General features: G+C 45.3%; 6 protein-coding genes, 1 long non-coding RNA gene, 1 other non-coding gene and 1 pseudogene across 11 annotated transcripts in view; 4 read left to right on the forward strand and 5 right to left on the reverse strand.

The window, feature by feature from the left end:
- The first annotated feature begins 7,693 nt into the window (after window positions 1-7,693).
- On the forward strand, window positions 7,694-10,966 carry LOC130705932 (uncharacterized). Its single transcript, XR_009006330.1, has 3 exons — window positions 7,694-8,001; window positions 8,524-8,637; window positions 9,364-10,966. It is a non-coding gene; the product is annotated as an uncharacterized LOC130705932 (long non-coding RNA).
- Window positions 10,967-12,052: 1,086 nt separating this feature from the next.
- Window positions 12,053-18,077, reverse strand: TMEM106A (transmembrane protein 106A). 2 transcript variants are annotated; one of them, XM_007177739.2, is made up of 8 exons: window positions 17,980-18,077; window positions 16,547-16,773; window positions 15,949-16,012; window positions 14,626-14,779; window positions 13,917-14,057; window positions 13,763-13,806; window positions 13,200-13,253; window positions 12,053-12,595 (listed from the first exon to the last, which is right to left on the reverse strand). In XM_007177739.2, exons 2-8 carry the CDS (start codon window positions 16,752-16,754, stop codon window positions 12,475-12,477), a joined length of 786 nt encoding a protein of 261 aa, XP_007177801.1. In that variant the 5' UTR covers window positions 16,755-16,773; window positions 17,980-18,077; the 3' UTR covers window positions 12,053-12,474. The 2 variants fall into 2 exon arrangements, with proteins under 2 accessions (XP_007177801.1, XP_007177802.1); XM_007177740.2 differs by lacking the exon at window positions 17,980-18,077 and adding an exon at window positions 17,566-17,941.
- Window positions 18,078-18,205: 128 nt separating this feature from the next.
- On the reverse strand, window positions 18,206-44,962 carry NBR1 (NBR1 autophagy cargo receptor). 3 transcript variants are annotated; one of them, XM_007177735.2, is made up of 22 exons: window positions 44,842-44,962; window positions 42,064-42,174; window positions 39,062-39,124; window positions 38,325-38,343; window positions 37,516-37,538; window positions 31,864-32,058; window positions 31,466-31,543; window positions 30,757-30,971; window positions 30,104-30,271; window positions 29,244-29,453; window positions 28,439-28,598; window positions 28,054-28,344; window positions 27,240-27,389; window positions 26,672-26,747; window positions 26,041-26,151; window positions 25,619-25,783; window positions 25,303-25,380; window positions 23,535-23,955; window positions 22,674-22,768; window positions 21,926-21,983; window positions 21,082-21,187; window positions 18,206-19,978 (listed from the first exon to the last, which is right to left on the reverse strand). In XM_007177735.2, exons 2-22 carry the CDS (start codon window positions 42,163-42,165, stop codon window positions 19,805-19,807), a joined length of 2,958 nt encoding a protein of 985 aa, XP_007177797.2. In that variant the 5' UTR covers window positions 42,166-42,174; window positions 44,842-44,962; the 3' UTR covers window positions 18,206-19,804. The 3 variants fall into 3 exon arrangements, with proteins under 3 accessions (XP_007177797.2, XP_057392093.1, XP_007177798.2); XM_057536110.1 differs by lacking the exon at window positions 26,041-26,151; XM_007177736.2 differs by lacking the exon at window positions 25,303-25,380.
- LOC130705899 (thyroid transcription factor 1-associated protein 26-like) lies at window positions 33,419-35,414 on the forward strand (annotated as a pseudogene).
- Window positions 34,665-34,737, reverse strand: TRNAG-CCC (transfer RNA glycine (anticodon CCC)). The gene has a single exon. It is a non-coding gene; the product is annotated as a tRNA-Gly (tRNA).
- Window positions 44,963-45,892: 930 nt separating the features above from the next.
- BRCA1 (BRCA1 DNA repair associated) lies at window positions 45,893-108,141 on the forward strand. The gene is given in 24 exon segments (XM_057535628.1): window positions 45,893-46,011; window positions 46,935-47,047; window positions 55,072-55,125; window positions 63,467-63,544; window positions 64,507-64,595; window positions 65,179-65,318; window positions 66,397-66,499; window positions 67,449-67,494; window positions 69,169-69,245; window positions 70,164-70,280; window positions 74,003-74,091; window positions 80,520-80,691; window positions 87,191-87,317; window positions 89,264-89,451; window positions 91,841-92,151; window positions 94,378-94,465; window positions 96,666-96,743; window positions 97,236-97,276; window positions 99,495-99,578; window positions 103,927-103,981; window positions 105,525-105,598; window positions 105,979-106,039; window positions 106,905-107,014; window positions 107,016-108,141. Coding segments are annotated over 23 exon segments (2,298 nt in total). The 5' UTR covers window positions 45,893-46,011; window positions 46,935-46,967; the 3' UTR covers window positions 107,052-108,141.
- Window positions 108,142-120,703: 12,562 nt separating this feature from the next.
- Window positions 120,704-124,194, reverse strand: RND2 (Rho family GTPase 2). The gene is made up of 5 exons (XM_057536146.1): window positions 124,042-124,194; window positions 123,476-123,563; window positions 122,547-122,656; window positions 121,740-121,874; window positions 120,704-121,531 (listed from the first exon to the last, which is right to left on the reverse strand). The coding sequence occupies exons 1-5, from the start codon at window positions 124,141-124,143 to the stop codon at window positions 121,265-121,267; spliced, it is 702 nt and encodes a 233-aa protein (XP_057392129.1). The 5' UTR covers window positions 124,144-124,194; the 3' UTR covers window positions 120,704-121,264.
- Window positions 124,195-125,619: 1,425 nt separating this feature from the next.
- Window positions 125,620-132,513, forward strand: VAT1 (vesicle amine transport 1). Its single transcript, XM_007177732.2, has 6 exons — window positions 125,620-126,108; window positions 129,055-129,262; window positions 129,663-129,833; window positions 129,938-130,027; window positions 130,589-130,830; window positions 130,988-132,513. The coding sequence occupies exons 1-6, from the start codon at window positions 125,701-125,703 to the stop codon at window positions 131,069-131,071; spliced, it is 1,203 nt and encodes a 400-aa protein (XP_007177794.2). The 5' UTR covers window positions 125,620-125,700; the 3' UTR covers window positions 131,072-132,513.
- IFI35 (interferon induced protein 35) overlaps window positions 132,113-140,637 on the reverse strand; it is a 10,511-nt gene continuing 1,986 nt past the window's right edge. The window contains exons 2-7 of the mRNA XM_007177744.2: window positions 134,421-134,510; window positions 133,909-134,056; window positions 133,732-133,838; window positions 133,443-133,629; window positions 133,241-133,347; window positions 132,113-133,016 (exon numbers count right to left, since the gene is read on the reverse strand). Of these exons, the coding sequence (XP_007177806.1) occupies window positions 132,825-133,016; window positions 133,241-133,347; window positions 133,443-133,629; window positions 133,732-133,838; window positions 133,909-134,056; window positions 134,421-134,510 (831 nt within the window). The 3' untranslated portion in view covers window positions 132,113-132,824. The remainder of the gene's footprint in view (window positions 133,017-133,240; window positions 133,348-133,442; window positions 133,630-133,731; window positions 133,839-133,908; window positions 134,057-134,420; window positions 134,511-140,637) is intronic.

Genomic DNA, 140,637 nt, shown 5'->3' on the forward strand with positions numbered 1-140,637 from the left:
GGTCGGATCCATCCATGAAGAGCACGGGACCTAGAAGAGGGCACCAAAAGAAAGAGAAGTTGTTCTTGTGTGTCCCGCCCGCTATGAGAGTAAGTGTTGCTGAGCCTGACACACAGGTCTGTCTGAAGAGAGACAGGAACGAGCTGTCTGGTGCAGCGGTTAAGAGCAGACACTGGGAACACCTCGTCTCTAACCCCTCTCTACCTGTTAATGATCATGTGACCTGGCGCGTGACTTGGCCTCCCCGCCTAACCGTGTGTCTTCCGTGTAGCCACATTACCCGTAAATTGGCGATAAGGAGATGAGAAATTATTAGACATAATCTTAAGAATTACGAGACATGCCTGGAATATGGTATTCCTGTAAGTACCAAACATAAGGGAAAATATCGCAGGCAAGTCACTTCTCTGTAGCTTACCCTCTTCATCTAGAAAATGAGAACATTAACATATAGTCCTGTGCTTACTCTTTCCTCATTCACCTGGCTTTATTTTACTCCATAGCACATATCACCTGACATCTTATACATGTATTTGTTTATTGCCTTCTAGCCTAATAGCATGTAAGCTCCAGAGCAGGGAACTTGGTCCGTTTTGTCCACATTTATCTCCTCAGTGTTTAGAATAGGGCCTGACATATACTAGACACATGAACACATGAATTTGATATTTCATTTCTTTTTTTTTTTTTTTAACTTCATACCATATTTTCTTTATTTATTTATTTTTGGCCGTGTTGGGTCTTCGTTTCTGTGCGAGGGCTCTCTCCAGTTGCGGCGAGCGGGGGCCACTCTTCATCGCGGTGCGCGGGCCTCTCACTATCGCGGCCTCTCTTGTTGCGGAGCACAGGCTCCAGACGCGCAGGCTCGGTAGTTGTGGCTCACGGACCCAGTTGCTCCGCGGCATGTGGGATCTTCCCAGACCAGGGCTCGAACCCGTGTCCCCTGCATTGGCAGGCAGACTCTCAACCACTGCGCCACCAGGGAAGCCCAACACATGAATTTGGTTGAACACATGAATGTGTAAATATTCAATAACGCAATTTGTCCATACAGAAAGAGATTAGCAGACCTCCTGGCTTGTGGTAATTATTACGACCCTCACTGTGTTTCACTACATTTCTGCTTGCTTCCATGTTCATCAGGTCATCCTGTGCTCACCAATTTAGCTTCCTAGGTATTTTGATCTTTAGAATGAGGGACCTGGGATCGCAGACACGCCTGTTGTGTCATTGCAAAGGAGTATCTCCCTTTGTCAATTAACGACTTAGCATTCTAATTCACGCACCAGCTTCCTGTGAGTTTGGTTAACGTGAGTCAGTGCCCCTCAGCCAGCTCACATCCATGTGTACAGACCAAAGTGCCCATAAAAGTTCAGGCAACACCAGGACGTGGCTGGCTGGTGAGCCTTTGTCCAAGTGTCCTACAATCTCACTATGGACCCAGTTATCATTGCTGCCAGGGAGTTGGAAAGGATAAGCCAGAGACAGAGACTGGAAGAGCACAGATAGCCTTCTCAACCAGTGCCTGTTTCCCACAGCCTTGCCCAACCATCATGTTATCTAACTTTTGCATAATATCCAATGTTATCTCTTACTATGAGCAAGGTTGTACCGCTTTTCATGTGCTTGAGATCCATTATTATTTTCTGTGAACTGCACGTTCCTATCCCCTGCCCGCCGTCTTTTGAACTGTTGATCTTTTTGTGTTTCCTTCTCTAACCTACTTCACATTTGTCCTAGTATTTGAGTTCAGGTATACATCTGACTTGATTTTGTCTGGATGGCTACCCAGTTGTCCCAATATCATATATGAAATAGTCCATCTTCTCATCAGTTTCAGATGCCAACTTTATCATATTAAAAAGTGTGTGTAAAAAAAAAAAAAAAAGTGTGTGTATACACACACACACACACATATATACATATATATATACACATACATATATATATATATGTATGTGTATATATATATGTATATATATATATTGGACTTCTCTTTTTTTTTTTTTTTTTTTAAGGATTTTCTTATTTATTTATTTATTTATTTATTTATTTATTTTTGGCTGTGTTGGGTCTTCGGTTCGTGCGAGGGCTTTCTCCAGTTGCGGCAAGCGGGGGCCACTCTTCATCGCGGTGCGGGGACCGCTCTTCATCGCGGTGCGCGGGCCTTTCTCTATCGCGGCCCCTCCCGTCGCGGGGCACAGGCTCCAGGCGCGCAGGCTCAGCAATTGTGGCTCACGGGCCCAGCTGCTCCGTGGCATGTGGGATCTTCCCAGACCAGGGCTCGAACCCGTGTCCCCTGCATTAGCAGGCAGACTCTCAACCACTGCGCCACCAGGGAAGCCCTGGACTTCTCTTTTTTTAAAAAAATCTTCTGATATCCTGTTTTTAAGAGTCTTGATTCAACTGATTCTCTGGTATCACCCCTTAACTCTGTGCCTGTCACTGTGTGGGTCCTGGGATCACACAGGTGAACATGACCTTGTCCCCGTGGTCAGCAAGGGGCATCTGCCGTGTTCTTCCATTCCTCTCCTCTGGCTGCCACTCAACCACATCCACGGCTCTTTGCTGCCGGGGAAGCCTTGCACACTCAGATAAGGTCTGCCCGCGCCAAGGCTGCCAACTCCAAGTGCTTCTACGTGTTCCATCCCTGGGCATCAGAGGTCTGCCGGGTGCCCTGCCGGCTGGGGAGGACAGCCTCTTCAAGTCCAGGCCTCACTGTATCTGTTTTTCCTGGCCCTGCAGCAGCCCTGCCCTCACCTCAAGTTTTACCCTGACCTCTTGGACAGCTCCCTCAGGTTCTTTTCCTCACTTGTCAGCTTTCCCTAGTTGGAGAGACAGGGAGGGAGACACCATTTTGTTTTCTCTGACCTCCTCTCCCTTCTCTCTGACCCCGCCCTCTCGCCCTCAATTCTCCCTTCTCCCGCCTTCTCCTTTTTCCCAGCCACAAAGCAAAAGCTTTCGCTTTTATGACTAGCAACAGAACTGGATCAGTCTGTCTGACTTTGCAGTCGGAAAGGGAGATCGTTTTCCCCAGCAACGTGATCAGGGGTGTGCGTGGACCAGCAGACCGTCGGCTCCTCGCCCCCCCCCCTGCCCCCACCCCGAACGTGCCCGGGGTCCTGGCGCTACAACAGAAGAGTCTGTGTGCTGGCGAGCAAGTTTCCTGTCCAGCTAGACTGGATCCATCAAACTCAGTTAGACTCAACCAAGAACTGGGCTTTTCAAAACTTGCCTGCCATTACGGAGGCCAGCAAATCCCCCACATTTTCTTTTTGGTCTTTCAACAGCCCCCAACAGAAGGCGTCACACTCCATAGTGATGCCTGATTTTGTCCATTCCAAGATGCCCATCTTTTTCGCACCTTTACATCTCAGAAACCAGGATGCGTCTTACATTCGAGGCCCGGAGGAGAAAGCACTGTCGCTGTTTCCATCGCAGCACGTCTTTCTTGGTTTCTTTTCGTCCTGTCTTTCTTAGGGCTAGGTAAAATAACGGTACCTCTCACAAAAGATGGCATCTTAAATTCGTGAACTACTACAATAATAAAAGCCTCTGTTTATTGAACCCGACGTGTGACATGGATTATTTCCTTCCATCATCACAACACCTCTAGGATGGAGGTATTATTACCCCTACCCTGCAGGGGAGGAAACTGATCAGAGTGGCAGAGCCGCTAGATCCTATTCGCACGCCTGATCAATAATGCAGCCGGTATTTCATAAGGTCTACCCGGCCCACGCTGCTTCTAACTCTACTCGCTGTTCTTTCCACAACAAAAGATTCTGGGTCTTGTATAATAACAAGCTCTATTAAAAATGCAATGTGCAAGTGGCTACAATCAGTTAACAGCACGGGAAGTTCCCTGAGGGCTGATATGAGTTAAAATCCAAATTGACAGGGGGTGGAGTGGGCTACGGAGTAGAATCTAGAGCTGGAAGGAGTTCTGAGGTCAGAGGCGGGGTTGGGAGAGGCAGCGTGCACAGGGAAGGCATGAGAGGGGCTCAGAAAGGGAGATGAGAATGGGGAGGGCGCAGTCTTGGCAGATTTGCCCTGAAAAATCCCTCCTCTCGCGCAGGAGGACTGGCTCGGAGGGTTGGAAACAGTTCCCCAGATTCAGCCCAGCCCACCTCCCCCACCCTGAGGGTCTCCACAGCTGAGCCCTGTTCTTTCTAAGGTAGGAGGACAGTAAGAGGGAAATCGAGGGAGGGAGAGATACCAACAGGAACCCGCTTCCCCTTTTGCCCATTTAATGACTGAGACAGTCAAGTGCCTTTCCCTTTCTCTTTCTCTTAAAATGGGAACTTTCCACCTAAATATTTGCAGAATTCGTTTAGAGGAAGATAAATGTGCTGTGAAAATAAATGTCCAGTGACAAGCCTCCATTTCTTTTTTTGTATCTGGAGACCCTTGCGTATCTGTTGTTGCAAATGACATCCCTGGGTGCCAGGACGACGAGAAGGGAGTAGCACCTCTTTGAAAAGGGAAGAAAGAGATCCAGCAAGGCTCAGGTCCCACTGGCCCCTCAGCAGAGCTGGGGCACCCCTAGCAGCTGGCCACAGCCAGATGCCCACTGTGACGGCGGGCACTTCCCAAGCATCCTATAGTGTCTTCCAACAACCTTCAGAGGAAAGGCTCAGAGACGCTGAGTGACCTGCCCAAGTTCCCCCAGGTAGTCGGTGACACAGGCAGGATTGAACCTGAGTCTGTTTGACTCCAGGGCCCTTAGATGACTCCACTAGACCGGCTGCCTGAATCGACAGACTCTCTGCTTGAGGTTCAAACTCTCTGTTTGAACCGGTTTTCAGGTTCAAGGGCTGCACCCTGCACCCTCCCTCCACCATCAACAGTGTTTGAGGCTGAGGCTGGGTTGAAGCCCCTTCTTCACCTATACCCTTCCCTCGCTTCCAGTAGGACTCAGCCTCTGCTGTTTCTAGAAAAATTTATATCTTTGGGGAAAGACCAACAGTCTACCCAGTCCCTGCCCCCAGAAGCCCTCCTGGGCTTCAGGAAACGACCCCCTCCCCTGGCCACTCCACCTCCTGGACACCCAAGGAGTTCAAAATGAGTCCCCCCAGAATGTGCCACTTCGGCCTGGGGTTATTTGAGTTGAAGGCAATGGAGGCCCCCAAAGACACAGGAAGAGCTTTTTACCTCCCCCTCAACTGCCTAAAAGAATTTAGATAGGGGGCCTGGCTCACAGAGAGTTATTATCAGAGACAACTTTTATCTGAGAGACCCGTCTGCATAGCAGGGCAAACATCCCGTTACCAAACGTCTGCCCTTCTTTCTGTCCGGTGACTCACCCTTCTCTGCTTTGAAGCCCTAGGCCCTTATCGCATTCCTTAGCTCGGGACGGCACATAAGCCTCCGCTGCCCTTGGGTCTCCTATCCTTATGGGATCCCTGAACATATGTAATTATACTTGTTCTTCTCCTATTAGTCCGTCTGATGTCAATTTGGTCATTAGACCAGCCAAAGAACCTAGAAGGCTAGAGGATGAATTTTTCCTTCCCAACAGGATGCAAATCAGGTAGGATAATAAATAATACCAACCTGTAGCTGAGCAATTTTATATTTCATTTCACATACTTCTCATCCATTGACCCATGTGGTCCTGTGTGAACCCACCCCCCCCCCCCACCCGTGAGGAAGGTAACAGAAGGCTACCCTTCTGGTTTTCCAGGCAAGGAAACTGAGGCCCAGAGAGGTAAGCTGAGTCCAGGGTCAGAGGAAGAGAGAGAGGGTAGGCTTGAGCCCAGCATATTAAATCCCCAGAACCAGGGTACTTTCTAATAAGCCACTCTGCCTTCACAGAGCTCAGACCCCCGTGAGAGCTGGCTGGATCTCGCATTTTCTCTTTCTTTTTTTCTTTCGTGGCCGCACCACGCGGCACGCGGGCTCTTAGTTCCCCAACCGGGGATCGAACCTGTGCCCCCTGCAGTGGAAGCGCGGAGTCCTAACCACTGGACCACCAGGGAAGTCCCTGTATGTTCTTGAGTCAGCACAGCGGGGGAGACGGAGGACTGAGGGAGGAGGGAAGGGAGGGGTCAGCAGAGGGCCGGATGAGGAGGCTGGAATCCTGGGAAGGGCAGGAGAAAGAAACCAGAGAGAAAAGCCAGACCACTTGGGAATTGTCCCCGGGGTCCACAGAAACTCAAGGCTGAGGTGGAAAGGTGTCTTCTACCTGCCCAGGGCCCTGGAGAGAAAGGTACTTTACAGATGCTCTCTAGGAGGCTTGGGAAGAACACCGCCCTCCTTCCCAAGGCAGGCGGGGGTTGGGTGGGGTGGGGGGTGGGGGGGCTGCCCAGTTGCCCCGGTAGTGGCCTCATTGTGAGGTGGTTCTGGTCACAGGCCAGGGGGTTGAGGTGGGAGGAGACGGAAGTGGTGGGGGCAGTGGCAGCCTCCTGGGCTCTGCCTGCCCCCAGCCCCTGCCTGGGGCCTTCTGTCACCGCCACCACCATGGGCAGTGCGTACCACTGGGAGGCCCGTCGCCGGCAGATGGCTTTGGACCGGAGGAGGTGGCTGATGGCCCGGCAGCAGCAGCAGCAGCAAGAGCAGGTGCATGAGAGGGGCCCCGTTCACCAGGGTCCTTCCGGGGACACGGAGGGGACGGGGAGGGAAGACGGACCCCAAGCAAGCCGTCTATTACCTGGTGAATGTTGTTTTGCTTGGGCTGGAGGAAAGCAAGGTCCTTCGATGTCTTGGATGGACCGTGTGTGTGTGTGTGTGTGTGTGTGTGTGTGTGTGTATTGGGGTGACTCAGCTTTGCTGTTGTACTAGGCTGAGGCCTCATGTGGGATTGAGGGGTCAGGCTCGGGAGGTTTTACAGCTGCGCTGTCCAATAGGGTGGCCACCAGCCTGTGTGCTATATAGCCCTTGAGACGTGGCTAGTGAGACCGACGAACTGAATTTTAAATGTTACATACACTTAATTTATTTAAATATACTCTTTAAAACAAATCTTCATTTTACGTACTGGAACATTTTTAAGTATGTTCGGAACAACGTGGATATGTGAATCTACTTTTTCGACTGTAAATTATCTGAACTCTAAATATAGATCAAATATTTTAAACCAAAACGTAGTGTCTAAATCAAGATGTGCCGTTGAGTATAAAATGCCCTCTGGGTTTTGAAGACTTGATACAAAAACAAAGACTATAAACTATCTCATTAATATTTTCATATTGGTTTTACGTTTTGGCTGTATTGGGTTGACCAAAATATATTATTACACTTAGTTGCACCTATTTCTTCTTACTTTGGTATGCGGCTAACAGCGCATTTCAAATTATATATGGCCCTCGTTATATTTCCATTGGACAGTGCTGTTTCAAAGCATGGGCAAGAGAGTATTCTTTACCCTCTGGCACTGCAAACGGTTTTCAGTGCGCGCGCAGCTCCCAAGCTAGGAGGTAGGTGGCCAGAGGCCGCTGTTTCCCGGGCAGGGGCTGTGCCGGGGGACACTGTTGCTATAGAAACGGTCCTTGGGTGTGGGTGGGTGAGGGGAGAGAGCTCAGGCTCCAGCCCCCAGCCTCCAACTCCAGGGAACAGAGACCCTCCAGCCACCTCCACCTCTGGATTCCCTTGCCTTGCTCCCCTCAGTGTCTCTGGCAGGGGGCGTGGGGTGACTGGGTAGGGAGGGAGGAGGATGCCACTTGCGGGCCGCTTCTTGACAGGAACTGAAGAAACTCCAAGAAGAGGAACGGCAATCTGAAAAAAAACCCCAGCCATCTCGGGAGTCGCCGCAGGAGTCGCAGCCACCGCCGGCGCCAGCACAGTCGCCACCCGCGCAGCCGCAGCCGCAGCCGCAGCCGCAGCCGCAGCCTCCGCAGGTACCCGAGCGGCCGCCGCCGCCGCCGCCGCCTCAGCCAAAGCCACAAAATGCCCAAGACCCTCTTACTCAGCGCACCTCCCGGTACATTCTCCAGGATTGCCAAAGGCCAGGACCCCACAAGGACCGATTCCAAGGAGGGGTGATGAACCCTCAAGGTCCAGGTAAGTGAGATGCCCGGGAGCGAGCGGGAGACAGTGAGGAGAGAGCCCCTGGCTATAGCCCACAATCCACATCTGTCACCCCACCCTTTGACCCTCCCCGGCACCCTTCACCTTTACTTGGGGGGGGGGGGTCACTCTCTGAGCGGATTTACACCAAGCGAGAGCTGCAGAGAAACCCGCTGACTTCCGCAGAGGGTGGCTCAGAAGTTGTCAGTCCCTTCTCCAGGGTGAGGGTGACAGACGGGGTCGGGGCGGCCAGAGGGTGGGATAGGAGGTGTGGGCTTAGCAACGGATATCCTGAGCCCTGGGGAAGCGGGGGGGGGGGGGGGGGGGGCGGGGGTCTGGAACAGGGAAGCACCGGTCGGCTTCCTAGTGCAGAATTCTCAGTGGGGGCTGGGACTTTGCCTTGCCCCAGCTAGGGGCCTTGGCCTGCCCCCAGACACGTGGTAAAGAGTCCAGCTGTGGCACGTGCCATCCTCAGGAACTGCCAGATGAGTAACGTGTGCTTCGTTTCATCATCAGGTTTCAGGAAATCTAGCCCAGATACACACACCAAGTACCCACGACTCACGGTGAGACGGCCTCAGAGTGTGAAAGGCAGCTAGAGCCTGGCTGCGTGTCTGAGCGTGCTTGCGTGTAAGTGCGGGTGGAGTCTAGAAAGGCTTCCTTGGCAGGAATCGGGAGAGGGGACTGAAGTTATTCAGTCACTTCTGGACGGCCCGTTCCTCCCTTCCACGCCCCCATAAAAATGTCTCTGTAGGCCCTGTTGCTCAGCACTCAGTATAAGTGAAGGAGCTGACGATCTAGTTGGTAAGACAGGACAGGTGCCAGAGAAGCAAAATCAAGGGGCCGTTTGAAATGCTGATGGGGGTAGAGCCAGCTGGAGCGGGAGGACGGTAAGACGTGAAGTCAGAGGTGGTGGTCTCCGTCAGGGGGTCTCCGATCACCACTCTCTGGGAGCACGACTCAGATCTCTGAGCCTCAGCTGCCCCACCCGTAAAATGAGACTGATAATACCGCCTCCTCAACAGAGGTGGCACGAGGGCTGAATTAAAAGGGAAAGCATCCAAAGCACTTAGCTTACAGCCTGGCTCACTGGGGACCGTCAAACCCAGGAAGACTCTTTTTTGAGAGTCTTGAGAATTACATAAAACAGGGTAAGCTTTGGAAAGAAGCTTTTCTTTCCTGACTCGGGTGCACAGGATGGGAGAACCTGATCCTGGCCCTTTAAGAGGAGGCCGGGGCTGCTACATTTCACTTCCATTACTCTGGCTTCAGAGGGCCTAAGACAATGTTCTGAAACCAGCAGGCCCGGGAGCTGCTAACTAACCCGTTTTGCCTCCTGTCTCTCCCTCTTCTCAGTCAACGAATTACATCCAGCAGTGGTGATTCAGAGACAGACCCCCCCCCCCCAAGACCCCACTGGCCATCAGCAAACATCAGATGAGCAGCCCCACCTTCTTACCTCCCAGCAACATCTCCACTTCAAAAGCCAACCCCTCCTGATCCACTCTGGCGGGGGAGGCTAGCTGGGAATAACACGTGATCTCTTCCCGGAAAGAATCAAGACCCTGGCTGGGCTCCCTGAGACCGAGATGAGGGGGAGGGGGCAGGAAGACCCACGAAGAGGATGGAGACGGTGCGAGAAGAAAGTGGAGGGCGATTCCATGCTTCTCCAGGCAAAGCCAATGGGAGAACTTGGCCTTGGGCGCCCCCCCCCGGGTCTACAGCTCCACCACTGGCCCTTATTTAGCAGCGAGAGGCCTGCTGGGGGCTCAGGTTTATGACTCTCACTGGAGCCACCAGCCCGTCCTCCTGGCCGACGCTTATTGAGATGCATCTGGGGAAGCGGGGGTTGCATCACACCAGAGCGGACCTGGGACCTGGGGCAGCATCAGGAAGAAGTGGCAGGCAGGGGCCTCCCCCAAGTCCGGTGTCACGCCTGGTCCACCGTGGGCACTCTGCTGTTGAACGGACGATGGTTGGAAGGGATGGAGAGAAAGAACTCAGAGGAAAGGAGGACTGCAGCCTCAGGCACAGGACACCGGACCTTGGGAAGAGGGGGACTCGCCCCCGCAAATCCACAGGCCTCTTCCTCCCTGGGTCTCAGCCTTTCCATGTAGCAGAGACAACCGAGAGGCTCTGGAGGCCCCAGGCATCCCCCTCACCACTTCCTGAAACTGACACCTGGGGTCCCCCAGCCCCGCTCCCTCTTCCACTCTTGACTGGTCAGGGGGGAGCCTGGGTCCTTTCACTGCTGCAGCATCGCCTTTGGGTGAGACTGAAGGCGCCTCTCAGCGCAGCGTTTCCTGAGAGGAGCAGTTGGGGGAGGCCGAAGGAGCGGGGGCGCACAGAACGGGAGCGTGAACGTTGGGAGGGACTCCGAGATACACAACGAGGGAAAGGGAGAGGGCGAGCTCCCCGGGAGCAGTCTCCCAGAAGGCACGGAGGCAGGGCGTGTTCCCGAGGGGCTCAGGGACCGGGGAAGAGACCCTGAGGCCCACTCGGATATTAAGAAACAGGCTGTGAGATGGGGAGCGTCCACCAGCTCCCTTCCCACTCACAGGAGCCTTTTATTTTCCTTTCTTAAACATCGTTAAGCACCGTTTATTGACTGCAATATAAGTCCATTACATTTGGCGAACTCCACCCAGCGTGAGCTCCAGCCTGGCCCTCGCGGACTTCCGTGCTCTTACCAGCGCCACCTCGACGCCAGTTACCCAGGCGTGGAAGCGCGCAGACAGCACCAACTCCTTCCTTCCCCTCATCCCCCCGGCCGGCTCCTCACCCGGTTCTGGCCCCACGTCCCCTTCTCCGGTCCTTCCTACTGCAAACTCAGCTTTCCCTGCTACTCAAGCTCACCTCTCTGCCTGTCTGAGTGATGGAAACCGTAACCGCCTTTAGTGAGCAAACACAATTCCTGCTCGCCTAAAGAACCCGGGGGTGGGGGTGGGGGGTGGGGTTGCCTGGGGCTTCGCGTCGTCCGAGTGACAGCAAAGAGGGGACAGCCTAGACCAGTCCCGACGGATACGCAGATACGCAGCTCCGGACTGTCAGTGCCCGAAGGAGAGCACAGGCCTCTGGGAGCAGAGGGTGCCCTGGGGCTAGGCTGGGGGTGCAGCGGAACCCAGCAGTTCGGCTTCACCTCTGCAGGTTTCCAGCGGGAGAGCAGCTGCACCCACCGTTTGACCTGCCTGTGTCCACTCACATGGGCTCAGGCTTGTGGCCTCCTTCGAGAAAAACCTTTTAAAATGACTCTGGCTTTGTCTCTGTTTTTCCTGTGCAGGCCCAGGGGGTGCCCGGTGCCTCCCTTCCTTCCCCTCCCCTCCTACTTTGCTTCCTGCTATGAAGAGAATAATAAAACTGCCTTCTGGAGAGGAGAAGCTTTAGCTGCAGAACACCTCTGACTTCCTGGGGACCCAGACAGTCTTGAACCAGGAAGGCTGCAGAGCCAAAGGGCCTTGGCCAATCTTGCTGTCAGATGGGTGGGTGGGTGGGGGACAAGTTACCAGGCGAGAAGCAGGCCATCACCATCACTCTGTCACACGACCAAAGCAGGGCGGCCTAGGAGAGCACCTACGGTTCCCTAAAAGGCCCTGGGGACAACACTGGCCGTCCCCCACGTCACTTTCTCATTACCAGGTGGAGAACTTGGAAAGGATCCATGTATTAAAAGCCAGACAAGGGCTTCCTTGGTGGCGCAGTGGTTGAGAATCTGCCTGCTAATGCAGGGGACACGGGTTCGAGCCCTGGTCTGGGAAGATCCCACATGCCAAGGAGCAACTAGGCCCATGAGCCACAATTACTGAGCCTGCGCGTCTGGAGCCTGTGCTCCGCAACAAGAGAGGCCGCGATAGTGAGAGGCCCGCGCACCGCGATGAAGAGTGGCCCCCGCTTGCCTCAACTGGAGAAAGCCCTAGCACAGAAACGAAGACCCAACATAGCAATCAATCAGCTAATCAATAAATAAATCTTTAAAAAAAAAAAAAAGAAAAAAAAAATTACAAAAAGTCTTGAAAATGTTTATAAAAAAAAAAAAAAAAAAAAAAGCCAGACAAAACGAAAGCTTTCTCCACATTCAGGCAGGAGGAAGGGCTTCCCTGGACGAGCTGGGCAACCAAGGTGCTCAGCACAGAAAGTGTGGGGGCCCCTCCATGCCTCTGAGGCAGCTCTGAGGAAATGTCAGGTCAGACTTTCCTCAGGACCAAGGGGAATATCTGGTGCTGGCCTCGAGAAGAACCAGGCTTCCGTTCCTGTGGAAATCAGAGAGGGTGTGAGGCTGTGTGTGTGTGTGTGTGTGTATGAAGTTAACGTCCACAGAAAGCTTCCTCTGCTGGGGGTGAACAGGGGGAGGGTATGATAAAGCAGGGCTTTTCCTCTGGCAAAGTCACTCTCGTCCCGTTGGGTGCCACGGAGTGGTGGGAGATACAGACCAGGCCGGCAGGTGCCCGGAGCTCGACGACAGCAGACAGGTCACGGCGGGCGAGGGACCAGCAAGTGGGGCTTGGATGTGTTTCCCCGGCAGTCCACATATTCGTAGCTCTGGAAGACCAGCTGCTCTGAATGGCTCAGGTAGGAACAGGTCAGGGTGCCCCTGGAGAGGAAACAGGGCTTTTTTTTTTTTTTCTTTCCAAAAAACAAAACAAACCAGTTTTATTTTGAAGATTACAGAACTTGAGCCTTGACCCCACCCAGCTTCCAATTCCACCCATCTAAGGATCTGCAGTTGGGGTAGGAGTGAGACAAGGAAGTAGGGAGGGGAGGGGAGAGACCTGGCGGCGGCAGTAAGATGGCGGCTGAAGTGCTCATGCCACCCGAGGTCTGGGCTTCACCGTCTTTACTCCTCCACACCACAAGGGTCTGGGAGGAAGAGGAAAGCCCCGGCCCTGCTCTGCTCTCTGGGGAGGGCTGGCTTCCTCAGACCAAACCCGGCCCTTCCTGCTGCTCCCCACTCCGCCGCCGAAGCACCTGGGACAGCTGCCCCCCACCCCCACCCCCCACCCCCACCCCCGCCCAGGGTTCCGGGCAGATCTGTGGCTGTCACGTCAGTAGCTCACAAGCAAGGTGGGCCTCAGGGGAGGGGCTGGACCTGCTACGGCCAAGAACCGACACAGACTCACGGGATTCGCTGCGATGACTCTCCTCCCACGGGGGGGCAGAAGTGGGAGAGGGGTACCAGGGCTCCAAGCCCTACTTACTGGATGTGCAGAAGCACGTGGTGGACTTTGATTTTCAGCCAGGTACAGATCTTGCTGAGAGAGACAGAGAGAGAGAGAGAACCCGGGCCCACGTTTCACACACTGAGCAGCCTGTCAGACAGCTCGGAGGAGACCTGCAGTCCCAGCCCCCCTTGCCTCCTCTCCAGCAGGGGCCCCACAGGCCACCCCCACCCCTTCCCTCTCCCTCTGCCCAAGGTGAGCGTGTCGCCCCTGCTGCAATATCACTCCTCCAACCCCCACTGGTTTGGCCCAGGCACGGGCTGGCCTCTCCCTTAGTAGGAAACGGGTGAGTCGGGCTGAAGAGCCCGAGGTCATATATCGTAAGCATTAACCAGATTCTAGCCTGGCTTTCATTCCAGTCCAGGTCCGAACAGGCAGAGGCTGGGGACCCTGAATGCCTGTACGTTGCAGTCTTGGCCACAAGAGTGCGGGCCACCTGCTGACTGCAGGGCTGGCTAAGCAATCAGAACGTCTGGTGGGAATTCAAACCGGGTTCCCAGCCGGGAAAGAGGCTGAGGGAGAAGGGATCAAGGGCTACTCACTATGTGTTCTCGTCCCATATCCTGTTGGCCACCGTATACAACATCTGTCAACCAAACGGGTGTAGGGTTAGCCCCGACTCCAGCCACCCCATTCCTCCCGCCACCCGCGTCCACACACAGCCGTGGGCAGGGCTGGCCAGCAAGAGGGAGTCACCTGCTCACTGGCCAAAGGGCCGATGCGGAGGAGAAGGCGGTTGGAGACCTGCCCCACCACGAGGGACAGGTGCAGAACCTCAATGGTCAGCTGGGTCACAGCGACGGGGTAGTAGTTGTTATTGGAGACGCTCAAGATATTCTGGGGAGGGAGACAGGGAAAGGAAGGGGCTAGGGTAGCACCGTCCTTGGCAAGAAGGAGTCCAACGGTTTCAAAACCCCGCAGCCTGATTGAGCCCCACCCCCAACATGGGCCTCAGCCGCTCGGGCCCCAGGGCCAGGAGCCCCTCCGCGGGGCTCCTAATGGCGAGGGGTCACCTTTAACTGAGACAGTAAGCTTAAGACGTTAAGACATTAAGACATTAAGCTAAGACGTTCAGCTTAAGACATTAAGACATCAAAATCCAGTCTCGCCCTGCAAGGCTCTCTCTCTTCAGTCCTGCCCACCCAGGGAGTCTCAGGCACAGCACCCCGACTGCGCCCAGTGATTTATGGCTCTGGCCTCAATTCTAACCCCTCACAGTTCCAATCCTGCACAATCTGTTAGGGGGCTCATGGTTGCTCCTGCTTCTCCCCAGGCTTCTGACATCCTCTGGGTGCCATAAGATCCCTGGGTACCGATGCCCAGGGTGAGAACACTGGACAAGGGCTACAGAGGAGTGTTGCCAGGAAGGTGGGGTCGGAGCCCAGGGGCACAGGCACCCACCCACCGTTATATTGAGGTGGATATCGGCCTCGTCAACAGTCACCGTGGAGGAGTTGAGGCCTACAGGCTGCACGGCGATAGTCCGGGGAAACAGGAAAAAGACGATGAGAGAGGAGGTCACCAGGCAGATGAACACTGCCAGGAACACGAAGAGCTTCCTGTGGGAAAACAGGACCTGGGGTAGAGGAGTGGAGAAGTCTGGACACCAAGGCAGCCTGGGCCGGGGGCGTTCAGACACTCTTCTCTCTATATAAGGCTCTCCTCCGAGTTCCCCCTCACAACTGTACACTTAGCTCCCCAGATGTGGAGGACCAACCTAGGCTCAGATGTGGCCCAGAGTGGGTAGGAGCACCGGATTGAGAGGCTGGCAGCCCGGCTTCCATTCCCAGCTCTGGGTACCCACTGGCCCAGCAACTCTGAACAACCCGCTTAACCGCCCTAAGCCTCAGTTTCCTTGTCTATAAAATGGAGATAATTGTACCTACCTCATACAATCTGTTATGGGCTAAGGCATGAAAAGGCACCAATCCCTGGTCCTGGCACAGAGCCAAAGGCTCAACCAATGCTAGCTATTCTCACTGGAAGAAGTAAGCCCATGTGAATTTTGACAGTTCTGAATTTTAATATTCATATTCAGAACAAGACATCATCTGTCTATCTAATTCAAAATTGAGATATGCATTAAAGAGAGAGCACCTTGTTAGCATTTTCTAAGGGGCACTGCCAGATTCGGCTTCTGGTGCACTGGTGGGGGTAGGCTGGGTGGTGGCCCCCCCACGGAAGCTGAGGACCCTGGGAGGACGTTGCAGGGATCTATGTCAAAGGACCCAGATGACAAACAGGGTCATGGGCCCCCCAGTGAAACTCAGGGCTGCCTCTGAGGTTCTGAAGTGTCCCAGAACAGAGAGCAACTGGTTTCCCATCTCTACGGGGAAAAGAACAAGCAGGTCTGAGCTGCCATAGCAAAGGAAGTTCTTAGGAAAAATCACTTCCCCAAACCAATTGCAACCAGAGCCACTCCCTCCCTCCTGGAAGGACTTGCAGAGTCAAGAGGTCCTCTCTGTCTTCAAAAGGGAGCCATGCTTCTTGGAAGCAGTGATGCTTAGGACACCAAGAGGCCTCAGGTGGTATCTGCTGTGCCCCGAGCTTCTTAAACTAGGAAAATCCTTGGAAACAGGGAGCTAATACGTCTGAGGCCAGTGAGGCTCAGGCTTTCTGGGGGAGAACCAATGGAGAAAAACTGGGGGGGAAGGGGGATTGGGGGAGACAAAGACGAAGAGCCCCCAGGGGCAATGCCTACAGAGCTGGGATAGGAAGAGGGGCTTACGTGTGCCTGGGCTTCAGCCTCTGGTCCCCATAGGGGATGAGGGCCACCAGCTGCTTCTCTAGTTCTGTAGAAAGAGGGTGAGAGGGAGGGCCAAGAAGTGTCCATGACAAATGTTTCCTGTGCCAGCCTGCCAGAAGCACCCCTCCATCCCACAGAGCAGTGTCAGAAGCATGCCACCTCTGCCTCAGAGCAGGACTGGGAATACTGGGCTGTTGGCAGCTCAGCTTTGCCATCTCTAGAACGGAGGTGAGATTTTCATTAACAGGTGTGAAGAATTTCTGCACGTCACCACAAATCAGAGAAGCCCAATTTCTTTGGAGAGGTCATTATAACTTCTTGAATCCTAAGGCAGTGCTGCTAAGAGAGCAGAGAGGCTGGAAATTCCCTGGGTTTGGGCGGTACAACCAGAGCAGGAGGGGGGTCTCTGCAGCGAGCCCAGGGAGGGTTAGCGTCTCCCTGGCTAGCCTGAAACTCAGGGACTAGGAGCTGGGAGACCCAACCCCATCCAAGGAGACTCAGAGGGGCCTGGTGCTGGCCAGCTGGCTGCTAAGAGCTTTTCCTGGATCCCAGGCTACTTCCAGAGCCTGGGGCCACTCACCTCGAGGGATCTCCCCACTGCCCTGGCAGGTGGGACAAGTCACAAAGCTGACACCAGCAGCCCTTTCACAAGGCACACAGGAACAAAAAGGCTTGCTGCTGGTGGTGCTGGAGTAGCTGGCAGCCTTGCTGCCAAAGGCTGGGTCGGGGGACAGGATCGACTTGTTCTCATTCTCCCGAGAGCCCAGCTGGGAGAATGTCTCACCCATTGTTCAGGGGTATTTTTCACTGATGAGAAAAGAACAAAGTTCAGTTAGCACTGATGCCGGGTGTCACTCTGGTTTTAGGTTCTTGAGATTGGCAAGGAGCCCCACCACAATTTCAGCAAGCTCAAGCCTAAGGAAGTGAGGGTGTGGAAATTCGAGCAGTTACACACGACTCTTGGATCAGGAATCTCAATGCATTTCAACCCTTTTTTTTATTGTAGGAGAGCTCAATCGGCCTACAAGAGGGAAAAGCAAAGCAGAAGTTATTTCACTTTAAGGGAATTTCATAAGTGAAAGGCAGGACGCTTAATTTTGTTCTGGAAAAGTTGCTGAGCTGTCATTCACTGCAAGGGAAGGAAGTTAGATAGGCCTTGGGGGCAACAGCCAGGAGAGCCCCTTCATCCTCTGCGACAAGATGACTCTGAACATGTCTCCAGAGCACCCGGGCAGAAATGCCTGAGGCTTCCAGCCTGGGTGTGGAAGGAAAGTGTCCATTCCTGAGCCTGGGCAGGTGCTGGCGTAATAGGAAGGCAGGGATTCTTTGGAACAAGAAAGAAAAAGGAGGCTAGGCCGGCCACAGGTGTGGCTAAAAACCCTAAAATGATTGTGGAAGGGAGCATAAACCTCTTCCGCTTGTTTTCTGAGTTGGGCTGGGAAAGAATGTCTGGGGGAGGGTGGTAGCAATTTCAGGGTCAGTCCTTCACTAGGACGAGTCACAGCTAACTCCAGATTCTTCCCAAAAGACTGGTGGCAAATGAGTGGGCAAGGTGAGCCGAACTCAGACCTTCTGGGCTTAAAATAAAGGAAGCCTCACCTGGTTTAGGTCTGAGATCCTGGGCTCCTCTCAGCTGCAAGAGGGCTAGAGATTTCTGGAGTACGTCTTTGGGGAGGAGGGCCTGTAAGGCAGGGTGGCTCCAGGGGCCACCAGTCCCCTTCCCGTAGAGCCCTGGGGACCGATTGCACCGCGTTGGAGGAGGTGGGGAGCAGCGACCCTGGCCTCCCCAGAGGCTTCACGCCCTACTCTGGGGCTCGGCCATGGGCTGCGGGGTCGCAGCGGACTGAGAGGCTAGGATTTCATTGAAGGAGTATTTTAAGTCCCACCAGACACCCCGAGAGGCCGTTAGTAGAGCTTGGAAGCTGCGTGTTGGGCTAGGAGGAGGCACAGAAGGGGCCTGGGCCCTTGCCTGCCAAAGGGAAAGAAGGGAAGGAGGGTCCCGAATCGCCTTACCCCCGGGTGACCGCAGCAACAGAAACGCCTGCAAAGCAGAATCGAAAGTGCGGGAGCCGAGGTTTCGCCCCAGGCTTCGGCTCAAAGCCTTGGGAAGCTCCGCCCCGGCTCCTCCGGACCCGCCCCTCCCTCCCAGGGCCAGCCTCTCTCGACACAGCGGCCAGAAAATTTCTCCGTTCTTCAAAGGCCACGCGAGGTTCCGGACGAAAGGACCAGACAGTCCAGGTAGGAATTTCAAAGTTTATTTCACCATTCCTTAAGCGGTTAGGTACAAGTACAATGGTACAGACGACTGGACCCCTACAATTCAACTCAGATGGTCAAGACAGATCCCGTCCCAAATCAACCGAATTAATTACACACACCCTGCCGCTCAGCCTCTACCCAGAAGCCCCCATAAAAACGTTTTAAATAATAAACAGGCTGGTTGGCTTGCAGTCTGAATCCTGGCTTATTTAACAGCATTCAAGAGTTATACTGTAAATAAACATCATTATGGCCAATGATTAATTTAAATCACCATTCATTATAATACCAAACCAGGTTAAGTAATACTATTTTACTATCCTTCCCCCATCAGGCTGGGGGTCAGATTCTTCTTTTTCTGCAAGTAATTTTTATGACTAAAATCTGTAGTGTTTTTTGTTACCTCTTTACCAGCTGTACCCGAGACTCCCTTCTGTAAACAGTGATGACCAGGACCCCTGTTAGCAAGCTCCTTCCCACTCACTTACCCTGGGGTTAAACCAAAACTTTTTCAGTGCGTTTGCTCCCATCCAAGTCTTGTAGAACACCAGCCTCTTTTTCTTGTTCTAGGTTCTCTTGGACAGATTTCAAACATTCAGGAGGCCATCAGGATTTCCTAAGCCTCACACCCACTCATTTGCCCACCCCTGAACTTTACTGAGATTCACACAGCAGCCTGCCTTTCACTTTTCTCATGTTCCTATACACCCCCGTCCACTCTACTGTAAATAAGACCTGCCCCCTGACATAAAGAAAAAAGGTAACTTTAAACTTACTTTTCCCTTTAATAGAAGAGTTTCTTTCCTTCTTTATAGGATTAGCAAAATATTTCACACTACCTAAATTTTTTCCCTTAAATAAAATAAAATGTATGCAAAATTGCTACAATAGACACTGCTCAACAGGTGCTGGTGGGTTAATGAGCACACTCCCTGCTCCTTTTTCAGAAGTGCAGAGACCAGAAGGTAGATATTCTTAAATGCATCACTGGGGGTCTTTAGAAAAACAACAGTGCCGGTTACTAAGACTTGCAGGGGAACAACTTTCTCCTTGAGAAGGCAAGAGGAACAAAATTCCTATCGCGCCCTGGGTGTTATTTTAATACCACACAGCTATGAAGCTTGGGATAGGTTAGAAAAATTATGAGAATAATTCTTGAAAACAACTTCCAAGGTTAACTTCCTTTATAAACTGACAATTAACAGATATCCTCATAAAAACATCCACATTAAGCAAAGAAAAATACTCAACTTCAATACAATCAGAAAGAAAAATGGTTCTATAGGAAGTTTAAGTTGCACTTTTCAATGCACTAAAACGGAGAAGAGTTTTATCCAGATCAATTGAAAAATGCTCTTCCTACAATTCCATCTAATGTCTAAAGTGAAAATTTAAGTTCTGGCCTTTGATTTGCTCCAAAAAATACTGCAAGGCAGGTATTGTCTTGATAGTTCAATGATGGGCTCTATGTAGATTCATCAGATTAAAAAATAAGCAAGGGCCTCCACCCCACACCCCCAAAACAGAATAAAGATCGTCTCTGAGCAGCAGGCAAAGTTATTTAATACGAGGTCACTCCTCAGTAGCGGTGGCTATACCAGTCGTTGTTGTTGATCTGAAGGAGTTCTGTCACAACCTGCAAGATGTTGTAATTGTGTTTCTTCAGCAGCCTTAGGTTTAGCTGCCTGTCACAGAATCCCATTTCAAAGAGATGGGACATCAGGGCTGCTGTCTGATCTTCGGAAACTATTGGCTGTGTAGAGTCAAGAAAAGCAGAACAACATTTTTTGTATAATTTGTGTTTATCTTGTTAAGTCATACTAATCTTCCAGATTTATTCAAAACACTAGGTAATTAGGTGCAAGGCCATGGCACTCCTGTCCAGCCAATACTAATGGGTCTTCTGAGGGGATCAGAAGGGCTGGGAAGCCCCTGCTTTGCATTAGGTACGTTTGCACCCTAAACCAGGTGACTAATGAACTGTCTTTAGAACTAGATGAAGGAAAAGATGCTAATGAACTCTGGAAACCCTGTGAAGTTAAAGGTAATCATGATGATGGGGCAAGAAGAAGCAAGAGAAGAGATGGTAATTGGAAGAAAGTATGGGAAATTGGAAGAAAGTATGGCCAGCGCAAGTCTTAACCACTGGACCACCAGGGAAGTCCCTCCCACGGGTCTTAAAATAAAACCCAAATCACTTAACAGCATCCCACCTACATCATTGGTCTTTTCTCTTCTTGGCACAAAGTCAACTTCCAGGTTCACATTTCCAAGTCTCTGTACTGGCTACTCTGTCTACAATGCCCTCTCTAACCCTCTCTCCCGGCACACACTCATTTTGTCCTTTAGGACTGAGTTCAGGCGTCATCTACCAGGACGCCTTCCCTGGCCCCACCATGGGGCCGACACCAGGCTGAGGTGTTCCACCGGTCTAAGAACACTGGCACAGTATCTTACACTGCACAGTAAATGGTCTTTTTTTCTTAATTGAATGAAAGATTCTTTAAATTCTATAGTGCTTTGCAATTTTCAAAAGTTTCACAGATAAATGTCTGTTTGCTTATTTCCCACTGTCTCTGGGCAGGAACTGGTGTCTGATTCACCTTGTAGGGCTGGCACCTAGGAGACTGCCCCCCACACAGTAGGTCCGCAACCAACGTGACTTTTTTCTCTCCTTCCTTAAGTAACTTAGCCAAAGTCATACAGCTGGAAAGTGGCAGAGTTGTGTGTTAATTAAAGACTAAACTTAAAGCTCATGCTTTCTATGATGCCATGCTACTCTCTCCAACCCAGGCAGACACCACTGTTTTCACTGGTGACTTGGATTTGGTTCAGGAAAATAAAACATACACTGACCTGTGCAGTGACTGGTGGTCCAGCAAACAAGGCCTTGTATGCAGAGGCGGCAACAGACAAAGCCCCCTTCACCAGCCCTCCAGCAATGCTGCTCCCGTGGTGGTGCCTGCGGGGAAAGCCAAATTGTCTCCCTAAAGAAACGTGAATCGTTATCTTCCTACGGATAATCTGGGCTCTAATCCTGGGAAGAAAATGAGATTTCCCTGAGAAAAAAATCAGATGTAAAATGAGAGTGTGACTATTTTCCTATGAGTTTTATAGCTACAAATCTGGGCTTGATGTAGGGCCCAGCTCTTACTGCTGCAACATATGGGCACTGCAGAAAACACATCACTCTGGTTAGCATGCCAGCTTTCAGCCCCAGCTGAAAATTAATGTGGTCAGCAGCACACTGAGGTACTGGCAGTCTGCATGCTCAATTATCATCTCAGAGGAAACACCTTCCAAAGGAAATGTGATTTTCTGAACACTGTACATAGGGAGGAGCCCACCTTGACACTGCTCTGAGATGACTGGGAGCAGAGAGGCAGGTATGTCTAAGAAAAAGTTATGAAGATGCACAGTGGGCTGGGCCTTCCTGCCTTCTTCTCTGGTGCTAAGCAGGAGTTGAATCTGAGGGAACTTCCTCCTGGTCTGGAATGTGAACACTCTTAAACATCAACATTAGCCCTCTGCTCAGTGTTGGTCACAAGCTTTAGGAGAAATAAGAACAAGAAGGAATGACGGCTCTCCTTCTCTGCTCTCAGCAGGTGGCACATGCTCTGAGAGGCTCGTTTAAGCGGAGGCAATACTAGGGTATCCATCTGCTTCTGAAGAAGAGGCTGCACAAGTAAGACCCAGTTACCTTGAGTGGTCATAGCTCTTCTGTCTGCTGTTTACAAGTCCTGATGAGCCTCTGAGCTCTAAAAGCAAAAGAGCTGTTGGTTAGATGCAGCATCCATAAACACCTGGTGTTTCCTAACTCACAGCAAGGCTATTTTTGAGGCAGGTGGCAATCTGATTACAACGTTTAAAGTCTTTTTTTTTTTTCCTTTTTAAATATTTGAGAAATTTTGCAGGTGGTTTAAGTAAATGTTAAAGAAAACTGTCCAGAATGCAATGCAAGGTGACTGTTTAGTGAATCAGAAAAATTAATTCTATAATCCTATCCCAATAGTTTATTAGTTCTTAAGTACTTTCAGGTTTTGTTTTTTGAGGACGAGAGGAAAGCGACTTTGAGGGTCTACTCACAACTTCAAAGTGCTATTCTCTTTATTTTGTAGATAAGGAAAAAGACCTTCAGGTCTTAGAACCCTGCTGAACCACTGCAAGGTCACACGGTGAAGAAAGGTGGAGCTGAGGCTGGAGCCTAGACTATTCTGGCCCCAAAGCCTGTGTTCTTTCCACTATAGCACAATGCCAACCTCTATGGGATCTCGTTTAATAAATATTAAGCTAGAAGACAGAACAAAAGAGTATGAGGGAGGAGCACAGAAAAAGTCAAAGGGCAAGTTTCTAAAAACTGCCAAGAATCACAAGGATAGAGTGCCTATTTATACCTGGTTCCATTAGAAAGGAGCACAGAAAAACAGAAAGCTCAGGCTGGTCATTACCTCCTCTGCTCTGATCAGGGACTGAAGAAACTTCTGGTACTGTAACTGGTAAATCCACTCCTGGGGAACCATGGTACTGTGCATACGGAGGACTCCTTTCAGAAAGACACAATATTGAAAGTAAGTTGAAAAGGCGCCTACGGTAACGGTGGAGAAACAGTAAACAGAGCACAGCAGTGCCAAATTCTCTACAGAGGCTTCACATTTCTGATCCAGATCACATGTCTGAATTTAGGGATCAGGTGAGAAGGGCTCATTCTTCTTCTGGTTTTCCTCTTCAGCCACAGTCAAGCTAGAAAGACTGGCTTCAGTCTGGTCACTTCCCCCTGTATCAAGTGGTGCTGATAAAAGAAAATATCTAGCTCTCTGGGAGAATGTTTTAAATTATAGTCAAGGCTCCACCATTTTCCATACTGTGAGAGAGCAGTGATACAGACAGAACCAGTAGAGAAAAATAGTAACTTCTATCTGGTTTTGTAGTATACTTGTTTCCATAACAGATTAAACTTCTTATTCTACTTTGTTTGGATTAGTATGAGAATGAGTTTTTGCTGCCTTTGCCCATGAGTCAACAGAACAGGGAGGAAGGTCCAGGGATGTTTGTGTTTAAAAACTGGCTCTCAATGATCGAAACATAAGTAGATAGATTATACTCAGATAATTAAGGTTAACTAAAGCAAGTATTTCTTTAAATCCAGAATACACAAATACTGGGAAGTACAACTTTTATTCATCAGACTTTACTATGGGAAATAGTCTCTTCCCCTGCTGACAAAGAAACAGGTTTTGAGATCAAGTTGAGTCCTCTCTCTTTATTCCACCTCTGGAGAACAGCCCAGCAGAGCGGGGTGTGGATGGTACCTGGGCAGCCGTGGCGGAGGCCCTACCACCTCTGGGGTCAGGGGCACTGTGTCCAGAGTCTGTGAGGTCATAAGGATGTCATTGATGCTGTGCCCCTGTGGCTGGTTCTCCCCTCCAGGGGGTCTCTCCCCAGCCTCGACTGGTTCCTGCCCAGCCTCAACCCCAGGCTCGCCTTCAGCCCCTCGCTCCAGGCCTGGCTGTGAGAGGGCAGAGCTGTACATGGAGTCCCCCAGGGGGCGGCTGGTGTCAAAGCACTCGGGCAGGATGATGATGTAATCCTCCGAAGAAGCAGAGGACTGACTCTGAACTTCATCTTTGAGCTCATCCTCCTCCTCCTCCACGACAGCTTCTTCTTCAACAATACGGACAATCTCTTCCCTCTCGTCTCCAAGTGGTCCCTCTTCGGGTGAGGCAAATTTCACTAAAGGATGAAAGCAACCAATTTTAAGGTATAAGTTAAAAGCAGCCCCTGTGCTACCCTTACCCCACCAAGCCTTGTAGGTCATGAGCTATAATTATGAAACCCAGAGGACAGGGACAAACCAGAGGGAAGGGCTGCTGAAACCATAGTCATGGCCATATTCTAAACCTGCGCAAAGCCACATAGAACCAAAGTTCACAAAAACAACATCGGCAGAAATATCGAGGCTTCTGAGAACACTGTGAATCTTAAAACAAGGAGGCCTCATCCCTTTTCCTCTTCACGTGATGGTTAACATACTGAGATGGGTTCAAATCAAAACTGATATACTAGCTAACAGTGCTATAAGAAGAGAAAATGTTTGGTGGTAAATACTGCAGGACTGTATGACTACTTTCCTCCTCTTCTTCGCGAAGTAATGAGTAGTCATGATAGAAAACTGGCAAACATGGATGAGGAAAAAAAAAGGAAATAAAAAAGTACCTATAGGGCTTCCCTGGTGGTGCAGTGGTTAAGAATCCGCCTGCCGATGCAGGGGACACGGGTTCGAGCCCTGCTCTGGGAAGATCCCACATGCCGCGGAGCAACTAAGCCCATGTGCCACAACTACTGAGCCTGCGCTCTAGAGCCCGCGAGCCACAACTACTGAGCCCACGTGCCACAACTACTGAAGCCCACGCGCCCAGAGCCCGTGCTCCGCAACAAAAGAAGCCACCGCAATGAGAAGCCTGCGCACCGCAAAGAAGAGTAGCCCCCACTCGCCGCAACTAGAGAAAGCCCGCGCACAGCAACGAGGACCCAACGCAGCCAAAAATAAATAAATAGATTAAAAAAAAAAAAAAAAAAGTACCTATAATCTTATCAGAGATAACTACTGTGAACATTTTGGTATAAGTCCTTCCAGACTTTTTTGTTATGCATTTGTACACAAGTATGTGTGAGGAAATACATATATTTTAAAAAATATACAGTTTAAAAAAAAAAAAAAAAAAAAATATATATATATATATATATATATATATATATATATATATAAATGAAAAAGTGAGATAAATCATGCTTAAAAGGTCAAATTTCACTATAATAAACACAAGACATTTTTTCACATTATTTTGACGTAGTAGAATTTGAGGTTTTGGATAGTACCTGAAATACATGACAGTGGTTCTACCTATTTGACACCTAGAAATTTCTGCCACAAAGAAATTTATTACAGCAGAATTTAACCTTGAGAAACTTAGTCTGGTGCTCCTGTTTCTGCCCACTATTTCCTGACTGCTGCCCTTGGAGAAAGGAGACAACTCAGCTGCCAGTGGGGGTCTCTGCTGAGGGGCTCTGTCAACTTACAAGAAGACTTCTTACTGCAGAATCCAGGCAGCACAACTGGCTGCTGTTCCTCTGTGGCATACAACTGAAATTCTGCCCCTGGAGGAGTACAGAAATGAGTTATGGTAGCTGCTTTGCTCCTGATGCTATAAATAAAATCATCAGGTAGCATATGTAGAGCCCAAAGAAACAACCATGATCCGAATTCTAACAAAGATCCCGCTATCTCCACTCTCAGTAAAGAAGAGCACTTCTATCTGCTCAGGTCTGGCAATCACAAGTCAGGCGTCACCTCAATTTGGGGCGGGGGTCGGGGCGCGAATTCAGGGACACTCACTGTGCGTGGACTTCTGTCTGCAAGGTGGTCTGTGATCCGGGGCAGCATCCAAGGTAAGGGATCGGATTACAGTCTCACACACGAACTGGGTCCCACTCAGGTCATCTTCTGCTTCCTCCACTGAAGAAATGTTCTCAGCCCTCTTCTTTACTGACACTGTGGAATCTGAAAAAGACATGAACTTTGTCTGCAATTGGTGTTTAGAGTGCGGAAGATCTTTCTCCAGTCATGTACCCATGCTGATGCGATGCCAAGGAATAGCTGCTACCGGTGCCATGTGAAGGTGAGGAGACTTCAAAAACTGAGATCCTACAGAAAACCCACTCACACACCAAGGTAAGATTAGTAGGGGGTATGTGTAACAACAGGGTGTGGTATGGAAGGGGAGGATGCAAATACTTTACAAATATTTAACCCCTTACCAGGAAGTTCTTTAAATCCCGCCCCTTCACTCTCTTCCTGTATCTGCCCCAAGCCTGGCTTCTCTATTAAAGGACTGTCATGTGGCAGAGGAGACATGCAGGGAGTCATATCTGGAGAATGAAGACAGGAGAACCATCAACCATGAAAAAGCATCACATCATCAACAGTCAGTGTCCAGAAGCAGCAGCTCATAGGCTTCTTGCCTCCTGCATGGCTAAAATAAACCCAGGTGCACTTCAAGGCATTCTAAAGAATTTCTCCAGACCATTAGGCACACAAGTATCTCAGACAGATCCATCAATGCAGGAAGGATCATAAACGGTTGTTTGGCTTTGGAAGACCATGGCCAAGACCCAGAGCCATGAATGCAAAGGAACAAAGGGACACAAATATCCAGAGAAAAATGGAGAAGAGGGTCCCTTCAGGGTGGGGAAACAAACTGGTATTGTTGCCTCTGACAACAGGGAGAGGAAGGAAAATGAACCAATGGGTGCAGTTTTAATATCACATTGTGGGAGAAATCCTTGCCAACTATTTCCTCAGAATAAAATACTAACTACCAGAGTCAGGGCTGCAGTATTTTGGGGCCTGTTAATAAAATAAACAAGGTGGACCGAGTGACATTCTTACCCACAGGGGTGTTGTGGGGCACTCTCTCCAACTCTTGGACAATATTTATATCCAACAGCTCAAAGGACAGCAGGTCCTGAAAAAAAAGGCGCAAGGTTAGGCTACTCGCAGCACACGCTAGAGTCGTGTTTTGTCTTGATGGGTCCTGCAGGCCATTGAGTTCTGTATCATCCCAGAGTCAACTCTGTTCAAATTCATGCCTCACCTCAGTCAAGTGAAAACAAGAAGAGTTAAATGGGAACTAGGCATTCAAATAACCAAATGGCAGGAAAGAGAGCAAATGCAGTGGGGGTGAAGGTGAACCAGTTAGGCAGAAAAGAAGAGGCAACTAGAGGGAAGTTGTGGGAAGCACAAGATAAGTTCCCAATTCAAAGACGAAACATTTAGTTTAGAAGCCTGCTTCCACTGGTGATGATTTTGCCATTCAGTGCATCTGAGTAGATCAGAGTGGGCATATCTCTAACTTCCTGGGCACCACCTATGGCTCTACCACCTTTTCTTCAACAAGTTAAGAACTCTTTCCCCAGGGCTTTCTGTCCCTCGCCCCTCAAAGTGCTCAGTCTTCCACCTGGGCAGTCAGAAGATCCACAGATGGGATGTAGAGCTCCCTCTCGCTGGCAGCATTTTTGGCCTTCTGTGGGATGCAGGTTCCTGTCCCTTCTGTCTGCTCAGTTGTTTCACCAGGTGGAATTTCTTCTTTAGCCGGAAGAAGAGCTTCCTATGGAGAGAAACCATTGGGACACATTTTAGGCCCTCAACAGAACTCAAAAGGCAAACTGACGGATGCCTCCCTAAAAACAAAAGCACTGCATGTATTAAAACTTTTTGTTTTGTTATAATTTTAGACTTATAGAAAAGTTGCAAGAACAGTACAGAGAGTTTACTAATTACCCCCTTCACCTAGCTTCCCCTAATGACAATAGCTTAGATTAACCATAAAAACAACAGTCAAAACCAGGATATTAACACTGGGTAACTAAATTTAAGCAGTAAACAGGGAAGCTGCCTTAAAAAACTGTGCACCAAGTAACAACCAGGGTAAGACTTCATTAGTATTTAGGAAACATACACAAGGGATATACAGGAGGGATGACTGTTAAGCAGCAAAGACATCAGCTCAGCAGGTCCACAGGCCAGGCAGCCCTGCCTTCCCTCGTGCAGCACAGGGGCTGGCCACACATCACGACAGAGAGATACGAAAGCACTGAGGGGCGCCTGCACCAAGATCTGAAGGACATGCAAACAAAGCCCCTGAGGACTAGGCCCAATGTAAGCATACTGATGTGTTCGAAGGAGGGGAGAAGCTGGCCTCTCCAGACTTCTGGAAGAACCACCGGCTGTGAGTGGGCTCTTTTGGTTTTAGTCACCCTTCCAGTGCTCACCTCTTGCTGGCAGGTGAGATCATCACCTTTGCTTGAGCTGATCATGCTCTTTTCAACGTTATCGGGGCTCTCTGTGGAGGGGAAAGGATCCACTATGATACTGCACCAGACCCGAGGCCCAAACTGCTGGCCTTTGTGAGAAAGACGCCAATGGGAAGTGTATGTTCCCTCCAGGGTTGGGGCAATGAACTCCACAGACACAACTCCCACATGGCCAGCCTTTAGGCAGGGAACCAAAACATCCTTCTTTTCTGTAGAAGCCAAAGTCAGGTTTCCCCACATGAACTTGAGCTGAAAAGAATAGTGACAAGAGAAAGAAAGCCTGTCAGTTAAACACACCGCCACCTCAAATCACTTCATCTTCAGGTTTTGTGGGGAAAAATACCTTTGTGTCCGTACTCCACTTTACATTTCCTGTATTTTTCATCCTCCAGTGTTTGATAAACTTGGTTCCTGGCTGGAGGTGAGTCCCATCAGGCAAATTCTCATCCACAAATGCTGCACTGAGGGTTGGCATAACTGAGGCACAGGGCTGCAAAGGGAGCCTGAACAGAAATTCAAATATTTAGTCACTTGCTGCTGGGTGTGATGTCTTCTGAATACCCAATACTGTGGTTTGAGACGCAGACAGTGACCCTGGAGGATGTACCAATGAATTTGCCTTAAAAATAATACTAACAATGGGAATCCCCTGGCGGTCCAGTGGTTAGGACTCCGTGCTTGCACTGCAGGGGGCGCGGGTTCAATCCCTGGTTGGGGAACTAAGATCCCGCACGCCAAAAACCCCCCAAAAAAACAACCTCAAAAAACAAAAAAAAACCCAAGGGGACCTGACTCCTAAGCTAAAAAACTACGGTGAGGATAACTAAAAGGGTCCATAAATTAACTTAAGAGTTGGGCTCTTAAAATATTTGCTTCTTTTGCTTCAAATCCAGACTGCCTCCAGTGAAGAGAGGTCACACCAGCCAGTTTCTGAACCTTACTGGTTTCTGTTTTTCTGAAGAAGGCAACAAAGCAAGTGTCAAAGATAACTACCAAACCACCCTTTAAGAACACTAGGATCGGAAAATGGGAAGTTTTAAGGGCTTGGGTGTTAAGGGTTACCAATAAATAAGACAGAAGTTGGCTTAAGTTCCAGTTTTAGATGGCTGGACCTAAAGTCCTGGCTCCCGCCCTGGCCCTGGGCTTACATTGGGGTGTTAGACTGCAGCAGGCTCTCGGGTCGGCCCAAAGGAGACTTGGGGCTCTGGAGCCCATGGATCGAATTCCACAGATGAATCTTCCTGTGGAGTTTAAGCTGCTTTTTAAGTTCCTTGACCTCTGCTTTACGCTGTTTCTTCTCAGCTCGCAACCTTTGCTTTTCTGCTTTAAGAAAGTTCTTGTCAACCTGTTTCTGGAGCCTGTGAGATAAAAAACACAGTCTTAAAAAACAAATCTCACAAACAAATCTTGAAGCTATTTAGGAACTTCCCTGGTGGTCCAGTGGGTAAGACTCTGCGCTCCCTATGCAGGGGGCCCGGGTTCAATCCCTGGTTGGGGAACTAGATCCCGCATGCATGCCGCAACTAAAAAAAAAAATCCCACACGCCACAATGAAGATCCTGAGTGCCACAACTAAGAGCCGGTGCAGCCTAAATAAATAAATGAATAAATATTTAAAAAATCTTGAAGCTGTTTTGAGCCACTTGTGGTCTCCATCAGCGTCAGCTTCTAGGTTAGTTTCTTAATTTCTTTCTGTAGTTCTCATTTCCATCTCATTAGCTTTGGAGGATAATTATCCCCGTCATTGCACATCAACTGGAAAGGAGTGGGAACTAAGGAGACTATTTGTTTTTTTGTTTTGTTTTTGGCATGCGCCGTGCGGCACGAGGGGCCTTAGTTGCTCGACCAGGGATCGAACCCGTGCCCCCTGCTGTGGAAGCATGGAGTTCTAACCACTGGACCGCCAGGGAATTCCCAGGAGACTATTTGTAGTTTTGTGATTCACACCCTGTCACCAAAACCAAGAAACCAAACAGAGAACAAGCAACCCATGCACATATGGTTTTACCTGGCCTGTTCCAGAGCAGCAGGAAGACGAGGAGTAGAGAACCTCGAGTGAGAGAAGGGTTCAGAGGAACCCACAACAGGTCTCCGCAACTTCAGCAGGACATGGTTGGAGTCATGGGCATATGGCCCCGATTCACAATCTTCACAGATATTGTAGGATGGGCAGAGGCTGTGAGGAAAAGAAAGGCACAGTGGGAAGTACCTGAGGTTGGGAGATAGGGACCCAGACTTCCGTATTTGCTCTATTACCAGCTAGGTGGGAACCTAAGCACATCACCCATCCATGCCATGTCTCAATCCTCATGAATAAAATGAGGATAATAACACTTCACCTGTATCTATTTCAAAGGACAATCTATGGGAGAAAACGAGATATGAAAGCATTTGGAATACGGAGATAATCCTTGGGGATCCAATTTTGTTTTGGGGAACTTAATTTTGGCTCTTTTAATTCAAAAGTGTATATGAACACCACAATCTGAATACCCTTCAAATAGTTATTTTCTCTTGTGGGTGAAGAGTAGCTTGTTTCCAGTCCAGAGCTGCTGTGGATGATGCTCAGAGGTGAGCACACCCTTTACCTCTCAGGATGCCAGAAGGCCCGCCTGCTCTAAGTTCTACTGAGAGCTATTCATTGCCAAGTTACTGCTTTACCTGCACTGGTAGCGCACACCAACGATCCTCCTTTGGCAGCTGCCGCAAGCAATATGCCAGTTGAACTGGTTTTCTGGCAAAAACAGTGTTTCCTCTGAAATGGGCATTGAGACTTCCGAGGGACGGGAACCCAAGGATGGATTCTGGAGGATAAGCTTCTCACGTAATTTCTGTTCAAGCTTCTCAACCGTTTCTTTAACCACTTGCTCTCTGAACTAGAATACAGAGAAGATGGGGGAAAAAAACCCCTCAGTTCCAAGACTGGAAAAAGGCATGAAAATATCAAATAGACCTGAAACCTCACCATCTCTGGTATAACATAAGAGCATAATAAACAGATAATAGCTACCGAATGAAGGGACAGAAACAAAGCAAAAACAAAAAAGGTCTATTCCTTCCATAGCTAAACTGGTTCAAATAAAATACCAAAAAATCCACTGATGAGTAAATTTCTAACTCTTCCTTCTCAAGCATAGAAATTTGTCCCTTTCCCTTACATCCTCAGAATTAAACTCCCCCCTTTTTCTAGTACGTTTTTGTGAAAGCTAGGAACTTTCTTGACAGGAACTGCTCTAGTTTGGATATTATTAGCTACTACTCTTCATTCACCTGTACCAGAGGCAGCAGCCATCTGGATTTAGCTTTGTTTCTTCCACATTCCATCTGTTCCAACACTGCCGCTAAAACCCAAGCCAGAAAGAACACTCACTGTCTCTAGGTAGCTTGTGAACCAGTCTGGGGGCTTGTCTTGAGGCTGGTCTGTGTCACATGGAGCAGGTGGAAATTGCTGCAAGTAAACACAATCGGAGATAGTTTTTTTCTTTTTCTGTTTAAAGTAAATCTCCTGAAATGTATTACTTTGAGGTTTCTGTTGCCAAATAATATATGGTAAAAAAAAATGAGCATGAAAGAGTATAGGAAAAACCGAAGTCTTTATGTCACCCTATTCATGTTCCTCTCCAGAAGTAACCACTGTTACTAGTTTCAAAAAGTCAGACGGAGACAGTCACAACAACTCCCAAACCTCTGATGAACAGCTCAAATCTTAGACTAGAGACAATGAAACACAGGTTAGAAAAATCAGAGACAGGTCCATTCCCTTTGTACCTGTGCTGCAGGCTCCTCTGGGGTCTTCATGTCTGATCCCAAGACTCTCACCAGTGAAGAATAATGTGCAAGTGGCTTCTTCCCTGTCCTTGCAACTGGTCGTTTTTCTGCTCCAACTGGGGGTGGGGCTTCATAGACAACACGATAGCCTTCATGGACTTGCATCTGCAGTTGGTTTCCCTGCTTAACTGCCATCTGAGAGCATACGTTATGAAATTAAAAACAATATTGTGTGATTCTCCTTTCCTAAATAAAATTTCAAAGACATCTAAACAGAAAAGGTGTGGTAAAATATGCTGGAAAATATCAGGATTCATGCTTCTTTTATTAAATCAAATGACAAATATGTTAACAGTCTGCTGTTTCTTTGCCAAGAATGTTAACTAGGAATGGTTTTGTTAAAAACAAAAGGGTTTTAGTGTAGCTCTTCATTAGGTGAGATGTTTTCATTAATTGGGTTACTACTTTTCTGTTTAATTTTTAAAATTTAAGTATAATTGACATATATTAGTTTCAGGTTACAACATAATGATTTGACATTTGTATACATTGTGAAATAATCACCACAGTTTGTCTAGTTACCATCTATTAACTGGTTTTTATGTAGGACTCCACTTACGGATTCTAATTTCAACTTTTCAAAAGTCAATTCTAGACCCAGGAAACTTAAAGCTATGTCCAAAGTTAAGCGTCTACCTTCCCACTAAGAATAGTATTTTGGAAAGCATGCTTAAGTGGTCACCTGTTTTTGAAGAGCATCTTATTAAATATCTTATTTTGAAAACTCTACTTCAAGGAGCATTTGAGATTCCATGAAGGTACTCCAGCATCCAAGAAGAGATTAGGAGGTCAAGTCCGTGGGGTTCTAGTTCCTCCCACTTGTTACCCAGTGACAAGATTTGTTCTTCCTTTATCTATTTTCACACATTAGACTTCTTAAGATTCCACTTAAAAACAGCATTCCATGTCCAAAAAGTCTGAAAGCTATTATCTTAGGTCAGGGATCAGCAAACTTTCTTTTTTCTCTTTTTAATTGAAGTATAGTTGATTTACAATGATTCAGGTACACAGCAAAGTGATTTAGTTATTTATATATATACATATTCTTTTTCAGATTCTTGTCCATTATAGGTTATTACAAGACACTGAATATAGTCCCCTGTGCTATACAGTACATCCTTGTTGTTCAGCAAACTTTTAGTTTTTTTTTTTTTTAAAGTCTTTATTGAATTTGTTACAATATTGCTTCTATTTTTTTAATGTTTTGGTGTTTTGGCTGTGAGGCATGTGGGATCTTAGCTCCCTGACCAGGGATCAAACCCACACCACCTCCATTGGAAGGCAAAGTCTTAACCACCAAACCACCAAGAAAGTACCCAGGAAACTTTCTTAAAGGGCCACATAATAAATATTTTAGGCTTGCAGGCCATTCAGTTTCTGTCACAACTACTCAACTCTGCCATTGTGGCACAAAAGTAGCCACAGACAATACATGATGAATGGTCATGACTGTGTTCTAATAAAACTTTATTTATAAAAATATGTGGCCAGGGTGATGCTGGCAGCAAGGTGGCAGACAGGGATTTTTGGGACACGCAACAAAGGAGTTTTATTGGCAGGATTCAGAAATAAGAATGTGAAACAGAGCATGTGGCGACCTAACCATCAACCATCTGTAGGCCTTCGTGGGGAAAGTTCGTGAGGGAAGGCTTTACATTTTGAAGAAAACTAAAAAGTCAGAAAAATTATAAGAAACTGTTACGGCAGGAAGTGAAGGCTCAAACCTCACAGGAATGGAAATTCACAGATTTATATCCTGATCATCTGAAACACCTCTACTTAGATGTAGAGGAAAGACTCAGGAAGCCACCTAGAAAAGTTGACCAGTCCTTATCAGAAGAACAAGTTGACCAGCCTTTGTAAGAAGAATAAGTAGATCAACCTTTGCCAGAAGAGCAATATAGTATTGAGCAGACTTTGTCTGAAGAACACTGTAGCTTTGAGCAGCCTCAGCCAGAAGAACAATGTAGCATAAGAGTAAATTCTCTTGCTATTCCAAAGAAAAATAAAAAGAAAACATCAAATCAAACAGCACAGGAAGAACGTGAACAGGTACAAGCTAAGCATGCTATTAAAGAACAAGAATTAGGAGGAAAAAAGAGAGAGAAGCAGCTCAAAGGCTCTACTAAAAAGGGCCAGTATTATCTTCTTTTTGTTTTTTGGCCGCACCACGTGGCTTGCGAGATCTTAGTTCCCCAGCCAGATACAGAACCTATGACCTCGGCAGTGAAAGCTCGGAGTCCTAACCACTGGACCAGGGAATTCCCACCAGTATCTTCTTTAAAAACAAAAACAAAATTAAATCAGACATGTCATCCTTAAGGGTTAAAATATCTGCTGGCTATTAAGTTCTCTTGAATATGTACTATACCTCCTAACAGTTAACTAAATTTGTCAACAGAAACTGGATTGCTAAGCTATACTGAATATAAAATGTCCAAATATTTTGTTTTTGTAAAAGCAAATTATCTATATATACTCTACATAATGTGATTTCTCTTCCTTTCTTAATTATAAAATATTGGCTAAATTCCCCATGCTGTAAAATATATCCTTATAGCTTGTTTATTTTATATATAGTAGTTTGCACCTCTCAATCCCCTACCCTTCTTGTCCCTCCCCATTGGTAACCACTAGTGTTTTTTCTGTATCTGTGAGTCTGTTTCTTTTTGTTATATTCACTAGTTTATTTGTTTATTTATTTGGCTGAGCCGGGTCTTAGTTGCACCATGTGGGATCTGTTCCCTAACCAGGGATCGAACCTGGGCCCCCTGCATTGGGAGTGCAGAGTCTTAGCCACTGGACCACCAGGGAAGTCCCTGTTTTACTTTTTAGATTCCACATATAAGTGATAACATCATTGGGGTACAAGTATCTTCTCAAATTAATGTTTTTGTTTTCTTTGGATATATACTCTGGAGTGGAATTGCTGGGTCATATGGTAGTTCTATTTGTAGTTTCTTGAGGAACCTCCGTACTGTTTTCCACAGTGGTCACCCCAATTTACATTCCCACCAACAGTGTAAAAGTGTTCCTTTTTTTCCACAGCCTCACCAACATTTGTTATTTGTGGTCTTTCTTTTTTTTTTTTTTAATTTTTATTTATTATTTATTTATTATGTTTATTTTTTGGCTGTGTTGGGTCTTCGTTTCTGTGTGAGGGCTTTCTCCAGTTGCGGCGAGTGGGGGCCACTCTTCATCGCGGTGCGCGGGCCTGTCACTATCGCAGCCTCTCTTGTTGCGGAGCAGAGGCTCCAGACGCTCAGGCTCAGTAGTTGTGGCTCACGGGCCCAGTTGCTCCACGGCATGTGGGATCCTCCCAGACCAGGGCTCGAATCCGTGTCCCCTGCATTGGCAGGCAGACCCTCAACCCCTGCGCCACCAGGGAAGCCCCCATTTGTGGTCTTTCTGATGATAGCAATTCTGATAGGTGTGAGGTGATTTGTTTCTTATTTATTTGCCTCTAAAGGAAGGTTGGCCTGGAGAACTGAAAGAACCTTCTATTTGAGTGACAGGTTCAAGCATATAATACTTTTGTATCGTATTAAATTCAGATGAAATACAATGTTTACAAAAAATTTTAAATATATATATATATACACACATTCATATATGGCCAGCTTGCCAGCTATAGTTTGCCAACTCCTATTCTAGACCACAAACCAAGAAGCTTTTTCTAAAATATTTGGTAGAGTCTGCAGAAAAAATTGCTCAAGAAACAACTACAATGAACTGTGTCAAAATATAAACATGGAATTTTAAGCATTATATGCTACTACAGAAAAAAATGTATGTAGAAAAAGTCTTGCTTCCTAGGGCAAGACAGGCTTATATAAACTCTAGACTGCTGAGACCCAAGATTTCTGACAGAATAGGTAAACTAATAGTGGCTGTGAGAAAGGTAAAAGAATTCTGAAGTTTTTAAAAGACTTTTTTAATGAAACTACTGTAGCTTCTGAATATGGAAAAAGAAATGACAGAAGAGTTGGAGAAGAGTAAAGGGGTGTTGGGAGACATCATGTTAGAATAGCTTAAAAGCAAAGAGGAAGGGCTTCCCTGGTGGTGCAGTTGTTAAGAATCCACCTGCCAATGCAGGGGACACGGGTTCGAGCCCTGGTTCAGGAAGATCCCACATGCCGCGGAGCAACTAAGCCCGTGCGCCACAACTACTGAGCCTGTACTCTAGAGCCCGCGAGCCACAACTACTGAAGCCCAAGCGCCTAGAGCCCGTGCTCCACAACATGGCTAATGGAATTCAGAATTCAGAAGCCACTGCAATGAGAAGCCCACGCACCGCAATGAACAGTAGTCCCCGCTCACCGCAACTAGAGAAACCCCATGTGTAGCAACGAAGACCCAACGCAGCCAAAAATAAGTAAATAAAATAGATAAATTTAAAAAAAAAAAAAAAAGCAAAGAGGAACTAGGAAGACCACGTGAAAACTGGGGCAGAGGGAAATTTGTTGTTGTTGTTCTGTATTTTTTAATAAAGTTTGTAATCCAATGGACACACAAAACAAAACTGCGCTGGGAAAAAGTTTCATAAATTAATAAGTGTTAGGAAGTTGGGGGAGAGGTCAAGGTCACAGGAAAAAGGGAAGCCAGTCTTTTGTACAGGCTTTTTATGTGTGTGTGACACTTCCAAATCGTCGGGGCAGGGCCGGTGCTGTAACGAAGCGCACTTGTACAAATGAGTGACAATACAAAGTCTGAGTATGAAAATAAGATTTTCTCTGAAAACACATTTTTGGCACAGATTAAAAAAATATGTACGTTATGGAATTTGATTTTTAAGTCAGTATTATATATATTCATATATACACACACATCCCAAGTCCTGCGGAGGGAAATTACGAAGCATGAAAAATTACTAACACAGACAGGTATTTCAACTAAGAGAAACCAGGAAAGGGCCTGAATGCCTAAAACCAAGAGACTGGCTGGTAAATGAGGATTTCTGAGTAAAAACCAAGAAGACATTGGCTAAACTTTTGAAACAAGTGGCACTCAGAATAGCAATTCTGACCAAAAACCAGGAAGGGTAAATCCAGCTCCTGATTTTTAAAAAAATCTTGCCTTTCCCTCCCTAGACAAAAAGTGATTATGGAAAATGGCTTAGCCTGGATTAGAAATTCAAAAAGGATAGTCAGTGAAAGGTCAGCTTAGCACACCTTAAATAAGTGACCTTGAGGAATACTCTAATTCATCACTGACATACAAGAGCTTGTAACTGGATGGTTTATACCTTAAATTCTTCCACATTATAGTGTAACATTCGATAGGGAACAGATGAAGGAAGGAGATAAAAAATGTGATCCAGAAAGCATCATTTCAGAGAGTTCTTTCAATTTTGAAATGCCAGTACAGTGGCATCAAGACCAGCAATGAGATGCAATGATACTGGAAAGAATCTTTATATTAGGAGGTACCTTTTGCTGCGTGGTATGCTGAACTCATCATAGTCTCCCTAAAAATGGGTTTTGCTGTGTTTATAGTCATTAGTTTCTCCACATGGCTAATGGAATTCAGGCTCAAGTTTTAGTCCATAAACATTTTAAAAATTATTTGAAAATAAGATGAAATGATCATTACCTTAAGTGCTTCTTCATATTCTCCTAAAAGGACAAAAATATACATACTGTGATTTTTTTACCAGCCCAAAAGATTCTATTAAGCACGGACAATACTTACTTTTAAGAATTCTTAGCTTACAGTCCTTACACATGAACAGCTACTACCTTTTTGCTGACAAATTCCTTTCTCATCCCATCATAAATAGAAGCTACCTGCAGATTAGTTCTCCCCCTTAAATCCCTCTCTCTGCTACTAGAGTCTTCCAGTTACAAAAACTCAATCCAGCTCCCTCACACTAGGCTTAGTGAAGCTCAGGACTCAAGGAAGTTCAAGGATGGTGTTAATACTATCATTTCAGCTGGTTAAAATAAGCTTCTGGGGGCTAGCCTGGGAACCTAATCTTCAAATATAACATTGCTCCTGTGGGAAAATGCACCCCATGCTCTCAAAAACTAACCATCTTATTTATAACTTGACTTTAATATATATACCAAGTCAAGGACAGAAGCAATACCAGAAAAACAAGTTAAATGTGTTGAATTGGGAAACATGTTTTCAAAACATTAGCATCTTAAATATAAGAGAACCTCTCATTAAAGCTGTCCTTTGGGTCCAATCAAGGCACCAACCTATACACAAAAAACTGTTATAAAACAAAGATCTCCTGTGTAACTAATGCCTATGGGTAAGTGAGTGCATTTATTGCATACCAAATTCTACTCTAAAATAAATACTGCAACAAGATTTGAATGGAAATGGAAATGCCAATGCCTATGACCAGATTAAGGCTTTTAAATAAAGCTGAATAGGTTCTCTTAGGGACTCACCTTGACTGTTGATGGATACCTGTAAAAGGAAAAAAAGCAACAGTGAAGTATAAACCTCTCATCAACTGAGCAATTCAGCATATCCAGTCTCACAGGATAGATACAAAACCTCAGGTCAGGTGTTCAGCTTTTCCAGTATCTGAACTAAATGTGAATAATTAAGTAATTTTACTGCTTAACTATTATATCTTCCTTTATTTCAGGTAGTTAAGAAGCAGCATAATATAGTGGCTAGGAGCCTGGGCTCTGGAGCCAGAGGGTATAAAGTATGTATATCAGAGGGTATGAGTAGTACCCTACTCTGCTACTTGTAAGCTTTTGTGCCTTTGGGCAAGTTACTTAAACTCTCTGTGCCTCAGTTTTCTCATGGGTAAAATAGAAATGATGATAATAGTACTGTTGTTAGTCTGACACATTGTAACCACTCAATAAGGGTTTGTCATTATTATTTTTATTACTAGAAACTAAGTAGCAGCTTGTGATATAGTTGAACATATAAGATCACTATATAGTTTTAAAAGTTCTCTCTCAGATTTTCTTCTTCAATGTCACTTCCCTATTTCTCAACTCCATCTCAGATGGCACAAATCAGCTTAGAACATGCAATTAACAAATATGTTTAAACTCCTACACAAATGAGATAAACACTATTCTGAACTTTTTGAGCTCCACATCCCTCTTGAGAAATAAGATCCCTATTCTGGATACCTGGTCACGGGTACCATAATATACTTTACCTCTTCATTTTCCTCATCCAGGTATTTTATTTGAATAGTGTTCAAATCAAATGAAACTTTTACCTGCAAATGAAATGTACACACTATATGATCAAGTTATCAAAAAGGCAGGTTGTAATAGAACCCTAGAAGTCATAAAATAAAGGATGGACATATTTCACTACATAAAAATTAAACATTTTACATGGTTAAAAAAAAAACAAAGTCAAAAGACAAACAATAGACTGGGAAAAATATTTGCAAATCACGACAGACAAAGGGTTAATATCTGCAATACACAAAAAGCAACTGCTAATCATAAGATCTTAACTGGTAAAAGTGGGCCAAAATCTACAGAAATTTCACAGAAGAAATCAGATATGCCTAACAAATACATGAAAAGATATTTAACCCTAATGGTAGTCAGAACAACCGAAATTAAAGCAATGAGATGTCATCTCAACAGAATGGCAAGACAGTTTTTAAAGCTGTAACATGCAATGTTGGGGAATTCCCTGGCAGTCCAATGGTTAGGACTCGGGCTTTCACTGCCGAGGGCCCAGGTTCAATCCCTGGTTGGGGAACTAAGATCCCGCAAGCCCGCATTGCGGCCAAAAACAAAAACAAAGACATCCAATGCGGATAAAGATCCAGGGCACTGTCATGTGCTTCTGTGGGGTCCTACCATTGTTCTGCAAAGTATGTAGCAGTATCTATGAAAATTTAAAGTCACACGCTTGGTGACCCGTTAATTTCACTTTGGGAAACTTTATCCTATAGAACAGTGTATACGTTATATATACCAAGAGGGATCTCCTGTAGTTTATTTTATAGTGGTAAAAGGAAAAAAAAAACAAACCAATCTTTTGGAAATTGAGGCATTATGCTAACTGAAATAAATCAGAGAACTACCGTATAATCTCACTTATATGTGGAATCTTAAAGACAAATAAACAACTCATAAACTCATAGATACAGAGAACACATTGGTGGTTGCCAGAGGCAGGGAATAGGAGGTGGATAAAATGGGTAAAGGTGGTCAAAGGTACACACTTCCAGTTATAAGATAAAGTCCTGGGGATGTAATGTACAGCACAGTGACTACAGTTAATAATATGTACTATATTGTATATTTGAAAGTTGCTAAGAGAATAGATCTTAAAAGATGTCATCCCAAGAAAAAAACAATTGTAACTGTGTGTGGTAATGAATGTTAACTAGACTTACTGTGGTGATCATTTTGCAATATACACAAATATAGAATCATTACGTTGTATACCTGAAACTAATATAATGTTATATGTCAACTATATCTCAATTGAAAAAAAAACACAAAAAACCCTAGAAACAATCTTTCAATAAGGGATGGTTAAATTGTTGTATAACACCACCAGGAGCTTGGATCCTTGTCTATTCATTGAGAACTGTGTCTATAATACAGGCTGGGTAAAAAAAAAGCAAGCTGTGGAGTTACTCAGTTTTCCTGGGTATCACTCATGTATACAGGAGGTATGCATGTTAGTAAACCACTACTTGTTTTTCTCCTGTTCTTTTGTTTTGTTTTGTTTTTTAAAAAGCAAGTTGTAGAATAATGTTCATAGTATGGTATGATAACTGTATGAACATGGAAAATGTGGGAAGTACTTACAGGGCTGTTAACACTGGTTACCCCCAAAGAGGCTGGAATAGTGGGTGGAGGGTGTGGGGAGTGGAGGGATATTAACGTTTTCTTTATATATGTTTGGATTGTTTCACTTCTTATAATGGGCATGTATCATACTTTTATAATTTAAAATTTACAACAAAGAAAAAAGGCAAGCTGTCAGCTCATTTAACTACTAGGAAAAAAAAGATAGCTGTGTTTGATTTTCAGATCATTTGACAAACAAGATCCAACTTTCTGGATAACCATCTGTCCAGGGTAGTATAAAGAAATATTTCCTGGAAGACAGAGGATGAGATCAGATCATCTTTTGAGGTCTCTCCACCATTTCTTTTCCTTTTTGGTTACCATAACACATAACCAGAGAAAAGTAGGTTTTTACCAACCAGGTAAAACTAGGTTTTTACCAAAGAGTTTCATTAGACAAACACAGTTACACAGGAAGTAAAACATTCACTACTGCAAATCAAACAAAAACAGAAGAGTACAAAGGGCAAACCAAGAAGAGGAAAAGCACTAACAACAACGAAAGTGATAGATGAGCTGCTGTCTGAACACCCGTGCGAGTTTTTCCTGCTCAACTTTGAGATATTCATCCTCTGACCTAGCAATAAAAGCAATCGATCAGCTCTTGCAAAACACAAATTATATCCTTGGTGGTTCAAAAACCACAGTAACCTATCTGCTCTCAAGCAAGAGAACATTCACCTCAGGCCTCGCTCGTTAGGGTGGAGTCCACACCAATTCATTCCTCAGGCTGCTTCTAAAATAAACAGGATTTCTAAGTCCTATCTCACTTAAAAAAATAAATTTACCTTTCCTTTCTGAACTCCTCAGAACAAATTTGTTTGTTTCCTCTACCAGGGCACATCTCCTATACGAATCCCAAGCCCCTGTCAAAAATAATTTTCCAGAAGGCCCAGAAATGGTAAATAGGACAGATTTTACAGCTAGGAAGCACAGCTAAAGATAGCTACCTCTGGAAAAAATATTTATGCTTAAAGGATGGAGAAACATGGGCTTCCCTGGTGGCGCAGTGGTTGAGAATCTGCCTGCCAATGCAGGGGACACGGGTTCGAGCCCTGGTCTGGGAAGATCCCACATGCCGCGGAGCAACTGGGCCCGTGAGCCACAACTACTGAGCCTGCGCGTCTGGAGCCCGTGCTCCGCAACAAGAGAGGCCGCGATAGTGAGAGGCCCGTGCACCGCGATGAAGAGTGGTCCCCACTTGCCACAACTGGAGAAAGCCCTCGCACAGAAACGAAGACCCGACACAGCCATAAATAAATAAAAATAAATAAATAAAAATTAAAAAAAAAAAAAAAAAAAGGATGGAGAAACAAAACAAAATGACACTCACCATAGCTTCCACATCAGCCCATGTTGTATTTTCTGGATCAGAAACTAGAAAGCTTTGAGTTTCATTTTTAAAAGTCACATTTAGAGTAACCTGTGGTTCCATGCTGTGGGGCTAGAGAAGAGAGGATGGGTGGGAGGGAGAAAACACGTTAGAAGGAGTTCTATCAACTGCATAAACATTCATTCAACAAATACTTGTGAGGACCTAATACAGGCCAGGCTAGGAGGACACAGCAGTGGGTGTGAAGATAATGTCCCTGCTCTTCTGCTATTTACAGTCTAGTGGGTGGTTGAACACAAATCGCACTGTCATATGTTTGCAGAGAGAATGTAAATTTTGGTCACATTCACAGAAATCATCTAACATTTGTAAAATCCTTTAGGATTTTATGAACTTTATAATGATTGCTTAATTAAACAGATACCTACTGTTACATATTTACTAGTAGGTTACCGAGATGAGTAAGTGTAGGTCTCTACCCTTGGGGAATTTACATTCCTAAAGCCTGAAAGTGATGGTCTATATTTTTCTTGGAAAAGCAGCCCTTTCCTAAATTGAGCAACCAAGGTTCTCTATTAGATCCATTTAACAAGTTAGAGGCTGAACCACTCGCCAAGAAACTATACAGGGTAGCATTCAACAACCTTCATTGAAGTTCATGTGTTTTGTTTTGTTTTTTTTTTGTAGGCTACTTTTTTTCTTTTATGGAGAATTTCAAACATACATAAAAGTGGAGAGTAGTGAATACCTAACCAATGATCAACTCAAAGCTACCCTCATTTCATCTATACCCTTCCATCCCCCCAATATGGATTGACTGTAGTCAACTAATGTTTTAACCAAACTCATTTCATCCATAAAATAACTGAATACTTACCTCTAAAAGGTAAGAATTTTAAGGATTGATTACTTATGAGTTGTTAGATTGGTTTTTTTAATGACTTTATGAAAAAATAGTTTGTTTAAATCTAAACATAAGTTGTAATGAAAAAGGCCAGCTTTTTTATGTTTATATGTTTTTTTAAAAACATATTCATCAATAAATCTTGACTAAGCATCTACAAAGAGCCAGGTTCTGCTCCAGGCACAGGACATTGGAGAGAAACAAGATTAAGTCTCAGGAGTTTACAGGGTAATGAGGGGAGGGATCACAGGGGTTTAGAAGAGCTGGGTTCCAGACACAGCTCTGGCACATTACTAGCCATATAAGTGTGAGCAAGTCTTTTAACCTCTGAGCTTCATTTCCTTAATCTGTAAAATAGGTCTAAGACCTCTGCTTTGCTAACCTCACAATGTTATCATAAGGATCAAGTAAAAATGTGTATGCTATTTCTTTGAAAACGGTACTCAAATATAAGTTATTATCATAATAAATCAGGGCCTGAAATAGTCCTGTTTTCCACAGTGTAACGAACTGCCCTGTGAAACAATACAACTGTCATTAAAAAGGATCTTGAACTCTCTGAGGATCAGGGATTTTTTTTTTTTAATCCAAAGACAATCATCCTCCATTCTTTGTCTCTACCTAGAGCCAAGTTCACCACCAAAATAGCTTCTAGCACCAATCCTGCTGACATCTAGTATTTCATTCATATGGAATGCAGTTCTTGGGGTCCTTAAAATTTGGACAGAACTCCTGGCAACTCCCCAGAATCCTGGGCAAAAAATCAGGGAGGTTAAGTGACTGATTCACTCAGCCAAAAGTGGATATTCTAAAACACATTCTCATTTTTCAGCTTCTGAGAAACACACTTCCACACTTTTTAAAGTCCAAAAGGAAACTAATCTTCTTTGCCTTTTCTCAAATTACACAGTTGGAAATTAGTTTAGATACTTTGGAGCTCATCCAATTGGTTGGCTGGTGAGGAGAAAACAGGAAGTGGGAGATTCTAGTTTAGCTGGACCATATCCAGGTCTTCATAAAGAGCTGCCTATTTCTGTTTGCCTTATATGTGAAAATTCTTTCAGCAAGAGCATTAGTCTTGAACTTGTGGAAATACCAAAGCTATGGTTAGTACCCTCTGTCCCTGTAGTTAGTAAAGTCAGGTAGCTGGGGCCTCGGCCTTCAGCTTTCATTAACTGGCATTATATTAAGTTCATGCCACTGGCTCATCTTTGCTTGGCATAAATCAGCTTTTCCTCTATGTCGATTTTTCCAGGATATCAAAAATCCCTTTAATGAATCTGACCTGGGAACCTGAGCTTTGATTACTATCTCCACCCGAGGCCTGTACAAGCTATCCTGGAGTTAAAATGTGTGACCTGAAAGCTGCGTGTTCGATAAAAAGGAAAAACGGTGCCTTTCCAATACCAGAGGTCCCTGACCAAGGAGACTTCCTTATGAGGTTCCCCAAAAGTGGGATGAGGGGGAGTAGGAGGCTGTGTGGGTAGTGTCATTTTTTTTTTTTTTCCTTGAAAACTTCATCCTAGTCTTCCACTTATCTTTTCCTGGCACTCCATGTCCCCAAGACAGTATCACCAACCCCTGAAGACTCTCTCGTTTTCTTTGCCTAGGCCCTCTTTGTGCTGGGGAGTCTCGGCGTCCTTCAGCAGAAGCCAGGCGTTCTAAGCCACGGACCCGCCATCCCTCCGGTGGTATCGGCCCCCTTGGCCCCTCGGAACACGAACGGCTCTCCCATCCGGTCACTGAAAAGATCGGCTGCCCCCAGACACGGAAAAAGTCGCCCCTCTTCTTTGCAGGCTTCCTCCCTTGAACTTCCCCAAGCCCTCTCAGTACGACGTGACACCACCCCTAGGTAACCGCAACTGCTTCCTTACCAGCTTCCCGCCCCCGGGGGGCGCCTGCCCGAGGCCAGTGCAAGAACCGTCCGCAGCCAGCTCTGGGGCTATCCCTGCGGGGTGAATCTAACATGGCGGAGAGAGACAGGGCCTAGTCCCCTGGGTCTCTGAGTTTCTGACAAGATGATTGGTTCTTACCACTTGTCCCTCAAAACTACCACCCCACTGATTGGTCGAAGATGAGTTGGCGGAGGCGGGGCAGGAGCAGCCCGAACCTCACAACAACAACAAACACTGGGGCAAAGGGGCGGGACTACGCGTGCGCAGCCGTGGGCCGATTGCCCCTTCCCAGGTTAAAAGCTGCGCCCGACCTTAGGTCACCGACCTTAGAGGACGACTTGCCGGAGACTCGCGGGGATGGATGGGAATTGTAGTCGTCCTAGGATTTGTAGGTTCTTTAGCCTATTATCCGCTCTCAAGATACTAAAACGTAACACTCCAATCCATATCTGTTGACGTGCATAAGCGGGCGGAGCTCTTCAATTTGTCAACTGGGCTGTCGTGAGACTCATGCCCGCTTCCCGTGTCGGAAGCTCCTCTCCATAAGACTACAGTTTCCAAGGGACACTGTGGCCAAGGCCTTTCGATCCGCAATGCATGCTGGAAATCGTAGTTTTTCCCCCACAACCCTTTTATTTACCAAAACTGGAGACTTCCGTTGCGACGGAAAGGGTGAGGGAACGGGGCCTCTTCCTGCGACTCTTTTAGGCACTATCTTGCGCTCATATTCGGGCCTCAGGTAGCGATTCCGACCCTAGTACAGCAATCACTGTGACATAATTGACATAATAAGCCGCAACTGGAAGCGTAGAGGTAAGGGGTCAGGCGCCTGTTAGAAAACTCGAGCAGAATTCGTTCTCTTCCGTCTCTTTCTAATTACGTAACGCAGGGAAAGAATGGGTGACCACCCCGAGAAACTCAGCTCTTTCTGTTCCGCCCTTCCGTAACGTGTTTCGTTCTCGCGTTCTGAGAGGCTCTCGCTAGGCGCAGCGGCCGGTTTCCGTGGCAACAGGAAAGCGCGGGAATTACAGATTAATTGAAACTGCGACTGCGCGGTGTGAGCTTTCCTGAGCAAGGGCGGTCCGGGGGGTTTTTCAGAGAACTTGGCCTGTGGGCCCGGGAACCACAGGCGCTTTGCTCTGGGTAAAGGTGAGAGAACCCTGGGGAAGGGAGAGGGGCCCACAGGGTGCTCCGGGGGACAGGCAGTAAACAGGTGTGGAGACAGCAGGGGAGAGGTGACTCCTGAAGGCGAGCAAGATGGGTGTTATCTGGCAAGGGGCGGGCGGAAGATGGAACCTGGGAAGCCTAAGACGTTGAGTCTGGGGAAATCGTGGGGAGGGGGATAACTTGTGGGTCACGGGGTCGGGGGGAGGCGCTGAGGATAAGGGAGGGGGCAAGGTGTGTCCGAGGGGGAATCCTGATGGTGGAAACTGGAATGGGTCTTGAAGAGGACATCATGGTATACAAAGACGGGCTGGTATATGTGAGATGGAGACCCAGAGGGAAAACAGGGTGCAGGAATGTGTCTGGGAAGAGGAGGAAACAGGATTTTGTGGGAGGGAGAGCCGTTAAGAACTGGATTCATATGCGTTTCTGAGAAGCGACAAGAAGGAAGTAGAGGGGCGAGCCTCCCTAGGCACATACGCTGCTGGCATGGATGTGCCTGGGGAGGATCCTGAGATGAGTGCAGGCCAGTGGGAAACACTGGGGAAGGACAGGGGTGGGGAGCATTGGTTGGTGTTGATTTTGATTTTAAGCGAGAAAAAGAAAACAGCCGGAATGATTGGAGAAATAGGTGGCTACCACCACTCACCCAGTCAGTCACCCCACTGTGGCTTTCCCGTTCTTGGAGAAAGGAAAAGACCAAAAGGAAGTGATTGGAGGCTAGATGTGAAAAAATAGAGAATTTAAATGGTCTTAATTACAAAAAACGTATAGAATTTTTTAAAAATAAGGTTTTTGTCATTAGTTCTATGGTTGATCTGATACTAAAGCATTCCAATCTTAAATGGCACTTAATGAAAGCAAGCTTTTAAACCTTTTAACGTGATTTATTTACATATATATTTAAGTTCATGTGTTAAAGTTCATGGGAACAGGAAGAAATGGATTTTTCTGCGGATCACGTTGAAGAAGTACAAAATGTCCTTAATGCTATGCAGAAAATCTTAGAGTGTCCAATCTGGTAAGTCAAGAGTTTATTAATTTGAGATTCTTCCTTATATCTGATGCAAATGAATAGAATTGATCTTAGATAGAAAGGAGAAAAAATTATAATGTTTATTAAGTTTAAGCTATTAAAGTTGCTGCTTTTCTTAACTGAAGAGCTTTAGGAATATAAGGAGTTACTCCTTTTTCTCCACTCTAACCTTCCCTCTGTGTCACCTCAACACACATAGCCCCCTGTCTTGAATGTTCACAGACTGTCTTGATTGGTTCTACATTGGGGCAAGGATCTGGTTTGGCTTAAGTGGCATTTGGGCATTTCATCCATCTCTACAACCAGCTTGATCACTTGGAATGGACATAGTTAATAATGGCAAAATAAAATCACAAATGCTTGGTGTCAGTGAGTGGGTAGGTCTTGGGAGAACCTTTGGCTGAAACTAGCCCTGTACTATATTTAAATAAGAATACTGTGAGTCCTCAAAGCCTTTAGCAAGTTTCTTTGACCCCACCCCCCAGATTTATTCATTTATTTAAAATTTTTTATTTTTTATACAATTTTTAAAGGTTACTCTCCATTCACAGTTATTACAAAATATTGGCTATATTCCCCATGTTGCATCCTTGTAGCCTATCTTACACCTAATAGTTTGTACCTCTTACCTCCCACCCCTATACTGCCCCTCCCCCCTCTTAGACTTTTTGAGTGAGCCTTTGTTTCCTTCATCTACAAAATAAGGAGGGGACTAGAATATTAAAGGTTTTTTTAGATTGAGCTGTAATTTACATACAGTGAAATGCAGAGAGCTTAAGTGTTCAAGTCTATGAGTTTGGGCAAGTGTATATATATCTGAGTAACCCAGTCAGATATAGAACACTTCCGGGCTTCCCTGGTGGCACAGTGGTTAAGAATCTGCCTACCAATGCAAGGGACACAGGTTCGAGCCCTGGTCCGGGAAGATCCCACATGCTGCGGACAACTAAGCCCGTGTGCCATAACTACTGAGCCTGAGCTCTAGAGCCCATGAGCCACAACTACTGAGCCCACATGCCACAACTACTGAGTCCACGTGCCTAGAGCCTGTGCTCTGCAACAAGAGAAGCCACCGCAATGAGAAGCCCACACACCGCAACGAAGAGTAACCCCCGCTCGCTGCAACTAGAGAAAGCCTGCGCACAGCAACGAAGACCCAACACAGCCATAAATGAATGAATGAATGAATGATATAGAACGTTTCCATCACCCCAGAAAGTTATCTTGTGTGGATTCAGGAGCTCTTAACTTGCTGACCCTCCACGACCCTCGGAAGCCTATAGATAGAACTGTATTCTTATATAATTAATTTCTTATGTAATTTTATATTTTGTATTTTATATATTTAAAAGCATTGCTCTAAGAAAGGAGTTCATGAGCTTTACCAACTGCCAAAGGGGGTCCATGGTACAACAAAGGTTATGAACCGCAGGTAGTCACTAGCTGACCTCAATGGTATCGCTGACCTCAATGGTATCTCTTAAATCTATAAAATAAATTAAAAACCATACCTCAGAATTTCTTGGTAAAAAGCCAGAAAGGCAATTTAGGAGGATTACTGACTACCCTCTTCCCTCTATTCTCTTAATTCTGGTCATTCTGGCCTCTTCACTGCTCTTCAGACGTGAGACATATTCTCCTGCCTCTGAGCTTTTATGCTTGCTGCACCCTCTGCCTGCAATATTCTTCCCCTGGTAATTGCATGGCTCACAAATCTTGATTGAAATACCATCTTTCAAAGAGGCAGACAATCCCAATTTAAAATTGTAACACTCCCACCCTCAACAAATCCCTTATCCCCCTTTTTTTCCATAATGCTTATTTTTTTTTCATAATGCTTATTTTTTACATAACTTACAACTATCTGACATTCTGTATAATTTATCCTTTTTCTCAACCCCCACAGAATATAAACCCCCAAGGGCAGAGGTTTTTATTTGTTTTATTTACTTCATATCTTCAGTAGTTAGAACAGTATCTGGGACATAGTAGCCACTCAGTAAACATTTGTTGAAGGTATTAAGTAATAAACTAAATTGGTTCTTTGATAATTTAGTGGTTTTTAACATGGTGATAGTGGTGGGTATTATTCAAAAAATAAATTGAAAAGTTGTACCTTTCCCTTGTGCTTCATGAAAGTTGTTTTTCATATTTGGAGTCAAGTAAATAAGATTAAAGAAAATGCAAGTTGTGTTTTCAGAGAGAAACAAGATTTATAAGTAACCTACCTTCTGCTCCCCTGCCTCTCAACATTTCAGCTAAACAAGAACCAGAGCTAAATGAGCCTTACAGCCTAATTTACGAAACATCAGAGCCAGGCAAGCAGGAAATGACAATTGGAAAAAAAATAGCTTTTGAAAAAGCATAAAACTTACTCATGATGATTACAAAGAGTGATCAAAAAGTCCTTAATAGTATGGCATTTGGGTCCATTTATTTTACATTTCCATGGGACTCAGTCATAATAATGTAACGTTCTTTCTCATTCTGGCAAAGTAAACCATCAAATAAAAAACTCAGCTACATAAAAATTAAAGATGTGAGAATGAAAGTTAATGTTAAATTTTTATTTTCAGTCAACTACTGTGTATTTTCCAGCTCCTTATTTATATATTTTTTCAATCTGTTTTCTTTTCTTTTTTCTTTTGGCTGCGTTGGGTCTTGGTTGCTGTGCGCGGGCTTTCTCTAGTTGTGGTGAGCGGGGGCTGCTCTTCCTTGCGGTGCACGGGCTTCTCATTGCAGTGGCTTCTCTTGTTGCGGAACACAGGCCCTAGAGCGTGCAGGCTTCAGTAGTTGTGGCATGTGGGCTCCGTAGTTGTGGCTCGCGGGCTCTAGAGCACAGGCTTAGTAGTTGTGACACACGGGCTTAGATGCTCCGCAGCATGTGGGATCCTCCCGGACCAGGGATCAAACCCATGTCCCCTGCACTGGCAGGTGGATTCTCAACCACTGTGCCACCAAGGAACTCCTCAATCTGTTTTCTATTCGAAATAGACCTGGGTTTTTAAACTAAGACTGTTCTTCCTGGTTGTTGTTAAACCTTAAACTCATACCTAGTTCACTTTTTTTTTTTTTAACATTGCCTAGAACAGTACAATTTGCAGTTAATGTCTTAATAAATGATTCCTGACTGTGACTGGAAACAACGTTATTTATGGTAACTATAGGGTAGGTTTCCAGCTTCTTTGAGGTCTCAAGCTAAAATTCCTTCTCCTGGCCCCTGAGTCATTATTGGCATTTACTTCTGATAACTGGTAGTTCTTTCTAACTTTACACATGAATATATAAATTCTTTGACTTACGAAGAGTTTGCTAAAATGTGTATCCCAGTGGGTGGTGGTTGTTTTTTGAACCTAACCTAGCTTCTTTCTCCAATCACCATGTTGGAAGCTCTAAATATAAATATGCAGTAGGCCTAAAATATTTCCTGGTTTGAAAAGTTTAAAATATTTGAGTCACTTTTATTTTATTTTTATTCTTTCTTTATTTTTAATATAAATTATTTATTTATTTTTGGCTGAGTTGGGTCTTTGTTGCTGCGCGCGGGCTTTCTCTAGTTGCGGCGAGTGTGGGCTACTCTTCGTTGCAGTGAGCGGGCTTCTCATCGTGGTGGCTTCTCTTGTTGCGGAGCACGGGCTCTAGGCGCGCAGGCTTCAGTAGTTGTGGCACGCAGGCTTCAGTAGTTGTGGTTCGCGGGCTCTAGAGCTCAGGCTCAGTAGTTGTGGCGCACGGGCTTAGCTGCTCCGCGATGTGGGATCTTCCCGGACCAGGGCTCAAACCTGTGTCCCCTGCACTGGCAGGCTGATTCTTAACCACTGCGCCACCAGGGAAGCCCTATTTTTATTTTTTTAATTAATTAATTAATTAATTTTTGGTTGCATTGGGTCTTCGTTGCTGCATGCTGGCTCTCTCTAGTTGCAGCGAGTGGGGACTACTCTTCGTTGCAGTGTGCGGCTTCTCATTGTGGTGGCTTCTCTTGTTGCGGAGCACGGGCTCTAGGCATGCGGGCTTCAGTAGTTGTGGCACGCAGGCTTCAGTAGTTGTGGCTCGCGGGCTCTAGAGCACAAGCTCAGTAGTTGTGGCGCACAGGCTTAGTTGCTCTGTAGCATGTGGGATCTTCCCGGACCAGGGCTCGAACCCATGTCCCCTGCATTGGCAGGTGGATTCTTAACCACTACACCACCAGGGAAGTCCCTGAATCACTTTTTTTTTTTTTTTTAATTTTATTTATTTATTTATTTATTTATCTATGGCTGTGTTGGGTCTTCGTTTCTGTGCGAGGGCTTTCTCTAGTTGTGGCAAGTGGGGGCCACTCTTCATCGCGGTGCGCGGGCCTCTCACTATTGCGGCCTCTCTTGTTGCGGAGCACAGGCTTCAGACGCGCAGGCTCAGCAATTGTGGCTCACGGGCCCAGTTGCTCCGCGGCATGTGGGATCCTCCCAGACCAGGGCTCGAACCCGTGTCCCTTGCATTGGCAGGCAGATTCTCAACCACTGCGCCACCAGGGAAGCCCCCTGAATCACTTTTATAGTAAACATTTACTTTCATCAGGACCTAGAAGAGAACATTTTAATTTTTTTCTTTTCATTCCCATTCTCTCTTCAAGCTTTTCCTTCAACAGTAATTACTTTTTTATGTATTGGAGTTTTCATCTGTTCAAAGTTTGTGTTTACAGTATGTTTGTATAGCTTGGTTTTTAATTACTATACTGAAATATAATTATCTCAGAATTGAGTCAGTGGTGAGAATGAAAGCCATCTGGTATCATAGCTAAATTCAATTTCTCTTTTACTGAGAATTTCTTTTGCTATCTAGCCTATCTGAGGAATAGTGATTTACTAACAAATCAGAGTTTTCTTTGTTTTTCTTTTTAAAATCACTTTCAGTTCCAATAATAATACTAACATTGGTACAAGTCATCTCAGGTTGTAAACATTTTCCCAAGTAGCATTTAATTTTATTCTCAGAATAGCCTCAAGAGACTGGTAGAGTGGGTGACCGAGAAGGAAACTGAGGTTCAGGTAGAGTGGTTGGCCTGAGATCACTCTGCTAACAAAGAGAACTGTAGTAGAAACCCAGTCTTCTGACTTACTCTGGTATTTTTCTTTTCATTGCCCTGTGCTGCGTCAGAAACCCCATGATTGCGAGAGTTGTGTTACCAAACCCTTCATAAGGAGGCTATTGTCCCCCAGCTTTTCTTGTGATCCTTTTCTAAAAAGTTAAACATTTAATGAACCACATTCCTATCACATACACAGGTTACCTGTTTTTTGATGTCTTGCCTGAACTTTACCAAGAATCAGTTTCTGAAACTCTCATTCAGAATAAACACTGAAGACTTAAAATAGCCTGTAGGTTCCTACATGCTCAGGCTCCCACCTACCTCTCTGACCTCTTCTGCTAGTACCTCCCCCTTGATTATCCATCCTAGACCCTGGCCTACTCGCTGTCCTTCAAAAACCCTGGGCATGGTCCTGCTCAGAGTCTGTCTTTTCTGCTCCCTCTGCTGGAATGTTCTTCCCACAACTGTTTTTTTTTTTTTTTTAAAGGAATTCCTTTATTTTTATTATTTATTTATTTATTTTTGGCTGTGTTGGGTCTTCATTTCTGTGCAAGGGCTTTCTCTAGTTGCGGCAAGTGGGGGCCACTCTTCATCGCGGTGCACGGGCCTCTCACTATCGTGGCCTCTCTTGTTGCGGAGCACAGGCTCCAGACGTGCAGGCTCAGTAGTTGTGGCTCACGGGCCTAGTTGCTCCGCGGCATGTGGGATCTTCCCAGACCAGGGCTCGAACCCGTGTCCCCTGCATTGGCAGGCAGATTCTCAACCACTGCGCCACCAGGGAAGCCCCCACAACTGTTGAACAGCTTGTTTCCTCACATTGCTCAGCTGTCTGCCAGTGTCACCTTCTCAGTGAGGCCTTTCCTGACCACCCTGTATATACCCTTCCCCCCACACACTGCACTCCCTGTCCCCTTACCTTGCTTTATTTTTCTTTTTAGCACTTATTCCCATATATATGTTTGTTTCTCAATCAACTGTCTACCACAACTAGAATGTAAGTTCTGTGAGGGCAGGCTTTATTTTGTTCGCTGCTGTATTTGCATCTCCAAGAGCAGTGCTTGCACATAGTAGATGCACAATAAATACTTGTTATATTAGTAAATGAATTAATCTCAGAAGGGCCTTGAGATTTTTGTGGTTAGCTGGGTAGGCATGAGAATTTGAGTGATGTATTTTCTTTTCTGGGGATTTTAATATTTTTCTAAGTTTATTATTTTCTAAATTTTCTTCAGTGAGTACTTATTACACTGTTCTTACAAAGTAATCACAAACCAAACATCATGTACCTCCTGAAGTGATGTAATAAAAGTACACAGACCCATCTGTAAAGTGTTCTTGCCAAAAAATGGAACCCAATTTTGATTGAGTCTGTAGGTCTAGTTTACAGGAAATAGAGGTTAGAGGGACAAGTTAAACCACATCATAGGGTTATAATCAGCAAAATCTAGAATGTGGGAAATTCTAGAGGTCAAATGACCTAGTTTTTTAAATAAATGACGAGGTAAAAAAAGAGGAGAAATCTGTAAAAGAGACTTGAGATATATCAACCAAATGCAATGTGTGGATCTTATTTGGATCCTGATTTAAATGAATTTAATTATTAAGTTTTTATGAGACAGTGAAGGAAATTGGAACATTAGTTGTATATTAGATGATACTAGGGAAATTATTTTTTAGGAGTAATAATGGTTTCATGGTTAAACTAAACAAGTCTTTATCTTTGAAAGATATATTCTGAAATATAGATGAAATGCTATGACAACTGGGATTTTAAAAAATATTTATTTATTTTATTTATTTTGGCTGCGTCGGGGCTTAGTTGCGGCACGTGGGATCTTCGTTGTGGCATGCGGGATCTTTTTAGTTGCGGCATGCAGGTTCTTAGTCGCGGCATGCATGTGGGATCTAGTTCCCCCACCAGGGATTGAACGTGGGCCTCCTGCATTGGGATTGTGGAGTCTTACCCCCGGGACCACCAGGGAAATCCCCTGGGATTTACTTTAAAATAATCTTGGCTTTGAGTGGATTTTGGTATGGATGAAATAAGATTGGCTGTGAGCTGATAATTGCTGAAATTGGGTTATGGTACATGGAGTTCATTTTACTGTTTTATTTGTGTAAATGCTTGAAGGCTTCCATATTAAGAAATAAAAAATAAAAAGGCAATCACATGCCAAAAAAGTGCTATGAGGGAATTCAAAAGAAATACAAGAAGTTTTTGTCTTTGTGGAGCTTAAAGTTTAGTTAACATATAGGATGTGCGCCCACAATGATAGCTCAAAAAAGGTATCAGTGAAAACTAATATGAAATAATATCAGCTAATTTTTTGAATGCTAAAGATAACATAGAATATAAAAAAGAATGACAGGGCTTCCCTGGTGGCGCAGTGGTTGAGAATCTGCCTGCTAATGCAGGGGACACGGGTTCGAGCCCTGGTCTGGGAAGATCCCACATGCCACGGAGCAACTGGGCCCGTGAGCCACAATTGCTGAGCCTGCGCGTCTGGAGCCTGTGCCCCGCAACGGGAGGGGCCGCGATAGAGAAAGGCCCGCGCACCGCGATGAAGAGCGGTCCCCGCACCGCGATGAAGAGTGGCCCCCGCTTGCCGCAACTGGAGAAAGCCCTCGCACGAACCGAAGACCCAATACAGACAAAAATAATAAACAAATAAATAAATAAATAAATAAAAGAAAAAAAAAAAAAGAATGACATATTCTGTTTTGATGTCTGAAAGCTCAGTGAGGGTAAGGATCATATTCTCTGCTGTATTTTTGGTTCCTAGTACAGCAGACATTTAATAAATATTTATTGAATGAACTTAAAGCCTTACTTTGACTCAGTTATAGCAGCTTAAAGTTGAACTTCTTTATTAAGAATTCATTTAGTTTTAAATGAATTATTGAACCTCATTTCTTTTCTTTTTCTTTTTTTTCCCTACCCTTCTAGTCTGGAGTTGATCAAAGAGCCTGTTTCCACAAAGTGTGATCACATATTTTGCAAGTAAGTTTGAATGTTTTATGTGTCTCCATTATTAGCTTTTGTGCTTATCCTTCATAACACAGGAAACACCTAGCTTTATTAAAGCTTTAGCTTCTTCAATTATGTGAAAAAGAATCATAAGTTTTTGTAGCCATAGTTTGTGGTAAAATATTGGCATATTTATCTAGTGGGATATGAAATCACTTTGAACAGCTGTTTGTTTTTTGTGTCCATGGGTGAAAGCAGATTGCAAGCAGTTACGAAATAAGCAAATTGCGTTTCAGCTGTCCCAGTTTCTCCTTTCTGTTCATTTCTGCATGTCCTTCTGCTCTCTGCCCTCTAAGGTTCAGTGTTTGCCTGCTTCATAATCCTTGTGAAAATAGGAAAGGACCTGATATCAGTTTATATTTAGGCTGAAATTCATTCATACCAATGATTCAAGTTATATTTACATTTTTAAGGATCTTGCCCTTTGAAATGGATATGTTTCTTGATGGAAGAATTTCAGAAAAAGTTTGGTAGGTAATTTTGTGGAACAGGGGGTTTTCTCCTTTCCTTGATGTTAAGCTATGATTGAAGCTTGCCCTGAATGCCAACTTATTTCTTTTTAAGCATTTTTTTCTTTTTTAATTGAAAAGACAAGCCATGTCAATGGTAATGAGTTACTAGCATATATGATGCAAAGTATTTTTCCCTCCTACCTCAAACCCCTGCCCCTCCCTTCCCTCCCCAGAAAAAAACCACAGTTATCAATTTCTTATGTATCCTCTAAGGAATGTTTAGATTCAAGTGTTTGTAACTTGGGATTCATGAATGGTTTTCATGAATTTCCTAGAATTATATTGAATTTTAAGTTCAATTGTATTAAAAACTATGGGCCTGTGCAGTTTTCTGGGAAGACAGTTCATAATTTTTATCAGCTTGGAACGTTTCTGTAACCTAAAAAACGTGAAAAGCTTCTGCATTAAGGATAGTGAGGGCTGGCTGAAGCTGGAGGAAACCTGTTCCCTTTGGAGGGATATCCTCTGAGCACAAGTCTGCCAGCTGGCCAGCCCCTTCCTTCCTCTGAATTTTACCTTCTTGCTATTTGTCTGTCCCAACAAGGATCTAGAGCCCATTTCCACTGTCTCTCACCCCTTTTCCAGGTCACCCCACTGGCCTAGATCTGTTCCCAACAGTTCCCTTCTCATTCTTCAGGCCCTTCTCCCTGGTCAGGTGTCATGGCAGCACAGCTTTAACTCTCCTTCAAGAATTTTTAGTTTTGTGACCTCTAGAGGGAAGCTTCTCAAACTGTCTGTGGTATAGGGCCATTTTCTTTGTAGATCAATACCTTTATAAAGCAAAATTTTAAAGTCCCACTATTTAAAAGGTTACAGATAGCTGAAGGCTAACCTTTTAAATGCCGGGACTTTCACTGTTTCTTGACAAGAATCTTTCTGAAATGTGCTGTATGCTTTCCCGTCACCTTGAATAATGAATATACGGTATTATAGTGTGTAAAGAAGAGATTAAATTATGAACATTCGTTACTTTGAGAGCTTGTGGAAGAAGGCAGTTTTACAGGCAGAGGAAATAATATGAGCAAAGGTATGAAGAGAAGAAAGAATATGTTCAGGAAAAAGAAACTAACTTTTCGTATATATAGAGGAGTTGTATTACAAAAGGAAGGAGCCCTCAGAGGGGAGATGATATTTGCAAGAGAGAAAGATCCAAGAGGAGGCAGAGGGATTGGAACTAGAAAATGGATGCTAGAAAGAGAAATAGTTGTTATTCAGTGAAGTTGGAGGTAAAGACACCTGTTGAGATTGAGAAGGTTAAAGTTGGCAAGTGGAGGAGAGTGAAAAAGGCTTGCAATTTCTAATATGGAGGATAGGAAAAGCAGAATAGCCAGCCATATTTTAAATGATATGTTAGAATTAAAAGTTTAGTATAATGCCTGTGTGATAGATCAACTTTTTCATGAAATATCTTCTGTAATACCTTTATAGTCTGAATAACACCTTGATCTATATGATAAGAAAGCTCAGAAAAATACCCCCAAGCATTAATTGTATTTTCTCAAGGTGGACTCTAATTGCTAACAATAACGCAGCTTTATTGACCAGAGTAAGACTGTAGTTCTGAAATCTTTCATGAGATATACAAAAAGTACAATGGTACCAGTTTAGAAGATATTACTTAGGCCATTCATGCATTAGCTTGCAGTTTCCAAACAACAGATGAAATGTGTAATACTTTTTGAAAGATCTAGACCACATTGTCCAAAGAGATATAATCTGAGCCATATAAATCTAACTTAAATTTTCTAGTAGCCACATTACCAAAAGGTTTTTTTAAAAGGTGAAATTAATATAGTTATACATTTTTAGCCCAATTATGGCTAAAATTTTATCATTTCAAAATATAATATAAAAATATTAATGATATATTTGACATTCTTTTTTTGTAGTAAGTCTCTGAAAGCTTGTGTTTTTCCATACTTACAGTACATTTTAGTTCGGACTAGCCATATTTCAAGTGCTCAATAGCCACATGTGGCAGCTGTATTGGACAACACAGCTCTAGAAACTAACTACTCAAAGTGGGACTCGTGGGTCTGTAGCAACCACGTCACATGGGGACTTCCTAGAATCTCAGCCCTACCCCAAACCTGCTGAATCAGAATCTGCATTTTAACAAGATCCCCAGGAGATTCTTATGCACATTAAAGTTTGAGAAGCAGTGCTCTGGAATGATAACCTTTCTATACACTTATATGGAGGATACTAAAAGGGACTAGACCAAGGAAGTCTGAGGTTTAAAGACCAGATAGACCAAGTAAGGCAAGTCTTGGGGTCAGTTAACTGAGGAGATCCAGATAAGTGGTGAGTCAGTGTTGGGGACGTTTCATGGCTGGATACATTAGATCATGACACCAGGGAATTCTGTAATCTAGTAATAGGTCGGTATGTCAGAGGTCCAGAAATAGGCAAGAGATGGATAATCTAGCAAGTAGATTGAACATAGTCTCTCAGGAGTCCAGCAGCAGAAATGAGAAGTTCAAGGTGGTAGTTATAAGGGAAGAAAAGTAGCAGGGACCCAGCCATAGGAGGCTGAGGGTTAGTGATAGATTCTCTTCCCTAGGAGACAAGAGCCTTGACTCAGGGGACTGGGATACTGGGCAAGAAACCTAGGCAGAATCTCCCAGATGAAGAGCTCAAGATAGCTTCTTGGTGGGGGAGGGATAAGTTGGAAGATTGGGCTTGACATATACACACTACTATATATAAAATAGATAACTAATAAGGACCTACTGTATAGCACAGGGAACTCTACTCAATACTCTGTAATGGCCTGTATGGGAAAAGAATCTAAAAAAGAGTGGATATATGTATATGTATAACTGATTCACTTTACTGTACACCTGAAACTAACACAACACTGTAAATCAACTCTACTCCAATAAAAATTAAAAAAAAGAAAAAAAGATAGCTTCTTAATTGTTGGAACTAAAGTACAAACCAGAGGTTTGATCAAAGAAACAGAGCCTTAGGACTTCCCTGGTGGCGCAGTGGTTAAGAATCCTCCTGCCAATGCAGGGGACACGGGTTTGAGCCCTGGTCTGGGAAGATCCCACATGCCGCGGAGCAACTAAGCCTGTGCGCCACAGCTACTGAGCCTGTGCTCTAGAGCCTGTGAGCCACAACTACTGAGCCTGCATGCCACAACTACTGAGCCTGCGTGCCACAACTACTGAAGCCCATGTGCCTAGAGCCCGTGCTCCACAACAAGAGAAGCCACCGCAATGAGAAGCCCGCGCACCACAACAAAGAGTAGCCCCCGCTCGCCACAACTAGAGAAAGCTCATGCACAGCAACAAAGACCCAACGCAGCCAAAAAAAAAAGAAAACAGAGCCTTGGACTTCCCTGGTGGCGCAGTGGTTAAGAATCCGCCTGCCAATGCAGGGGACATGGGTTTGAGCCCTGGTCTGGGAAGATCCTACATGCCATGGAGCAACTAAGCCCATGCGCCACAACTACTGAGCCCATGTGCCACAATTACTGAAGCCCGCACGCCTAGAGCCCGTGCTCTGCAGCAAGAGAAGCCACCGCAGTGAGAAGCCCGTGCACCGCAACGAAGAGTAGCCCCCGCTTGCCACAACTAGAGAAAGCCTGTGCACAGCAACAAAGACCCAACACAGCCAAAAATAAATAAAATTTTAAAAAAAAGAAAAGAAAACAGAGCCTTATTTATACAAACTGACAAGGTTTGGTGGGACCAGCAACATAAGTGGATGCTGAGACGCTAAGCTGTGGAGCTCTCAGGGTCTTTATTTCCTTTAACAAGGGACTGTATTTGTCCATTATCTTAGCTCTGTTGATAGTAAGCCAGGGCACCCAATATAACTGAAGGTAGCCAAAAGTTAGCTTGCCTTTATTTTGCCTATACTTAGAACTATTAATTCATTGCTTCCTGCCAGGATAGACTTGGACAAGCAACTAAAAATTAGATGAGTTTCCATAACTTGTTAAACTGTTCAGGGTGTAGATGTGCTCAAAAATGAGTACTCTGAAAAGTCCCCCAAATTTGTTTGTGGCAGTGTGATTTTACTATTCTCCATCAGCGTTTTCTTAAAGAGCTGAAGCTGCCCTTTAGAAAACATACTGCATTTTCTTTAAAAATGTATTGCCTTTCCTTTACCATTGGGCTTTAGAAACCCAAGAATCCCAAAACTTGTCTTAGACCTTTTCACTAAGACCTTATGTAGAACTTGTATATGTGTTTTCATTTAATTAGTGCATCACATAGATTCCCCAGGGCTCTAAAACAGAGTTTAATAAATTCTTCTGAGCCCTGAAAGACATGCCACTGTTCTGTTGATCTGTCAATATTTTCCTTAGCTCAGTCTTTTCAAGTCATGTACAAGTTCATTTTCTCTTTTGAGTTTAGTTAATAACCTTTATGAGTCTGTTCTTTTTCTAGCATAAAGAAAGATTGGAACTCATAATATCTTTGTTGATTTCTACGTATCTGGTTCTCCTGTGTTACTTATGTAATTATTGTACAGGCTGCAACATCTATAGCTTGACTTATCATGCAATATCTTAGCTGCTGTATTCTGCAGTACTATGTTTAGGGAATTACCTCCCTACCTCTACTCTGAATTGTTGAATTGTACCATTTGCCAGTGTGATGCATTGATGCCTCCTAGAGCCATTATGGTAGAGTGCAGGTAGTATTTGCATCTTCTCAAGGAGTGGTAGCCTCTATTTTGTGGCTCTTTAAATGGGCTTTATGGGACTTCTCTGGGTCCAGTGGTTAGGACTCTGTGCTCCCAATGCAGGGGGCCGAGGTTTGATTCCTGGTCGGGGAACTAGATCCCGCATGCCTCCCGCATGCCACAACTAAAGATACCACATGCCACAACAGAGGTCCTGCACACGGCAACGAAGATCCCCCATGCCACAACTAAGACCCAACATCACCAAATAAATAAATAAATGTTTAAATGAGCTTTATATACAAAGCAGGTAGCTTTTTGATACCCCTGTCCCCGAAACTATAGAATTGTTGTCAAGTGCAACGTGGTAGTTCAAGCAACTATATAAGTGAAGAAGGACCCCTGGGTCTCCTTGACCAAACCTACCTACATTTACTTTCTCTGGTGGAAAAACCATGGGCTTTGCTACAGTTCAATCCTAGATCCAGTATCACCTTTACCACTTACTTGATTACTGTATGATCTGGGACAAGTCTCTACTGTAAAATGAAGATAATACTGTAGGGTTGTGTAGACTGAGAGAGAGCAATGCATGCTAAAGGACCTGGCCAGTAAAAAGTGCTCTCTAAGTGTCTGCTGGCTCACCATTCCCACTGCCTTTTCAGCTCCCTAAATCTTCTTTCCTGGCTCTCTTCAATGTCGGTATCTTCTCTCTACTCCCTTCCCCAGTCACCTCCCTCGCCATAATACTATGTCCTTTATAATAGCAGGGATTTTGTTTTCCTTTTCCACTGAATTTCTTGCATCTAGAACAATACTGGACATGTAGTAAATATTGGTTGTATCAGTGAATCACTGCTTTTAATAATCATCACCACAGCTACTTCTGCTCTCTTCACTTTTTTCCGTTCTACCTCTCTTTTGAGTCTTCTTTTGTCTTCTTCCTAAGGGAACGTTGATCTTTATGGACACCACCAGCCAATGGGAGCAGTATTTTCCTTTCTTAAGGAAGCTGACTCAGGACTTCCCTGGTGGTTCAGTGGGTAAAACTCTGTGCTCCCAATGCAGGGGACCGGGGTTCAATCCCTGGTTGGGGAACTAGAATCCCTCATGCATTCCAGAACTAAGAGTCCACATGCCACAACTGAGAGTCAGCATGCTGCAGCTAAGAAGCCCGCATGCTGCGACTAAGAAGCCTGCATGCTGCAGCTAAGACCCGGCGCAGCCTAAATAAATAAATGTTAAAATCTTTATTAAAAAAAAAAGGAAGCTGACTCTGAACATGTTGCATATGATCTTCAAGTCTTCTTAGCCATATTCAGCGTCTGAGACAAACAACAAAATTGTTCTTTATCCAAAGCCATTCTAAAACCCTGAGTGAGCCTCCTTCATTCCTTAGATGTCTAGTGAGCAGCTTGATTATGCCAGATACTCTGTTGGGCATTGTGAATATAAAAAGGAGCATGATTTCTTCCAGCCTTGAGGGGTTTTTGTTTTGTTTTGTTTTGTTTTTTATTTTATTTATTTATTTATTTATGGCTGCGTTGGGTCTTCATTGCTGTGCACGGGCTTTCTCTAGTTGTGGTGAGCGGGGGGCTACTCTTCATTGCGGTGCACGGGCTTCTCATTGCGGTGGCTTCTCGTTGTGGAGCACGGGCTCTAGGCGCACGGGCTTCAGTAGTTGTGGCATGCGGGCTCAGTAGTTGTGGCTCGCGGGCTCTAGAGCACAGGCTCAGTAGTTGTGGCGCACGGGCTTAGTTGCTCTGTGGCATGTGGGATCTTCCTGAACCAGGGCTCAAACCCGTGTCCCCTGCATTGGCAGGCGGATTCTCAACCACTGTGCCACCAGGGAAGTCCTGTGTACAAGTTTTATGTGGGCTTATGTTTTCATTTCCCCTGGAAAGAAACCTAGGAGTAGAACTGCAGAGTCTTATGGTAACTCTTTGTTTAACATCTTGAGGAACTGCCAAACAGTTTTCTGAAGTGACTGCGTTGTTTTATATTTCCACCAGCAATGAATGAGGATTTCAGTTTCTCCACATCTTCGCCAATACTTATTATTATCTGTCTTTTTAATTAGGGCCATCATAGTGGGCATAAAGTGGCATCTCATTGTGGCTTTGATTTCCTTTTTCCTAATGAGTAATGATATCGAGCATCTTTTCATGTGCTTGTTGACCATTTGTATATCTCCTTTGGAAAAAATAGTTCTTCATATCCTCTGCCCATTTTTTAATTGGGTTATTTCTTTTTTTATTGAATTTTAGGAGTTCTTCATATATTCTGGATACAAGTCCCTTATCAGATATATGATTAGCAGATATTTTCTCTCATTCTGTGGATTGTCCCTTCATCTTCTTCATAGTATTATTTGTAGCACCGAAGTTTTTAAGTTTGATGTAGTCTGGTGTACCCATTTTTTCTTTGGTTGCTTGTGTTTTTGCCATTTATTTATTTATGAAATCATTGCTTAACCCATGGTCACAAACACTTATAGTTTTAGTTCTTGCATTTAGTTCTGTGATCCATTTTGAGTTAATTTTTCTGTATTGTGTGAGATAGGAGTCTATCTTCATTTTTTTGCATGTGGATATCTAGCTGTCCCAGCGCTATTTGTTGATAAGATTGTTCCTTTTCCATTTAATTGTCTTGGTGCTGTTGTTGAAAATCAACAATAACATAGATGTATGTTTGTATTCTCATTCTATTCCATCTATGTATATGTTTATCCTTATGCTAGTACCATGCTGTCTTGATTACTGTAACTTCTGTATTGAGGTGCTGAGTTTTTAAACTAATTATAATCATTTTACTTGAACTACTTACCATTTTTGTCTGGTTATGCAGCATGAAATAATTATGAGTATATCATTAAATACACCATATTAACTTTTAATAAGTTTTATTTGATCATAACAGTAAGCCATATGCGTGTAAGTTCAGTTTTAATAGATCTTTGCTTATATAGTTTGTTTTCTGATTATGCAGCATCTAAAAACAATTAAAGGCCATTGGTTGTAATTCACCTGCCATTACCTTTAAAATGGCTCTTAAGGGCAGTTGTGAGATTTTCTTTTCATGGCTATTTGCTTTTTGAATATTCTCTCTGCAAAAAAAAAAATGTAACTTGAGTTGTTCTTTTCATTCTTTAAAATTTATAGATTTTGTATGCTGAAACTTCTCAACCAGAAGAAAGGGCCTTCACAGTGTCCTTTGTGTAAGAATGATATAACCAGAAGGTATATTAATTTGGGTAGTTGGGAGGTTGGAAGTGACAACAACAGGAAAAAGTAGAAATTCCTTAATAACATAGCTGGTATTCCTATCAAACCACTCATCAGTAGAAAAGTATATAAAAAAGGGTGTTTAGCTGACAGGGTAAATTATTTCTAAAGTCATTTTTCTGAAAATTTTACAGTACATCTGCCTTATACAGGTACTAGCAATTCATTGCCTTTTTCTAATCCTTCTAAATGATGCAAGAACTTGCAGTCTTATCTAATATAGGACTGTACCACCCTGCCCCCATTGTCCTGATCCTGCTTTTATTTTTCTTCCTTGCGTATATTTCTACTTATTTACACAAACACATATGCAATGCATTTATATATTGTGTGTCCCTCTGGCCAGGATGTAAGCTCTATTGGGGCACTGGCTTTGTCTGTCTCAGTCAACACTGTTTTTCCAATGTTTGACACATAGTAGTCACTCAGATATGTAAATGAATAAATAAAGTATGTTGTCCTACAACTGTCCTAAACCAAAATCTCTCTTTGGACATTGTTATCTATCTATGATTTTGAAATAATGTAATCATCATTTGGCAGAAATCCCTGAGAGCTAGAAGTGGCAGTTTGGGTGGATGGGATTCAGATGTTAAGAATAATAAGTTCTCTATGCAGTGGATTTATATCTACTGTGGATTCAAAGTACTATTATTTTAGATAGTTATAGGCTTTTGGTAAGTTTGAATGGCCAAAAAAAATTATAAAAACAATCAATACTGCTATGTGGTTTAATTCTGCTGTCAATGATGTTTTGATTAGTGTAATGTCACTAATAGCTCTGTTCTTTTCATATAGTTTTTTTTTAACTGTTGCTACTTCTTTTTTTATTTGTTTACATGTCTTTCCTTATTGTAGTGTCCTTAAAAAATTGGTAATCACTTGCTAAGTGTGTCTTTCAAACAATTTACTTTCAGAAGCCTACAAGAAAGTACAAGATTTAGTCAGCTTGTTGAAGAGGTATTGAAGGTCATTCATGCTTTTGAGCTTGACACAGGATTGCAGAGTAAGTGTTGCATAACCCCAGGGGCCAATGCTCAAGTGGCCATCTATTAAAATGGAAGTTTGTGGAATTATCTTATATGAATAGGTGATAAGACCTTTTGGTCTAGGTTAACTTTAGCTCTTTATCTGTAATCTATTTTTTAAATCATTCCCACTGGTCTCACACCTTATTTTATCCATCCTAAGATACACGTTTTTTATTTGCACATCTCCAAAATTGGGAGCAATTTACCATCAATGGTGTGTCATTGTTTAATTTAGTGTTTTCTTTCTTAGTGGTACAGAAAATAATGGTGCATTTTATATCACTGGTATCTTAATTTCAGTGAAATATGGTATTAATAGGCAGATTTGTTAGTATTAAGGTGGGAAAAAAAGGAGTAGAAATAACTTTGGTCTGTGTGTTCATTTCCTAGGAGTAGAACTTCTGAAGTTCATTTTTTAAAAAAGTATAGGCAACCTTTAATGCATTGTTTTAATATTGTACAACAAAGAGCATACACAGGCTTTCTCTTGGTTCTTTGCTTACAATTAATACATTTTTTTCTAACAGCAAAAATAATGTTTTCCTTTGTAATTCACAGTTGCAAACAGTTATAACTTTTCAAAAAAGGAAAATAACTCTCCTGAGCATCTGAAGGAGGAAGTTTCTATCATTCAAAGTATGGGCTACCGAAACCGGGCCAAAAGACTTCGACAGAGTGCACCTGAAAATCCTACCTTGGTAAGGCCATTTTTGTGTATTCTGATAACATCTCTTTATTGAGCACTTGGAATTGGTGAGTGTGTTAGATGCTTATGGATTTACATAAAAAGTCAGTAAACAAGGGAAGATGGTAAATTAAGTGGCCAAACAAGAGTTAAAGGAGACGAGAGAAGGTCCCCGGTTTTAGTGCTTTGTTCATTCTGATGAACATATTTTGGTTCATATCTGTCTAAGATAGCCACAAGGACACTGATGGTCAGCTTGCTAGTTTTTAAAATAACCATCTTATGGCAGTTCTCCAGGGACAAGGAATTATCTTCTATTTTATTGCCTCTGAAAAGTTGCCTGGAAAAAAAAATCGGTTTTTAACATTTGAAAATTGCTTCAAGTTAAAAGTGTAATTGTCAAAGAAAATGCAGAGATTTGCGCTGTTGTTATTCATATGTGAATGAATAATGAAGATCTTAAAAATAATAGTTCTCTGGTTTCCCTGGTGGCGCAGTGGGTATGAGTCTGCCTGTTAATGCAGGGGACATGAATCCGAGCCCTGGTCCGGGAAGATCCCACATGCCGCGGAGCAACTAAGCCAGTGAGCCACAACTACTGAGTCTGCGCTCTAGAGCCCGCGAGCCTAGAGCCCGCGCTCCGCAACAAGAGAAGCCACTGCAATGAAGAGCCAGCGCACCACAGCGAAGAGTGGCCCCCGCTCACCACAGCTAGAGAAAGCCCGCGCACAGCAAAGACCCAATGCAGCCAAAAATAAATAAATAAATTAATTAATTAATTAAAAAAGAAAGACAATGAAAAAAAAAACAAAAAGAAAAAAAATGCTTTCCTTATCTTTAAAAATATTACACAGATAATACATATTTAGTTTAGAAAAATTTAGAACAACAGAGAGAGGGGAAAAGTATTCAAAGCACACAAAACTCATACATTCTGGTGTGTAGTTTGCGAAGTGTTTTTTTGAGGTGTCATAAATGTTAGCTAATTGGTAATGGTCTATTTGTTTTGTCCATGGCTTTGAGTTTCTGTTAAGAAAAAAAAAGCACAGAACTGGCCAACAATTTGTTGATCATTCTTTACTGCTTAGCAGGAAACCAGTCTTAGTGTCCAGCTCTCTAACCTTGGAATTGTGAGATCTCTGAGGACAAAGCAGCAGATACAACCTCAGAAAAAGTCTGTCTACATTGAATTGGGTAAGAGTCTCAGATTTTGTAAGTTTAGAATAATAGTTGCTGGATTCCTTGTCTAAGAGTTTTACCAAAAACCTTGGTCACAATTTATACAGTGGCAGGGAGCTCTGGGAAGTGAAAATAAAATAATTTTACTAGCCTTATGGTGTGTTATAAATACTGTAAAAGATGCAGGTCTCACCTTAAAGAACCTTACTTTGTAAAGACAGCAAAAGAAAGGATGTCTGGTTATAAGTATGTGTAAATATACTTTGGAAATGTGGAGAGTAGGGCTAAGAAAGAATGTGATAAGTGGGCTACAGCATTTGGAGGGATCTAAGATAACTTGTACTAGACTAGAAAGACTTTTAAGAACAGCTGAGCTCAGTTCAAACAGGTCTCTCTATGTCTTATCGTTTAGAGTATATTTATAATTGGAAAGAATGGCCCTCCTTTGAGCTCCCAAGCACTAATGTTTGCCATAGTACTTATCAGATTCTTTCGAAATTTCTTGTGTCTTTTCCCCTTTTAAGACCATAAGTTCCTAGACAACAGGTATTGCCTCATAAAAATAATCAAAATAATTGTAATAGAGAATATTTAGGAGCACCTACTGTACTGTACACACTGGTGTGTTTTACTTGTGTAACTCATTTAAGATGCATGACAAACCTGAGGTGATTACTACTATTATACTTATTTTACAGATGAGGGAATTAAGGCACAGAGAGGTTAAGAAATTTTGCCAAGGTCGTAAAGCTAGTAAGTGACAGAGCTGTGATTCAAACCTGTGCTTATGACCACTTCTCTGTATTGCCTGACATATGTATCATTGTGCCTGCCATGTAGTGGGTGCTCAGTAAATATTTCTTGAAGATATGTTTTGCAACAAGTGTATTTTTTGAGTTTAACCCTTTCAATAAAAATCCTTTTATTGATTTGTTATTTGGGGGTATTTGGGGAATTTTTTTAGGATCTGATTCTTCTGAAGATACAGTTAATAAGGCCAGTTATTGCAGGTGAGTCAAAGAGAGCCTTTTTCTATGAAGCTGGCATTTTTGTATCTAGTTAATATTAAGGATTGGTATTTCTTTAGGTTAGAATCATGGCATAGGAATAGACCTTAAAGACCATCTACTTGGGCTTCCCTGGTGGCGCAGTGGTTGAGAGTCTGCCTGCCGGTGCGGGGGACACGGGTTCGAGCCCTGGTCTGGGAGGATCCCACATGCCGCGGAGCAACTAGGCCCGTGAGCCACAACTACTGAGCCTGCGTGTCTGGAGCCTGTGCTCCGCAACAAGAGAGGCCGCGATAGTGAGAGGCCCGCGCACCGCAATGAAGAGTGGCCCCCGCTTGCCACAACTACAGAAAGCCCTCGCACAGAAACGAAGACCCAACACAGCCAAAAATAAATAAATAAATAAATTTAAAAAAAAAAAAAAAAAAAAAAAGACCATCTACTTTAATCTCCTCATTTTATAGCTGAGAAAATATCCTTTTTAAAAATATTTATTTATTTATTTTTGGTTGCGTTGGTTCTTCGTTGCTGCGCGTGGACTTTCTCTAGTTGCTGCGAGCGGGGGCTACTCTTCAGTGCAGTGCGCAGGCTTCTCATGGCGGTGGCTTCTCTTGTTGCAGAGCACAGGCTCTAGGTGCGTGGGCTTCAGTGGTTGTGGCATACGGGTTCAGTAGTTGTGGCTCGCGGGCTCTAGAGCACAGGCTCAACAGTTGTGGCACACGGGCTTAGCTGCTCCGTGGCATGTGGGATCTTCCCGGACCAGGGCTCGAACCCGTGTCCCCTGCATTGGCAGGCAGATTCTTAACCACTGCGCCACCAGGGAAGTCCAGAAAATACCCTTTTTGCTTCGTTGGTTGGTTTCTTAGTAAAGAGTTTGAAAGAGTTTAAAGTAACAGTAGAACTATGCACAGACTTACTTCCAGCAGATGGTTGTGCCCTAGCTTAGTTCCTCGTGTATGGTAGTGTTGACTCAGTGATAATTGTGGCTGTTGAAAACATTAGAGTACTCAGTTTTCAATTCTTTCCTTCCTTTGTTCCTTTATTCCGTCTGTAACTCAAACTTTGTCTACCTAAATTAAACCATAATCTACAAGCAGCCCCGAACTGGGTTGTCAAATTGCTTTCCTTAGGAATTAGTGCTTGACCCTAAGATCTGTGATGGTATCACTGCCAATCAGATTTTGTTTGCAAATGACTTTTTCCTGATCTCTCAATTGGGAGAAAATGGTTTTTAGCCTGAAAAGAAGCACAGAAGGCAGTGCTGCAAAGTGGTGTGCTTTTGCATTCTATTGGAATGTCTGTTCCATCCCAGTGCTCCCTTTGTTTAGATAACTTTGTGCTTGTATTCTCATTAAGATATATTTTAAGTTTTGTTGGTTTTCTCTTTACTATCTTTTAGCTATTATTTGGCCATCATTTAAATTTTAGTTCTCATTTGTATGTTCATAAAGCAATGTCCTATACTACTGCTGTGATTTTTGTGACTGTATGTTCTCAGTCTGACCATTTCATTTTGAATAGAAGTTACCAAAGGAGAGTGCAGATTTCAAAAAGTAAATCAAATTGATCACCCTTATTGCAACCCTACCTAGAGGAGCTAAAATACTTGATCATGTGACAACTATGTGCGCATATAAACTACTGTTTCTCACTAAGGCTTCTGTCTTTTCCCTATAGTGTAGGAGACCATGAATTGTTAGAAATCACCCCTCAAGGAGCCAAGGCTGAAGCCAGTTTGAATCCTGCAAAAAAGGGTAATGGCAAGTCTTCCAACTTAACAGGCACTAAAGAAAGAATAGGTAGATGTGGTACTGTAATTAGATTATTCTGAAGAACCATTTGGGACGTTTATAATTCACAACATTTCTTGGCAGAGTTAGAATATCATTCTTTCTCAGATGTCATGGTACAGCCTGACAATGGCACTAGACTGATATGGTTATAATAGTACCCTATGTAATTGGTTGTTGCCTTTACTTTTAATTGCTGTGTTTTTATTTCATACTTTGCATACTGGTATTTAGATAGAGGGAGTATGAGTCTGAAGATAGAACAGAGCACTATATGTCTGATGCCCAAACTGTACATTTTTTTTTTTGATTGAAGTAGATTTGATTTACGATATTGTGTTAATTTCTGCTGTACAGCAAAGTGATTCAGTTTTACATATATATACATGTTTTGTAATATTATTTTCCATTATGGTTTATCACAGGATATTGAATATAGTTCCCTGTGCTATACAGTAGGATCTTATTATTTATCCATTCTATATATACTAGTTTGCATCTGCTAACCCCAAACTCCCCCTTCATCTCTCCTCCACCTTCCCTCCCCCTTAGCAACCACGTCTGTTCTCCATGTCTGTGAGTCTCAAACTGTGCTTTTAATTCACTGTTAGAGTTTAGCGAAATAGGAGGTATGGTTTATGAGTAGGGAGAATTCTGAAATTAAAATTCTAATTATTTTGAGTGGAAATAATGAGACTCTAGATAAATAGGAATTAAGCAAAGGAGTATGAGCTACATCTTCAGTATACTTGATAGTGGAGGTGTCTCTAAGACTAGCCAGTTCCTTCATTCCCCCTCAACTAAGTTGTATTAAGTACATATTTTTTTCATAATAATTCAGTTTTTAAGCACCTTGGTTTTTTTGTTTTTTGTTTTTTCCAGCTGCTTGTGAGTTTTCTGAGAAGGACATAACAAAGGCTGAACATCATCAATTCAGTAATAAAGATTTGACCACCACTGAGAAACATGAAACTGAGAAGCATCCAGAAAAGTATCAGGGTATTTCTGTTTCAAACTTGCATGTGGAGCCATGTGGCACAGATACTCATGCCAGCTCATTACAACATGAAAACAGCAGTTTATTACTCACTAAAGACAGAATGAATGTAGAAAAGGCTGAATTCTGTAATAAAAGCAAACAGCCTGTCTTAGCAAAGAGCCAACAGAGCAGATGGGCTGAAAGTAAGGACACATGTAATGATAGGCAGACTCCCAGTACAGAGAAAAAGGTAGTTCTGAATGCTGATCCCCTATATGGGAGAAAAGAACTGAATAAGCAGAAACCTGCATGCTCTAACAGTCCTAGAGATTCCCAAGAGTTTCCTTGGATAACAGTGAATAGTAGCATACAGAAAGTTAATGAATGGTTTTCCAGAAGTGATGAAATGTTAACTTCTAACGACTCACATGATGGGGGATTTGAATCAAACACTGAAGTAGCTTGTGCAGTGGAAGTTCCAAAGGAAGTTGATGGATATTTGGGTTCTTCAGAGAAAATAGACTTAATGGCCAGTGATCCTCATGGTGCTTTAATACGTGAAAGTGAAAGAGTCCACTCCAAACCAGTAGAGAGTAATATTGAAGATAAAATATTTGGGAAAACCTATCGGAGGAAGGCAAGCCTCCCTAACTTGAGCCACATAGCTGAACATCTAATTATAGGAGCATCTACTGTAGAACCTCAGATAACACAAGAGCGCCCCCTCACAAATAAACTAAAGCGTAAAAGGAGAAGTACATCAGGCCTTCATCCTGAGGATTTTATCAAGAAAGTCGATTTGGCAGTTATTCCAAAGACTCCTGAAAAAATAACTGAGGGAACTGACCAAACAGAGCAGAATGGTCATGGGATGCATGTTACTAGTAATGGTCCTGAGACTGAAATGACAGGTGATTATGTTCAGAAAGAGAAAAATGCTAACCTAACAGAGTCATTGGAAAAACAATCTGCTTTCAGAACTAAGCCTGAACCTATAAGCAGCAGTATAGGCAATATGGAACTAGAATTGAATATCCATAGTTCAAAAGCACCTAAAAATAGGCTGAGGAGGAAGTCCTCTACCAGGAAGATTCATGCACTTGAACTAGTAGTCAGTAGAAACCCAAGCCCACCTCATCATACTGAACTACAAATTGATAGTTGTTCTAGCAGTGAAGAGATGAAGAAAAAACATTCCAGCCAAATGCCAGTCAGGCACGGCAAAAAGCTTCAATTCATGGGAGATAAAGCACCTACAACTGGAGCCAAGAAGAGTAACAAGCCACACGAACAAATAAATAAAAGACTTGCCAGTGACACTTATCCAGAACTAAATTTAACAAACCTACCTGGTTTTTTTACTCACTGTTCTAGTTCTAATAAACTTCAAGAGTTTGTTAATCCTAGCCTTCAAAGAGAGGAGAACCTAGGAAAAATTCAAGTGTCGAATAGTGCCAAAGACCCCAAAGATCTGACATTAAGTGGAGGAAAAGGTTTGCAAATTGAAAGATCTGTAGAGAGTACCAGTATTTCCTTGGTACCTGATACTGATTATGGCACTCAGGATAGTATCTCATTACTGGAAGCTGACACCCTAGGGAAGGCAAAGACAGCACCAAATCAACATGTGAGTCTGTGTGCAGCAATTGAAAGCCCCAAGGAACTTATCCACAGTTGTTCTAAAGATATTAGAAACGACACAGAGGACTTTCAGGATCCACTGGGACATGACATTAACCACATTCAGGAGGGGAGCATAGAAATGGAAGAGAGTGAACTTGATACACAGTATTTGCAGAATATGTTCAAGGTTTCAAAGCGTCAGACGTTTGCTCTGTTTTCAAATCCAGAAAATCCAGAAAAGGAATGTGCAGCAGTCTGTGCCCACTCTGGGTCCTTAAGGGAACAAAGTCCAAGAGTCCCTCTTGAATGCAGACAAAAAGAAGAAAATCAGGGAAAGAGTAAGTCTAAAATCAAGCATGTGCGGGCAATTAATACAACTGTGGACTTCCCTGTGGCTGGTCAAAAAGATAAGAAGCCGAGCGATCATGCCAAACGTAGCCCAAAAAGAGTAACTAGGCTTTGTCAGTCATCACAGTTCAGAGGCAACAAAACTGAGCTCGTTATTGCAAATAAACATGGGATTTCACAAAACCCATATCTTATACCATCACTTTCTCCCATCAGGTCATCTGTTAAAACTATATGTAAGAAAAACCTGTCAGAGGAAATGTTTGAGGAACCTGTAATGTCACCTGAAAGAGCAATGGAAAACGAGAGCATCATTCAAAGTACAGTGAACACAATTAGCCAAAATAACATTCGAGAAAGCACTTTTAAAGAAGTCAGCTCAAGCAGTATTAATGAAGTAGGTTCCAGTACTAATGAAGTAGGCTCTAGTATTAATGAAGTAGGTTCCAGTGGTGAAAACATTCAAGCAAAACTAGATAGAAACAGAGGACCTAAATTAAGTGCTTTGCTCAGATTAGGTCTTATGCAGCCTGAAGTCTATAAGCAAAGTCTTCCTGTAAGTAACTGTCAACTTCCTGAAATAAAAAGGCAAGGAGAAAATGAAGGCACACTTCAGGCTGTTAATGCAGATTTCTCCCCACGTCTAATTTCAGATAACCTAGAACAACCTATGGGAAGAAGCCATGCTTCTCAGGTTTGTTCTGAGACACCTGATGACTTGTTAAATGATGACAAAATAAAGGAAAATAGCAACTTTGCTGAAAGTGACATTAAGGAAAGATCTGCTGTTTTTAGCAAAAGTATCCAAAAAGGAGAATTCAGAAGGAGCCCTGGCCCTTTAGCCCATCATACATGTTTGGCTCAGGGTCACGAAAGAGGGGCTGAGTCCTCAGAAGAGAATGTGTCTAGTGAGGATGAAGAGCTTCCCTGCTTCCAACACTTACTTGGTAAAGTAACCAATACACTGTCTCCATCTACCAGACATAATGCTGTTGCCACAGAGGGTCTATCTAAGGAAACAGAGGAGAACCTAATATCATTGAAGAATAGCTTAAATGACTGCAGTGACCAGGTGACATCGGCAAAGGCATCCCAGGAACATCACCTTCAGGAGGAAGCAAGATATTCTAATAGCTTATTTTCTTCACGGTGCAGTGCAGTGCAAGACTTCACCGCTAATACAAACACCCAGGATCCTTTCTTGATGTTTGATCCTCTTTCCAAACAAGTGTGGCATCAGTCTGAAAACCAGGAAGTTCTGAGTGACAAGGAATTGGTTTCAGATGATGACGAAAGGGAAACTGGCTTGGAAGAGGATAATCGCCAAGAAGAGCAGAGTGTGGATTCAGACATAGGTATTGGAACCAGGTTTTTGTGTTTGCCCCCGTCTATTTTATAGAAATGAACTAAATGTTTATGCCTTTGGGGGAGCACATTTTACGAGTTTCCAAGTACAATGAAAGTAACTGCTTCTTAAACGTTAAGTATGTTCTTCCCAAGGTGCTTTTCCTCAAAAGTCCTTTACTCAGCTAGAACATCTTTTCTATTTGAATGAGATTTAATGCCCTAATTATTGGTGGACTTGCTTCTGGTTTTCATCCTTACGATCCCTAAGAGGAAATCCGGTGTCCCCAAACAAAGAGTATAATCATTTTGTGTGACATGAAAGTGAAGTTTGTCCTGTCAATGAGAAGAAACAGGTACTGCAAGTTGGAGTATTTATTGGCTGTCTGTTTTTACAACTGAATCTCTATTTTTATTATCATTTAAGGTGAAGCAGCATCTGAGTATGAGAGTGAAACAAGCCTCTCTGAAGACTGTTTGGGGCTGTCCTCTCAGAGCGATATCTTAACCACTCAGGTAAAAAGCACATGGGGATGTGTGTGTGGTGTTCTCAGTGCTATGCATCCCGCATTCTTACATTTGCTTATATCACCTCTTAGAATTAATGGTATAACAGTTGTGTGTGGGACCTTGTCTCCTCAAATTGGATTGTAAGCACCGAGATGGAACACGTTACCTTCTATTTCATACACACACATACACACACGTACGTACCAACATGCTCACTGCAGAACACTAAATACTGAATTTAATGAATAAGTGAAACCTTCAAAACCCATTTGCCCTATAGCAAAAACATATATGAAAGCACTACTGTATCAAATAGAGGGTTGTATTTCTTCTCAGTACCAAATTGACACCTACAGAGTTCTCTTCCTGTTAGACACTATCTAGCCTTTGACTGTTTGGTGGATACTTCTTTTTGTTTTTTCTTTTTAAATCGTATAGTTATTTGTTCTTCAGTGCCTGTAAGTCATCTTTTTTCTTTAAAAAAGTACACAATTTTACTTCTTTTCCTAGTGGTCAATATCCAATATTTTGGTGACCTGTGAGGGGGGTAACAGCTTTGTCATATCTACAACATTTGGTAACATGAATATTTCAGTACTCCAGGCAGAATAGTCTCCTAGAAAAAGCATTCTCTACCACAGCATCTAAAAATTAACATCATATTCCTCACAGAACCTGGCTCTGTCTCCTAATTTTTATGTTGTAGGAGTGGCACCAAAATTTTCTAAGTTCTCATATTCAAAACTTCAGGCTCATTCAGCTTTTTTTTCTCCCCTCCTTCCTTCCTTCCTTCCTTCCCTCCTTCCTTCCTTCCTTCCTTCCTTCCTTCCTCCCCTCCTCCCTTCCTTCCTCCCCTCCTCCCTTCCTTCCTCCCGCTGCGCCAGGTCTTTAGTTGTGCCATGTGGGATTTTTTCGTTGCAGCATGTGGGATCTAGTTCCCTGACCAGGGATCGAACCCGGGCCCCCTGCATTGGGAGTGCAGAGTCGTAACCACTGGACCACCAGAGAAGACCCTCAACTTATTTTTTTAGAATATGGACACAGTGGTTGCTGGTGGTAATATCGGTGAGAGTTCTGTACCTGGCTGTGTTACTCTAGGCAATTTACTTATCATCTCTGAACTATAATATGCACATTCTTAAAATGGAGATATCTGGACCACCTTGAATCATCCTGCCATGACTTCTTTTTCTCACCTAAACCTTAAATACACCTTCAGCTGCTAGCAAAAAATGACATTTTTTTCTGAACTTCCTGAAATGCCAGATTAGATAAAACTGAGAAAAGCCGATAGTCTTATAATATTGTATACGTGCATCATAAAAAACTTAGAAAATACAGATAAATAAAAATCATCCCTGACGGTCCAGTGGTTAAGACTCCGTCCTTCCACTGCAGGGGCACGGGTTCCATCCCTGTCGGGGAACTAAGATCCCACATGCCGCAGGGCAACTAAGCCTGTGCGCCACTACTACTGAGCTTGCACACCACAGCTAGAGAGCCCACTTGCCACAATGAAAGATCCTGCATGCCCCAACTAAGACCCGATGTAGCCAAAAATTTAAAAAAAAAAAGAAAAGAAAAGATTCGTTCGGTAAATTTTAACATTTATCTCTGGTATGATATACAAAAGATAGGTAATAGTTGTTGCCTTCAGGTGGGGAAATAGATGATTGGGAGAAGGAGAAGGAGGAAGCCTTACTTTTCTCTGAATATCCTTTTGTGCCTTGAATTTTATACCATGAACTTGTATTAATTATTTTTAAAATTAAATTCTATGCATTAAAAGTCATTACTATTAAAAAAAAAAAAGTCATTACTATTAACTTATTGGTATATATTCTTTCTTCTTCCTGTTGTACACAGGGGGGTGTGTGTGTGTGTATACTTTATCTTTAAAAAACATTCAGATGATACTCTACATACTTACATTGTTTTTACTATGTCACTGAATTTTCAATGAATTTATTTATTTATTTAAAATTTATTTATTTATTTTTGGCTGTGTTGGGTCTTCGTTTCTGTGTGAGGGCTTTCTCTAGTTGGCGGCAAGCGGGGCCACTCTTCATCGTGGTGCGCGGGCCTCTCATTATCGTGGCCTTTCTTGCTGCGGAGCACAGGCTCCAGACGCGCAGGCTCAGTAGCTGTGGCTCACGGGCCTAGTTGCTCTGCGGCATGTGGGATCTTCCCAGACCAGGGCTCGAACCCGTGTCCCCTGCATTAGCAGGCAGATTCTCAACCACTGTGCCACCAGGGAAGCCCCCAATGAATTTATTTTTAACTACTATATAGTATTCTTTCCTTGTGTACACCATGATTTATTCAACCTATTGCTGAATATGAGGGTTTCAGGGCAAGAGACACAGTTTGCTATCATGTACAGCACTGTATTATTATCTTTTTTAAAAAAAATTATTTATTTATTTATTTGGTTGCACTGGGTCTTAGTTGCAGCAGGCGGGCTCCTTAGTTGCAGCTCGCCGGCTCCTTAGTTGCAGCACACGGGCTCCTTAGTTGTGGCGTGCAAACTCTTATTTGCGGCATGCATGTGGGATCTAGTTCCCTGACTAGGGATCGAACCCAGGCCCCCTGCATTGGAAGTGCAGAGTCTTATTCACTGTGCCACTAGGGAAGTCCCTGTAGTATTATCTTGATAGCTAAATATTTGCCCACATCCCCAATGACTTCCTTAGTATAAGTTCCTAGGACTGGAATTTTGCTGTTTGAGACATGTTATTAAATTGTCGTTTAGAAAGACTGAACCAAGCTGTGCTCTTCCAGCCCTTGTGGTACTTGGTAGCTCCCATTTTCCTATACCTTTGCCAACACCGGGTAGTATCCAGTTCTAAACTTCTGAGTCTTGGCATTGCTATGAGGCCTATAGATAGAGGGCTTGTCTTCTACTGCCTGTTTTCAACACAGAGCAAATCCCTCTAGGACTGAAGCCTGCTGGAGTCAGGAAGAAACCTCTGAGACCACTGCCTGTTCTGTGCCTGAATTGTCACCTGTATTCTCCACTTCTGCAGGATTGCCATGGTGACTAAATTAATGAAAAGATTTTGGAGTCCTTTTCTTTTTTTTTCTTTTTTGGCTGTGCTGCACAGCTTGCAGGATCTTAGTTCCCCAGCCAGGGATCGAACCTGTTCCTCCTGCGGTGGAAGCGCAGAGTCCTAACCACTAGACCGCCAGGGAATTCCCTAGGAGGCCTTTTCTCTGTTTGCAATTACTATGATCCTTTCTCGGTGTGGATTTGGGGCTCTGTCAACATGACTTTCACCTTTTTATCCCTTGTGTTTTAGAGTTGTAGTGTTCGGTTTCTGGTTCCATCTGCCTTAGCCATATTGTATAATATTTGACATTCAATAAACTACCTCCTTGTCTTCTATATTTATGATCTTGTTCCCAGAGATATATGTCTATTTGTTCAAGATTCATTTTATAACCTGTTTTTATCAAGCATCTACCCAAAACAGAGCCAAAGTCAGATTTCAGGGCTAACTTAAATCTAGAGTAGCTCCAACAAGCAAAATGATTGAAGTGGGATCTTTTCCCAAGGTCTGTTTATACAGAACTGGGGAGACATATATAGGAGATAAATCCTAATTTCATATCATTAGTATCTGTTCTTTATCAAAGACTGATTAACTATATTTATTCATTAATTCATTTCTGCATTAAACATTTACTAAATGCTTACTGCCTGCTGGGTGTTGGGGATACAAAAATGATTAAGGAAGGATGCCATCCATCTAGGAGGAACAGGTATTCCACTTCGGTATACATGTGCACTAGCAGTATAAATGAAGCACTGAGGGGTCATCTGTTCCTGACAGGAGATGTATTATTGGTGGGGACTTCTGAAGGAGATACTCAAGCTGGACCTTAAAAGATGAGAAGAATTTTTTCCAGGTGGAAAGAGAAGAGAGGCAGTAAATCAAGGCAAAGGCACAGAGGCATGAAATCATGCCCAGGAAACACAAAGTTGTCCCATGCGACTGGAAAACAGGGCATATGTGGTGGTTTTGGGAAGAAACAAGAGATAAGATCAGAGTGTGGAGGCCCTTTTGAGTGACTGATTGATTGATTTTGGGCTGAGCTGGGTCTTCGTTGCTGTGCATGGGCTTTCTCTAGTTGCGGCGAGCGGGGGCTACTCTTCGTTGCGGTGCCTGGGCTTCTCATTGCGGTGGCTTCTTTTATTGCAGAGCACAGGCTCTAGGTGCACAGGCTTCAGTAGTTCTGGCACGCGGGCTTCAGTAGTTGTGGCTCATGGGCTCTAGAGTGCAGGCTCAGTAGTTGTGGCACACGGGCTTAGTTGCTCTGCGGCATGTGGGATCTTCCCGGACCAGGGCTCGAACCCGTGTCCCTTGCAGTGGCAGGCGGATTCTTAACCACTGTGCCACCAGGGAAGCCCGTGAAGACCTTTTTGAATGCTGTGCTTAGGAATTTGGAATTTATCATGAGAGCAATAACGAGTAATAATTATACAGTATTCAGAAAGTGTTAACTTTTTATATGAGCAGTTGTATACAACTAAGCTCCAAATGGAAAAAAGAGACATGATAAACATGGCTTTTAGGGAACTTTAGCTGTATTAAAAGTAGATATCAGAGTAGCACAGTGGGAATAGAAAAGAAAAGTAGAACTAATTCAAGAAACACAAGAATTAGAATCAAGAAAACTTGGTAACCAATTTGGGTTTAGTCTCCCAAATGTATCAGGCCAATTGCCTGCAGGGGAATTTGTCCAAGTTATAAAGTAACTGCTTTGGGAAAACCCAAAGGAAAGTTATCTACCTATAATTCTCCCATTACTTTTCGATTTTCTAACCTATTTAATGGCCACAGAAGTTAGATGTGATGGTTGTGGCAGTAGTGCCTGATAGAGCTCCTTGAAGCTTATCAGGTATCCTGGTTTCATTCCAGATTTACTGAGGTGAGCCCTTGGCTAGGATTTGATCAGTGATGGAACTACTCACAAGACACCACGTGGTGGCAATGGTGCTGCTGTGGACATTGGCAGCAAAGCAGTCTCAGTGCAGCAGTGGAAGCCTTTGTGGAGCAGGGAAAGCTTTTCCCAGTCATAAAAACCTCCTAAAAACTGTGAACTCACTGTAGCAGGAGAAAGTAGATGGCTTGTTTTTAGTAGAGGGCAAAGTCATTTGCGAGGATCAGAAGAAACAGGGTGAAACAATCTGTTTCCCCAGGGTTTGCTGGCAACCATACATGCTCCTTCTAAAAGTAATGAAGAAATGTATATTTTGGAGAGCTTCTTACTTACCAAATACTTCGCTTATCAAAAACCTTAGACTTAGCAGATTTCTTCTTCATATGGAGAAATAAACATCACGAGCCTCATAAGCAAGAGGAGCCCATTATCTTGAATTGAAAACAATAACTGGCCTTACAGGCTTTCTGAGGGCTCTTTCTGCTGGATCCTTCCATGTAGCCGGTTCTTCTCTGCAGCGATCTCTAGGTACCCTGTCCCCATCTAGAATGGCAGCACTATTCTAGGGCTGTATCCCCAGTGCCTAACACATAATAGGTGGTCAACAAATAGTTGATGAATGAATAAATAGATAAATTAATGAATTAGCTCTTTGCTTGTTCTGTTAGAAACTAAATGTTCAAAGAATCCCAGAAAAGGAAGAGACCTCACAAGCCAGAGATTAGACATTTTTATATGGACTAACCCAAATCTCTTATGAGTGCCACAATACCAAATTTTTGAAATGCAGCCTGTGGAAGATGTTAACAGAATCAGGCTAATTTTAAATACCAAAAGTGTTTTAAGTACCGTATTTTTTCACTCCCTAGCTTTAAAAGAAAATAACCAACTTCAAAGGACATCACAATAAAACAAGCCTATTTGGGAGAGTTTGAGGAATTTTTTCTCCCCCTCTAACATCTTTCTGAAATAATTTCATGGGCATTAATTGCATGAATAGGGTCCGATTAAAAGGTGCTCAGGGCTTCCCTGGTGGCGCAGTGGTTAAGAATCCGCCTGTCAATGCAGGGGACACGGGTTTAAGCCCTGGTCCAGGAAGATCCCACGTGCCGCGGAGCAACTAAGCGCATGCACCACGACTGAACCTGCGCTCCAGAGCCCGCGTGCCACAACTACGGAAGCCTGCGCGCTTAGAGCCCGTGCTCTGCAACAAGAGAAGCTGCCACAATGAGAAGCCCGCTCTCCACAAGGAAGAGTACCCCCGCTCAACACAACTAAAGAAAGACCACGCGCAGCAATGAAGACCCAACGCAGCCATAGATAAATAAATAAATAAATAAATTTTTAAAAAGGTGCTCAGCCAGAACTCGTAATTCCATACAAGGTGATTTCAAGTCCCATGCTGAAATTAATTGGTGTAACATATTCTTGTTTTCTGGCAAGTTTCTAAAAGAGTATAACTTTCTTGGTGTCGTTTCTCGTGTCTGCAGCAGAGGGATACCATGCAAGACAACCTGCTGAAGATCCAGCAGGAAATGGCCGAACTGGAAGCTGTGTTAGAGCAGCACGGGAGCCAGCCTTCTCACAGCTCCCCTTCCCTCATAGCCGATTCTTGTGCCCCTGAGGACCTGCTAAATCTGGAACAAAACACATCAGACAGAGGTTTGTAATATTGTCGCAACTGTTACCTTAAGCAAAATTCTTCCCTCCCTAAGCCTTTATCTCTTTCTGAAAAGTATGGACCCAGCTCCAACATTTGATGATCTTTGCTCAGCAGATATTTGCTGAGTCACTCCGTGGGAAATCTTAGAGCCTTGCTTCTAGTCCCTGCTTAGAACTAATTTACCATTCAGAGGGCCCAGGACAGTCAGTAAGCATCGTCATCTGAGTACCCACAGTAAGGAAATGCTATGGGGCGCCCACAGGAAGCCGAGTGTCATGGGGCAGATTGGAAATAGGTAACCCCATCATTTTAGAAAGCTTATAAAAAAACCACTCAGACATGTTTCTTATAGCACTGGTGTCAGATCACAAAGTCCTATTTAATCTACTTTCTGGTTTATAGAGAGAGACGTCTATATATACTTCAGGAACTGCACCTTGATCCACAGAAAGCCCAATTATGTGGCAGAGACAGGTGCTTTATAACAACATGATTGTTATCAACAAGACGAGGCATTTGGAGTAACTGGGCAGGTGGAGCTGCTCTGAGCTGACTCCCTATAAGAAGTGAGCACCGAGCTGAGAAATAACCTGGCATAAAGGAAGGAAAGTGAGATGAAAATTTGAGTTTTAACTGGAAAAAGCCTGTGAAAAACAACACATCAGGCAGGGTTTTAAACAGGGGCAAATACACAGACACGCAGTGAGAGGCTAGGCATAGGCCTGGGTTCCAGGAGGGAGCTGGTGCTTAGGAACTAGCACTCCCAGAGTGCTAGCTACCCAGCTAACTTCGTGTTAAAAGTCCCTTCTTCGTTCTCCCTTCTTCAGGCCTACAGGGGGCCAAAGGGCCTTCCTTTGAGTCTTTCTAGGAACTCTACTCTTAATTACTCAGGAGAGTGGCGTTGGTCCCGGAGTGTGCCTTGTAGTGTTTTTATGTTCAGAGAGAAACAGTAAGTAGCTCATGCATGAGAAGCTAGGAACTCTGTTGCTATGGCAGTGGTTCAAAATGTATTTCCTTAAATGCATTCTTTGTAACTATCTTCATTTAGTTCATCTCCCAGATAATGTAGCCCCAAGTCTCGTCACCATCACAGTTCTCTTTGGTGCTTTCACCACCTTCAATCTAAAAACAGACTAGACTTTCAATTTTAATGCACCAGATATAAAATGTTATTGTCTGGCTTTGAATATGTGTGTGAATCTACTATCTCATTTTTGTTGGGGGGGGAGTTTATTTTTTCCTGAAGATCTGTACACAAAATGTTTCTTTTTTTTTTTAATATCTTTATTGGAGTATAATTGTTTTACAATGGTGTGTTAGTTTCTGCTTTATAACAAAGTGAATCAGTTATACATATACATATATTCCCATATCTCTTCCCTCTTGCATCTCCCTCCCTCCCGCCCTCCCTATCCTACACCTCTAGGTGGTCACAAAGCACAGAGCTGATCTCCCTGTGCTATGCGGTTGCTTCCCACTAGCTGTCTATTTTACGTTTGTTAGTGTATATATGTCCATGCCACTCTCTCACTTTGTCCCAGCTTACCCTTCCCCCTCCCCATATCCTCAAGTCCATTCTCTAGTAGGTCTGTGTCTTTATTCCCATCTTGCCACTAAGTTCTTCATGACCTTTTTTTTTTTTCCTTAGATTCCATATATATGTGTTAGCATACTGTATTTGTTTTTCTCTTTCTGACTTACTTCACTCTGTATGACAGACTCTAACTCCATCCACCTCACTACAAATAACTCCATTTCGTTTCTTTTTATGGCTGAGTAATATTCCATTGTATATATGTGCCACATCTTCTTTATCCATTCATCCGATGATGGACACTACAAAATGTTTCTTTGTGGCTTTTTTTTTTTCCTAAGTGCTATACTTTTATATATTCTATTTACTATGGATTTGAAAAACTCTGAAAATTTCTTCTGAATTTCTATATAAAACATTTTTTTTTACGAAAGAGCTTTTACTCTATCCTTTGTGGTAAACTTATTCATTGGTCTACTTTCTCATGAAATTATAACATCCTCAGAGTTTTGAGGTAGGTGGGTAAATGTTGAGAGGAGGGAGGAGAGGCTTATGAGAATTTCTCCATTTAAAAAAAAGTGTCCCCTCTCCCAACTCCACAGAGAGTGTCTGCCATGGCCACTTATATTTGTACATCTTGAATATGTTGTTCAAATTGCTCAAATGCTACTTCTCAAGGAGATCACCTATAACCACGGTATTTTTTATTGTAATTTTTAAGTTTCTGACTTTTCTGGCCCCACTTTACCCTGTTATACTGTTACATTTTTTCATAGCCCTTATTAACCTTTTTTTTTTTTTTTTAATTTATTTTTGGCTGCGTTGGGTCTTCGTTGCTGCGCTCCGGCTTTCTCTAGTTGCGGTGAGCGGGGGCTACTCTTCGTTGGGGTGCAGGCTGCACATTGCGATGGCTTCTCTTGTTGCAGAGCACAGGCTGTAGGCGCGCAGGCTTCAGCAGTTGCGGCTCGAGGGCTCTAGAACACAGGCTCAATAGTTGTGGCACATGGGCTTAGTTGCTCCGCAGCTTGTGGGATCTTCCCGGACCAGGGCTTGAACCTGTGTCCCCTACATTGGCAGGCGGATTCTTAACCACTGCGCCACCAGGGAAGGGCCTTAACTTTTAACAATATCTAATTTGTTTTGCATGTTGTTTAGAGTTCCTCCTTACCTCCCACTAGAATGTAGGCTCCATGTGGGCAGAGAACCCTTACACCTGAGCCTGGAACACAGTAGGCGCTCAATAAATATTTTAATTCACATGATTAAAACTCTGAAGCCTACTCTAGAGTTACTGAAAGAAAATTTCTGGGTATGGATTCTGGAATTTTGTGGCTTTATTTCTGAAACATTTTGAGCATCAACTTAATAGCAGCTCAAGTTTTGTGCCTTTTTCCCTCTTAAATTGGTGTGAGTCTAACTGAAATTCAAGCAAACTTCTTAATCCTGGGAAAAGGAGTTTTGTTTACCTTCAGCTGTACTAAAATGACTTATTCTTTAAATAAATGTTTTATTTTTGAATAACTTTAGATTTACAGAAAAGCAGCAATGATAGTACAGAGAGTTCCTACAGGAACTCTACCCCTTACCTAGTTTCAGTTTCCCCTAATGTTGTCATCTTACATTACCATGGTACTTTTGTCAGAACGAAGAAACCAACATTGGCACATTACTAGTAATGAGTGAAACTCTAGACTTAATCAGATTTCACCAGTTTTTATTTTTTAAGTATCCGTATTCTTAATGATGATGACAGCTCCTTTTCCAGGATCTTTACATCAAATGTCCTGCCCTCAGCCTAGATCTGCCCTACTGTTTACCTAAGGGTCATTCCCAAGCCTGCATAATATTTTTGTGCAAACGTGTATTCTTACGCATTATGAATGTTGTGTACCTCCCTCTGCAGGTAAAGCTATTTCATATCAGGCACTTTGTTTTTATTTTTGTTTTGTTTTTTTCCTCCTGAATTACCTGTCATTCATAAAGCAAACATTTGCATTTGTAACATTGTAGTCCATTACAGCTGAAATGATTTTCAGACACATCTGAGCTTTTCTGCCCTACAGTACGTTCATTCCTGAAAGCTTATAGTTTATCATTTCTCAATATCTCTTTCCACCTTTTCAATGTCTTTCTCTTTGATTCTTCCCAATACTTTTCAACAATGCTTATTAGCACCTAATAGGCAGTCAGTAAATTTATTAAATGTTTGGTCTGGCCCATATTCCCTACCCATGAAGAATATAACATATTAAGACCCACAGATGAAGGAATGATTTCAGGGGGGACTACAGTACTGTTCCAGTACTTGGGCTCTGGATCACTGCATCTATGAAATAAGGATTAAGGAAAAAGAAGAGCAGAAAAGTTTTTCCCTGTATTTTTTAGGTACTGTTGAGTTATTGAATCCTAACTCAGGTTAGCTTATTTTCTTTGTAGCTTGGGCCCCATTGTAGTGAAAAGAGGAACTTGTATGTTAAATGTCCAGGTGATGGAACGACTTTTTTTTTTTTTTTTTTTTTTTATTTATTTATTTATTTTTGGCTGTGTTGGGTCTTCGGTTCGTGCGAGGGCTTTCTCCAGTTGCGGCAAGCGGGGGCCACTCTTCATCGCGGTGCGGGGACCGCTCTTCATCGCGGTGCGCGGGCCTTTCTCTATCGCGGCCCCTCCCGTCGCGGGGCACAGGCTCCAGACGCGCAGGCTCAGCAATTGTGGCTCACGGGCCCAGCTGCTCCGTGGCATGTGGGATCTTCCCAGACCAGGGTTCGAACCCGTGTCCCCTGCATTAGCAGGCAGATTCTCAACCACTGCGCCACCAGGGAAGCCCTGGAACGACTTTTTAATGTCTGTTTTTGTGTCTGAGGCCTTTCCCTCCCCACCCTTTCACTTAAAAAAAATAAAAAATAAAAAAGCCCTCTCCAGTAGTTCATTCTGTCACTTTGCTGTACACCAGAAACTAACACAACATTGTAAATCAACTATACTTCAATACGTTTTTTTCTTAATTAAAAAAAATAATTAATTCTGTTTGGTGTGATTCCTTAGACGTTGCACATTACCTTTTATCAGTGATCACTTTGTATTTAGGGGGGAAATGATGCCTATATTAAAAACTTTACATTCCAGTTGAAAGAAAAACCTGCTGGTTCATGGTTAGACCCTTCTTTGTTTCAGCACCTGACAGTAGCTCCAGGCAGGGTTCTTGTGTTCCTAGAAACTCACAGGTCCAGAAAAGAAGACTATAAAGGAAACTATAAATAATGTATTTGAGGATTAACTCAGGAAATCAATGATTATTTCCCCCCAGGCTACCCAGTGTCTTAAAAAAATAGTTTAATTAACACAGCCCTTTGTTTAAATTTTTCTGCCTTTATTTATGGATTTTGGCTTTTCTAATAAAAGCTCAAAATAAATTATAGTCATCAGTGACTTTGTAATGGATAGAAGACATTTGTAATTTTTAAGTATTTGTTTTTGCTTTTTAAATATTTCTGCCTTTAAGCCACTTCCTAGAAAGCAGTGGCACACTAATACATTTGGAGGAATTAATAAATAAAAAGGATGTACTAACGTGCCAGAACTTTGCCTTGGGTCTGTTCTGTGTTTTTTCCTTTCTTGTGCCAGTTCATCATTAGTTCCATGTATTACTTCCAGGTTCCTTATCAGTCGGCACCTTGTTTTTTTGTTTGTGTTATTTTTTTGGTTTATTATTTTCTTAGTAATTGAAAATGTGAAGCAAAATGTCACTTCTTTTTTCTTTCTCATCTGACCCCTCCCTCGTTTCCACACACATGCAAAAACTCAAACCCCCATCCTATACAGTCTTCTTTTTTTAAATCATATATTGAGTTTATTTGTGCTCTAAAATATTTAAATATCAACATGCACCTTTCCATTGAGTGATTTCACGGGTTGTGCCCAACATAGAACTTGGACAGGAAATCCTTTGGCCTTGGTGCTTCTGTTTCATGGAAAAACCACATGACCTGTGTCCGCTGCTTCCACACTTTGTTTCTTCCAGTTCCATCTTTCCCTTAATGACCAGAAGATCAGCCACCCTGGGGTCTATGACGTGGGCATTCTTCATAAACATTTCTCGGACTTTATCCTGTCCCTGTTTCACAAAGATGTCTAGCTGGAATAAATGCACAGTGTTCGGCACCTCCCGATGCCAGGCGCGGTGGAGCTCACGCAGCCTTTGCTTAGCCTCGTTCATGTCCCAATTGAAAATGGGCTTCACCGAGGTGCTGGCTGCAGCAGCAGCTGGGAGGAGGCCGCTCATCTTGCTATAAAGCCTTATACAGTCTTTGATGTGGAGGCAATATGGATGGAAAAGGGAGTGTGCTTTGTGCTTTCCAGTACTTTCTCTTCCCTATTGTCTGGGGTGATTTGAGTATAATTTAGTTTGCTGCAGAGATAAAAATTCATTTCCTATTCTTATGTCCTTATCATTCAGGGCCAAAAAGTATAAATATATTATTTTTTCAGCCTTGTCTCAGCTGGGTATCTTTATTTACCCAGTTTTAAAGTGTTCCTTTTATTGTTATTATTTTTTAGTCATTGAGTTCCATTTGGTGCTGTATCACTTGTGTTTATAGAATTCTGTCTGATATACCTGTTTAAAAACCAATCTGATTGGGACTTCCCTGGTGGTGCAGTGGTTAAGAATTCGCCTGCCAATGCAAGGGACATGGGTTCAAGCCCTGGTCTGGGAAGATCCCACATTCCGTGGAGCAACTAAGCCCGGGTGCCACAGCTATTGAGCCTGTGCCGCAACTAGAGAAAGCCCGTGCACAGCAACAAAGACCCAACTCAGCCAAAAATAAATTAATTAATTAATTTTTTAAAAAACCAATTTGATTGTCACAGATTGCTGCTTTTGAAAAAAATTGATATTCTCACCTAAATTATCACCATCAGGACAAAGCAGTAAAGTAGATTTCTTTGTTTTCTCATTCCATTTAAAGCAGTATTAACTTCAGAGAAAAGTAGTGAATATCCTATACGCCAGAATCCAGAAAGCCTTTCTGCTGACAAGTTTCAAGTATCTCCGGATTGTTCCACCAGTAAAAATAAAGAACCAGGAATGGAAAGGTAAGAAGTAATAAATGTCAAGTTTGGTAGCTAAGTAACACCTGTACTTACATTAAACTTTTAGTGTTAATTTTTTTTTCACCATACTTTCCCTAGTTTTTGGCACACAGACATATCTAACCTCTCATTGCCCTAGGACACTTCTTTTGTTTAATTGTATGTAGACTCTTTGGACCTGTACAAGGCATGAGCTACAACATGAGAAATGCACAGTAGATCTGTCCCTTTTCAAGGTCAGAATAAAATACAGAACTAAAACCTCAGCAGGCCTGGAGGCTGATGGTAGACTTCTCCAAGGCCGCCCTTGCCCTAATTGAAGTTTTTGCCTTCCTAGAAAAAGTTTAGCTATTGATTTACCCCAGTAAATATTCAGAATATCTTCCAGGGATGTTGTTCACATCACTATTGATATAAGACTATGCAACACTTTATAGTTTTAAAAATACTTTATCTACTTCTTCATTTGATCTTTATAAAAACACAGTGAAAGTAAAAGGACAAGTTCTGGACTATTATTCCAAATTGATAGTTCAGGATAGAGTCTCAGAACTGATAGAGTCACACATCTCATGACTCTAGAAAGGAAAAGGAATTCATATTTATTGAGTTTCTACCAAGTGTATGTATATTTTCACTTATCTCTCTGGGAATAGTGACAAGTTGTCAATAATCTAATCACACCATCTTTTCCAAGCATCTTGGATTGGACTGAGGATATATTTTTGAGGCTGCGATAATGGCCTGGTGGCTGTGATAGAGAATGAAAAGATTTGACCTCCATAGGTCCTAAACCCATGATTAGAGGTAATGACCTCATTGCTGTGCTTTAACCAATTGAGCTAACCACCTGTTTAATATTCAGATGAAATATTCCTCTTCCTCCTCCCCCACCCCAGTATACCCTATAGAGACTTCTATTAAAAAACCTACACATTGATTGAACTTCCTCTACTAGACTGCTTGAGGAACAGTTCAGGTCTTGCTCATCTTTAATCCATGGAGCCTAGCTTTAGTGCCTGACTCATACTAAATACCCAATAATTGTTTGAATCAGTTATCTGATCTCTGAGGTCCTTTAAATCTGTTGATACGTATCTTATTCAGCAAAGTTCTAAACACCTGAAAGAGTAGAGGAATTACTGTGTGCATATGCTTTTCTAACAATATATTATAGCTGGCTTTTATTTTTAGAATGACTTTGGACATTGAAAAGGTAGGAGGTAGGGATGATTGTATGAATTCTGCTAAAATTGGGTAGAAAGAATGTAGCAATGTCAAAATTAATCAACTTATTTTCATGAGAGAGCTGATTCTCATACATTCATTTGAAATAGTGTATAGAATTTGAGTGAGTGGCAGTGGATAATTTGGTGAAATTTGCTGACATGCTTTTTTTTTTTTTAATTAATTAATTAATTTATTTATTTATTTTTGGCTGTGTTGGGTCTTCGTTTCTGTGCGAGGGCTTTCTCTAGTTGCGGCAAGCGGGGGCCACTCTTCATTGCGTTGCGCGGGCCTCTCACTCTCGCAGCCTCTCGTTGGGGAGCACAGGCTCCAGACACGCAGGCTTAGTAGTTGTGGCTCACGGGCCTAGTTGCTCCACGGCATGTGGGATCTTCCCAGACCAGGGCTCGAACCCTTGTCCCCTGCATTGGCAGGCAGATTCTCAACCACTGCGCCACCAGGGAAGCCCTGCTGACATGCTTTTAAACAGCTAGGAGATATACTGCCTCAGACCAGACCCTAAGGAGAGATGTTATATGTCAGCCCTGACATGTGGCAGACATCGTGAATCCAGACTCCTAGCCATCTCTCGTGTTCTCTCTTGCTAGTCATTCCCGATCTCTGACAGTGAGCTCTTTCACTTATGCCTTGGCTGCCTGAGAAGTATGTTAGTCCTTTCACAAGCTACAGTGATGGTTTTCTCCTTTCATCCTTTTTTCTAGGTCTTCCCCTTCTAAATCGCAGTTGTCAGATAATAGGTGGTATATGCACAGCCACTCAAGAAGTCTTCAGAACAGAAACTGCCCACCTCAAAAGGAGCTTGAGGTTGTTGATGTGGAGGAGCAACAGCTGACTGAGTCTGAGGCCCAAGATTTAACGGAGCAGTCTTATTTGCCAAGACAAGTTCTAGGTAATATTTCATCTGCTCTGATGGAAAAAACACTTTTATTTTACTCCGAGTCTTAACCTAAAGATATTCTGATGAATCAGCTTTCAAATGTGGTAGTCTATCATGAATGCATCTGTTATACTTAAACCCATTAGAAAAATAGCTTGAATGTTAATCCAAGTTGAACATTATTGCCGCTGTTAATCAGTCTATATTAGTTTAACTCTAACAGTTTTGAGGATGGGAGAGTCTTGGTGCTCTCTAAATATTTTACTTCAACTGTTAGATAAGAGTTCTAGGGCCCTAGGGTAAAGTTTTAGGCTTGTCCTTTATTTTTTTTTTTTTTTTTTTTTTTTTTTTATTTTTTTTTAAGTTTTACTTGATTTTATTTATTTATTTATTTTATTTTTGGCTGTGTTGGGTCTTCGGTTCGTGCGAGGGCTTTCTCCAGTTGCGGCAAGCGGGGGCCACTCTTCATCGCGGTGCGGGGACCGCTCTTCATCGCGGTGCGCGGGCCTTTCTCTATCGCGGCCCCTCCCGTCGCGGGGCACAGGCTCCAGACGCGCAGGCTCAGCAATTGTGGCTCACGGGCCCAGCTGCTCCGTGGCATGTGGGAATCTTCCCAGACCAGGGCTCGAACCCGTGTCCCCTGCATTAGCAGGCAGATTCTCAACCACTGCGCCACCAGGGAAGCCCAGGCTTGTCCTTTATTGAAAAATGAGTCAGATCTCTAAAGTAAGCTCTTGTTTTATGAATTAATGAATATAAATTGCTATATATTTTATACCTTATAAATCACTGTAACTGAATGGTGTGTTTTATGGCTTGTAAATCAAGGCTTTAATCAGTAAAGAAAGTTTTAAATTAATCCTGAAAAACACATTATCATAAAAGGTGCTCTTAGACATCTAAATGTTTTTGGCCATGTTCACTAGGGTCATTTTAGGAATCTCATACATTCTACTTAGATGTGCTTACTTGCTGATGGAGTGACATTTTCTGAAATGTTTCAGGGATGGTCTGTTTTTTTTTTTGTTTTTTTTTGTTTTTTTTTTTTTTTTGGATGGTCTGTTTTTAATTTGGTAATGATATCTGATGATTTATTAAGTGAAAAAGTTAATGATATCATCATGGATGAAGAAACAAAAATCATTTTGATTGTATTTAGTCAACTATTTGTATTTGGTATTCTTTTTTAAAGTTTCAGTGATATAGGAAGTGCCAAAATATTCACAAGCAGCCCAAAGATTAAAGTATACATTTGAGTATAACTGAATCACTTTGCTGTTCACCTGAAACTAACACAACATTGTAAATCAACTATACTCCAATATAAAATAAAAATTTTTTAAAGAAGTATACATTTGAGTCAAAACCATCCCCTAAGAACTAAACTGATAAATGACAGAAATTATAGAAAGCAGGCTTTCTTATAATATTGCATTTAATATCTAAGATGCAAACATATTTCATGTTAAAACTGAAATAGGGTAGCATCTTAAAAATCAATGGTACCTTTTTTAAATTTTATTTTTAATTGTGGTAAAAAAACATAAAATTTACCTCAGCCATTTTTAAGAGCTCAGTAATGTTAAGTATACTCCCATTATTGTGCAGTAGATCTCTAAAATTTGTTCATCCTGTAAAACTGAAATTCTGTACCCATTAAATAGCAACTCCCCATTTCCCCCTCCCCCTATCCCCTGGGAGTCAGCATTCTACTTTCTAAGAGTTTAGATACTCTAGATAACTCATGTAAGTGGAATCATGCAGTATTTGTCCTTTTGTGACTGACTTTTTTCATATAGCATACTGTCCTCAAGGTTCATCCATGTTTGTAGCTTTTTTAAAACCACTGTGTGTGTAGATAGATATAGATATATACATATCTCACATTTTCTTCATCCATTTATCCAATGATAGACATTTGGGTTGCTTCCACCTCTTGGCTATTGTGAATAATGCTACAACAAACATGAGTGTGTGCATTTCTCCATTTTATTGTAATTAAATGTAATAGGTGAAGAGTAGTTCATTGGAATGGATGTGGCATAATTTATTTAATCTCATTGTACATTTAGTTTGTTTCTAAAACCTTACTGTTATAAACAATGTTGCAGTGAACATTCCTATGACTACACTTTTACAGACCTCTTTTATGTCCTTAGGATACATTTCTAAAACTAGAATTGTTGACTGCAAGTATAAACACACAAGGCTGTTGCCACATAATGCCAAATTTCCTTTAGAAAAGTTAAGCTGCTTTGCACATCTACCAACAGTGTTATTAATGTACCCATTTTTCTCTTAACCTAACTTAATCTGTCTTTTTAGTTCTTAGCAGAGACTAGATGTTATAATTCAAAACTCACTGTCATATAGATTAAATTTCTTTCCTCATTCCTTTCAGAGGGAACCCCTTACCTAGAATCTGGAATCAGCCTCTTCTCAGATGACCCTGAGTCTGATCCCTCTGAAGACAGAGCCCCAGAGCCAGCTCATTCTTGCAGCATGCCACCCTCAGCCTCTGCACTGAAATTACCCCAATTTCAAGTAGAAGAATCTGCCAGGAGTCCAGCTGCTGCTCATACTACTAATACTGCAGGGTATAATGTGAGGGAAGAAAGTGTGAGCAGAGAGAAGCCAGAGTTGATATCTTCAACACAAAGAGGCAACAAAAGAATTTCTATGGTGGCATCAGGCTTGACCCCAAAAGAATTTGTGAGTGTATCCATATGTATTTCCCTAATGACTGAGCCTTCATTAATATACCGCAATGGCTTTAAATGGGTACTAGCTGTGAATAACCTATAGGAAGAAACCTGGCAAACAAGCTCATTACTGTGTAATTTAATTTCCATTACTAATTTCTGAAAACTTATACCTAGATAAAGCTATAGCATGGATTATTTTGTGTGTATTTAGTAAAGGAAATAATTATTAAATATTAGCAGAAAGGTTATGGTTTTGAGTATAATACAGAGCTTTTTTATTTTAATTTTCTTTCTATCTAAAAAAGCAAGGAGGTATAACTCTACTCCCCAGAAGGCATCTTTTACCCACCTTTGTTCACATCTGAGTGAGCTTACCAGCATGATTAACTAAATTTAAACTGGTTCCAAGTACATGGCCAAATAGTGGCATTTCTCCAATGTTTATTTATCTTTATCCTGGCTTGTAACACTGTTATCCAATAGCTTGCCCTGTCAGTTCTACCCTACAATAACCCATCCCTGTTAGGATTTTGACATCTCCTGCTAGAAACAGGAATTGTTTTGTACTGTGGAAAAATACCCATTAAAATATTAAGACCACTGAAACTTTGTTTCTACTTGGATTGAGCATAGATTTCAGACATCATAGGAAATTTATCTCCCCTTAATTAATCACCATTAATTAATCATTAATTGAGTGAAGATTTCTTTAAAACCATGATAACACACCAGAGTATCAAAAAGATTCAATAGTGGATGCTATTTATTGCACACTGAGAAATGATTCAGTCATTCTTAAGTATCTTTCTTAATATATCCTTCCTGGAATAGGAACCATTTCTCATCCTAGCTTCTCTATAGGTTAGCAGCTCAGCATGACCTCTGTGACCAGATGTGTCCCACTACTAGAAAGGCAAAGTAAGCTGTGTCTGCCCTAGTAGATACAATGAATAAATAACTTCTCATCAATAATGCCAGAATTCTCATCTCACAACCATGTGCCCAGACAGCTATTTGCTCTAAAAATTCATACCTATGTCTGTTTATATTGCTCTTGATCTTTTGCCAACACATCTAAAATTCCCATTTATTCACTGAAAATTAGCATTCCTTATTCCTTTGTTTTGTGAGATCAGCTTTTCTGAGAAGGCTAAAATGATCTAATCTTTCTTGCCATGGGCAATCCTGAACTGCAAATGAGACTCTAAGTGGCTTGGGTACATATTGTCTTTAAACAAGCAAAGAAGAAAACTTTTCAGCTCTATTCAGACTTGCCGAAGTGTGGTAAATTTATTATGAAAGCTGCTGACTGTATTACACATGATTAATTCCGAAGACCATATTAAGATGATCTTTTCAGCAGTTGCTCTTCGCTGTTTCAAGGCTGGGATTTCAGCAATTAATCAGTTCAGAATTGCTAATGATCCTGGCAAAGGGCAGTGGCAGAAGGGGGAGGATGTCATTAGCTTCTCCAGCTTGCCTTTTTCAGTGCCCTGAGGCAGCATGAAAGAAAGACAGCCCACCCTCCATTGCAATCTTGTGCGGCACATAAATACTGGCGTGGGTGGTGATGGCTAGTAAATGATGGCCCTTGGTAAACAAAGTTATTTACCAAGCAGTAGCTGCTGATTATGTCAAATGTGTCTATAATGGATCTGGTTAATTTCTTTTACTGCCTATTGATTTTTTATTTGGTTGATAGATAATTGCTAGAAGGCTCTAGATTTCTTTTGTGAAGAATATGAGTCTCTTCCAATCCTTCTCCTTCAGAGGAATTGATAGTTTTTGTACTGACCTTTAGAAGCATCTTGACTTGAACGTTTTGAAACTGTCAGCAGGTTGAATCTAGTTAAGCCACATATCTGAGCATAACTTTCTGTATAGGCAAGGTACCTCTCAGCTTATAAAGTGTAGGCTGATAAATCTAAACTATAGTATAGTAGGAAAGAAACTGTCTTAGGAAATCAAATGATATCTGTTATTAAAAGGAAAATTAATATTATTTTGAATCCTTGGTTATAATTCCATGTCTGTTAGCACAGACTATTTTAGAGTTTCTTCCTCTGATTTGTACATAATTTTTATTAAATTACTATTTATTTTGAAACTTCATATTAGAATAAAAAGGATGTACCTTTTGTGAGAAAAATGGAGGTTCAAAGCTGGGATAACTAATACTCAAGCTGTTTTCTAGATGTAATTTATTATAATGTAATATTTGATTTGATTTCAGGTGCTTGTGCACAAGTTTGCCAGAAAACATCACATCACTTTAACTAATCTAATTACTGAAGAGACTACTCATGTCATTATGAAAACAGGTACACCAAGAGCCTTTACAGAATATGCTGCATCTGTTGCATAAAACTACATGAAGAAATGGGCGTGTTTGTTAAGCGTAGCGTGGGTGACCGTCTTCCAATAGTCAATCAGTTATTGCTTGATGAAAGAAAAATAATAGTTTTGCTATTTCCTGACCCCCTTTTATTTTGGGTTAAGATTGGAGAGTGGTGAGCCAGAACGATGAATCACTTCTCCTAGTCCACCCTGTCTGGACTACACTGTGTGAGGGCTTCCTGGGAAGGCAGAGCCTGAGTCCTGGAGGAACAAATGGGGCAAAGAGGGGAATGAGCAGAAGTGAGTCTTCACTCAAAATCTGGGTGGTTGGAAACCCTAGCTCCATGTCCTCACTCCACTCCAACACCTAGTTTGAGTGTGGTTGAGAGTTCTACAGGAAACGAGTCCAGTTATCAGCTCTGAGATAGCCTAGCGTATGAAAAAGAAAAAAGTGAAGGGAAAAATTCATTTGTCCTACACCTTCCCCTTTTTAAATCTCAAGTATGACTTGTGTGATGACAAGGGAGACCTCGGAGGCTTTTAGTTGACTGTAAGCTAAATCTGAGTAAACATTTCAGGACTGCTAACAAAGCTCATTTGAAATTGGCCCTTATTGATACAAGCCTAATGTCCAGAGCAAGTGAGGTGACGATCCCGACACCCCACCCCACCCCCACTGGAGCGAACACCTGGAAGGTGTGTGCTCTGTTTTGAGCACCATGCTTTCTTTTCATGCTGGTCCCTGACAACTGGAGAGTGTTTATCCCAGAGGTAGATGAAGGAAATGGGGAAAAGGAATTCAAAGCAATGTCATTTGAAGGACAAATGAAGGAATGGGAAGACTTAGGGAACAAGACAAGTGTCTTGAAATATCTGAAGAGTTGTTATCTGGAGGAGTTAGGCTCACTCATGGGCTCCAGAAAGCAAAGACTGGTGCCTGTGGCACACAGGAGATGTAGATTGAAGCTCAACTCTTAAAACCTTCCTAACAAAATGGACTCTCTGGTCCTCTCCAGGGTGTTTCTGTTCATACAGCTGAAGGTTCTTGAGCATAGGGTCCAGACTCCTTGGCAGGGACATGCTGTCTTAGAACCTCTAAGAGCTTAGGTTTCTACTGTGTAAAGATCATACTACAGGGTCAGAGGATAATGCTCACAGGAATCCGATGCCAAAACAAGATACCATGAACTAAACTGTTTTAGAGATGAATGTCATTAAACTTGAATATATCTTAAGCTATGGGTTTGGATCAAGGCTGCTGATAGGTGAAAAGAAAACTTTAAAATGCAAATTAAATCTAAAGTAGCTTCAGTGTTTAAACTCAAAGGCAATACATTTGCTACTTTTAAACTAAAAATGAGCTGAGATTTCTGAGTTTAAAGCATATTATTAAGTCAACCTTCACAACAGTTAAACAAAAAGCTTTAAAAATTGTGAAGAAAGAGAAAAGATTTTTTTTAATTTGTGAAGAATTCGATTAGGGAGAATGGCTGTTGCTACTACTGGCAGATGGCCTACTGTGTTTAGGATATAGTTAAATACATTTCTCCTGTTTAAAACTAAGTGTTCTTTCCTGAGTTTGCTTAGTCCTTCAAACGGGCCTTTAAAACACTAAAAAATAAGCAGAAGTGATTCTTCAGCTACTGCTTTCTGAAATACATTGAAAAGAGAAAAACTATGAAAATACTATATTTTTCTGCCTTGCAGGGGAATTAAGAATTGGGGGTTAGGATTCCCCAAGTAGAAGTTCTGGGGGTGAAAATTCATCACTTGCATTGACATTGCAAATTTAGGATTTCAACAATACTGTTTTCTTTTCCTTTCACATATCGTCATCCAGTAAAGTAGATCTTCCCCGTCCACGTGTATCAATACTACCAACATGGGTAATTCCTTGAGCACAGTGACAGACATCTTTAGCTGGCCTTGGCATCTAGAAGATAGGGCAGGCATTTCCTGTGGTCTTAACTTCATATCAGCCTTCTCCAGACTTCCTAAGATCCACACCTGCTGGTTAGAATTAAGGGTGCTTCCAGCCTCTGAGTCTATCACCAGGGGTGTTGGAATCATCAATCCAGATTGATCTCAAGTAGCATAAGGAGCTGGGGCGCTTTAGCTTCTTATGGCAGCCCTTCCTGATTTTGTTTTCAACTTCTAATCCTTTGGATGTTTTCCATTCTGCAGATACTGAGTTTGTGTGTGAACGGACACTGAAATATTTTCTGGGAATTGCAGGAGGAAGATGGGTAGTTAGCTATTTTTGTAAGTACCATATAATTTCTCCCCTCCTCCCTTTAACACCTCAGAATTGCATTTTGACACCTAACATTTTAACACCTAAGATTTTTGCTGATGCTGAATCTGAATTACGAAAAGGTCTTTAGTGGTAACACTAAATTAGCTTTATCTTTAATGCATAGCTCTTTGTTCAGATAGCTGGTGATGTGGGGGAAAATGTATTTCTTTTTATAACTAATAGGACCTAATCTGCTCCTGGTAATGTTAGCATATGAACTAGGGATTTATTTAATTGTAGGCAGAAATCCATGTGCAGCAGGCACTTTTATAATGTTTAAATTAAGCATCAACGGTGTCTCCAGAAGGAAATCTATTAAGGAGCTGTGGCTTTATAGAGAGAGGACCTCTATTCAGTGTTATTTCTCCCACACTCTTATGTGAATCACTTCACCATCTACCTCCATGAAAGGAGGTCTTCTGCTCTTGTGTGACCTGTCTTTTCTGTGATCTCTTTAGGGGTGACCCAGTCTATTACAGAAAGAAGGATGCTGGATGAGGTAGGTACTCTGTTTTACAAACTAATCGGAAAGTCTTGGTGCCATTGAGTCATACTGAGTCACGAAAATTTATCTGCTTCCTGCCTTGCACTACTTTCTGAAGATTTTCCTTGATGATGTGGATCATCAAGAGTTATGCGAGCAGGGACTTCCCGGGTGGTCCAGTGGTTAAGAATCTGCCTTCCAGTGCAGGGGACGCAGGTTTGATCCCTCATTGGGGAACTAAGATCCCACATGCGGTGGGGCAACTAAGCCTGTGTGCCGCAACTAGTGAGCCTGAGTGCCACAACTAGAGAGAAACAGACCCACCTAAATCTTACATGCATACACCTTTGTAGTAAACTCTTTCACAGTTGAAAAGAATCCTTCATATTAATATGCAAATGTTTAGAAATCCGATTCCTTCAAAGAGATTTTACTCTTTGATACTGAGAACAGTGAGAGGTAAATAAGATAGAGCGTAGGAGGAGGAATAATTTTAGAACAGCCATCTTAGAGCTGCTGGTGACAACAGATCAGGCAAAATAAAATTAGCGAAAGCAGTTTTAAACTATTATGCACTATTCAGCATATTCATAATTAATTAATTGATGTTTCTGTTGGTTTTAACTTTCATTCAGTGACTTATATTATTGGGAGCCTACTATGTGCTGGGCACCAGGGATACAGCAGTAAATAAGACTGATAGGTCCCTGCTGTGGTGGGATTCATGTTCTGTGGAGGGGAGATGCATAATAAATAAAGATGTGTTTAAAATACCAATAAACACTATGAAGAAATATACAGAACAACAGACTGGCGGTTGACTGGGGACAGAGGTTGACTATTTAGGTAAGGAGACCCAAGAAGGCTTTCTGCAAAGCTTGAGCTGAGACCTAAAAGACAAGAGAGAATCGGCCTTGGAAAATGTAGGGAACAAATGTTATAGGCAGAATAGCAAGCATAAAGGTCTTAAGATGGGAATGAGCTTGGTTTATTAAAGAAAAACAGGCCAGTATAACTGGAGAGTTGTAATTGGTGAATCATATGTAGGCAGCAGAGGTTAGACAAGGGGTTGGAGAAGGTCATAGACAAGGGCCAGATCAGGTAGGATTTGGTGTAAGTCGTGGTAAGGAATTTGAATTTTATTCATAGGGTAATGAGACCTGGAGATGGTAAGAAGAGTTTGGTTTGAGATGTTTGGAAGATAGGACTTACTAATAGGTTAAATTGGAAGATGAGTTGAAGACAGGAATTGGGGTAACGCTTAGATTTTTGGCCTGAACAATGAAGTGGGTGTTAGTGATGTTAATTAGATAAGGAAGACATGGGGGAGGAGCATCCTGGGAGGCTGGGGAGCAGGAGGCAGGAGTAGAATCAAGAGCTCTGTTTTAGATGCATGGATTTAGGGATTTATATGAGACCTCCGGGCAGAGAGGTTAGTAGGCACAGGGGTACAATCAGGACTATAAATTTGAGGGTCATCTTCAAATAGATGACATGTTTATCACTAGACTCTTCTCACTTACGTGACTAGGAAATATTAAGAGCTCTTTCACCTAATAACAACCTGTGGTTATACCCATGACTTTATTATTCTTCATAATTCTCTTGGCAACAGATGTGGTCTCCCCTGCAATCTGAGTTTCAGTAAGAATTGTTTCTAAGCATTCTTCCCCAGAATTCTCCCCAAACCTCTTACCTCCCTAATCCTATTATTCTTTATTCTCCCAGCCTTGACCAGTCTAAATAGTGATTATGAAAAGCCTCTTACTTTCTTCAGTGTATTGAATGTATATTTTATTATAGTGGTTTCATTAACTGTAAATCTCTCAATGGAAATCTGAGAAGCCCTTATTTCTTTAGATGGTAATACACATTGATTTAAGAGATCAGGAATTCTCCAGTTATCTTTATAACAGCACAGTATTAGCAGTTTAAATACTAAGTGAATGTTCTGAGAGGAGATAGATGTTGAAAATTAAAATACATTAAGTCCCAGTGAGGTGAAAAGCCAATTGTTAGTTTCTGCCCGCAAAGATTTGCTTCAGCGAATTGATTTCAGCAGCTGAGATGCTGGTCATTTCATGCCATCCACCAGAAAAGATGATTTTGGGGGAGGTAGGGTTCAAATTGCCTGGCAATATTTGATTCCTTAAATATGACATATCTCCTCGATTTCCATTGAAGGAGGCTTCTCTTTCTCTGACCCCTGTGGTTTGGGCTTGGTTTCTTTCAGCATGATTTTGAAGTCAGAGGCGATGTTGTCAATGGAAGAAACCATCAAGGCCCAAAGCGAGCAAGAGAATCCCAGGACAGGAAGGTAAAGCCCTCCTCCCCCATGTTGGCAAAAAACCTACCCATCCCTCTGCATTCCTGCCCACTTCGTGGAGATGGTCTCACTCATCTTGTAAGGGGCCTTACAAGATGGCCTCTTACACTGCTAGAATACCAAGTAGGTGCATTCATATAGGTTTTTTTAGTTCTTCCAGCCCAACAAAGTAAATAAGTACAGTCATTCCTCAGTACCCTTGGGGGATTGGTACCAGGACCCCCTGCAGATACCAAAATCCAAGGATGCTCAGGTCCCTTTTATAAAATGGTATAGCATTTGAATGTAACATCCTCCCATATACTTTAAATCAACTCTAGATTACTTCTAAGACCTAGTACAGTATAAATGCTATGTAAATAGTTGCCAAAAAGCAGATTCAAGTTTTGCTTTTTGGAACTTTCTGGAAGAAAATTTTTTTTTTCAAATATTTTCCATTGGCAGGTTTTTTTTTCCAAATATTTTCCACTGGCAGTTTAGTTGAATCTGCGGATGCGGAACTTGTTGGATACAGTAGGCCAGTGGGCCAACTCTATTATCCGATTTATGAATGAGGGAGCTTAGAGGTTTAGAGAAGTTATATAATTTGGGTTTCATTCTAGGGTGCAAATCTTAGCTGATAAATGGCAGAGCTGGGATTTGAGACAGATGTGAATCTAAAACCTTTGCTCTTTCTACTTCACGGTGGTGTCTTTCTCTACAGCAGTGTTGTAAGTGCTGTGAGGTGATGTACCCAGGCTGTCTGTGGAAGCACAGAAGAGAAAGTGATTGATAATCAATAGCTGACATCTGTGTAATATTCACTATATCCAGGGACTGCTCCAAACACTCGACCCTATCTTAACTAATTAACAATTTTACAGCAACCCTGGGAAGCGTGTACTATAATTATGACTATTTTATAGATGAGAAAATTAAGGCTCAAAGAGGTTGAGTAAATTGCCCGAGCTCACACAGCTAGTTGTGAACCCAACTAGAAGCTGAACCCAGCTAGAACTAGTCTGCCTCCAGAATCTGAGCTCTTAATGACAATACCATAGTTTCCTGGCACATTATAGAAGTTTTCACACAGGAGAAAAATTGATTATTCTAACAACTTTACAAATGAAAGACTAGAGGCCCAGGAAGATTCAGTGACTTTCTTCCCAGATCATACTGTAGCAGATGATGTAGCCAAAATTATGTCGTTCTCTCAAGGAGAAATCCAGGCAAGATTTCACACCAGCCTGTCAGGCCTGAGCTGGCTGCTCTTGGGTCACTGACTGAGTGCTTACGCTCCTGGTCTGCATTTCTTCCTTTTTCAAGTGTGTACGTCGTGGTAAGGGCATGTCAGAACATCCACATACGGAGCACCTCCTGTTCCTTTATAGAACTTGAGAGAGGACCAACAGAGGTGATTTTCTAAGGAAAACTGCTTTGGGAGATGATTACGAATCAAGCCCTGGAGCTCTGAACCCTTGGGGTCAGCCCACCCTCACCCTCTGAGCCTATCAAGTAACTTCCAGATGCTAAGAAAAGCTGCTGGCCCTGTTTCTCCTTCTGCCTGCACCTAGGGGAGCTCTGTGTGAGCCAGTCATATGTTTTATTCCACTGGATATAAGGCAGAATCAGCACCAGATTCTTCCCTCCTTGAAAGGAAATTCCAGCATTTGAAGTTTTGCCCTGCATTTGGGGTGGCAACTGTGGAACGTGCCTGGTCAAAGTAGTGTCATTCTGAAGACACCATGTGTCACTGTAGTGTTTTCTTGTGGAAGAGAAATGTATTTGTAGAGGTGAAACTTCAAATTTCTAATCTCATAACTAGACATCCTCATCAGTGAGTGTCAGCCTGGATGTAAAAATTCCTAATCTTGGGCTTCCCTGGTGGCACAGTGGTTAAGAATCTGCTTGCCAGTGCAGGGGACATGGGTTCAAGCCCTGGTCCGGGAAGATCCCACATGCTGTGGAGCAACTAAGCCCGTGCGCCACAACTACTGAGCCTGAGCTCTAGAGTCTACAAGCCACGACTACTGAGCCCACCTGCCACAACTACGGTAGCCCGCATGCCTAGAGCCCATGCCCTGCAACAAGAGAAGCCACCGCAATGAGAAGCCCGCGCACCACAACGAAGAGTAGCACCCGCTCTGCAACCAGAGAAAGCCCGCCTGCAGCAACGAAGACTAAACACAGCCAAATAAATAAATAAATAAATTTTTTTAAAAATTCCTAATCTTTTGTACTTTTTGTGTCAACATTTGGCTCCAGCTGGCCACCTGGGGAGAACTTTTAGCATTATGAGCATCTAGGTCCTGCCAACAGGTTGGAGATGCAGTTTATTCATACAGATAGTGAGAATGGCTCAGATGGAGGCTGTCACTTACAACAGAAACAGACTTGTCCTGCTGTCTGTCCTTGTTCCTCTGACTGAGATTGAAATGGGGTGGTGGGGGGGGAGTGGGCATTTCCTAAAAGGCCATCATGTGTTTTTGTTTTTGTTTTTGTTTTAAAGAATTTTATAGTAATCTTTTTTCTTTTAATTTTATTTATGTATTTATTTATTTTTGTATTTATTTTTGGCTGTGTTGGGTCTTCGTATCTGTGCGAGGGCTTTCTCTAGTTGCGGGAAGCGGGGGCCACTCTTCATCGCGGTGCGCGGGCCTCTCACTATCGCGGCCTCTCTCGTTGCAGAACACAGGATCCAGACGCGCAGGCTCAGTAATTGTGGCTCACGGGCCTAGTTGCTCCGCGGCATGTGGGATCTTCCCAGACCAGGGCTCGAACCCGTGTCCCCTGCATTAGCAGGCAGATTCTCAACCACTGCACCACCAGGGAAGCCCCCATCATGTGTTTTTAGCTTCCTGATTTTTCTCTAGCCCAGTCTCTCTTATTTGAAGGGAGGTGAGTTCTAGGCCTAGACAATTTTCATTTTAGTGGAATGGGGAGAAAGAAAGGGTCAAGAGAACAAAGGTTACCTAAATGGTATGTATCCAGCCAACTGACACAAATTTAGATTTGTTCTTTGAAATGATAGCCAAGTCCTTCCCTAAGAATTTGTGCCAAAGCATGTGTAAGAATTTGCCTGTCCAACAGAGTAGCCACCAGCCACAAAGCTGTTTACATTGTAATTAACTAAAATTAAATAAAACAGGAAGTTTAGTTCCTCACTCACCCTAACCACATTTCAAGTGCTCATTAGCCACATGTGACTCATGGCCACCTTATTAAAGCAAATATAGAATATTTCCACCAAAACAGAAAGTTCTTTTGGACAGTCTGTTGAGCACTGTAAGTGGAAGAGGTACCTGCAAGGTGCAGTGTGATCTGTGTCTCCTGGAAATTAGGCAGTAAGCTCAGTGAAGAGGGGCAGAACCAGGCTTCCCTTCTAGACTAAAAATGACTTAGGTTGCTGAAGGAACAAGGGCCATTCGTAGAGCAGTGTGAAGGCAGGAACAGATGTTCTGGGACCAGGAGAAAAGGAGCAGGTACACATAAAATAAACATAGACCTCTCTGCCAGTTAGGGTCAGGGTTAGTATTGATGTATATATCAAATCTGGATAAACATCAAACTTCAGCTGATAGTTTGAATCTCTTGCCATCCAAGCCTTTTATTAAACATAAAGGAGGACCAATTTTTTTCTTCTTGTCTCTAACGAGAAGTAAAATTACCTGCAGAGGTCATCAGGGAAGAGCCTGGACCTGATTGGTGGCAAGGTGGGATGCCCAGCCCTTGAATGACAAAGAATGACTACAGAGTAGATCAAATACATACACACATGAAAAAAAGTCTAAAATCCATCAGTGTTTTGGACATTGGGCTGATTGTCTCTGGGAAGTAGCAGCAGAAATTATCAGGTGGTAAAGAAAAGGAAAGTTCTTATGATATCGCTTATATGTAGAATCGTAAAAAAAGGGGGGGGAGTACAAATGAACTTATTTACAAAACAGAAGTAGTCACAGATGTAGAAAACAAACTTATGGTTACCAGGGGGTAAGTCGGGGGAAGGATAAATTGGGAAATTGGGACTGACATATACACACTACTATATATAAAATAGACAACTAATAAGAACCTGCTGTATAGCCCAGGGAACTCTACTCAATACTCTGTAATGGCCTATATGGGAAAAGAATCTTAAAAAAAAGTGGATATATGTAAATGTATAACTGATTTGCTTTGCTGTACACCTGAAACTAACACAACACTGTAAATCAACTATAATCCAATAAAAATTTTAAAATTTTTTTAAAAAAAGGAAAGTTCTTCATTTTTGAGTCTCTATATTGCTTTTTATAAAAACCCATATCTTTTATAACTAATGTTTCTTTTTCTCCACCCCTCTGTCCCTCTCTTCTCCCAGATCTTCAAGGGCTTAGAAATCTGTTGCTATGGACCCTTTACCAATATGCCCACAGGTAAGAGACTGGGAGAACTGCCGAATCCAGCACCAGCCTTTCCCCTACGTCATCATCTTAATGGGGGTTCCCTCATATGGGTGAGATATTCCAGAGGTTATTCTATTTCTCTACCACTCATCAGACAAAACTGCACCAAAATATTAGCCCATGGCAAAAAAACTAGCCCTGTGCCCCTTCTCAAGAGCTAGAAGGCAGTGAAGAGTTAGGATCTAGGACACAATATGTTCTGTGCTCAGTGGGATAGAGCTGCTCTTACTGCCCCTTGGTCTAAGAAAGGGGGGAAATAATAAGTTAGAGAGAAGATACCTTTTGGGTTTGTAAATGTCAAGAAAGAATTCTGCTTCTCCTAAACCATCTTCATTTGATACAGAGATGAAAGCACAACAGCTGCATAAGCCCTGTGGGCCTGGGGCCCCACATAGGCCCAGAGCAGAGGAAGACTCTTGATGAACATTTTCTAATTAAATTTGACACTGAATGTGATGTTATGTTGAGGAGTGCTATGTGGCTCAGCTCGGAAGTTGTGAGGTGCTGAGGCCCTGGGGTGTGTCTAGATTTGGTTCGTTCTTTTCCAAACAAAGGCTACCCACCTTTGCCTCTGTACCCACTTCTGCCCCCAGGATCAGGTCCTCTTACTCCCCCGAAGTCTGGTCAGGGACAGATGAGTGGCAGCAAGAGAACCTGGCAAAGTAATTTTGCTTCTGTCTTCTTTATTGGTTATTGATTGGGTGTTCATGAAATTTCCAAGTGCCACTCAAAGCTTTCTCAGGGTTTTTGTACTTTGGTATAATGAAAACGAGGGTCTCTAGCAGCTATCATTTTGGAGGTGAGTTAACTGACCTCAGTTCACTCAGCCAAACAGGAGCACCTCAGCAAGCCTCAGAAATGGGCTGATGGTAAAGAGAACCCAGAGGTGACCAAGAGCCACCCAGTGGTCAGTTCTGCTTTTCCAGGTCCAAGTGGAACATCTCTAAGATCTCTTCTGATTTTTTCAAGTGATTTGATTCCAGCTCAGCATATAGCCTTTCCCCACTAATGGGCTGAGTCTCTGTCCAGGATGACTTGTATTTTTTCTTGACTGAATCAATTATCTTCCCATCTCTTGACATTTACAGTAATTACCACCAAGTATGGTGCTGTCAGTGGCTGTGATTATCAATTACCAACACAGAATTAGGCAAGGAAGGAGGGATGGCGGGTAGGTATTTTTTCAGAGTGTCTTAGCCAGCAGTTCAGCAAATTAATGGAAATGAGATCCTTGATTTTTTTTTTTCTTTCTTTCCAAGTGTTTCCTTTGACTTTCAGACCTTATCTACCAAGTGGCCTTATGGGGACTGATAACCAAAGTAGATAGCATATCCGTAGCAAATTGACTTAGAATTTGTAGTTTAAGGCCTTTCCGTCCCTTTGGAGCAGAGAAACAGGGACTGTCCCACTGAGAAGTCTTGCTGTAAGCCTTCATCCAGAGGAGTGTGGGGTAGGGAGCCCAGTTAAATATGTAGATCACTGTGGTGATTTTAGGTCTAAATGTCTTATTTAGATCAACTAGAGTGGATGGTGCATCTGTGTGGGGCTTCTGTGGTGAAGGAGCCCTCATCATTCACCCTCAGCCAGGTAAGTGTTTGGTGCCCTGTCGGGGGAGGACACAATATTCTGTCCTGAGGTTAAGCAAGGCAGCACCTTTCAGTCCCTATGAACCCCCCAGTGTAGCCTTAGAAGCCTCACTTCACCCTGACCCTTCTCTGACCACGTACCTGTGCCAGAAGACTCCATCTGTAAGGGATAAGTAAGGACTTGAGAGCTACAAGTATTAAACAGACCCAGGGAAGGCTCTTTCCCTCTGACCCTTCCTTTTTGACATGTGCCCTTCCCCCTCCTTTGTGTGGTTGCCCCCAGAGTAGTCTGCTTCAGCAAACTCTCAAGAAATGGTGAAGTGACTGTCGCAAAAGTCCTGCTCTGATACCCTCAATGCTGTTTCCTTTCTGGGGGTGCAGGGTACTCAACCAATTGTGGTCGTGCAGCCGGATGCCTGGACAGAGGGCGGTGGCTTCCATGGTGAGTCTTGCTGTAAGCCTTCATCCAGAGGAGTATGGGGTAGAGGGCCCAGGTTAAGTGTGCAGATTACTGTGGTGATTTTAGGTCTAAATGTCCTGTTTAGATCAACTGGAGTGAATGGTGCACCTGTGTGGGGCTCCGGAAGGCCATAGGCATGTACCTGCATCATATGGGGTGGGAAGAGTTTGATTCAACACAGGTCACCCAGTGCTTGATTAACATAGTTCTCAGCACATTCTAGGTGCTCAATAAATACTTGTTGAATGAATGAATGAATGGCTAAAATGTCCTTTTAAAACTTTTTTGTTGTTTGTTTATTTTGCATTATAAAAGTAGTGCATGAACTGTTTCCACGGGGGTGGGGGGGTGCTTAAATATGAAAATTAATCACATAAAATATAAATGAGCACAAACACAACAAAATAATCCCAGCAATCCCACCACTTGGAGATGATCACCAGAAAATTCTTCCAGGCCTGGCTGTGTACGTATGTACACACATATATTTTATACAAATGTGATCATGCTCATCATACTGTTTTGCTTTTTCACTTAAGATATGGCAAAAATGTTTCCACGTCATTAAATTGCAATGCTGTTTTGCTCTCTCTGGTGACTTTTCCTTTAACAGATTGGAGCTCATGTTAATAAAGTTGCCAGAGGCTGTAGGCTTTCACCAGCAGTCAGTCCTCAGGCTTTTGAGTAAGGTTCTATGTCCTGAAGCACTGCTGAAGATCAGAGATATTGCTCCTGCCTAAGTCACTCTAAGAACTCATCCAACCAGTTGCCCCGAGTAGATTGACTAGAGTCTGGTCTGGGGAAATGTGAATTGACACTAATCTCTGCCTGTGTTCTCTGTCCCCAGTCATCGGGCAGATGTGTGAAGCACCTGTGGTGACCCGAGAGTGGGTATTGGACAGCGTAGCCCTCTACCAGTGCCAGGAGCTGGACACCTACCTGATACCCCAGGTCCCACAGAGCTGCTGCTGATTCCAGCCAGCCATGTATATAGGGGATAGGGCCTGTCTCTGCAGGACCTCAGGAATGAGCTTAAGAAATGACCTTTTTCCAGGCCCAGGGAAAGGCCTCTTCAGTCCTTCCACAGCCCCAATTCCTAAATATTTTATGTACATCAGCCTGAAAAGAACTTCTGGCTCTGCAAGGGTCCCTTAAAGATTTTCTGCTTCAAGTCTCCCTTTGAAATCTGCCATGAGCACAAAATTGTGGTAATTTTTCACCTGAAAAGAATTTAAAACCATTTAAACCCCACCAATTGAGCAAGGTGCTGATTCATTATTTATCAGCCTTATTCCTCGTCCTGGGGCTGTCGGCTTCGAGCTGGAGGCACAGAGTGGTTGGTCTCAGGAGAATAGCTGGTTTCCCTAAATTTGTTTCTCAAAACCCTTGTGTTCTTGAAGTCCAGGAGTCAGATCCTTCAATGGAAGGTGAGTACTTGGGGATCTGTGCCGTGACTTAAAATCAGAACAGTCCTTGGACAGCTCTCAAGTGTTGGAGTGGAGCATTGGGGAGGAAATCCAGAGGCGGTAATGGATATAATATGAAATTTGAGGGTTAATTAGAGGAGAGGGGAGTCTTGCTGACCCTGATCTCCAAAAGTCTGGGCTATAGTTGCTGGGTTTCTGAAGAATTTCTTAGCACTGATGTGCTCTGAAACAGCAGAATCTTTTCAAGAACTCTGGTGTCCAAAGGGAATCTTCTGATTCCCCATTAGTGACAAATAAAATGTTTATTGTTGTAGCTCTGATATATAACCCATTCCTCTTGAAATATAAGATCTCTGATATGAATATTTCATGTCTGTAAGATGACGGATCCCACCAGGAAAGAAGCTGTTTGCTTTCCTTGAGGTAATTTTTTTCCCTTTGCTCCCTATTGCTGAACTGTACAGATTCATAAATAATTTTGTTTGCTGAAGGAAGAGAAAGTGTTTTTCATAAACTCATTATCCAGGACTGTTTATAGCTGTTGGAAGGACTAGGTCTTCCTTAGCCCCCCAGTGTGTGCGGGCAGTAAAGACTTGATTGTACAAAATATGTTTTGTAAATGTGCGTTTCACCTGCAAATAAACTTGGTAGCAAACACTTCCACCAAGTGTGACTGTTCTGAAGGCTCACACCTGCAGACTTTCTCAGAGCCTTTTCTCACTGTACTTTCATCTCCTCATCTGTAAAACGGGGATAATAATAGTACCTACCTCCTAGGGTTATCAAGGGGACTTCAAAACCTTATTATATTTGTTTTCTATTGCTGCCATAACAAATTGTCACAAATCTAGTGGCTTAAAACTACACCCATTTATTATCTCACAGTTCTGTAGGTCAGAAGTCCAAGTTGACTCAACTGGTTTCTTTGTTTCGGGTCTCATAAGACCAAAATCAAGGTGCCAGCAGGGCAGGGCTGTGTTCCTTCTTGGAGGCCCTGGGGATGAATCTGTTTCCAAGCTCATTTCATGTTGTCCGAATTGTTCCTTGCACTCCTCGGACTAAGCTCTCTGTTTCCTTGCTGGCTGTCGACCAGGGGTCATCCTTAGCTTCTAGAGGCCACCCACATTCTGGACTCATGACCCCATACCTCCATCTTCAAGGCCAGCAATGGCTGATCAAATCCGTCTCACTTTTGGAATCTCTCTGACTTCCCCTTCTGCCTCATCTCTCTAACTCCTGCCAAAGAAATTTCTGTTTTTAAGGGCTCAAGTGGTGAGATTGTGCCCACCAGGTAATCCAGGGTGATCTCCCTATCATAAGGTCCAGGACCATAATTACAGTTGCAAAGTCCCTTCACAGCATTACCTAGCTTAGTGTTTGATTGAATAACGCCGGGGCCAGAAATCTAGGGAGGACATCTTTGGAATTCTGACAACCACTCCTGTTTAACATGCTTGATCCACTGACAACAGTCTGTATCATCTTTTGTTGGTCTTTACTCTGTTCAGAGATTGGAATTCTCTTTGAGGCAAAGAGGATGAAATCCTTGCACAATTCAATACTGCCTTATTTGTAAGGAGGGTGGTGGGTAGGTGAGGGGAGAAGTAGAGAAAATGGAACTAACTGCCGTTATTACATTTTTATCTCATTTAGTCTTCATCACAGCTCTGTGAAGTGGCTATTTGTCACCTCATTTGAAGAATAGGAACTGGAAATATAGGATTTTGCTCAGAGTTTGCACAGCTAATAAATGACAACGTGAAGATCCAAACCCATGCCCTTTCCATTCCATCATTCAGCTTTCCACCTGCATCAGTCACTGACCCCAGGTCAGAAGGCACTGGTTCAAGCCTCAAGGGAATTTGGGGAGAGGAGCGGACTGGGAGGGGAACTAGCACTCTCTTGCTTTGTGGCCTGTGGTGGGAGGCGGTGGAAAGTTCCTGCCTCCAAGCGGCAGCTCTCCCTGGGAAAGCAGCCCTGGGCAAGGGGATTTACAGGCTTGGATCACGGCTACTTGTTTTGTCCACTCCCATCCAGCTTCCCAGCTTAGGGTTTCTTATCTTTCAGCTGTCAGGACCTGCCAGTTCAGCCTTGCCCACGGGGTGACCTCTCTCGGGGTGACCTCTCTCAGGGTGACTTCTCTCGGTGTGAACTCTCTCGGGGTGACCTCTCTCGGGGTGACCTCTCTCGGGCCCACGCCAGCTTCCTGTCCACCTGGCAGGGAGTCCATAAAGGCAGGCAAGAAGCAAGTGCTTCCAAGTCTTCGGTCAAAAATGTCTCATTTCCAGTGACAAGCCATGGCTTACTGGACCCTGGGGGTAAGCTAGGCCTCATCCTGCTGCCCCCATCACTGATGGGTTAATAGAAAAAGCAACATCTATGTAGTACATCCTGCCTTCCCAGGAATCCTGGGTGAAAGCAGAGACAACTAAGACACATTTAGAAGTTTTCTGTAATTGTCTCTCAAGGTCTCCCAACAAATGTCCACCCAGTCTGTTTTTCCAGCTCTGCATAACCTCTCCCGGAAGTCAGCTTCTGGCCCTGGCCTCAGGATGCTTGGCAGAGCTTAAGAGCCTTATCTGAAGATGGAGTAAAGCTACCTGCTTTTTTGACCTCTGGCTTTAAGATATCCTCCCACGGGCTTCCCTGGTGGCGCAGTTGTTGAGAGTCTGCCTGCTAATGCGGGGGAGACGGGTTCGAGCCCTGGTCTGGGAAGATCCCACATGCCAAGGAGCAACTGGGCCTGTGAGGCACAACTACTGAGCCTGCGCATCTGGAGTTTGTGCTCTGCAACAAGAGAGGCCGCGAGGGTGAGAGGCCCGCGCGCCGCGATGAAGAGTGGCCCCCGCTTGCCGCAACTGGGGAGGGCCCTTGCACAGAGGCGGGGACCCAACACAGCCAAAAATAAATAAATGGATAAATAAATAATAAAAATAAAGGAATTCCTTTAAAAAAAAAAAAAAGATATCCTCCCACTTTTCCATCCCACAGTCTTCAGCGCATTCTGGGCACAGCTGCATTTTGGGAACTAGTTCCCGTACTGCCTTTATCTCATTTCACGAAATGAACTTCTGCAAAGAAGCTGGAAAGAAGGAGAAGAGGAGGGATTATCATGCAGGCGCAGGGAGGGGGGCCTAGAGAAGAGCTCATAGATTATCTCCCTCCCAAAAAATGCAACCAGGATCATCCACAAAGTATCGGCTCAGAAACATGCAGGGGAAGAAGAAAGGAATCAGTGTTGGGGGGTTGGAGCGGAAGGAGCCAGGCTGCCCAGAGTGTATCCTGTGAAGGCTGCGAGGAGCAGATAAGGGTAGCCCCAGACAGGCAGTGAGGAGAGCAGGGCAGGGTGAGGGGGAACTGCAGATCTACCCGCAGAACCTGAGAGAGAATGGGGCTCACTGGCCAGGGACTGTGGGAGCTTGCTTATCAAGGGCTGTAAAATGGCTGAGCCAGAGGCCCCTGTACCGTACTTCAGGGATGCCTAGCTCCCTCCAACGGCTTTAAATCTGCCCATACCAAGGAGAAAATTAAAGAAATGGATCTGGGCAAATAGAAAATTAAGGAGAACTGTGGAGAGCAGGGATTGGGGAGGTACAGGAGGAAGCAGATCCTGAAATGAGTCTTAATGATCAGGAAAATCTAAGTAATGGTTTGAGGGGCTGGAAGAAATGGAAAAACAGGAGACTCCCTGCACGTTATGGGGGCCAGCAAACAAGAGCTCTGGAGACCTAGTTTCAGGGACCCAGAATGATAAGGCAGTTTAACATGCAGGTTAGGACAGTGATTCTCAAACCATGGTCCCCTGATGGGGAATGGGGCGGGGGGTGGGGGGGGCAGGCAAAACCTGTTAGATATGCAGATTCCAGGGCCTCACTCCAGACCTACTGAATCACAACTAGGGGAAGAGCCCAGCAGTCTGTGATTCTGAAGCAAGCTCAGGTTTGAGAACCACTGGCTTTAGTGTAAGGGGCTGCTAATTGGTATAAAATGTTACCTACGGTCTATTCTTTTGTCTCTAGGAAGATCTTGCGCCTGTTAAGGAAGACTAAGGTTCCCATGCTGGTGAGTGGTTCTTATCTACAAAGTTGTAGCAGCTAGCTCCAGTTGACTCCAGAATGGCTCTTTAAACAAATACAAAGCAAAGGACAAAGACTAAATTATATTAGCAACCTAGGAGCAGAAGAGCCAGACTGCTTAAAACAACAGCTAGAGGTTTAGGAGGTTTTATTAATATTTAAATTGCAGTGAAACCACAGCTGCAGCTTTTGACTCCAGCATAGAGATATGCAAATGTGGCTTTCCAAAGAAAGGCAATTTCAGACAGCCCTCCAGGTAATGAGAACAAGTAAAACAAATGATTTTGTAATTTACCTTTATTGACTGATGGAGATCAAGGTACAGACAATCCTTACCCAGCGAGAGTCGAGTCGGCCACCCGGCGGGCCCTGTGAGGGGAGAAGAGAAAGCTGGCCTGGAGGGAGAAAAGCAGGGAGACACAGAGTGGATGACAGGAAAGGCCCAAGGAGGGCAAAACAGGAGGCAGGTGGGAGATGACTCAATTAAAAAGGAAGAGAAATGGGGTCTGTGGACCATCGATCTTGCCAGCTCTCAGGAGCAACAACAATAATCATAAGCGACTGTCATGTGCCACACTCCTAAGTGCCAGGCGCTATTCCCAACTTACCAATGAGGAAAATGGCACTTTGAGAGGTCAAGCAACTTGCCCAAGATCACACCACAATAGGAGGTGGCAAAACTTTGATGCAAACAAAGATTTGTGTGAGGCTCAACTGTCCTGGGAACCAGTCCTAGGAGGTGATAACAACAAGGTTAATGACTGAGGGGGCGACTACGTGCCCAGTTTCGTAGTGGACTCTGTGTATGCTAGGGTTGTGGAAGGGAGGGAGGAGGCGCTTGCTATTCAATGGGTGGAGCAAGGAGGCCACCGATAACCCTTGCAGAATTGTGTCCTCTGGTTCAGAAGCCCCTTGTGGGCTGTGTGGTGGGCTCTGCCTGCTGTGGAGGCACCTCACGCCTCCCCATGGGGGCCAACAAACAAGAGCTTTGAGACTTAGTGTCGGCACCCAGAATGCTAAGGCAGTTTGACATGCAGCTTAATGCAGTGATTCTCAAAGCATGGTCCCCTGATGGGGAATGGGAGTGGGGGCTAACGACATAGCCTAGGAACTTGTTAGCGAATTCCAGGGCCTCACTTCAGACCTACTGAATCAGAAACCGGACATGGGGCCAGCAATCTGTGATTCTGAAACAAGCTCAAGTTTGAGAACCACTGGCTTAGTATAAGGGGCAAAGCCTCTCAAGCTGGCTCTTGGGTAGGATTTGGCCAGGTGAAAAGCCAGGAGATTCCAGAAGTCCCAGTTAAGCGCCCCCAACTAGCAGAATTAGGGGGAGGATCCAGAAGAAGATTTGGGAGAATCTTCTAAGGATCTATTTCTCTGACCCACCCAGTCTCCTCAGGCTGTCCCTTCTAAGCCAAAATCCATCCTCACCAGTGCCTCACCTGCTGTTTCCTTTCAGGCGCCCTGGCCACCAAATATGGGGACCCACAGATTTTGCTCACACTCTGGTTTGTCCTCAGTGAGTCCTGCTCTGCCGTCTCTGCAGGCCCCAATACTGCCCACCCCACCTCCTCCACAGAGCCCTCCCCACTTCCAGGCCAGAATCTCCCCGCTCTGAGCATCCCAGAAGCTTTGCTTTATTTATGATACTTTCTTCCCTCAGTAAGTTATTTCATACATACTCTATTGTCTCTATTTGACTAGAAGGTCCTTATGGGTAGGATTAGTATCATTTTATCTTTGTTATAACCCAGCTCTGTTCCTGGCAGACACCTTGTTGGGTACTCAATGAATATTTGCTGAATGCAAGAGTTAAAGAATGAATGAATGGACTCATTGAGTAAAGGCCTTATCCAGCTGCTAGCCCCACCCTCAAGAACTTTAGTCCTGGAAAACAAGCACGTTCTGCCACTGAGAGTGCTAATTCCTTTCAATCCCTCCCACCCGTTTTTCTAGTACCCAAATTTACTCCAAAACCAGTACCAGAGATCTAAACATCCAAGAATCACTCTTCCTCTTCTAAGCCCACACCTACAGATTTCCTCCTTGATTCTCTTTTGCCTATCATGAAGCCTACTGCTTTGTGATGAATCAAACCAACACCCACGCAGACAGAGAAGGTGTTTCCCCTCTCCATGTGTCCTCCAGCAGGGCCTCCTCCAGGCTAGATACTCAAGATAGATAAACTGCTATGTCATCCCTGGAGAGATAATTAGGATGCTCATGATAATCTCTTTGCAAGTTCAAAGCCCTGGCACAACCATTATTTCTCTCTCCTTGCTTGTTCCCTAGGAGGCCACTAGGGTAGAGATTGTTATCCCCACTTTATAGGTAATAAAACTGAGGTCCACGGGAATTCCCTGGCGGTCCAGTTGTTGGGACTTGGCATGCTTTCCACTGCCGACGGCCTGGGTCCAGTTCCTGTTTGGGGAACTAAGATCCCGTGAGCCGAGCCGCACAGCAAAAAAAAACAAAAGCAAAAACAAAACTGAGGTCCAGGACCTGGTCAAAGGTCACCCAGTGAATTGATGGCAGACCTGGAGCTGATTAGCCCAGGACTCCCTATTCATTAGAACACAGATGAAAATGCTCTCATTATGGTGTCTGGGCTGTGTCTTGTCTGAGAGAGGGAGTGTGGACTCCAGTTGAGTGGGGGTAGGGGCCAGAGAAGATAAAAGAAAGTTTGTGACCCTGTAAAGTTTTTTCTCTGCTATGCTGCAGCAGTTGGCACTGGTTAATTCCAGAAGAGTTTTTGTGGGTTTTTTTGTTTGTTTAAAGCATTACTACATGTCCCAAATTAGGGAGGAGGGAAAAAGAGGTGAATCCAAAGGTAACACAGACACACAGGTAAGCAGATGTTTGCCATCTTTTGAAAACAATCTAAAACCAAATGGCGAGAGAAACTCAAATTACAACTTACGTGGGTCTTCCCAGTTGTTAGGCTATAGGACTTCTGCAATAAACTAGTGCCAAGTGGGTAGAAAATCTTCCCTTGGTGAAGCCTGGGGCTTGGTGAGGAGAGGTCTCTCCTGGAGGCAAAGGGCTTTGGGGGCTGTCTCATGGCGCTCCACAGCTGCCAAGGTGAGACGCCTGCTGGTGGGGCCATCCCTAAGTGCACAGAGACTCTGAAAGCCATGGAAGCCAAGATTTGTGCTGGAACCTCCTCTGGTTTCCAACGAAATGTCAGAAAAATTAAGGAAAAAAAATCTCTACAGCAATTCAAGAGGCCGTTTCCTAAAGATGTGGCCCCAGGGCTGTGCTGGGGAAAGCAGTGATGATCTTTCCCTTCCCACCAAAGCCCGAGCTTTCTCCCTGGGCTCCACCCTGAAGAGCAGGCCTTGTCCTCTTCACAGGCCAGCTCTGCGCTTTTCTCAGCCTTTAGCCCAACACCAACCTCCATTACTCCTCGACCCTTTGCTGAGGCCTCCGCAGCTTCCCCGTGCCACTGGAGCTTGTAGGGTGTGGAGACGGGCAGAGGGGCATGATGCCCACGCCCAAAGGGGTGGTGGTTGCACAACAGTGTGAATGCACTAAATGCCACAGAATTGTACACCTTAAAATGGTTCATTTTATGTTATGTGAATTTCACCTTAATTAAAAACAAAAACCGAGGGGGCTTCCCTGGTGGCGCAGTGATTAAGAATCCACCTGCCAATGTAGGGGACACGGGTTCGAGCCCTGGTCCGGGAAGATCCCACATGCCGCGAAGCAACTAAGCCCGTGCGCCACAACTACTGAGCCTGCACTCTAGAGCCCGCGAGCCACAACTACTGAAGCCCGTGTGCCACAACTACTGAAGCCCGCGCGCCTAGAGCCTGTGCTCTGCAACAAGAGAAGCCACCACAATGAGAAGCCTGCGCCCCGCAACAAAGAGTAGCCCCCACTCACTGCAACTAGAGAAAGCCCGCGTGCAGCAGCGAAGACCCAATGCAGCCAAAAATTAAATAAATGAATAAATAAATAAATTTATTTTAAAAAAACAAAACAAAAACTGAGCTGCCCTGGGAGCTCTTTGTGGGTGGGGAGAGAAGCTGGGCCTCGAGGAAGCTGTGAGGGTAGAGCCCCCTTGCCGGGGGGAGTGGCAATGAACGACAATGGGAAGGGCAGTCTGGGCCTGCCCCCTCCTCCTCCAGGACCAGATGGGAACTGGGGCTGAGGAGAAAGGCCCAACTGGGGCAGCGCTGAAGAGAGGCACTCAGTGAAAGCGAGGAGGCCGCAGCCGCCGCTCATTTGCATCATAAGTGATTGGTTTTCCCTGCTCGTCCCTCATTAGGACACAATGGACAGTTGTTTGCTGGCGCAGCAGATCTATTTACCAAGGGAGGGAGGACACAGAGCAAGAGTGACTGATGGGCCATAGTAAGTTGCTGGGGGGGGGTGGCGGGGGCGATCCTGCCTCCTCTCCCCTGCTCCCCCCACCAACCCGCTGCCACTGGGACTCCTGTTCTCACACAGTGAGAAGGGACCCAGAGAGCAAATCAACCCCTCATTTTACAGATGAGGAGACTAAGATGCTAAGAGGGGATGAGACTTGCTAAGGTCAAACAGCGAGCATGGCAGAGCCAGGGCTTCTGGAATCTACAGTGTAGATTCTAGACTCTCATTCCAGGGCTCACTCCACTGGCTTGCAGTACCTTCTCCATTCCCAGCTTGCGGCTCTGTATCTCTGTGGTCTCTCCTTCTGTTCCAGGCCTTGGGTTCCATCACTTCTCTCTCCTGTGTCTATCTAATCTCTTTCTCTGTTCCTGCTCCTCTCTGTATTTTTACCCCCAGGTTTCTAGGCAGCCAGGATAATTACTAAACTTCTAATTCGCCCCTGCGCTAATGAGCGTGTGTCTGGCAGGAGAGGCAGCAATTTTGAAGCTGTCTTGGTGTGTTTTGGGGATAGGTGGGGAGAAAAATAGGTGGGGGCCTATTGTAAGCCAGGCACTAAGACAGACACATGACACACTTTATCTCATTTCTTCCTTTCAGTCTTGCAAGGTGGTGTTCTTGGAGACGGGAAAATGAGAAGCTCAGAGAGGTTGGATAATTTGCACAAGAGCACCCAGCTGGCAGATGGCAGCTATCTGACTCAAAAATCTCCACCTCACACCCAGGCACAGGGGCTAAGCAGGGTAAGGGCCCCCTGATTCCAGGCTCATGGGAGGTAACAACCTTGCTGAAGGAGGCCACTGCTTTGTTGCTCCTCTCTGGGCAGCACCTGCCTCCCCCCTCCCTACCTTCAGGCTCCCACCTTCCTCTGGGCCCCTTCTGCATGGTGGTGAAATCTCACAAATGCAAACTTTTGCCCCTGGTGGGAGTGGGGGACTGGGGAGATAGCAGTCAAGAGGGAGAAACCTGACAGACCCAGACGGTGGCAGTCTCCCTCCTGCTGACGCCCCCTCCCACTTCCCTGTCTGCCCCTCCCCTTTGTGGTTCAAGCTTGCCAGCAACTGCCTCTGTCTCATTGTGCTCTGGGGGAAGGGGAGAGTCAGTGAGTGGGTGTCTGTGTGCATGAACATAAGGCCTCTGGGTTCATTCTGACACTGAATGAAAAACTCACCAATTATTCGTCCAATCTCATTAATATGCAGACAGACATCTGTTATTTAGGAGTCAACAGCAGAGGCATTTTCTCGGGGGGAGGGGCACTTATGTACGTGTCCCTCTTGTCTCTTTGGCTGCTGGCCGGGGTAGCTGCTTGGGAATCACCCCACATGCCTGGACCTGGAGCCTCCCCTCTCTCTGACCCTCACCCCCAGCCTTGAGGAGAGGGAGTAGGGGATTGGCTAGAAATGGAGAGAGACCTGGGAACCCAGCTGAAAGGGGGAAAGGGGGGAGAGGGGCTGCACTGTGTAGAAGAAACTCCTTTGTTGGCAGAGAGGGGGATACTCAGAAGAGCTGAACCCCTTTCCTGGGGAAGAGAGAGTAGTGTAGGGGACGACTGTACCAGGACTGCCTGCCAGGGTCCTGGTGTCCACTGGGAACCTGCGGGACATGACCCCTTCCCCCCACCTCCCTCAGCCTGCAGGACCAGTCTTCGTGTATCTGGACTGGGGTCACTATGGCAACCTGGTGCCCTCACCCAGACTTCAGAAAAGGTAGTGGGGGGAGTTCAGAAAAATGGGGACCAAAGGACATCCTTTGGAGGAGTCGCTAGACCTCTCTCTCTAGCCCTCAGGATAGGTATGGGGACGAGACACCTGACCTGCCCCTTCCTGTCTTCTGGCCTTCCTCCAGTCTGAATCCCAGCACAAGAGGCCCTCTCCAAGAAGCCTTTCCTTATTCCATCAGGCCTAGTTCAGAGGCACTCAAGCCTGGATGTGCACGTTGTAAAGAATAAAGGTCAATATCAGTTCAGCCCCCTTTAAAGGGTCAAACAACTTTTCTACATCCTTTCTCCTCTCTGAATCCTCCTCAGCAACACAGTGAGGCAGATGTGGCAATCAGCTCCCTTTTCCAAGTGTGAAAACTGAGGTTCAGACGCCTGCAGGGCCTCACTAAAGGCTCCCCAGGGAGGAAGCAGCAGAGCTAGGACCCAGGCCCTCGGACCTCTGCCTCCAAATATCAAGCGCTTTTCATGACTGTCCCTCCTGGTAAGGCTGGAGTCATAAGGGGATGACCCTCTGTCAGCTGAAGCATTTCAGGTGTTTGTTAGACCAAGACCCCACCCCTAACCCATTCCTTCCTTCCCCCTCCTCCCTCCAGGGCAGGCTGATTGCTGAGGTTAAGAAACACTGGCAGCATCACAATGTGATTAGTTGTTTATTTCATTAAATGATTAACGAGGCTACATTGTTTCCCAAAGGGGTGTCCAATTTGTGGGGGAAACAGCTGCAGAGGAGGAAGCTGGGTCTGACTCCTGCATCTGGGATGGGGTGGTGGAAGGTCCCCTCCTTCCAGCCTGCAGGGGCCTTTGAAGATCTAGGAACAGCCCCATTCCCTCCTCTCACCCTTTGGGCTCCTCAGCCCAGAGGCACAGCCCGCTCTGTGGAAATAAAACGTCTGGCAACCCAGACCTGCAGAGGGGACCAAAATCTGTTCCCGGTGGTACTGTAAATGTATTAAACTTTGGGGGTTCCTCCAGCTGATTTATCTTCCTAATTATGTTTGTTTTAGGCAATATTTAAATGTGTTTGCATTCCCTGAGCATGGCAGGAGAGGGAGGTTGGGAGAAGAGAGGGGGTGCAAACACTCCGTACTTTGAGCCTGGTTTGTACCAAAGTCCAAAGTGGAGACGAGAAGCCACAGACAAAAATCCCAAGACAGTGGTATGTCAGGCCCCTGTGGGGGAAGGGTCAGGCCTCTGGGACCAGACTGAGATCCACCTAGCTGAGCCCCAGCGCTCTCCAGCACCCTCAATCCAGGACTCAGTATCCTTGCAGAGGATCTTGGAGTCAGCCCCTAACCAGGTCTCAGTTTAAAAGGGTAGGGTGCCCGGTGCCCTTGAAGCTGTCCCAGAATCCTTGAGGAGATTGGCTGAGATGGACCAGGACAGGGTCTTGGAGGAAGAGGGAGGATAAGGAGTGTTTGATGAGCCAGGAGTGGGTGGGGATTTCCTTTCCTCTCAAGACTGGGCCCTGGCATAGGGAAGAGAGAAGCTATTTTATTTGTTTATTTATTTTTTGGCCACACTGCCTGGCATGCAGGATCTTAGTTACCTGACCAGGGACTGAACCCGTGCCCCCTGCAGTGGAAGCGCAGAGTCTTAACCACTGAACCGCCAGGGAAGTCCCGAGGGAGAAGCTATTTTAAATGACACATCACAGAGCCAAACCCCCTAGACGCCCTCCCTGCGCCCCCCACCCCACCCCCACCCCAGCCCCCCATCACCTCATCCAGATAACCATCTATCCAAAAACCAAATCTGGTCCCTTCATTCTCTGCTTGAAATCCCTCATGCTGCCTCACATCCTCAGAATGAAGCCCTGGTTCCTTTGTGGGCCCTGCAGCGGCCCCCCGGTACCTTCCTAGCCTTGTCTTCCGCTCTCCCTGCCATGGCAGCCCCAGTCGTGCCATGCTCTTCCTCATCTCCACGTGTTTGCACATGCTGTACCCTCTGCTCAGAGTGCCTTTCCTACCCCTTCCCTGCCTGGCAAACTCCTCTTCAACCCTCAAGGACCTGGTTCAGAGGATGGGCTTCTGAGGCTGTAAGGAGCTTCCACAACCAAGGAACCATCACACCTGGGGTACCTCTCTTCCCCACCGGGCTGGCCTCCAGAGCACAGAGACTGGTCCTTTCAGAATTCCAAGCCAGTGTCTGGCACACAGTTGGTGCTCAGTATACATTTGCTGAATGAATGAGGGAAAGATGGGCTGTGAATTAGGTGGGGATCCCAGCAGATGGGAGGGTAAGGTCTGTGCTCTCTCCCAGAGTGTGTCTGAAGAACTGGCTGGGGCTGGGGGAGGGGAGAGCCATGGATGGTTCCTGGGGGAGAATGTCACCGAAAAGAGGCCAGTGGGATCAGAGCCAGGGAGGGAATACAGGACAATGTGAAACCAGACTCCGGAGAAAACAGACCAGCACTGTCTTTCCTGACAACAAGTGCTCTGGCTGGCCCCTCCACCGTCTTTCCTTCTGTAGGGGGTTGGGGAGGTGTGACCCTCAACTCACATCTTGTGCTCCCTCCAAAATCATCAAGGCGCTCAGGATGGAAAGAGGGAGAGAGCCCCTGCCCCAGCCTCCAAGGAGACCCCAGAATCAAACTACTGTTCCCTTGGGAAACCACTCTGTAAAGGGTCTCGCTGATGTGGAGGCTTTTGATGCCCTCCCTACACCCACAGCTCCCAGGGCACCGGCAGATTCCAAGTTGGGGCTGGACATGGTGAGCAAGGAGCCTGGACCACTTCAGCAGGACCCTTCCCACATTAGCAGGGGGCCCCAGTTGGGCTGAGTAATGAATTGCACATCAGTCCACTTTAAAACCCCCTAACGGCTTTAGGATTGTCTGGCTCATTAACTGACATGAATATTCCCAAGATATCTCTCTCTCCCACCTCTGGCTCCTAAAAGGACACTGCTGATCCAACCCATAGCTTTTTCCTCTGGTCCATCTGTGGGCATCGACAGGGAAGTTCTTACTGAAGTCTAACTTTCCCTCCTGCTGCTAGAGACTGGTAGATTGTTTTTTTAGAAAGCAACAAAACTAAAGCCACAGTCGTTTTCCATGGACATGGGCTTTATTTGGGGACTCTTGGGGGAAGGGAGGGAGGGAGCTAAGACTGGTGGGTAAATCGGGGGAGAGGCTTCTCAACTTGCTTTTTAATTTAGTGCATGTTGCCTGGAGGTTAGGATGAGTGAGAACAGCTGTAGAAGTGAGAGGAGAGGAAGAGGGAAGGTCAGAGAATGGAAACTTTCCTTGGGGAAGGAAGCCAGGACCAGGATATGGGAACTGAAGGTGGGGAGGGAAGGCACCCTTCATATATTGAGACTCAACCAAGGTCACTGCTTGATGCCAGCTTCCCCAACCCCCTGGCCCCATCCCAGCTCCCAGCCCAGATGCCTGCTCTGCTAGTTCCCTCAACTTGCCTTGGAGAGGAGCTGAATGAGGATGTGGGGAATGGGGGTACCCTTCTGCCTCCAGCTTCCCTGCCCAGGAGAACTGCTCACTCGCCCGCCCTAAAGTCCCAGCCAGAGTCAGGAGGTCAGGAGGCTGGGGGCCAGCAGGGGGACAACTGTGCCTACACCTCCCCTCCTCACAGGCTGCCCACGGGGCCCTTCACATGAGGTTGCAGCTCTTGGCTCTATCCTTGTGTATCTCGCCCTCGTTTCCGGTCCCATTCCCGTTCCCCCGGTCCGGCCGTCCTGCCAGCTGAGTAGATCGCTGAAGTCCCCGGCGTGAGTCAGTACGGCGCAGCTGCCTATGGCCCCGGCCGAGGGAGGCCACTGTGGCCACGTGGAAGACATCTCTGACGCTGCGCTCAGAGGACCGGGAGGAGCACTCCACGTAGGACACGGCCCCCACCTGCTTGGCCAGCACAGTGCCCTGGAAGGATGGAGTGAGTGGAGAGAGTTACAGGGAATAGCCTGCAGCTCAGCAAGGGGCAGGGAAGCTGAGGGCAGGGGGGGGTCAAGGGATCAGGTCAGAGGCCAGGGCAAGGGATTAGCCAAATAGGGTGTTTTCAAATCAGAGGCTGAGAGGGGCAGAGGTGAGAGGTCTAGGCTGGGACTAGGTCAGAGATCAAGGGTCCCACCTGTTCATGTGTAACAGGGATAAGCCTCTGCTTGGACAGCTCCCTCAGTGTGGCCAGGTCGGTCCGCATGTCTAGTTTACAGCCAACCAGCACAACCTTGGCATTGGGGCAAAACTCCTGAGTCTCCCCTTGCCACTATTTGGAGGAAGAAAACAGAGTTATGCAGGGGTAGAAGGCGGCACAGGGTGAATCCTTGCTCACAGCATGCAGAAACCACGCACCTCTCTGGGCTCTCCCATGTAAGCAAGGAGGTGAGAGTGGTGGGCTTGGGCTGAAAGCGGGAAGGGTGTGGGAGAAGGGAAGGGCGGAGAGGGCAGGGGTGGGGCCCTGCTTCTACCTCAGTGGCCATGAAGGGTCTGCCACCCCCTTTCCCAAATTTGCTCCTGTGAACAGACCAATTCCGCCCTCCCTTCCCCTCACTGGGAACTGGGGCTGCCTTAGCCGACTTCTGTCCATTCACCATGGGCTTTTCTCATGGAGACAGGGGCCTGGAGAGGAGACCACAGGGCTTTCCTGATCTCCAGCAGCAGCATTCCTATCCCCTCCATATGGGGCTCCCACACCCAAGGAGATGGGGAGGGTGGATGAGAAGTCCCTTGAGTACTTCTCCCTGTTGTCCCCCATCTCCCCCAGATGCCATATCCAGCTCTGAGGACTGATTTCCAGGAAGTCAGGGGGGGATTGGGAAGGGTGAAAGCTTCACACACACTCTCCCTGACGGCCATGCTCAGCTGTAATTCCCTCCTCCTGACCCATGTGTTTTCTGGTCCCCCTCAGTCTAGCTGTCCTGCTTCCCTAGGCTCCCACCTTCTTGAGGACACTGTCCAGTGTTTCTGGTCGGCTAATGTCGAAGCAGATGAGCACAGCATCCGAATCAGGATAGGCCAGAGGCCGGACGTTATCATAGTAAGAGGAACCTGAGAGAAGACAGGGAGGGAGGGGACAGACGGGGGTCCTGAGTGTGCAGAAGGCCTGGAAGGGAATGGGAGACCTTAGCAATCCTGGTCAAGGGATTCTGAGCAGAGAATGGAAAAGAGCAGGTATTAATACCCATCAAGGAGTCTGTGTTTCTCCAAGGAAGGGAGTAGACAGAGGGGAGGTTAGATGGCAGAAAACAGCTCTCCACTTCCCTAGGGGGTTCTCTAAAAGTAATCATTCTTAATCTTTTCTGAGTCTTTGAGAAGCTCATGAAATCTCTCAACATTCTCACAAAATTTTGCATGTGCTTTCTGGGCTTTGATAGACATCTTCTAAAGCTCTCCAGGGGAGCCAAGTAAAAATTTAAAACAAAACAAAAAACCCCTCCCTTTTTGTAGGGGAAGGGGCAGGGGCAGGGGCAGAGCCCTCCCACCCTCCCGGGACTTGATCTCAGATTTCTATAGTTCAGTCTAGAGAAGCAGTTTCCTGCCCCCGAAAGAAATTCTAAATGTCTTTCCTAAACCCAGCCCTATCTCCTAAGAAACATGTTCCAAAATAAAAGCCATTCCTTCCCAACTTTCCCAGGTATGCAGAATCCAGCTGAGGGGATGGGATACTGGGCTTTCTCCTTCAGGACAAGGTTTCTATGTGTCTCTGAAAGCTCTGCCTAGTTTTCCTGGCTTTAAGCAGAAAATTAATTTTCCTTCCTCCTAGAATAGGATGGATGGGCTGGGTTGACCTGGAGCCTAAGGGTCTAGCCCGGGGAGGGAGCAGGGTGGGGGCCTTGGAAGTCAGGGTGACCCGAGGGACTTGGCTACCTGAAGTGTCCCACATGTTGAGCTCAATGCGGCGCTTGTCGATCTCAAAGCTCGCGGTGTAGTTCTCAAACACGGTGGGGACATAACTCTGCAGACACGAATGGCTCAAGATGAGATCCTCCAGTCCTCACCCCAGACAAATGCCCTCCTCATTCCCACACCTCGTGCAGCCCAGCCCGAGGACACAAGTTGGTCCGGTGTTGGGCAAAGGGGAGATCCCGGGAGCGGCTGCCTCAGCGGAATCTCTGCTAGACTCCCGGACCCCCTCCCGGTCCTTTCAGGCCCTAGTTCTTCCCCTCTCCAATGCCCAGGACCCCCGACATTCCCCTAGCGCCCCCTCCGGGATCCTCCGGTTCTCCCAAACCCCATTCATCTCACCCTGCTCCCCAATGCCTCCCACCCCAAACCTCTGCAGTCCTTTCAGAAACCCCAACGCTTTCCCCAGTCATCCAAGCCTCTCTCTCTGATCCCTGGTTACCCCAGCACCCATTTCCGTCCGTCCCCCAGGCCCCAGTCACCCACCCCCGCGGCCTCAGCGCCCCCCTCCCAAGACGCCGGTTCCTCACCCCGGGGTAGGCGTCCTTGGCGAACACCTGCAGCAGCGCCGTCTTGCCGCACTCCGCGTCCCCCACCACCACGATCTTGCAGCGGCCGCTCTGCCCCTCCATAGTCCCGGCTACGCGCCGGCCCCCCGCGCAGCCCCCCTCCCGGGCTCCGCTGCCGCCTCCCCCGCCGCTGCAGCTGCAGCCGCTCGGGCCGCCGACACCGGCATCTCTCGGGCCCGCGCCGAGCCCCCGACCAGCGCCGCGGCCCCCCCTGCGCCCCGCCCCCAGCCCGGCGGCCGCGCCCCCGGCCCCGCCTCCCGCCCCGCGCTGCCTGGAGGCGGGGCCCAGGGAGCGGGGCGGAGCCCCGGGGGAACAGGGGCCCAGGAGAAGGGTTCTAACGCGCGGGTGTGGTCTAATGGGCCTCTGCGGGTTTGGGATGTGCTGAACCGGGTTATTTGACTGAGTTGACTTCCTTAGGGATGGGGGAGGGGCAGAGTTCGGGGAAAGTTCTGAGGGGTAGGGTGGGAGCTGCACAAGCGCGAGGCTTGGGCCTTCTGCGTACCACACGTGAACGCCGGTGTGCTAGTGCGGACACGCGCGGGGGAAGCCATCCACTTTCTGAACAGAAGGGGGCGCGAGAAGGTAGGGGGAAAAAGGGCGTCTTTTTGGTTCGGTCTCCCTCCCCCACTCTAAAGTCCCGGCAGGGAGTCTTGGGGATGTATAGGCAAGGACTCCAACACACCCACCCGGACAATGGTGACGCCCTGGCTTTCCGTTCCCATGGCAACGGACTGCCTGGCCTGGGGCTGCGGTGATTTAACCGCGGGCCCGGGCGAGCAGGGAAGCAAGGACCGAGTTTCTCCAGCCAAGCGCAGGGTGGAAAGTTTTGGGGAAGCTGCGTCCTCTGGTGGATGCTTCGGGGAGACGGAGACGGGGACAAAGAAGAGGAAGATAGAACTGCCCAGGGTGACAGCCCTGCTGGAGCCAGAGACAAGCTCTAAAGTCATTTCAGGCTTGATTCGGAGTCTAACAATAATCAAACCTCTGTTTTGCATTTGCATGGCATCTTTTACCGTTTAAAAGCTCTTCTTTAAATAGAGGATACTCGATTTAATTTTATCTTTACCCTGTAAAGATTAACTAGAGCAAGCAACACCATCACCGTTTTACAGAAAGGACAATTGAAGCACAGAGCTTTAACAAAGTCAGATGGCTCGGTCACCCTGCTCCAAGTTTGCCACTGCAAGCAAAGAATGGGTCTCATATGGGTCGTGTCAGAGCCTGAGGAACAACTCGGTTGGGTTCCGCTCCACAGGTGGCTGGCTCCCCACATCTGATGTAAGCTCAGGTTTTGGGATCGTCCTTCAGACTGTCCCTTAATATATTTTTAGCTTAATTATTATGAATAAATAAGTAAATTAACTCGCAGTCTTCATGATCCCAAGAAGGACCTCGCGTGGGCCCGTACCCAATAAGCACCTCCTCTCCATTTACAGCGCTCGCGTCGCACCTGCACGGTGGCCCTGGCCCTTTAAGTCCGCGCTCGAGGCCCCGCCCCCGTCCCGGCGCCCCGCCCCGCCCGCTCCGAGTCCGCAGCCTTAGCAAGTCCTGACTCGCGCCCCGCCTTCCCCAGCGGTGCACTCTTGGTCCAGCTGTGCGCGCACGTCGAGCGTCCCAGCCATGTCCGCCGAGAGAGAGGTAGCCGAGGCGGCCACCGTGGTGGCGGCGGTCGAGGCAGGGGCTGGAGAAGATGCCTCTTCGCAGCTCCCGAAGGCGGAGGCAGCCGGCGACGCTCAGCCACCCGCGGCCTCCGAGGGGCCTGTCGCCCCTTCGCCGCCGCCGCTGCGCTGCCTGGTGCTCACCGGCTTCGGTGGCTACGACAAGGTGAAGTTGCAGACCCGGCCGGCCGCTCCCCCGGCCCCCGGGACCGGCCAGCTGACGCTGCGCGTCAAGGCCTGCGGGCTCAACTTCGCCGACCTTATGGCCCGGCAGGGGCTGTACGACCGGCTGCCGCCGCTGCCCCTCACTCCCGGCATGGAGGGCGCGGGCGTGGTGATCGCTGTGGGAGAGGGAGTTAACGACCGCAAGGTGAGCGGGCCAGTGCAGGGCAGGGCAGGGGGAGGCGGCGCAGGCCAAGGGGCAGTGGGGCACGAGTGGGCGGGCGCCATAGGTGTGGCAGAGCGGGGGGAAACTGGCACGAACCCGGGTAGACGGGCATGGAAGACGTAGGAAAGGAGCCTGTATTCTGAGGTTCCTGGAGAACTGGATTTATATTTGGGGGTGGGAGGTTGAGATGAAGTAATTGCCCGCTCCCCAAACACTTTAATTGTGGCCACCGCCCCGAAACGGTGCTGGTGCTGGGTGGGTGGGGAAACAATAAGAAGCCTATGCGCATGCGCACACTGACCTTTACGGCCCCCTCCCACCACCCGTGAAACCTGTCCAGTACCCTTGCCCACTAAACACTCCGCGGGTAATTGTGGTCTGTGACTCTGAGTGACTATCGGTACCTTTTTCCCGCGAGGGAGCTATGTAGTCGGGGTTGGGCGGGGGCGCAGGGCCGTGCCAGAGCCCTAGTCACATGCAGCCCCGTGGTCTGTGGGGGTGTGAGGCGGCCCCTCCCAGAGCAGGGCCTTAGAGACAGGCACGCCCATCATGGAGGAGAGGGACTCTGCCACCCCCTCCTCCCGCGCACCGGCCTTATCCTGCCAGTCTGATGGGGGGGTGGGGTGGGGGTGGGAGTGAGGACGGGGTGGGGTGGGGTGGGGGGCGAGATTGGGTGTCTGGATCTTTGTCTTGGGCTCTCTGTCTCCCGTGACTGCACTGTCTCCTCCTCCGGTGACTCAGCCAGCAGACCACGACCCCGGGCTGCCCTTGGGAACTTTGGGCGGAACCCACCTCTGTCTTCTCGTAGAGGACCCTCTACTCAGAAACCGGGCCGGTGCCCGTTTGGATTGGGGAGGGGGGTGTGGCACCGTGAGCAGGTTGGCCCAGCTCTGCCGGTCTGTGACTCCTTTTTATTTATCATTAATCTTGGCGACAGCCCCAGGCACCGGAGAGTTTCAAATGGCCAACTTTTTGAGAGACTTGGGGTGAGGCCTTTGCACGTCATTTGTTTAGGGGTTTGTTTTCAAATCTGGCCCCTGCAAGAGACTCATCAAATGCAGACTTTCTTCTTGCCAGACCTGCGGGTCCCAGATCTCAGAGCTGGAATTTTTGGATTTATTGTACAGGCATACGTCTCCTTCCTCCTTAAAGGGCTTCTCCGTGGAGTCAGCTCTGGCCCCACCCTTTCCACTGACTTCTAAATAATCCTACTTTAAGAAGGTGCTAAGAAGAATTTTTTTTTTTTTTTTGGTGGGGGGAGTAATAGTTCATGTTACTGCTGAAGGCCAACCACCTAACCTCTTCTCCCCACACTTTCCGCTTCGTAAATACAGGATATCCTGTCCAGGGTAAGAATATGATGTAAGAGCCTGGATTCAGAGGGGAGAGCCCTCCCTCCCTCCTGATATCTGGGCTGGGGAAGGGTCATGGGCCTGCCCTGTAATGGGCTGAGGGGTGAGCATTAGCCTGGGTAAGTGGACCTTGTTCTGGGCCAAATCTGCGACTGGCCACCACCTGGACTGACCACTACACTTTCCCCAGCTCTCCTGGGTTATTTCTGAGTCCGCTAGTCCTGAGTCCTGGGGTGGGATGCTTCCATTCCTCAGACCTCATCTCAGGCCAGTGCTTGCAGAGAAAGATCCTACTCTGCCCTCAGTACTCCTCCTCAGTGGAGTGTGGACATGAAAAAGGGTATGCGTGGGAGTCCCATCCCCCTGCCGCATGGATCCCAAGTCTCGTTAATGTACAGAATTCCCATCATTCCTGGCAGGGACCAAGACAGACTCGGATTGTCCTGGAACAGCACCCACACCTCCCTCTCCATGCTCTTCAGAGGACCATGAGAGGCCTTCCTGCGGAGACTGCCCCCTTTCCCCTGTCCTCCCCTTGACCCCAGTTGTTAAACTGGAGGGGAAGGTTCTGTTTCCTTTGCTCCCTTTCCCTCCTGCAAGGAGGCTCTTGTGCAGGTGGCTGAGGGTGTGGGGAAGGGGAGGGGGGATGCCTTTTCCTGGTAGGTGGGATTGTGTGGCTCTCCTTGGCCATCACTCCTCCCCCCAGTCTCTGGGTGAAGCTTCTTTCTGAGCCCCCAGTGGTGGCTCAGATACTTCTCCTGAGGTAACAGCCCTAACTGCTCAGAGACCTTTACCTGCACTTTGGTATGGCCCTTACAGCATACGGCCCTCTTCCTTCAGTTATTGGATTGGTGACCTCCCCTCCTTGCTTCTGATATTGTCGTCATTGTTGTCCTTATTATTAGCTAACACTACAAAGTTCTTACTATGTGTCAGACATTAGGCTAAAAACCACTGAATGATTTTTTGCTACTTAATCCTCATTAACTGCCCTATTTTACAGATAGGAAAACTGGGGCTCAAAAAGGTTAGATAATTTTTATTTGCCCAAGGTCATAGTGTCAGTAAACAGTGGAGCCCATTTTTTTTTTAAACCAAAGCAGTTTGGTCTCTTCACCAATATTTCATGCTGCCCAAACTGTAAGCTTCTTGCATTCAGGGATCTTACACAATAATAAAGTGTAAGATCTGTAAAATGGAGATAAGGATAGTATCTTCCTCAGGGGGCTGACGTGAGGATTGAGTGTTTATATGTAGAGCACTTACAATAGGGCCTGGCCGTTGGTAAGCAGTCAATAAAGATAAATTGTTATTGATGATATTATTATTACTATTGTTATTATAATAACCATTACCACGAGTACTGCTGCTGCTTGTACTATTACTTCATTGCCAGGAAGAGGGCCTTGTGCATAGTAGAAGGTCATAAATTACCAGTGGGTGAATGAGTGAATGAATGATGCTCTTTTTCCATTCTTTTTTTTTTTTTTTGTAATTAAAGTATAGTTGATCTACAATGTTGTGTTAGTTTCTGCTGTACAGCAAAGTGATTCAGTTTCTTTTTCCATTTTTCAAGGTAGGGGACCGGGTGATGGTGTTGATCCGGTCAGGCATGTGGCAGGAGGAGGTGACTGTGCCTTCGGCCCAGACCTTCCTAATGCCTGAGGCCATGACCTTTGAAGAAGCTGCTGCCTTGCTGGTCAATTATATCACAGCCTACCTGGTCCTCTTTGACTTTGGCAACCTACGGCCTGGCCACAGCGTCTTGGTACACATGGCTGCAGGTGACAGGCACCCTCCATTTATCCCCTTTCCTTACCCCACCCAGATCTCCTTCCAGGCCTCTTCCCTGCTGCTTGTCTGGACTGTTGTCATGGCAACACTAGCTGCCTCGGCCTATGGTGCCCAGAGGCCTCTGCAGTGTTGTTGCCGTGGTAACATTCAGGCACCGGGTCCAGCCTGGTGTGCTATCCATAGCATCGTGCCCTTGCCCAGCACCTCCTCCTTGCCAGCCATCCTCCCCCCAATACTCAATCTTGGAAATTAGACATGGGATGATGGGAGAAAGCCTCAAGATGAGCCCAGGCAAAATGAAGGTGATGGGCTGGATCCTTGAGAGGTGAGAATGGAGAGTGGTGGCTGGATGACTCTATATCCCCTCCTTATGAAAGTGTCTTGCTTTAGGGGGTGTGGGTATGGCTGCCGTGCAGCTGTGCCGTACAGTAGAGAATGTGACAGTGTTCGGAACGGCCTCAGCCAGCAAGCATGAGGTGCTGAAGGAGAACGGAGTCACACACCCCATCGACTACCACACGACTGACTACATAGAGGAGATCAAGAAGATCTCTCCCAAAGGTGGGGTCAGGGAGTGGGAAGGGGTAAGATGGCATGGGACAGGGAGGGGGGTCTCCAGATCTGTGGATCCTAATGCTGTTCCTGGGCCCCCTACTTTGTGACAGGAGTGGACATCGTCCTGGACCCTCTAGGTGGGTCAGATACGGCCAAGGGCTACAACCTCCTCAAACCCATGGGCAAAGTAGTCACTTACGGTGAGTTAGTGGGCCGGGGCTGGAGGGGGGAGTTAGGGGAAGCAGGGTGGGGTCTGAGGGGTAGGATATAGGGGCCCGGGGCTTTTGAATGCAGAAGGGACAGAGACTCCGGTGCTCTGTAGGAAGCATCACGGTTAGGATGGTGCTGGATGTTGCATTCAGATTGCTCCCTCCTGGGTGTAGCTACTGTCCTTCTCGTTCATGAGTCATAGCAAATTCTGTGTTCTTTCTGTGTTCTTGTTTGGGGATTATTCCTGATGCAATATCAACCAGTCTGCTTTCCTCTGTCCTATCTCCTGGGCTTCTTGGGCAAGTTGCGTTTCCATTTAAAGAAACTACTTCACACCGAAAATAAACAGATATATAAAGATTAGAGCAATCTTTGAGTCGGCTAGAGTCCATCTGGGCCAGGTAGCCAGCAGGTGGGAGGTTCTCCTGTCACTCCCGGGCGCCGGTATGGATAATTGTAAGAGGCCCGCAGGGGGCAGATGAGCTTGGATCCAGACACACAGGGATGTGCCTGGCGCCTGGATTCACGGGCTGTGTCTCCTCGTCCCCCAGGAATGGCCAACTTGCTAACGGGCCCCAAGCGGAACCTGATGGCCGTGGCACGCACATGGTGGAATCAGTTCAGCGTGACAGCTCTGCAGCTGCTGCCGGCCAACCGAGCCGTGTGTGGCTTCCACCTGGGCTACCTGGAGGGCGAGGTGGAGCTGGTCAGCGGTGTGGTGACCCGCCTCGTGGCTCTGTACAACCAGGGCCACATCAAACCGCACATCGACTCCGTGTGGCCCTTCGAGAAGGTGAGTGTGATGGCCCTGCAGGGAGGGCCTGGGTAGGACCCGTGAAGGCTGGGGTCCCTAGGGGAGGAGTCCTGGGAGGAGGAGGGCTGACTCCTTTAGGCTGGCTCCCTGGACGGGCCGAATGGCGCTGGGAGCAGAGTCTTATCTTCCTCTCCAGGTGGCGGATGCCATGAGGCAGATGCAGGAGAAGAGGAACGTGGGCAAAGTCCTCCTGGTGCCTGGGCCGGAGAAGGAGAACTAGGCAGGGGGCTGGGAGACCCTCAGGGCCCGGGGAAGAGAGAAGCTGGGAAGCCACGTGCTGTTGGCCACCAGACCCTCGCGGTTCATCCTCTTATCACAATGCGCTGCCCTCTTTTCCCCCAAGGTCTCTGCGGTGATGTCCTCTCCCCTGCCCTGTTCTTTCTCTTTAGTCAGGGCTTCCCCCTCCCCGCTTCCTGCCCTCTGAAGAGGTTGGGAAGTGACCACTTGGATGTCTGGGCCCTGCCAAGGGGACAGGGAGGGTCAGAGGGAGGCCGGCCGCTTCCTGCCCCCACCCTTTCCCCGGGCCTCGCTGTGCTGCTTTTGTGCCAAGGTTAGCCAATCCCTTCCCGTCCTGTTCCCTGTGCTTCCACCTCCGCCTCGTCTCCCCTCCTGCCCCCGCCCCACACCTCCCCAAAGAATCGAAATGCCAGCTCAGGATATGGGGCCAATCTGTGTGAATCCAGCATGTCCCTGTGTCGCCCTAGTGTCCCCTCAACCCGGGCCAGCCAGCGCCCACCTTGTTGTAAGGCCTCGTCCTCTTGTCCCCAATTTCTCGAGCACAATCGGGCTTCTCCCACCTCCAGGGGTTCTGCCACTCTCCACCAGGGGTGCCTCTTCCAGCAGGGGCGGGAGTCAGAGCTGCTCCCCTAGGTCACCACTCTACGGGAGGGGCACGGAACCCCCTCACCCTTCACTGAGTTCTCTGGATTTGTTCTCAGTGCCTTAGCAATGGAAACCTTGCTTGTGTGTGTAGGGGTCCCTGCCTCACACCTCCTCCCCCCGTCCTCCCCAGTGCCTTCCTTGTTCTGTTGGAGCTGGGGTTTCACTGCTCCCCAGTCCCATAGCACTGCCAAAAATCTGTGTGTGTGCCGGTGTGTGGGGGGCCAGCCCCTAGCCTCCGGGGGCCCGTGCCATGTCCTGTCTCTGGGGCTGTCATTTCTCTATGGTGGTTGAGGCGAAAGAGGCGGGGAAGCTTTCTCAGCCTTGCAGCTAAGTGTGGCACTTACCAGCCAGAGCTCTGAGAGGCGACGCCATCTGTCTCTTGTTCTGGGACCAAAGTAAAAATCGAAGCACGTTCCCCATGTAGTCACGGAGGCCCACTGTCTCCTCAGAGCAGGGAGGCAGCTTTTCAGACTCAGCCCCAAACTTTGTTTACATGGGTGGGGAGATGGAACAGGGGGTCAAAGCGGGGGTTTAGGACCTGGGCCACTGGAACCAAAGTGGGGACTTCCCGGGGCTAGGGGTGCAAGTCCCTCTGCCCTTGGATCTGGAATTAGGGCGGGTTATTGCCCAAGCCAGTGCCAGTGGGAGGTGGGGGGAGGGGCTCAGCCTCTTCATCATCTGAACGAGGCCTAAATGTGTGAAGTGCGATTTTCACTTTTGTGTACCCACCCCGTTACCGAAGCTGCCTTTGTGTTTGTGTCAATAAAAAGCCAAACCCTGGGTCCTGGATGTTGCCTCTGATAGTGGAGGGGAAGGGGAGCTTGTGGAAGGCCAGTGCTGCTAGTGGAAGGCTGGGGTTTCTCCCTCCCCCCAGCCTTCTTCCATGGCCTAATCGAGTTTCCTTTCTTGAAACAAAATGAGGAAGAAGATCATGCAATGCAGGCGCTTTTACTGTTCTCGGGCAGTGTTTCACAACTGATAGTCCCTCCTGCCGTTGACCAGCACGATCTCTCTCTCCTGTATATGCGTCCAAGCCCAGCCTGGTTTGAGAACCTTGGCAGAGGGGCGGGGGTAATGAGCAGGGCAGGCTCCTAGCCCAATTTGGCAGTGAAGACCGCCAGGCCCTGCTGTCCCAGGGGCATGACTGTCACGGCTTCCACTTCCCCGCCCCCACGGGTGGGCTTCTGGAAGTGGATCTCCAGGACGTCTTGTAGCTCCGGGCCATCCAGGACATCAGGAACGTTGAGCACCAGCACCGAGTGGGGCACTGGCTGGGACCTGACCTGGAAAAGGAACCGGGAGCTGGGCAAGGGCTCGTGCAGGTTGGGCTGGGGGGTCGGGGGGGCAGAGGTCGGGGCAGGTGGCGACCGTGGGAGTATGGGAGGGGGCAGGAGGCTTGGAGAGGTTGGCAGCGGGTAGGTCGGTGGGGTTTCGGGGCTGTGATCCTTCCCTGGGCAAGGCAGACAGGTTACCGGGTCCAGTCCCCATCTTCCACCTTCCCACTTACCTCAGCCTTCTGGATCTTTCCACTCATGTAGGGAGAGACTCTCAGAGGGAACTGCTGCTTACCCAGTGGCACTGTGAATTGGCTCATCTGGCACAGGTGCTGGGCCACTGCAGGGACAGGGATCGGGGGAGCTTCAGCATCAAGGGCTCTCCCCTCCCGTGGCCTGGTGCCTCAGCTCTCATCTCGCCGACAGGGCCCTTACCTGTATCCTTAGCGAAGCCCAGCATGACACCGCCTTGCAGCAGTTCCCGCGTCTCCACATCGCCACCCCCGTTCTTGCTCTTGCCAAAGAAGATCTCCAACTTGTCCAGCAGCTCCTCCTCACTTAGCTTAAGCCCGGCAGGAAACCCACTGACCAGTACTCTCTGTTCATTCATCTGGCTGGACACCTAGGGGGAGGCAGGAGGGAGTCATCCCAGGCGCAACCCCACTCCCTTGTGCCCCGGGGCATGGGGCCCCGTGCAGATCCCAGGGCCCTGCCATTCTGTCACCTGGATGGTGGTCAGCATGGGCAGCTCCAAGGGCTGGACCTGCACCCGCAGTCGGAACCCTTCCACATCGATCGTGTGCTCCGTTTGCTGCAGCACCTGCTTGGCCACTGGGTCGGGGAGCAGGGTCAGTACTTAGGAAGCCTCCCAGCCTCCCTCCCAAGGTTTCCCAGAGCTCACCATTGGGGTCCTCAAAGGTGACCAGAGCAGAGCCTCCAGGCAGAGGGTAACAGATCCGCAGGTTAGAAACCACAGACTTGACCGTATCCTTGCCCTGCTGAATGTTTCCTCGGAACACCAGGGGGGTCTCAGGCACTGGGAATGGGACCTGGAGGTGGGGGAGGAGAGGCTGATGCAGATTTCAGGGTTGGGAGAGTGCCCCACTCCCAGGAGGAAAGCACCCCCAATTACATGCGACTGATGCTGAGTGCCCGGGATGAATACTGAAAGAAGAGCTGGGTAACTAAGTGGATGAATGTGGGTCAAGTATGTACTGGCACTTTACATGCAAAATCTTAGTTTGTCCTCACACAAACCTGTGAGATAGGTAGCTCCACTTTACAGAGAAGCAGACAGGTTCAGAGAGTTCAAGTAACACACTCGAGGTCACACAGCAAGGAAATGGCAGAGCCAGGAATGAAACCAAGACCTCCCCAGCTCTTTCTACCGGGCCATACCCCCTCCCAGCTTACCTTGTCTTGGGGGTTGTCCCTGAGCTTCCTTTTCAGCTCCTGTAGCCTGGTCTTTAGTTTGGCCTGTTCCTCCTGAAGGGCTTGGAGGGCCTATTGGAGCATAGGGGAACAACCAGACATCCACCTGCCTTTCCAGAGAATGAATGAGCCAGGGAAAGGGGGCCGCTATTCTGGACACTCCAGGAGCAGAGTTGATGCTCAGCCTGAGAACAACCCAACCCCTTTACCCTGCCCTGGGCTCGTCCTGGCCCAGCCTGGCTGCCCCCATCTCAGCTGCTCTGAAAGGCAGGAGCCTTTGCAGCAGCCACGGCTGGGTCATTCCTGGAGACCTAGAGTTTAACAAACACTGATTGAGCTCCTGCTACGAGGTACTGGGCACGACACAGGCAGTGGAAGAAAAGGGTCCAGTGCTTAGGCCTGTATAAAACGGTACTCAAGGGACTTCCCTGGTGGTGCAGTGGGTAAGACTGCACTCCCAATGCAGCCTGTCTGGGTTCGATCCCTGGTCGGGGAACTAGATCCCGCATGCATGCCACAACTAAGAGTCTGTATGCTGCAACGAAGATCCCACGTGCCGCAACTAAGACCCAGCACAGCCAAAATAAATAAATAAATATTTCAAACAGACAAACGAACGGTACTCAAGCCAGTGCACAATCACACGACTGATGGTGGAGGAGAGGCTGATGGTGGAGGACAGCGGGAATTTGGAGGAGGGACTGTCCCAAAGGGGTTAACAAAACTAGGGAGGCCTCGAGGAGTAGTAGGGGCTTACAGTTGCAAGATGTCATAAGACTATCAGCTAACAATGTGCTAAGCCCTTTATATGGATTATACCACTCATGTCTTGCAACAACCTTATGAAATAAACACCCTCTTCTTATTTTGCAGATGAGGCAACAGTAGCTCAGAGAGGTCAAGTGACTTACCCGAAGTCATTTGGCCCTAGGCAGTCTGACTCCGAACTCTTAATCTGTGCTTTACGGTGAAGAAATCAAACTCAGGGTAGGGGATTAATTTACCCCACATCTCCCAGCTTGTCCCATGACTGCCACCCTTTCTGCTGTACCAAGCAGCCTTTCAGGCTGGGTGTGATTTGGAACAGACCCAGAGAGAGCTGACAAATGGGCAGGGGAGTGACACCAGGGATGGGAATAAATGCACCTTTGTTTGTGGGATGGAGAGCTCACCCTGTGGTTGGAAGCCTGATAAATAAGGTCAGCTCGGGGAAGTGTGAGCTCACTGGGGAGGACGGGACTCTGTCCTGGCCATCTCTGTGTCCCAAGTGTTCAGCAGAGTTCCTGGCACAAAACAGGCATGCAGTAAACCCGTGTTGAATGAATGAATGAAGTGAGTGAATGAATGAAGTGAACAAATGACAGAATGGGAACATATTACAGTGGGTGTTGAATAATTCAGTGTGAGTTCACTCTATTTTAAGCAGAGGAAAACTAGGGCTTGACCAAATAATGCCGGTTAATGAGTAGTGAGAAATAATCAGTGACTTTCAGGGTCAGTTACATGACATCAGTGAGTCAGGGGAGCAGGTGCAGTGTGATATGGAGAGGTGGGGACTCTTACATCCTGCAGACAGCATGTCCCAACTAAAGTGGCAACCACTTCTCGGCTCTAGCCAAGTTTTTTCACATGGAATGTGGTCTCAGTATCCTATATCTTCCCATTTCTAAGGGAAACCAGAAATCTGGATTTTTATTTGAAAAAGATGGCTTGATTTTAAATAAATATGAAAAATAAAAGTTGGATTCAGTCTTTAATCCATCCTCTTTTTACTTCTGCTTTAAATCTTGATCTAATTATACATATTGTTTGGAAATCTAGTAATTGGCAATGCTATTTAATAAATAGCTTTAAATAAGTAAATTTATTTTTAAAAGCTTCATAAATACAGTTTAAAAAAAACATTCAAAAACGTCCATCCACCAGTGAATGGATACAAGGAAAAACAAACAAACAGACAAACAAACAAATTCAAGCCAGAGAGTTTATCAGTGGGAAAATGGGGAACTAGTGAAGATTTCTGAAAGAGGGAGTGAGGTGATGGACACAGTGTTGAAAAGAGCGCAATCCAGTCATCAAAAAATGGACAGAAGACCTAAATAGACATTTCTTCGAAGAAGACATAAAGGTGGCGAACAGGCACATGAAAAGATGCTCAACATTGCTAATTATTAGAAAAATGCAAATGAAAACTACCATGAAGTATCAGCTCACCGGGTCAGAATAGCCATCATCAAAAAGTCTATAAATAATAAAGGCTGGAGAGGGTGTGGAGAAAAGGGAACCCTTCTACACTGTTGGTGGGAATGTAAATTGGTGCAGCCACTATGGAAAATAGTACAAAGGCTCTTTAAAAAACTAAAAATAGAGTTACCCATATGATCCAGCAATCCTGCTCCTGGGCATACATCTGGAAAAGACAAAAACCCTAATTCGAAAAGACACATGCACCCCAATGTTCATAGCACTATTTACGATAGCCAAGACATGGAAGCAAGTTAACTGTTCATCAACAGATGAATAAAGAAGATGTTATAGGGCTTCCCTGGTGGCGCAGTGGTTGAGAATCTGCCTGCCAATGCAGGGGACACGGGTTCGAGCCCTGGTCTGGGAAGATCCCACATGCCGCGGAGCAACTAGGCCCGTGAGCCACAATTACTGAGCCTGCGCGTCTGGAGCCTGTGCTCTGCAACAAGAGAGGCCGCGATAGTGAGAGGCCCGCGCACCGCGATGAAGAGTGGCCCCCACTTGCCGCGACTAGAGAAAGCCCTCGCACAGAAACGAAGACCCAACACAGCCATAAATAAATAAATAAAATTAAAAAAAAAACAAAAAACCAATTGTTTAAAAAAAAAAAAAAAAAAAAGAAGATGTTATATATATATGTGCGTGTGTATACACACACACACACACACTGGAATATCACTCAGCCATAAAAAAGAATGAAATAATGCCATTTACAACAACATGGATGGACCTAGAGATTACCATACTAAATGAAGTAAGTCAAGATGAGAAAGACAAATACCATATGATATCACTTATATGTGAAATCTAAAAAAAATGATACAAATTAATTTATTTACAAAACAAAAACAGACTCACAGACATAGGAAACAAACTTACGGTTACCAAAGGGGAAAAGGGGTGAAGGAGGGATAAATTAGGAGTCTGGGATTAGCAGATGCACACTATTATGTAGAAAATAGATAAACAAGGACCTACTGTATATAGCACAGGGAACTATATTCAATATCTTGCAATAACCTATAATGGAAAAGAATCTGAATAAGATTACATATATGTATAACTGGATCAGTTTGCTGTACACCTGAAACTAACATAACATTGTAAATCAACTATACTTAAAAAAAAAAAAAAAAAAAAAAAAGAGCTGGCAGTGATGGCAGGATGAACTGGAGCAGCAGGAACTGGGGAGTGAGGAAAACAAGCCCAGACCTGTGGCTCTAATTCTCACAGACGTGACAGGAGCTGACCTGAACCTCTGGCACTGGGCACAAGGAGCACACACAGATGAGTACATCTCAAGAGGAAAAGCTGCCAGACTCCGGATGTTGTATTAAAGCGACAGAGGGGACAGACTGGAGAGGCGATGCAACACTGAGGTTGCAGACTTGGGTGTCCAAGGATTTGGTATAATGTCATTGACCCAGCAGGCAAGGGAAGAGAGCCAGTAGTTACTGGGGACCTGCTAAGTGCTTGGCACAGTTGGACTCCATCCCATTTAAGTATCACAAAACTGCCTCCTGTCTCCAACTCCCAACTGAAACTTCTCTATCACAGACTTCTTAAGGACAACACAGGCTGATTGTAGTCACTTACTTGAATTCAACTATACATGCTATTTATTTACTTAACATGATAACTTGGTCTCTAAATGCAAGCCAGTATCCATCTGGTACTCAACTGAAAAAAAAAAAAAGGATCTGTTTTACACTGAGCTCATTGAGAGACTGTAAATTCTGGATACTTAGGGGTGAGTTAATGATTTGAGGTTCATTTGACTACATGCATTCTTCTGCCTTACTTGCCAAGTTTAGAACCTAACCACCCCTAAGATAAAATCTCATGCTATCTGTGTTCATCATAGCAGTACTGGGAGGCAGTGTAATATAGGAGTTAAGAGCACAAGTTCTGGGGCCAAATCTCCGGGGCTTACATTCAGCTCCTCTTACTACTGCCAAGACAATGGGCAAGTTATTTAACTCTCTGTGCCTTGGTTTCTTCATCTGTAAAGTGGGAATAGCAATTTCTACCTGTAATTTTATTTGGAAAAGTAGTTCCCGGCATATGATGAGTGCTATGTTAAATGTTTTGTATTTTAATAATCCCCATTTGATAGTTGAGGAACCTGAGGTTCATCAAGGTTAACTAATGGGGGGGGGGTTCCCTGATGGCCTGTTGGTTAGGATTCCAGGCTTTCACTGCCGTGGCCCGGGTTCAATCCGTGGTCGGGGAACTGAGATCCTGGAAGACACATGGTGTGGCCAAAAACAAAAAAACCCCACAAAAAACAAAACCAAACAAACAAAAAAACTTTGGCCCTAATGGGCCAAAGTAAGTCAAACCCAAGGCTGTTGAAGACACAGAGTGTCAGGGACAGGACTTGGTGGATCGGACTCTGGGTTAGAACAGTATGTGGTAATGGTAGAAGCCAAGAGGATGGAAGAACTCATTCAGGGACGGAGCCCTTAAAAATGTGATCTTTGAAGATACCTAGTCAGGAGTCAGGAAAGATAAAGGTGCAGAGAAGAAAAAGAAGGCATGGGGACTTCCCTGGTGGTCCAGTGGGTAAGACTCCACGTTCCCAATGCAGAGGGCCTGGGTTCGATCCCTGGTCGGGGAACTAGATCCCACATGCATGCCGCAACTAAGAGTTCACATGCCACAACTAAGAGTCTGCATGCTGCAACGAAGATCCCATGTGCCACAACTAAGACCTGGTGCAGCCAAAATAAATAAATAAATGTTAAGAAAGAAAAGAAAAAGAAGGCATGGTCAGGGTCAGGGCCAGGATTAGGTAGCATCATAGACACAAAGGAAGAGGAGTGATGAAACAGAGGCAAAAGAAAAGGAGGGCTACAGGAAGTCCCCTCCCTCATTTGCTTCCTTATTCACTCATGCAACGATCAGCTACCAGGCATCTACCATGTGTCGGGCCCTGTTCTAGGCTCTGGGGATACAGTAGTGAACCAAACAGACAAAACTTCCCTGTGGAGTTTACATTCTAGGGGATGAGCCAGATAATAAACACAGTAAATAAGTAAAATCTGCAGTATGTTAGTGATAAGTGTTATGGACAAAAACAGAGAAGGGAGGACAGAGAATGTTGGAGTACAGTTTTAACTGGGGTGATAAGAGTAGGCCTCGTTGAGATATTTGATCATATACTTGAACAAGATAAAGGAGTCAGCCGTGTGTATACGTGGGGGAAAGTTTTATGCAGAGGGAGCGGCAAGTGCAAAGGCCCTGAGGTGGGAGTTTGTTGTATGTATTTGAGGAACATCAAGGAGACCAATGTGGCTGGAGCAGAGCGAGTGAGGGGGGAGTGGTGGGAGATAAAGTCACAGAGAAAACGGAGTGGGGCCATGAAGGGCCTTTCACATAAAGTGAGGTGGGAGACTGCAGGCAGGCTTAAATGCTAACAGGATAACTTGGCTGTTGTGTGAATAGACTGATGTGGGGAAAGGGCACTAACAGGGAGACCACTTAGGAGGTCATGACAGTGTCCAGGTGAGCAATGCTGATGGCCTGGATCAGGTGGTAGCAGTGGAGGTGGTGAGGCGCAGTCAAGAGTTTAGATTGATTGAGAGAATTCCCTGGCAGTCCAGTGGTTAGGACTCCACACTTCCACTCTAGGGGGCATGGGTTCAATCCCTGGTTGGGGAACTAGGATCCAGCAAGCCGAGCAAGCGTGCCACAAAAAAAAAAAAAAAAGAGTTTAGATTGATTCAAGTTGCTGATGGATTGGAAGTAGGATGTGGAAGAAAGAGACGAGTCTGTGATGACACTAAGCTGTTAGGCTTGAGCAACTGAGGGGAAGGAGAGCCATTTGCCGAGATGGGAAATACGTTGGATGGAAGAGATTGGGGTTTACTTTGAACATATTAGGGATGAAGTGCTTATTTGACATCCCAGTAGAGACGTAGAGTGGTGGTTGCCTCTATGATGTGGCATC

Source organism: Balaenoptera acutorostrata, chromosome 20, assembly GCF_949987535.1.
Source record: "Balaenoptera acutorostrata chromosome 20, mBalAcu1.1, whole genome shotgun sequence".
Taxonomy (NCBI): domain Eukaryota; kingdom Metazoa; phylum Chordata; class Mammalia; order Artiodactyla; family Balaenopteridae; genus Balaenoptera; species Balaenoptera acutorostrata.

Coding starts and splice junctions, on each gene's coding strand:
- TMEM106A (XM_007177739.2), bottom strand. CDS start 16,754: ATGGGTGAGACATTCTCCCAGCTGGGCTCTCGGGAGAATGAGAACAAG. Junction 14,780..15,948: donor AGGCTGAAGCCCAGGCACAC/GTAAGCCCCTCT, acceptor GTTTTCCCACAG/GAAGCTCTTCGTGTTCCTGG. Junction 13,807..13,916: donor GCCCTTTGGCCAGTGAGCAG/GTGACTCCCTCT, acceptor TTTGGTTGACAG/ATGTTGTATACGGTGGCCAA.
- NBR1 (XM_007177735.2), bottom strand. CDS start 42,165: ATGGAACCACAGGTTACTCTAAATGTGACTTTTAAAAATGAAACTCAA. Junction 32,059..37,515: donor AATATGAAGAAGCACTTAAG/GTAATGATCATT, acceptor GTATGCTCTCAG/ATGGCAGTTAAGCAGGGAAA. Junction 22,769..23,534: donor CCTCCGCCACGGCTGCCCAG/GTACCATCCACA, acceptor TCTTTCTGAAAG/GAGTCCTCCGTATGCACAGT.
- RND2 (XM_057536146.1), bottom strand. CDS start 124,143: ATGGAGGGGCAGAGCGGCCGCTGCAAGATCGTGGTGGTGGGGGACGCG. Junction 123,564..124,041: donor CCAAGGACGCCTACCCCGGG/GTGAGGAACCGG, acceptor TCGTGTCTGCAG/AGTTATGTCCCCACCGTGTT. Junction 121,875..122,546: donor TGGACAGTGTCCTCAAGAAG/GTGGGAGCCTAG, acceptor TCCTCCAAATAG/TGGCAAGGGGAGACTCAGGA.
- VAT1 (XM_007177732.2), top strand. CDS start 125,701: ATGTCCGCCGAGAGAGAGGTAGCCGAGGCGGCCACCGTGGTGGCGGCG. Junction 126,109..129,054: donor AGGGAGTTAACGACCGCAAG/GTGAGCGGGCCA, acceptor CCATTTTTCAAG/GTAGGGGACCGGGTGATGGT. Junction 129,263..129,662: donor CTTGGTACACATGGCTGCAG/GTGACAGGCACC, acceptor GTCTTGCTTTAG/GGGGTGTGGGTATGGCTGCC.